Here is a 143,186-nt window from a genome sequence, read left to right on the forward strand (position 1 = left end):
CTAGGCAGGAGCACTGAGTGCCACATCCAGTCTTTCCTGGAGCACCTCCAGGGATGGAGACTCCACCACGTCCCTGGGCAGCCCCTTCCAATGCCTGACAGCCCTTTCAGTGAAGAAATTCTGAACCTTCCCTGGCACAGCTTGTGGCCGTTTCCTCTCGTCCTGTCCCTTGTTCCCTTAGGTTCCCGAACCCCACCTGGCCCCACGCTCCTGTCAGGGAGTTGAATAGAGCAAGTTCTCCCCTGAGAAGCTCCAGGTTTACACCCAATACCCTCCTGAGGTTTCTGGGTGGACAGACCCAGAGCAACATTGGCCACGAGCAAGGGGGGGGGAACATGACGTCCCTTCTGTTCCTCCAAAATAAGATGTAGGGCAATGGCCCTTTGCTTTTTCCACAAACTCCTCCCCTGGTGCTGTGTCCTCCCTCTCCTGCTCTCAGATCGTTTGGATAAAGGTGTTGGAGACCATTTTCACAGAGACTGCAGGAAGCCAGTTGGATGACCCGTTCAGATTCTCTTGCTGGACCACCATGCTGATCCACCATCCTCAAGAGGCAGCTTTTGGCATGAGAAAGGAAAAACAAGTTCTTTTCTTCCCTCTCAACTTCCAAAGGAAAGTTCCTGAAAATACCAGAAGACCAAAGGCACTTACTTCAAGAGAGCTGATTCCATTCGCTATCACTCCACACACACAATAATTCAAGACATTATTTCCTCCACAATTTTTATTTTAAATTACAAAGGATGTTGCATACATTGATGAATTTGTATCTGAATAGAAGTGCTAGGGATCAAAGGTGACAGAGTAAACAAAGTCAATAGTTTAATTGTGCCTCTTTTCAAAAAAATAAAACTGCACAACTATTAACCAACATTAAACATTGCAACTCTTAACAGATCATGCTTTGAACAAGGTAAATTTATTTTCTAACAGAGACAAGACTTTTAGTAAGTTTTTCTGAGCTCCAGTTGGAAGTTGATTATAGAATATCAAGGACAGCATTACAATCATGACCCCAAGCATAGGTGGAACAGGATGCCATGTTTCATTTAAAATGCCTTTTTTTTTTTTTTGCATCTGCATGTGCCATCAGCCTTAAGAGTTCACCCAACCACAAATACTGAGCAATAAGTTTTCCCTGGACATAATATTCCTGGAGAATACACTATTCCAATCAGAATGTATGAATATTGATCATTATGAGAAAGATTAATAAAATTAAGTTTTACTACTAGATTCTCTTTCCCAGTCAGATTTTGATAGGGTGGAACGTGCTTTTGCCAATACCAAATCCAATACTGAAGTTTTCCCTATAGGAGCTAGTTAAGTCACCCAAATTTGACTTACAAAGACAACCAACCATGAAATATTTTTAACTCCAGAAAAACTCTGAATAAAGATGTTATCTAAAAGGTTGGAGTTGTATTTCTTTTTTTTTGGGGGGGGGGTGGGGGTAGAAGGGGGAAGAAAAAATGTGGCTTAAAATACCTCTGGGTCCACAGCTCCTTAGAAAGACAGTAAATGCAGAGTCAGTATTTGCTCCCGTGGAAGTCCATGAATGTCTAAGAGGCTGAGGGTTATAATTCAGAATGCACACACACAACTTCTAAAAGCACTGGGGGGAAAACATGGCATATTGTGAAATGTAAATAGTAGAAAGATAGAGACATTTTTGTATGCTGCAAAGAAGATACAACCTAAAAAGTGCCATCATTCATTAATGACATTTAAGAATCCCAATTTACACTGGGAGATATTCAAAAGTGGTGTTTTCTCAACATACTAATGCCCTTAATACAGTTACAAGAAGGATCAGTCACTGAGTAACTGTTTGAAATGTACTTCACACGTTCCCTGGGGTAAACAAAATAAACCTCAGCTGTGTGCAAGGCTGTGTCAATAAGCCAAGACCACATCTAGCAGCACACTTCACTAGGTGATTCCAACTGAAGCCTCCAACTTAAAAAGAAAATAAAGTCATGATAAGATGTACTCTTGAAACTCAGGTCTCAAAGCCAAATACAGATCCTGACATTCACGGTCCATAAACGGGTTGTGCCTCCACAGAATTTCAGGAAGACGAGCAAGCACGTTTGAGGAACAGAATTGCATTTGCTATTTCTGCTGAAGGCAACTTGTACACAACCCTTGGAAATTCTCCTGATAAAGCTTTTTAGAGCTTTTAAAAAAATAGCTATGTTTAAATGGTTTATGGAAAAGAAAAGCACATCCAGTCATTATAGTTCATGAATAAGCTAACTGTTTTATTAATGAAGGCAAATATCAGATAAATATGGAGGGGGTCTTTTAAAAATAAAATTAAAACTGACACCACTGTATTTCAGAAGTGTCTGGTTGCTTTTAAGTTAGTTAAAAGACCTTTCATCCATTTTAGGTTGGTGTTTTGTTTGTTTGTTTCCTAAAAAACCAAACTTTTCTCTGGCCCTCTTAGTATGGAAAAAAGTCAATCTATAAAGAATTAGGAACTGAACACAGCTGAGCCTGACTCTCACATCAGCTTTACAGCAATGCAACTTTATTAAATCACAATGATTTCAACTGGTATGATAAGAAAATCCAGCCCATCCACACGTAAACATAGCTTTAGTAGTAAGTCTCTCTCATCCAAAAAAGAAAAGTACTCACCAAGTATCGGTAAATGTGTTCAATAAACCAGAAAAGGAAGCGTTAGCAAAAGGGGTTTCGGGCTAAAAAACACCCTTCGTGAGCACCCCCACATTTTGCAAGGCCATTCAAAAACTGGTCTTCCATATAAATACAAAAGGACTAGTGAGAGAAACTGAAATCAGACCTATCCGCGCTCTCTTCAGTTCTGATTCCATTTCAGAGGGTTTGACGAGTTCAGAGGGAATGAAAAACATTTAGTTCTAGATGTACAAGTAAGGCACAATATAAAGCCACATCATCATCTGTCATGAAGGAAGTGGGGAAGGACGAGGGTCATACATGGTACAGCAGAACAAGCAGCCCATCGATTCCAAGTGTGGCACCTACGTTCAGACTGACGAGATCTCGACAAGAGCAGTTATGACAGCATGCTTTTAATATGGAAACAAATCCTAGAGAATCCAGTGTATCAGAAAAAGGAAGAGCTTTTGTTTGTATTAAATCAAAAAATATATCATTGTTTTTGGATATAGGATTAAAAGTGAATATTCACAATGCCTACACTCAAAAACAAACAAAAAAAACCAGGACTTCGTTAAGATCCACATACCATGTATGAACACTGAAAATCTTTAGAAAATGGTCTTCTCTAAAGATCACCCAAAAAACGCATGCCACAATTGCCAAAAAACAGAACATGTACATTTGTTGGTTTTTATACCCTTATAAGATTTTTGTTTGTGATAAGTATACACTAAATGTATATATTTTAATGACACTAGAGGAAGCAGATTGTTACTGGCATTAAAGTACAACCATTTCTAGACGGTTTAAATGCCACAGAGTCCCCTGGTTAAAATGTAAAGCTGCACAGCTTGCCTATGTCACCTTTATGATAAAGTTAAACCAGCAAAAGGTCTTATCTTTACTCTACATTTTACTGCCAGGTTTTATTTATCTCAAGTATCGCTGCAGCATTCTGACCAGCCCAGAGTTAGCAGCAAGTGGCAGGAATCATATAAAACGCAGTTTCTTTTTTTTTTTTTTCCTCTTTTCTTTTTTTAAACAAAGTGCTTTTCTAAGATATACATACATATAAATAGTTACAAAATAAAGTGTCAACATTAAAAAGCTCAACTATTTCAAAGCTTTAACTTAAAATAATACATAGGAAACACTGAAATGCGAGGGTATGGAACTCACGAAAGATTCAAAGTCTACTTTGAAATGCGAGACCAAAATCATCGTCTGGTTTTCAGACAAAAATAAAAAGCTATAAAGTTGTGTTTGCCCAGCATTTCTGAGCAGTAAAAAGGGGCTTTTTAATACCTTGTCAGTTTAATTTGTCACGGAAGTTTTTACCTGATTGCAAACTGCTCTCTGTTAATGTTTAGAAATGCTGCCTTGTCTGCAGGGTTTGGATGGAGCACAAGGAGCTCTGGGATCCGAGCAGTCCATCGGAAAGGAACAACAGTGTGCCAGCCCTGGTACAGACACGGCCTGAACTTCAGGAGACATTCTCTGTCGGGTTTTTATGGGCCATTTGCAGCTCCAGAATAACTGCAACAACTACAATAGGAATACACCAGACCCACTGTGTAAAGCAGCAGCCAACTCTCACCTCACCCAAACAACAACACAAACACCTCAAACGAAAACACCCACATTCCACTCAGATTTTGCAAGTCTTAAGTGGATTTACAAAGTTTTGCCTAAATTGCCCTGGGTATTTGTTCAGTCTCTTGTAGGAAAGACTTTCTGTACAGCTCAGTAGTGGTATTTTGGCCTCCTCCTCCCTTTTGAGTCTTCCAAAATATTTAGGTACAAAGTAAGCTGTGTGCACACGAGTGTGGCAGAGCCACCACCTCCATCGGCCACTCTTACTGCACTGTTACCAATTCAGGCTTTTTTTTTTATAGTACAAGCTTGGATATAAAAATAATCTACTTATAAACAAAAAGCAATCACAGTACAAACAAACTTAGACAAACTAGAAATGAAGTGGAGAAATTCCCCAAAGGGAGTGGGGAGAAAGCCTTCATGGACTTTTGCATTTTTTTCAGCAGCTACATTTGAAAATATTTGGTATTTCTATTTTCAGTAAACAGTGTTTTGTCATTTTTAAATAGGGAGAGAAAGAACAGGGAGGAAAAGGGGGGGGTCCATGAAACCAGAGAATGATCTTGCCTTGAGATAAAGGACTTTCTCATCAAAGGCTAAAGCTTTTAATCTGTACGTTAACACTGACTACAAAGCCAACTCTTATTAGCAGAATAGCAAATAAGAACTGTGTGTTAATATTCCTCAATCATAGAAACTACTGAATTAACAAGAATAAGTCACATATAAGTCTGAAGAAGCTAGTTTCGAAATACCTGTACAAAAATATAAAAGTCTATAAATTTTTTTTTTGTTTTGTTTGAAGCCTGTGTTGATCCTTGGAAACATCACATGCATAATAATACATCAACTGGAAAAGTGGCAACTAAGGAATTAGATATTTGTAGCTCTTTTTTTCTTTTTACATATATACAAGTTACAATAAAAATAATTTTATTTTGGTTGTTTGGTGGAAGTATACTACAACAAGCTAAATACTTTTTTTTTTTTTTAAATTCTCAAAGTTGAAAACTATTTTACCAATAGCTTACTAAAATCCAAATATATTAAAATCTCCTACAGTAAGTGCAGAGAAAAAAGATTTAAAGACTCCAAGACGGCCACCAACTTATCTACCATGGAAGCGAACTACAAGAACAGCAAAATAATATTGTTATGTATGAATGCTCCTTCTGTAGATAATTGGACCCAAACAAAAAAATTCACAGTTCAGTAAGATCCCTAACCCTGACCTTTAATTTTTTTTCTTTTTTTTTCTTTTGTTTTTACATTCAGTACAGTATCATATAAGCTGTGCAAAACTTTACTTAGACTGGCAGTTCGCCATATCAGTTGCATTTGTCTTTGGTACAAAAATAAACAATCGCATTAATGTGCAAGTATTTGTTTTCTTCCGGCCAAAGTACCGAAATTGAGTTTTCTAGAGCCATCTTTTATACAATACATAGACTCTGTGGCATATATCTACATTTTCAACATATTCCTATATACATTCAAAAATTTTAAGAGCTGGAACAAATACATTAAAACCTAAAATCTTACCATCTATACAGCTTGGTTTTGCCCCTCAGGGTTTTCTTCATACAAAACTTTACCAGCTTATACTGATAGCTCTCCCCCCAAAATACAAGGCACAAAGAATATACTTTTTTTTTCTCTTGCTTGCACAGACATTTAAATACTATATTAAGCTCAGAAAATTAAAGTCTTATATGGCACACTAGCTCTAATGCCAGGTGTGCTATGTACAAGTTAATGGTTGCAAAGAAAGCTTACTGGTTTTTAAGAACAAGAAAAGAAAACCCAATTATTAAAAAAAAAAAAAAAGGAACAAAAAACTCTCTAAATTGACAGTTTTACCAAAAAAACGCTTCCTCTTATTTTACTTGGACCATAAGCCTGTCACAATGTCTGGCACATGCTAAAAAATTTCACTAGCAAAACCATGTTTTTGCTTCTAAAACAAAAGTGATATATTCTGGTCCTAGATCACTTGAAAAAGAACTCTCATTTCTGTATTGAAGCTTAAAGCAGCTTTGAAACTATCTGGTTTATGGTCCAAAAATGCTATGAAGCATTTTATATCACGCTTTGATTTGTTTTACTACATTGTTATTTCCAAACAATGGAACCTAATGGTGAGTGTTTACAGAATGCTAAGCTGACATGCAGACCAGAACGGGATTTACAACGAAGAACTCAACAGCACAGGTGGAACCTGACCCGTGAACAGCTCAAGTCACGTCTTAAACTTTTGACATTGGTATTCGCAGCCCTACGAGGCCTCCGGTGGGGTCTCCTTCCGCCGTCTTCTCCAAGACTTGATTCACAAATTCTGATGTCTGTCCAGCTACAGGGAGTCCTAAAGGGGAGGGTAAGAGAACGTGCTGTCAGGTTACTGCTCATGGCACGGACTGGGATGTCCCTACAAGTGACACAAAGCCAATGAATGCTTTGGTCAGTGATCAGCTAAAGGTACGGACAACCGAAACCAGGAAAGGGTTCTTTCTTTTCTCTATTTCAGAAATTGTTTGCGCTCAAAGTGAATCCAGGGGAGGCCACCAAGGGATGGAGAACCTCTGCTGTGAGGAAAGGCTGAGAGAACTGGGATTGTTCAGCTGGGAAAAGAGAAGACTTTGGGATGGCCTAATTGCAGCCTTCCAGTACCCAAAGGGAGTCAACAAGAAAGATGGAGAGAAACTATTTACAAGGGCCTGGAGTGACAGGACAAGGGGGAATGGCTTCCCACTGAAGTGTGGGGTGGTGAGGCCCTGGCACAGGTTACCAAGAGAAGCTGTGGCTGCCCCATCCCTGGAAGTGTCCAAGGCCAGGTTGGATGAGGCCTGAAGCAACCTGGGATAGTGGAAGGTGTCCTTGTTCCAGGGGGTGGAACAAGATGGGCTTTAAAGTTTCTTCCAACCCAAACTATCATGTGATGTCTCTTCACATACAGACAAACAATAAAGTTTTACTGCTTACCAAGAGTGTCTTTAATAAGTATGTTCAACTTCTGTTCCATGTTTACTCCTCTGTCATCTTTAGGTACCTGCACCCGATTAACTATTTCTTGTTTAATGGAATTGATGACAAACAGTAAATTATCTGCAAAGAAAAAAACCTGGATTAGATTTACAGCATATTCCTCCTGGAGCAAAAGAAATTCAGAGTTATCTACACACAACTATCTGTGTCAAAAGTGTCACATGAAACTTACTGTAAAATTAAAATGTAATAGTTTATATCAAATATTACAAATATTTTCAAAAATATTTACGCTACATGCATTTACATAATTTATATTTGTAAAGTAGCTCAACACTGCAGGTAACCAAATTTACATATACTTTATGGAATGGACTGGTTTTGTACCAACAGAATTGTTGGGTTTGTACCAACTGTTTTCTCTATGACCCGGGTTACATCACGGTGCAAAACACACACTCGTCCAAACAAAAGAAAAATTAAGATGTGAAGAGTTGTATTTACCATATTCCGTGTTGAGACCCCAGAGTTTTACTTTATTGGCTTCATACTGGGCTTTCTTTTTTAGTCTACAAGCCCTATAGTAAGAAGAGGGGAAGAATTAGAACACTTCCAAAAATTCCAGAATACTAAGAGCATCTGTTTGTTTGCCACACTAACTTATTAACCAAAACACCCAGAGCTGTCATGTACAAAATCCTCGCTCCCCTTCACTGAAAACACTCTGCTACCTGCATTTGATTACATTTGACACTTGTGGATTTTATCAGTGTATCAGTCATTTGCCCTGCAGCTAAGGAAGCCAGCTTCCAGTGGAAATACATCCTTATCTAGGGAACAGGCAAACTATAGCTCCAAAGTGCTAGCTGCCCTGGTTTTTGATAAACTGGTAATTAGCCCATTGCAGGAGCTACCACATGAAGCAGCATTTCTTCAGGCAAAAATCACTTAGACTTTAATCATGAGACTGTAGCAATCCCAAATCTTCTCATCCCTGCAGCTTCAGCTAACACATACCTGGAAGCCAACTTGTTTTTTTCTTTCCTTGACCTGGGTCTGGCAGTTAAGGGAAGTTCACTGACTGGTGTCAGGTCACTGATCACCTTATTGAGCTTCCTCAGTTCGTTACCAATTTGTAGGAGTTTCCTGGGGTTAGGAGTCAGGTCTTCTACATCAGTCCTCCGTGACTTCTTTGCTGCATATTTTCCTGTTTCAAATATGCAGAAAAACAGGTTGGGAACTGACACAATAGGCACACAAACCTGTGAGAAAATTCCTAAATACGTCATTTTTTTGGGTGCATTTGAAGTTCCTTTGTTCATTACAAGAGAATGGGCTGGAATCATGTGATCCCTGTGGCCTTTCACAATAGAAAGAGCATTTCCAGACAAACTGCTTTGTACAATTCATATTCTATCCAGATCAGATAAGAGCAAATACTGCTGGCCAGGCTACTGGGTGTGACAGACAATATACACACAACTGTGCTGAAAAATGTATGTCACAAGTTCAAACCCTGTTGTTCTGCTCCAGCAGTAACTTGTTAACTCACATGTTCAGTCAATATATCCTCTTGCACACTCAATTTGATTAAATTCCTAAATAATCTTATTGCTAAAGTTCTGTATTAAGAAAGAATGATGAGGCCTGAAATGATCTTGAGTGATGTTGAGCATAAATGATCCACATGAAGGCCCGTTAACCCCTCTCATATGTGTTTGAAGCTATTTAAGGCCTGGTTTTCCTGAGGAAATACACATATTCAAGACAAAATCTTTATTCCTTAAGATTCTCTGCCACTGCTATGTGTCTTTTCTAGATTTCTATTAAAAATGCTGGTTGCTAGAGATACTTGCATGAAAATATTAATAAAATTACAAAACCTGCTCCAGAAATATTTATTTCAGAGGTGGTATTTTAACATGATTTATCTGAGGTGGATGCTTATTGACCTTGGGGTATATCTGCATATAAAACCAAAACAACCCTGCATATGTTATATTTGTAGCTTTTGGATGTTAAACAGGGTTTGATCTCACCAATCCCTTGCACAAACACCTGACTGAAAGGTCACTTCCTTCACATGTTTGGTGGGATCGAGTCCTCAAGGCATGTTTGGTTATTTGTTGTTTAATAACAAGTACAGAATCTTAGAATCACAGAATGGTTTGGGTTGGAAGGGACCTTGAAGCTCATCTCGTTCCAACCCCTGCCATAGGCAGGAACACCTTCCACTAGATGAAGCTGTTCAGAGTTCCATCATGAGAAGGAGCAGAGGTTGGGACTTTAGCTACTGATATTTCACTACAAGATAAATAAGCCTCTAAAAACTAACAAGATTTAGAGGAAAAAAATGTTTTCTTCTCTGAATAAATCTACAATTAACAGTAACAAAAAAATCTTTTGGTTTAAGAGAAGGTCAATTGTCATGTTAAAGACAGTAATTTTCAACTGTAAGGGGAATATTAACCTTACAACAGGGAAGCTGGTTTCACTTTCTCCTTCAAAGACCAAATCAAACAGAGCAGCCTAAAAAGAGGTCCTGTGACAAGAAAACAAAAATACCCCTAACAGTGGTTTGTTGGGGTGATATTAGTCATGTTTGTGGTGCAGTAATTGCTCACTGGGAATAAATCAGAGTTATTAGAGCAATTGGTTTAAGTTTCTAAGAGGGCATTTTAAGGAAATAGTTTATTCCCAGAAGAGTAACTGCTTCAGTGTGCTGCATTCACATGGGGGGAGAAATAAGTATGGAGGAGAAAAAAGAGACAGTTGTGCCTTATTGCTTGTCCTCAGTTCATACCACAGTTACCCTGAACTCAGCATCCATCCCGGATCCCTTCCAGCTTCCTGCCAACACAGGCAGGACTGAAACCAACAGCTACAAGGAGCAAATATCAGTCAAACCACCCATCCAATGTTTACAGTATCTCACTGAGAAAACTTTGAACTCTTGGGGTTTCCACTGAGAGCCTTTGGAAGTTACAATTCTCAATTCATCCACCCTCCTCTGGAAGAAACCACACTGAAAGTCCCTACTGTGCGTTCACTGTGCCTTCCTTGGACACTGCAGAACCCTGCTAACTGAGCAACAGACTTACAGTGTTTAAACAACTGATTTTCAGGGCCAAAACACCACTTTCTCCACACTTGCAAGTATGGGAATTTGGTTACTGAAGGTGTCAGAATGAAAGACAGACACTTGTGACTGGGACTCTCTCCTTACCATGATGGAGACCGTTCTTCTGGTACATGTTGCTGGGCAAGGTGTCCCGATTCCACTCGGATGGCCTCAGCATCCTCTCCTGCTGTGACGGTGTCAGCTGCTCGCTGTACTCCCAGAAGTATCTTCGCTTGCCTCTTTTCCGAGAGGATATTGCAGTCATTTCTTTTAACTCCTCCACTGAATCATTTTCATACCCTAAAAGGACGCATTGGGTTGTTTATATACTGGTGACAGAACTTGTTTGTAGCCCTCTAGCAATGGCCTGAGTATTCAAGTTAAGAGCAAAACCACAGATGAGGCCTGTTTTACATTACATAACAGACTTGGTTTTCAGCATCAAGTACTTGCCTAAAATCCAGGGATAGACACTGAGCCATTGATGGTGCTTCATTAGTTGAAAAGAGACAAAATATTTACGCACTGAAAGTCACTTTATGTTCTCTGACCCCCTAAGCTCTTGTCCCTCACAATTCCACAGACAGCAGCTACTGGACAGTATTCTTCCGTCCTTACAATTTTCTCCATGAATTTGCAGGAATACAATCCTAGCTCACCTCCACATTTTACAAAACACATGGAAAGAGAAGTAGATAATAAAGATGGATTAGCAAAAGACAATAAAACAAAATGATTCCATCACAGAATACTCTGAGTTGGAAGGGACCCACTAGGATCATCAAATCCAACTCCTGCTCTTCCTTGAGTCTGAACACCTCTGGGGAATAAATCAAACCACTGAGCCCTATCAGACTGGAAGAAGTAGGCTCTGTTATCGACACAGTGACAAAAAGACCATCTAAACTGAAGGGATCTGGACACAGGCTGTTCAATCTCTTCCTCTCCTCTTTAATGGGATGAAATGATCCTCTGTATCATATTTTAGCGTTAAATTACGCTGCACTTGATATGATGAACTTTTCATGAAGGATGTGGAAACTGTAATACAGTCCAACATCATAGAAACATTTTACCATAACTATAAACACAAGCCACAGGTTTTAAAACCCCAGATATGCTTTAGAAAATAAAGATAACCTATACTAAGGTTAAAAAACCCCCAAACCACTGCATTGTTTTTTGTACTAAAATGCTACATAATAGTTTACATTTACTTAAAAACAGGAGCATTTCAAAGCATCACATGCTCTGATGGAGCTTAAGGAAAAGCCACTGCATGGACTGCAGGCTCAGCAAGCCTTGACCCCATATGCTTCAGCTCTGCTTCATCTTCTAACAGCAGCACAAAGAACACTTTCTTCTTTTTAAAACAGTCCATTCAATTAGTCTGTTTGCACTTGAAAAACCAGTTGAAAGAGGAAAAACAAACTTTCTTGATTTGGTCTGACTCTCACCTCATAACCCCAAGTATGAATAAAAGTTAGGTGTGCAGAAGGATGAAATCCATTCTGAAGTTCTGTTTCTAATCATTTCATCAACTCACTTACTTTGATTCTCTAGTTTATTAAAATGCAGGATTTTAAAGGCAAACCAAACAATGGAACGCACTTTATAATTTTATAAACATTTTTGTTGTATAGCAAAAATTATTGACAAATTTACAATAAATATAGTTTCAAATACCATAAATATTTGTACCTGTACTTCCATCGTACCCAAATGCTGTTTGACATGAGTATCAAAATACTCCCAAAAAGACCATTGACTTTCGCCTTGAAAAAACATGCCTAGCTATGCAACTCATTAGATAGAAATGCATGAATTTAGCCCATCTTCAGAATCACACAGAACTAATCCAACCAATGAAAACAAATCTCTGTAAGAGCTGATGTGTACAAATGTACAACAAGGTTAAAATCAAGACTTCCTGTTTGCTTATTTGAACTATAATTAAGTTAGCAACTGAAATTAGATTGACTTGATACATCCTGCCTTGCAACTCGCACACTGACCTGCTATAATTTTAAAGTTACATAAAATAATCCAGTGCACAGTGTCTTAACCCGGGCTGTAACACACAAACTTGTTTAGATTTTCTGTGCTGTATTTATTCCTCTTCCTTGATTCCTCCTCTTAGCAAAGATCATATACGAGGGCAGGCTTCTATGAAATCTGAAAGGTTCTTTCTTCTGAAAGCCCCTCCTAAAAATCTTTGTTCACATCCCTTACTGTGGCTTCAGGTTTAAATCTACCAAGGTTAAGCGAACAGAGAACAGTATAGACATGACTTCCTCATTTTACCAGATTAAAAGCAAAAATAGCCCTACCAAAACAAAACCAGAAAACCCCTCCTCTTAACCACTTGGTCACAGTGACTTCTGCCAAATCATTTAGGAGTGTTTTTCCCTCAGCTGATGGTGCAGGTGCTCAAAGCTGATGCAATGCAGCTCCTTAAAACAATCTCTGTTCCTTCACAAGCACTTTTCCCTTTCTGCTATTTCTTCTCCAGTGCTACTGACAAATGAATAAGTTGCTGCATTTCCCATTTCTGGAATCTCTTGACTACTTGATGGGAGAAGCAATCATTTACAAGTACTTCTATTAGGCAAAATATACTAAGTAATGGCAAAGCCCCCCACGTTTAAATGCAGAAAGCAGAGGGAGTTCACCTCAGAAAGGAGAAAGAGGTTTTAAAATGCTAATAAAAATGTGTTCTGTGCATGTTAAAGTAACATAAAGGGCATAATGCTTACCAAGTTTAATGCCAACTTAGGAAATCTAATTGGAAAATAATTCCATCTGAGAGTTCATGATGACATGAGAGTTCATGCTGACAAGTTTTATGGAAGCTGTTCTTGAAAGGGAAAAATTTCAGCTGCTTCCCCCCCCCAGTTACATATTTCCAAATGTCTAAATACCTTAATTCTTATACTCTACTATGAAGTTTTTATAAAAGGTGAATGCTATAACACTTCCTGCAATGAAATTAATCCTTGGTTACAATCCTGTCTCTTTCCCTTCTGATTTTATTTTTATACAATGTTACCCCTTTGTTACCTTCTATGTGAAGGTTAGTTCTTACTTCTGCTGTTAGGGCTCCATTTCTACATGCAGAACAGGGAAATTCAGTGTCCTCTGAAGACCCACTAAGTGTTACTGCTGAAAACCACCAAGAAATGGTTCTATTAGTTTCAGTGGCAGCTATTCTTTGGATTCTGTTGAAAACTGTACCTACAGCAGGACTTAAGTAATTATGAAATCACTCAGGATATGATTTCATACTGAGAAATAGAACTCTGGATAAATTCGAAGCAACAAGAAGTGCAAGAAAGCTCTGCACACATCAAGCCACAAAAAAAGAAGAAAACACTTGTTGCAGTTGCTCTAACCTCAAGCTACAGCTGGGCTTCCTGTATTCTCTATTATTACTTTTGTTTCATGACCATGTAGTTTTTCACCAAACAGGGCAACAGAGATCTTGAATTAACTGCATTTTGCAAAGCACTTAGAAAATCTGGGATGGAAGTTCACAACTTAAGTTACAGGTGAGCAACACTGATCTATCAGGAGTTCAACAGCATTCCTTCCCACTCGGCAGACAAATCCATTCACCTCCACGTTAACACAGCCCAACATTGCTGGTACCTGGTTCTGAGAAGGTATCGCTGATGTCATCGTCTTTATCATCCTCATAATCTTCTTCCTCATCGTCGTTTTCAGACAGCTCGTGCTCACTGCCAAATCCTTCATCATGGTCCTCATCTTCAATATCGTCCTCATCCTCCTCATCTTCCTCAGGGTCTCCCTTGGCTGACTGTTCACCCAAACTGTCTGTTACAAAAAGAGAGTAGTTGTGCTCTTCCTTCTTCTGTGAAGAATCTGACACGGAGGTGCTGGCAGAAAGGCTGCTCTCCCCCACGATAAGCCCTGGGGTCTCCTGGGGTGGGCTGAGGAGCAGTTCTTGAGTCTCTTTAAAAGGCAAAACAGGAGGTGTGCTGTGGCCATGCGGGGATTCAAGTCCTTTTCTTTCCTGTCTCTTTGCTACAGCACCACAGTAGCAGGTGTTTTCCTTCGCTGCGTCAGCATGTGCCTGGCTCAGCACTGGTCTGCTCTGTGGCAAAGGATTGATCTTTACTTTTGCCTTTTTAACATAGTCTTTACATTCCACATGAATGTTCACCTTTTCGTTATTGTACACGTTGGTCTTCACCATGATCTGTGTACTGGCAGCAGGCTGGGTCGCAGGTTTGCTGACCCTCTGAGCACAGTCCGACAGCGGCGCCTCAGCCTGAATGTTCTTGGAGGAACAGACCGGGGCTGCTGCTCTGGTTGCAATTTTTTTGCCAGGTAACAAAGAATTTAAAGGGTTTTGTTTTACACTAAAGAGCAAATCAGGGTAATAGAGTGAATCCGAGACAGGTTGGGAGTCCTCACTGTTAAGCTGAGCCAGCGTCGGTGTTTTGCTTATCACTTCTTCATCTTGGTATGGGCTTGAAAAGTCATCAAGGCCCAGGTAATCCACCTCTTTTGTTCCCCAGATGTCACAGCTGGTTAATTTAGTGTACTTAGTTAAGTCTTCACAGTAGGTATCCCACTGCTCCCACTTGGAGGTGAAAGCAGCTTCTTTGTCCAGGATGTCCGTAAAAGACTCCAAGTTTTCAAGGTCTTTGCAGTCCTCCATGGAAAGCAAGTTGTCCCTGGAGCTTTGCTGATAGTCCATTTCTCTATCCTGTGCATAAAAAGACAAGTTAAAAATTAATACACAACAAATATCAATCATCTCTGTCCTCTACTTCATCTAATATGGAGAGCTCCATTCCAGTGAAGTGTGAGAGAGTGGGAACATACGAAGATACCTCAACTTTCAACTAAAAGCTTCTTCTGAGGTTCAGAATGAAGTACAGCTTCTGTGCTTCAGCAATGGATCCTTCTGAAAAGATTGCTCTTCCAATGACACTGGATTCTTTTTCTGCTATTGCAAATTCATCTGGTCATCGCTAACTAAACTAGTACCAATATCCATATTTTTGAAATATGAAAGGCATCACACAGGCAAGCTAAGTCTCTATTAATCTAGGTCAATCTTTGCTGCGTGCTTAACAGAACATATGCTCAAGTTTACCAGTTCCTGGAAAAACCTCATTCTAACATGACCAATTCATGACTACAAGTGACATTTCTCCTTTGATGCAGGGGTTAATAAAAAGAGAATGCTCGTATTAGTAGCTCATAAGCCAACTTTTACTTTGTTTCCCCTGCATTCACAGTTTGAGTGAAGTAGCACACAACAGGGAGAAATTCTTCCCTCTGAGGGTGGTGAGACCCTGGCACAGGTTGCCCAGAAAAGCTGTGGCTGCCCCATCCCTGGAAGTGTCCAAGGCCAGATTGGATGGGGCTTGGAGCAACCTGGGATAGTGGAAGGTGTCCCTGCCCACGGCAAGGGGTGGAACAAAACGATCTTTAAGGTTCTTTTCAACCCAAACCATTCTGTGATTCTGTATAGCTGCTCTTGCAAAAAAAAGACTGTAGGGAAGAGTCTCAAGCACCATCACAAACTCTATTTGAGCCTGTCCTGATGGCCAGCTTGTTCAAATGCCTATTGAGGAAGCATTTGCTGTACAAGCAGTTGGGCTCTTCCCTAACCAGTACCCAGCAATAATGAATAATCTCCCGGTATTCTTGAACAAATAACCCTCTATTACTACAGGAACTCGGGGTATTAGTCAAGGAGAGGAAATTCTGTACACACACAGAAATGTGACCTACCAGTTCATACATGAAGTCTGGATCTGAACTGCTTGCCAAGAGATCTGTGCTCATCAGGGTCTGCTCTGAAAACACATGGCTCCGAAAGGCGTCCCCAAAAGGAGGGTCCATTCCACTCACACTGGGCTACAACACAATGGACAGACACTTGAAACATGCTATAAAAAGGCACGTTATCATCCTCAACAAAACAGAAAGAGTATATCACCATTTCCTCCAAGTCTCTGAACTCTCGCTCTACTTGCATCTGGAAGGTTTTTACCTACACAGATAAGCATGTCATTTCCCAGAGCCAGAGAATGCTTTAAGAGCAGCTGACTACATACAACTCCTCAATCCAAGGACATGTTTCTATTCACTACAGAGCTGCAAGAGCATTGCTCATTCATTCTTTCTTGTGAGTTTGAAAGTCTCACGCATTTGACAAGTTTTGGGATACACTGGCATTTGGAGAAGACAAGGGCAAGTACTGGCAAGATCTGTGAGAATCAGCAGGCACCACATGCTTGCAGGGTCTTCCCACTAATACAAATAATTTTGTACTAAAGCAGTCAGGCTGACTGTATTTAGAACCATTAGAACTCATAAAGCTTCCATACGAAACTGTAGCAAAAGCAAAATTTATGACAACTAAATCAAGAGTGTTACCCCTCTCTCAAGTGGAATTTGTAGCAAAAAAAAACATTATTCAGGATGACTGGGCATGCAGGGAATGGCCAGCACGGCCTTTTGCTACATTTAATTCCAGACCCCTATTTCTCTTCTAGACACTCTCACCCTGAGGGTTGGGAAGGGAGAAACATTGTGCTGCTGAAAGTCATTCAGTGTGCTGATGTGTGAATCACTGCAGCAAGAAAAGGCTGTTCTGCTCTCCAGGCATCCGCCCTCGTCAAGAGACAACCTGGCTGAATCCCGAACAAACACAGCACCAAGAGCAGCACCACAGCTTCCAACAGAGATACTACTGGGACTCTGAAAGATATACACCATTTGATCTCTTACAAATTCTCCTTCCTATTGCCAGCCAAATTTGCTCTTAAAACTTTCTCTTGTTCTTAATAGGGAAGCAGAATTATTCACGGAATCAAATAAAATCCTAACAGACTTACCTGAGGCATTTCCAAGCCCAGATTCCCCAAATCCAATTCCAAACTTCTTGTTTTATTCACTTGTAGATTTCTTTCCAGCTTTAATTCAGTCTCAGGGAGTTTACACTATCCATGCAATGAAATTTTTCCTTAGGATAACTTCAGTTCACTCTGATGGAGCTCTTCTGTTTGTAGACTTCTGTGCAGAATAAACACAGTAAACCCCCAAGAAAGTGAGTAATCCTCCACCAAAAAAGGTGAAAGGTTAAAAACCAGCCAAAGTGAAGGAAGAATTTCCCCTGAAAAGTGATTTTTCCTTATGCTGGAATGCATAAGGATTTTATTCCCCCTGCCATCTTTCACAGACTGAAAAGCCACTGATGCTGCAGAACACAGCTGCTGCAGAAACCTTTCCGGCCGAGCTACATTTTATTGCCTTTTTTCCTCACTGCTGAGACCACGAGCTCTACAGACACCTGAAGAGAAAACCCTGCCAAATTGGAAATAACAACTAGCACACTGCTGGGCACCCAAGAGAGAAATAATCTTTATGACTAATATAACAGAGCCAATAAATTCTAAAAATGTCTCAGGCAAATGGCTCAAAATAAGAATTTCAGAATAGGCGGAAATACTGTTTCAGCAATACCTCCTCCTTTTTTTCAGGGATGAATCCGTCCAGCATCAGATAAGATTATATCAATCACTCACATAGCAACATCTAGTGGTAGATGATCACAGCAAGCATCTCACACCATCCAACAGCAGAGAGGAAGAGACAGACTTCCCCAACAGAACTAATTAAAAATTGTGCCACATTCACAGCTGTCCAATAAAATATCTTCTCTATTATTTCAAGTAAGGCACATATTGAAATTGGACCAATTTATCTGCTAGTAGTTTTGCCAGTTTAGTAGTTTCTATAGACCTGCTCTACTTCAGATGAGCCTCATATCCTGCCTAATCCTGCATTTTTAACAATGTAAGGAAAAACCTCACTCGGCACTGCTCTTAAGTCAGACTTTGGTGCAATCTGCTCAGGCTATGTTTATTTTCTTGTTTTGAAAAACAAATAGTAAACTATAAGTATTCTCCTACAGCAGAGCTACACTGAGAACCCTCCTCCCAGCAGCACATGACACCATCCCCATGATTATTCCCACTTTCAGATAGCATCTCAGCTATTTTGCCATATTCAGCATATAGTCCATCAGATTGTCGTGAAAACAGACATTATTCAAAGAAGTCTTTACTTATCAAAACGTGTTTTGCAAAAAGCAGCTGGAAAATAAAAAACAACAGTTACATGTCCAGTAACACACAAGTTCTCAGTGTATCCACCCTACCACTGCCTGAGGCATTCCTCATGGGGTCCTGTGGGGAATGAGAGCCAGTTCCTCCTGAGAAAAGTTTCTTTCTCTTCTAAAATCTCCAGGGAATTCTTTACTTAAGTGGCATTTAAAGTGAAGTTTGTCTCCTAGGGAAACTCGCTTTAACAACCCCCACCTCCCTTCACCCAGCAAAGGCCACACCACAGCAGAACTGGTCCTTCTGTCACTGGTAATGTGGCAGGGATGAGTGAGTCACTTCTCAGCCTCACCTGATCTAGGAGAAAAGGCCTGTTCTTTAAAACAAATAAATGATGTTCGCAGACACAAAGAGAGAGGTGAGAAGGATATAATCTTCCACATAAATCTATACCCAAGCACTTCCTTTCCATGCAGAGATTGATGCCTTTTCCACCAGAACATCAGATTAATACTTTGACATCACCACCAGACCACCACCACCACCTGCGTTCACATGGAGACTGTCAGAGTTCTGCCACTGCATGATATAAAAGGCAAAGAAAGGAACCATTTGCTGCTTCTCCACTGGTTATTCTTTATCATGTTTTTGTTCAAACACAAACCTCAAGCCATTCCACACAGAGCTAGCAAAGGGGAGGTGAAACTTCCTCTGCACTGACACTGATTTCAATAACAACTGACCCACACTTCCAGGTGTCAGCTTTGGGATCATTTACAAATCCTCAAATAAACATTAAACCTTCAAAATACTTTAACCAGCTCACAGACTGGAGTGATAAACTTATTGCACCATTTAAGGATGACAGTGCATGTCCTCCCAGGTCAAAGCAGTGTATCAGCTAATCTGATTATTCCCGTAATTCTCTTTATCTTTCATTCTTGATATTTTATAATATTAATATTTAATTGTGACTTGAATCCCAGCAGGATCTATTCCAGGATTCAACAACATAAGGTTTTTGTTGGTAGCTCTATGGAGGGGGAAAACATGGTGAGGACATAAAAAGAAAGACTCTGCCTCAGGGAGTTGCACAATCCGGGCATGCTTCATGCTCCCAACAAAGCAGTCCTACTTCCAACTGCCTTCCAAATTTCCCAGAACAATCAAGATCTTCATTAGAAGTCTCCTGGTGCTCACACGTAACCACCAGGATTTTTTCATGAACTGGTAAATAAAGATGTATAGTAGAAGTCAACGACACATATGGAAGCACAGATGTAGAACTGGAACTTGCTGTTAAGGAAAGTAATTTGTAGGCTGCAGTTAAAGTCCTGTTTTTACAGAATTCATCATTCCTGGCACTTTCAGCCCAAGACTGAGTTACAAAAGAATAGTCCAGCTGTTGTGTTATCTATAATGAATGCAGCCTTGAATGAACTAAAAGAGCTGAGGCAGAACAGCAGTGTTAAGAATTACTGAAGATAAATATAGCAGGAATGTCTACTTCAGGACAATTTCCATTAATGCCTTACATCAGCCCTCCCCAAAGCAGAGACACAGGTGAGACTGCAGGCAGGACTGAACCACAGGTGGAATACACAGCCCAAGGCACCGGCAGGGTGCTGCTCCTCTGGCAGCAGCCTGCAGGGAAATCAGATTAAGGTGATTAAGGAGCCAGTCCGGAGTTGGTTCTGTGTCTGCAGACTCTTGAGACACATCAGTGCAGAGCTGTGCTCCTGCTCCTGGGGGAGGCTCCTGCCTTCACTGCAGTGTGAGGAAGGGCAAGACACACCTGAGGGGAGCCTACAAGGCACATGGAGAGGGACTATTCACAAGGGCTAGGAGTGACAGAACAAGGGGGAATGGCTTCACACTGACAGAGAGTAGGGTTAGATTGGATATGAGGAAGAAATTCTTCCCTGTGAGGGTGGTGAGGCCCTGGCACAGGTTGCCCAGAGAAGTTGCGGCTGCCCCATCCCGGGAAGTGTTCAAGGCCAGGTTGGACAGGGTTTGCAGAAACCTGTTCTACTGAAAGGTGTCCCTGTCCACATCAGGGGGTTGGACTGAGATGATCTTTAAGGTCCCTCTCTATCCAAACCATTCTGGGATTCCATGATCTTGGGAGCAGCTGTGTTTGTCTAGCACTTAAGAATCTGGGGTACTGATGCAGGCATGCATGTGTACATTGGTTTAAATCCCAGCAGCCATCAGTAAGGAACCAAAGTCTGTTCTAGAGAGTTTGTAACTAATTACCTAAGGACAAATCCTAATTAAAAATAATCCTCCGTATTTAATATTTACTTTCTGAAGAAGAGCAGTGGTCCCAAGACGCCTTGGAAGACTGAGCTTCACACAATGGGATGGGAGGTGCATTACCTGGGATTACTGATGCAGCAGCACATTTAACCCAGAAGACAGCGGGACCTAAACTCCAAACACGCAGCATTAAGGAGACACACAGCAGTTCCTGTGCATGTGACACTTCTCTGGGCCGGCAAAACACCCTCCTGCCACAATACAGCACCCTCAAAGGAGGCCCTATAAAAGAAAATCCCAAAATGCAGCTTCATCTTGGCACCTCTGAAAGTCTTCCTCAGCCACCTGCATGAATCATTTGTGCTGTAGCTAAAGTTGCTATTTCCGTCAGATGTGTATTTTGTGCCATTGGAAAGGCACATGGAGCGTGGCTGTGCTGGTTTGTTGGCTGCACAGTGCTCATTATCCCAGCAGCTAAATGCCTGCTGTAAGTGCATTACATGAACAATTACACTTTCATGATGGTGACTGCATCACACAGCACAGCTTGTCAAAGTCACAGTTTTGATGCAGACATAAAAAAAATAGCTCACAAGAGCCTTTGAATAGCAAACTTAAAAACTCAGGCTGAAACATTCCAAATGCCCAACTCTGAATTTCAGCAAGTGCACGAAAACCATGCCATGTGTTTGAAAAGAACCATTATGTACAATGCAGGGTTTGCTGTATCTGGGCATTTTATGAAGTACTAGAATTAGAGATGCAAGAAGTTCTCCTATGCTTCTCTTAAAACTGTTTTTCCTTTCAGAGTTTATGTCAATTTGTTTTCTATTACAGAACATCCTCTGCTCAGTGAAGTCTTCAAGTTCAGAATGTTCAGGCTGCCCAGGGAGGTGGTGGAGTCCCCATCCCTGGAGGTGTTCAAGGAACGACTGGATGTGGCACTCAGTGCTCTGGTCTAGTTGAGAACGTGGTGATCGGTCAAAAGGTTGGACTTGATCTTGGAGGTCTTTTCCAACCCAAATGATTCTGTAATTCTGTATTTCTCCTAATTTTGTCTCTGAGTAATGTTCTTTTTTTCCTTTCTACATGATTATTCAATTGTTACCCAGACTTAAAAAAATTCTTTTAATTTTCTCCCCTACTACAAAGACACTACATTTTAATTTTATTATTATTATTATTTCATAGCAGTGAGCAAAGACACTTTTGTAAAAGGTCTTCTTGTGTTTCCACCCACCAAAGCCTCATTCACCTGTTCACCAAAGCAGCCAAATCCCTCTACCTTCTCAGTGATGGATTTGTATTCAAATGCCAGCACAAGCATCTAAAACATTGTGCCCTTTGGTTTTTCTGTCCTGGACAGAAAACAACATCTGCTTAAGACACCCAGACCCTGAGTTTGATGAAGCACTGCCATTTAAAAGAACTAAAGATGTGCAGGCTTTTTCACTTCTGCTAAGGCTCTTCCCCTCAGGAGAGGGAAACTGCTACTTCACTGTCTTTGTTCCCTCTCCTCTGCTGACTATGCCTTCCCCCTCCAGTATTATTTTTCTAATACTACTTGCCCACAGCAGACAGACTTCAAGACCTGGAAGTGATACTAATAAACAGAAGCCCTGGTCTCCACACATGCAACGCCTCCCATAGCAGAGCTGCTGAGACACCAGAAGAACACAGCACTCGTGTACCCCCCCTGCTAATGCTGTTACTCAGCTTAGGGATGTTCCACAGCTATGCCAGCAAACAGGCAGATCCCAATAACTGATGGAAACATAGAATGGTTTGGGTTGGAAGGGACCTTAAAGATCATCTCGTTCCAACCCCCTGCCATGGGAAGAGATACCTTCCACTATCCCAGGTTGCTCCAGGTCCCGTCCAACCCGGTTTTGGACACTTCCAGGGATGGGGCAGCCACAGCTTGTTTGGGCAACCTGTGCCAGGGCCTCACCACCCTCACAGGGAAGAATTTCTTCCCAATATCCAATCTAACACTCCCTCTGTCAGTGTGAAGCCATTCCCCCTTGTCCTGTCACTTCAGGCCCTTGTAAATAGTCTCTCTCCATCTCTCTTGTTGGCTCCCTTCAAGTACTGGAAGGTCACAATTAGGTCACTCTGAAGCTTCTTTTTTCCAGGCTGAACAATTCCAGTTCTCAGCCTTTCCTCACAGCAGAGCTGCCCCATCCCTCTAATCATATTTGTACCTCCTTTGGAATTGGTCCAACAGCTCCATGTCCTTCCTGCACTGGGTCCCCAGAGCTGGAGGCAGCTCTGCAGGGGGGTCTCACCTGAGCGGGGCAGAGGGGCAGAATCCCCCCCTCACCTGCTGCCCACGCTGTGGGATCAGCCCAGGACACAGGGGGTTTCTGGGATGGGTCATTCCGGCCTCTCCCCCACCAGCACCCCCAAGTCCTTCTCCCAGGGCTGCTCTCCATCTGTGCATTCTCCATACTGTGTTTATACCCCAGCCTGGACTGATATCGACCATTATGCAGGAGGCAGAATAAAGAAAAGGGGTTATTTTTTAAACCAACAAACATAAAGCATCTACATATTTTATAACAACTATGCCCAGATTAATATATTCCTACTAGAAGTAGTTTTCTGTACATTCTGGAACAAAGACTGAGATTTTATTATTATTTTAGTGGCAAGAGTATGATGTGCAGCATGTTAAACTTATGAGAACTCTATTACCACGCTTCAATTAATTTAAAAAAAACTTGTTATAGTTAAAATATTAATAGCATAAACCATTATTAAAATAACACTGCAGACTTAGGAGAGTTGTTTGCACAAGAGAATCAGTAGTAAAATAACATTCAATTTTTTTTTGAGCCACAGATTTCCCCTGAAGCAGAGTGGGCTGAAAGCAAAGAGAAACAAAAGCAAAACTAACCAACAATTCAGCTTCAAATCTCCAGCAATATTCTATTTCCCAAGAGGATGTTGTTTCTGTATTTTTTTCTAACAGGGCAAAGCCTTTTGGGGCTTAAAAAATTAATTCTGTAGTTCCCAGGAAAAAAACAAAAAGCAACACAACTCTTATGACGAAGGAAAAAAATATACAGTCAGGGGAATTATAGCAAAGTCTAAACCTTAAATTTACGATTTTCAGAAAGCTTTTGCCTTGAGTTTCAAGCCAATGCCAACACCAAATTTCCTTATAAATGTTTTTTGTTAAAACATCATTTAGTTAAGCTTCCCAAACCACACAGTATGGACATACAGACCATGGGAATCTAAACGAGTGGGTTCCCTTATTTATCCCATACTATCAGTCTATTACTTGGACAAAAGCTTCTCTTTGTTCCAATTAATTCCTGCTAATGCTGAAGGGACTTCAAACCTTTGTCCTTCACACACCTGTTTGCTTCTCTCCTTATTTAAAAAACACACGGGGAGAGTGCTCAATGGCCTGATGCCTCTGCTGCAGATTGCTCTTATCAGAGAATACTCCCATTAAACACAGGACAATTCCTTCTTGGCTCAGGTGAACTTCTGGCTACCGACACTCTATGAGGCCCCTGAGTTATTATTTTCATGCCTCTAAAAAAGTACCCTCACCAAACGAAAATTTAGCAGGAAATCTTTCCTGCTAAAACAGTCACACCCAGGGAAGTTGCGGCTGCCCCATCCCTGGAAGGGTTCAAGTCCAGGTTGGATGGGGCTTGGAGCAACCTGGTCTAGTGGAAGGTGTCCCTGCCCACGTTAGGGGGTAGAACTGGATGACCTTTAAGGTCCCTTCCAACCCAAACCATTCCATGGTTCTGTGACTTATTTTCCGTAGAAATTCTCACTTCTCAAGTAAGTTGTCAACAATAAAAACCGACCAGGTTTCTAAAGCACCTGTGTGTGCCCCTCTGTAATTTTTACTATGAAAACACATATTTAAAAAAAATCATAACTAATCCTCCCGACATGGATGCTTAGAAGCCCTTGGTTAAGCTACCTTAGGCCAGAGGCATTTTAATCACGATCTTTAAAACATTTAGAAGTGTTTGAAAGATAATACAGGAATCTGGTTCTGTTTTGCAGGTTATGTACTGCATGATTTCAACAAGTTTCCTCTCGAGTGGCAGCAACAGCCAAATTACGACTACTTTAAGCGAGAATTGCACATTTCAGCAGGCAGAGCTGAGTGCTCGAAGCTGTTCAGCCTGTTGCACAGAGAAGCCTGAAAAAGCACCGTGTGTCTTGTACTGAGTGTGACACAGTGAAATTATCTGTGACATGGTCTCAGTCACAGCAGCCAATGCCCTGAGAAGTGCCGTGGGCTCACAGGGATGAGGGTAGGGCACGGCAGCGGCGCTGCGGGCAGGGAACAACGTCCAGGCTGGGGACCCTCGGGACAGAGGGGACATAAAGTTTAGATTTTTTACTCCTCGGTGACAGGAGGGGCTTTCTCCGAGCTGCCCCCGCTCGGAGCCTCAGTGAGCTTAATCCAAACCCGCAGAGGTGTCGGACACCCGTGTAGGGGACACGCTGAGCCCCGCAGGCGGCTCCTGAGCCGGCCCGTGGAACCTACCGATGTTTTATAACCCAAATCAGCGGGAGCGCGCTCGGGGCAGGAGCCGGGAGCGCGCCCCGTCCTCCCGTCAGCGCGGGGACCGGGACCCCCGCGCGCGGGCACCGCCCCGAGCCGGTGCAGACCCCCGGGCGGGACACACCCCCTTGAGGCAAAGCGCCGCGAGGGGCCGGGGCCGCGGGTGCCCCCCGGCAGCCACAGCCCCGGCGGTGCCCGCGTCCCCCCCGCGCCCCCGGCCCGGCCCTGACCCACTAACACACCTCCGGCCAACATGGCCGCCCCGCCGCCCAGCGCCCGGCGCACCCTACCCCTGCCCGCTGCCGCCCCGCCCCCCGCGCCCGCTAATTGGCCCGCGCCCCCGCCGCGCGCGCCCCCATTGGCCGGCACGCCCGCCGCTCACCCGCCCAGCGGCCCTTTCAAGCTTGGGTGAGGCGACATGTAAACAAACCCCCTCCCGCCGCGGCCCCGCGACCCCCGCGCCCCCCCCGGCCCCACGGGCCCCTCTGGCCGCCCCCGGACCCCGCGGAGCAGGGACGGCAACGAGGGGCCCCCGTGTCTAATGTGGAGCGTCTCCCACCCAGCGACCCCCGCCAGGGCTGCGGGCGGCCGGGGCGACCCCGGGGGAAGCCCCTTCGCGGGGCTCCCGCTCGCTAGCGAAACCTCCGTCCCCCCCGCGCTGTCGTTACATAAACGCCGCGCCGGAGCGGGGATGGTCCCTCCCGCCGCCCTGCCCCGCACTCGCAGAGCGGGGACCCCTCTCCGCCCGCTCTGCCCCGCAGCCTTCGCTCCGGAGCGGAGCCGCCCGCCGGGCACCGGTGCGCCCGGGCACAGAGAGCCCGCACTCCGCGGGTCACCCCCGACCCGCTCGGACACTCAAACAGGTCGCAATACAGAGGAGGCGAATACAAGCCCGAAAGGCAGCAGAGCGCAGGGACTGCCGAGCCCTTCTGCCTCCCCGGGCAGCCAAACACACCCAGTGCTCCCCTGGCAGGACGGCGCTTTGCTCTGCGGGCGAGACTCGCTTTCCTTGTAAAGGCACGGGCTGTTCCTGCCGGGCGGAGACTGGAGGGGACAGCGCCGACAACCCCTCGCTCGGCCCGCGCTCCGTCCCCGCAGCCCCCTCCCACCGCGTCCCCCCGGCCGCAAATCTCTCCGCTCCGGGACTGGACACCCCCCGCGTACAGCTGCTCCCCCGGCGGCCACACCCCCCGCGGGGCGAGCGGGGCGGAGGGGCCGCCCGCACCATCCCCGTCCCAGTGCCCCGGGCAGGCACAGCCCTCCCTCCATTCTATTCCCTCTCTCGCTTCCCGGAGCCCCCTGCCCGGCCACACCGCCTCCTCCCGCCGGACGCCCTGGAGCCCCCGAACCCCCGGTCTCCCCGTCCCTCGGGCCCCTCCGGTAACCCCCAAGCCCCCACTCACCGCGCTCAGCGGGGGCCGCCGCCCCGCACGCCCCGGCCCGGCCCCTCCATGCGGCCCCGGGTTTGTTTGTTTATGTCCCTTCCTGACGGGTTCCCGGAAATCGCGTGACTCGCCCCTCACGTGGCCCGAGGGGGCGGGCACGCGCGGGGGGCGGGGGGAAGGCGGCCGCGCCAGCCAATCGTCGCCGGCCGCCCCGTCACGTGACAGCAGCGGGGAGCGCGGAGGGTATTTAAGGCGGGGTGGCGGGTGCCCGCGGGCAGAGGGTGGTGCGGCCGCTGCTCCTGGGGCTGTGCTGGGCTCCTGCCCCGACATCCAGTCCCCCGATCCTGCCCCCCTGGAGCCCTGGTCACGTACTTACCCCCTTCATCCATCCACCCATTTTGTATCTGCAGTTCAGTACTTTTCCTGCTGTCTCCAGCTACCCACACAACCACCTTTCACAGTGACAGGTGGCTGGCCTGGACTGCTTAAGACACAACTGGAGAAATCACTGCTAATAAAAACGATAAAAAAAAGACCCAACCGTTCTTACCTTGCCATTTGTAAAGAATATTTCTTCTATTGTTTAGACAACTTTTGCATTTCACCACATTGCTTTTTTTTTTCCCCCAGAGACTCCATAGCATTTAATTCTGGAAACAAGGGACCAGCCACCCACCTCTGACAACTGACTCAGCCCTGCACAGGAGTAAAACGCTTCCATGATTTACAGTACAGGAAAAGTAAACTTCAAGAAACTCTCCAGAACAATATCTTGTGCAGGACACAGATGCAGATATTTGCATTTCTTAAACAATATGAACAAAAGCAGTTACAAGCATTTGTAAGCTGACCTGAACCGTCACTCTACACACTGCCAGTGTTTATGACTTAAAAGTCTTCAAGACTTTGAAGCCAGTTTCCCTAATCTTACTTATTTTTTACCTTCCCCCTAAAATACCCGTTTCACTGCAAACACAGGTTTCCTATTACAAGCAACACAAGCTTCCTTGAACATTTTGTGTTCTCATGTTTTCGCAAAACCAAGAGGGAACTGTTAAAGGCTCTGGTACCTGCATTGTTTGTTAAAACACCCTGAATTTGCTCTAATTTCCTGCAGTCATGCAAAAAGAAAAGGAATTATCCAAAGCACTGTTAGTTCCTGGCACACATGGACACCACTCACAACCACGATGCAGACAGTAGGTCACACAATATTCAGTAGAACAGAGACAAAACAGTGTTTTTTCAGCTTCTTCAGTCATGCCACTACCTGACATCTGCTTCAGAGGAAATATTAATCACTCTGAAAAAGGGGAATTTCTTTCTGGGAAGCATCTAAGTGAAAACTACTCTATTGCTTCTTTGTCCAGGCTTGGAATAGCTCTTTCCATTAAATTCACCAACAGTGAGACACACCATGGGAATTCTGTTTTAGTTCTCTCTTCTACAGCAAGTGATAGCTTAGAACCTAAAATAGAAAGGCTGTTCAAGAAAGTGGTAATACAATACACTAACAGCACTGTTTGTCACGGAGTGTTTTCTTTTTGGATATCTCACTTTAGGGTAAATATGACAAGCGGATCAATGTATTTTTAAATCTGTTGCACATTCAGATTTGTCAATGATGTCCTGAAGTATTTTCCCTCCCCCCCTCACACAATGTCAACATGTCTTATTCTTCACACACTTAAAAATCCAAACAACCACTTAATGTTTTCTAAGATCATTTGGTTTCAATTTTCTTAGGAGCTATTTGCTACAGACTGTAGAACATGATGGTGTACAATGTCTTGCATGGTAAAACACAGCTTCTCTGTAGAAGGTAACGTAGCAAAAAAAATCCACTATTCCAGTCCCAACAGTTGCTATGTTTATTTGTAATAATGGGCACATTCTTCCTTCTTTTGCAATTCACACTGTCCAGTTTTTGATCACTGCAAGTTACTTGTCAGGATCTTGGAATTTCCTGCATAGTAATGAGCACTATCCCACGGAACAAGTTAATGGTGCTATCCAAGAGGAAAAAGGAAAAGAAAAAGAACCACTCCATTATGTCCTTGAGCATAACAATGAAACACAGCAGAGAATAACTGCAATTTATCTGGACATGATGGAAGCAGGTAAGAAAGAATTCCTAAAGGCTCTTGTGCATGCAACAGCTTTTATATCCTTTGAAGTTACTCCTTGGCAAACGACTTACTAGATTCATTCCCATCCTATCATCAAAGTTTCCTCAGCTCAACTCCAGCTACTGATTAAGCCCACAGAAAGGCACATTGTAACAGTTAAACATGGCACAAGAACATTTTGTATAAAGCAGAGGATTACTTTTATTTCCAGGCGTGAGAAATTTAAGAGCAAATTTCTCAGGAATACAACTCATTTAAAAAAAAAAAAAAAGCCATCAGCTTGTGGCACCACTGTTTTTCCTCTCCTCATACAGTTTATTGCACACATTTTTGTCAAGTGCAAACAGAACAGGGGTGAACAGCACAATGACAGACAATCTAAGACCTGCAAGATACATGAAGTGTTCCTAAAGAGTGAGGAAAATGAATAGGAAATGACTTTATGACCCGTAAAAACTTTAGAAATTTTCACCACGTCTGGAGTTAACAGTCAAAAATCGCCAGTACCAAAGAGGAGTATAAATTGCATTAGGCACACTGTTAAATGGTAAGGCAGGAAAAATACAGGGCTTTGAACAAGCCCCTTAAAGCACAATAGAAAGGTTAAGGCATTACTGCAGGCTTGGTATCCAACCAGTTACGTAAAGGGCATCTTTGGGTCAGTGGAGTTTTTCATCTGGAGGAAATCTCTTCTTTACCTGCAAAGCAAGAGGCAACTTCATTATTCCTTTCCATGGAGACAATTTACTAACTGAAGACCTGGTTGTTAACCACACCTATTTCCATTCCTCAAATGCACTGAGAAATGGTCAAGAACTGCAGATAATTCATCTACGTGGATGTTTTCTTGGCAGTTTCATTTCTGGGGCTACTGCAAGTAGTTTTAGTTACATTACGAGCTGGTAGAACAACTATTTCCCCAGAATGTTTTCTTTGCTGTAACAGCATCCAGTGATCTGGATGACAGCCCTTCTTGCACTTTCATGAAGACAGCTCCTGGTCTGAGAACACAGATTATGAATTGACCGAGTCAAGGAGAACAGGCAGCATTGGACCACATTCTTTGGAAGAGAGCACAGCCCATATTCACCATGGATACAGAGCTTTGTGTGCTCTTACATGCTGCCATCCAAGCCCTTAACTTGGGGATACATGAAATGATGCTGTGTAATCATCCCTTGGATTGGAGGGAGATTGACTGAAAATACAGACCAAACCTGTGTAATTTGGCATGGATCAATCAGGTCAGCATATGTAGAGCTCCCCTCTAGAATGTGAGGAGCTCACCAGAGCATTTTTAATTTACTCAGTTGGTAAAATAAAATGGGTTTGCTTAGATCACCTCTGGTTTTAAATAAGATCTCTCCACTTTGGGACTTAGTACTTCATTCTCTTTGCATTATCCATACTAATCCATCCAAACCTCAAGTGAAAGAAACAGAAGGCAGAAAAAAATATAGTACTTTAACGCTGGAAAAGCACATCTTAGAAGCCAGAATTAACTGGTTGCTGTATTTATGGGAATCTGTGCAGTGTTAGAGGGATATATTCCAACTCTTATCAGATGGAATCTAATTCACAGCTCCTGTCTAGTCAAAGTCCACAGGAGGCTCCGAGCGCACACAAGAGCGAGGAAAAGAGACGGAGCACCTCCCTCAACACTATGGGAGGAATTCAAACAAGACCATGGAGAGTGGTGTGTCCTGTGACAGCACATTTCAAGCAAAAAAGAACAGATATTCGAGATTATTATATACTTTTACTTTTTTAAACCATTCTTTTTCACAGAAACAAGAACCTTATACCAAAATTAAGCCAAGGAAATCAGATGCACCAAAGGTTAAAACAAACTATGTCATGTAACACGACAGCATGTGCTATGCAGGTCTCATATTTCATTTTAAAGTTTAAAAATGGCAGTTCCTCACAAACTCTTTGGCCATGTTTGAACATATTACTTCCCTCTCTTCCTTGGTACTAATTTAACTTCAGTTCTCTGGGAAATCCTGGAGGGGGAATGACCTGATTCTTTTAGCAGGCATTTAAAGAGTTGTATCTCACCTCCAGGCTGTACTTGCTGGTTTCAACACACCATGAAGCCAAATTTTTATTTCCGAGGCATCCGCTTGTCCAGATAACCACATTTCAAGATCCCAGGCAAACTGAATCATCCTATGGGATTCAGGGATCTGTATGCCCATTACCAAAATACGCTGTTCTCTGTTTTAGCTCACTAATTATATGTTAACACCCGAACAGTGAAATTGCTCCTAGGAAATTCTGCTTGACTGACTTAGCTAATTACAGGCCTCGACTTGAAGCAGGGCCAACTCTACCTTTAGATTCTGCTTGGTGCTTAAAAGAAGCTACAGACACATTCACGTGCCCCCAGTCTGACAACAACACGGTTCCCACGAAGCTTTCTTTGAAACAGAGGAGCTTTCCTTCAGCGTAAATGTCCAGGACACTTCACAGACAGCATTTAACTGAGCTATAACATCAGCTCTCACTGTCTGCTGTACTGATTTCTGGGAACAGAAGCAACACCAGCAAGGGAGTAGGGGTAGGCAGTTGAACTTGAAAAGACAAAAACCCCCAACAACCCAGGTAAAAAACTTAGTGTGTCTGATTATTCAGTTACCAGCATACAAACTGAAACCATGTGTGCTTGTTTCCACATTTCCTTCATTTGAAACTTCAACTCCGAATGCTGCCATTCTGGAGAAACCCAACAGCATCAAGGTACTTTCAGAATAACACTTTATTTTTGCTGGCCCTGTCAGAAAGCCCAGGAACTGCAGCAACCACATTCCAGCAGCACAGCCCAGATATCAACCACCAGGCTCACCTGGGATTAAAGTTGCGCACAGGCTGTCATTAAAAACATAATAAGCCATCCAGCTGTGAGCTCAGGGTTAGAGCTATATATTGACAGGAGATAAAGAACACTCTAATCACTGTTCTTGCTCTGACTTCCCAGATGAATGAGGGCAACTGTAGGTTGCCTTGGAAATCAGGACAGGTCTTAGATGAAATGGTAGTAGGCTTGAGGAGAGGTTTAACAATTGTTCAAGATTAGGAAATCCACTTATGCTAGCTATTAAAAAACACCCCAGCCCAATTTTTTTTTTAATGTTTTTAGATGAAATGTTTTGTTCTCCTTACAAACCCCTGAACACAGCACTACATGACAGGATAGAACGAAAAATAACTGTCAAGAATTCAGTCCAAGCTTTTCACGTATCCAGTCAAGATTACCACCCAAAACACGTTTTGTTGCAGCCTACAGAGGGACAGATTTCTCCTGCAAAAGAGCTACAGCAGTTCTGACCACACTGCTTAGACCACCATTCAATTTCTCCTGAAGCTTTAACATACCAAATATATTAATAAATCTGATCATACTCACCTAGTCAATAAATTGCAGCAGAGGACAGACATCCTTAAGGCCAGTGATATTTAAGATACCAGATTGTTTCATTGCTTAACTGCGGCCCAAAGAGGGGGTTGAGTTGAGCCAGAATTGCAATCAGCCAACTGCAAGACAACCCCCCAACCCAACAAAGAGAACATCAGCCAAATTACAAACCTTATGATAATGGAAAGGCTTGACCAAAGCACAAGGACTGGCAGAGAAGAAAAGACCATTTTCAAGACGGTCTAGGAACAGATAAAAATTCTACTCAAGTTATTATACAAGGACCAGAAACAGGCAATGAAGTTATGGCACCAAATCCTTCTGCAACTGAAATAAATTGTTCTGTTCAATTTAAAGCAACACAAAACCACCTGACAGAATTTCCCTTGTACTTTGCCTTTGACAGGAAAGTGTTTTTAGATACACAAAACTCAGGTATTTGTGGGCTCAGAAGACAGAAACATAAAAGAACAGACCTTTCTTCAGTGCCTTTGAAGAATCCTTTCAACAAATACCTCTGAGAAACATCCTCTCTCTCATTTGCTTTTCACTGCATGACAACCTGCTCTTGCAGAAAACGGTATAATTTTCAAAGATTGAACAAAACTGAATTTAAACCCGTCCCAGAGGTCAAGGAACAGGGACCTGAAGCAAAAGGGTACAATGCTATAGGAACACACACACAAAAAAGACAAAAAAATATACCACAAGAACAAACCCAAAACGACAACAAACCCCAGACCCTGAGCAGAGCGGCCTTGTCATCGGAACAGAGCACAAACTAACACTGCAGAAGCCACAGCCAGAATTGAGAACAAGAGGAATGTAGTTTGTGGAAAATATCCAGGAAAGCTAAACAGAAATAAATATTCCACTGTTAAAAGATATATTTGCTTTGTAAATGTTATAAGAGTCAGAGAAAGCAGTGGATGCTTCCATGGATTTAAATCTATGTTAAATACTAAGTATATAAACACATTTAGTGAACACACTGGCTCATCTGTCTGCTATTTCTAGAATGCTTTGTAAGGAGGAGAAAAAGCAGAGCAGCTTTGTAATGGGAGCTGCCACAAATGTATCAGAGTGCTTAGGCAGTCATGGAAAATTCCACACAAACCTTGATGCTCCGACCAACAAACCAAGTGCAGGTCGGCTGCAAAACGCCTGGAACAGCCACAGGCAAAAGATGTGGGTCAGGCTTAAAGAAAACACATCAATCCTCTTCCAATTTACAAATATTTATTTGCAATGCCCCTTTCAGTTTTGCAGAGAGTAGAACTCCAGTTAAAACAAGAGGCTGATCCTGCAGCAGCCCATCAGTCACACGAGCCTTGGAATAGGCAGCAGGCTCTACTGAGGAATTAAAACGTCAGTGAGACACCTCCGAGAGCAGCCAACAACCTTTAGGTTGACACGTTTTTACTCTGCTGTCCAAAGCAGTGACAATGTGTTTTGAGACCATGTTAATCATTGTGTTAAATCTACTTAAGGGAAAAGCAAATTAGCTCTTAAAATTATCACAGAATTTATTTTGTGAGGGTTAATTTTCAGATACAACAGAGAGATCGAAAGGTGCCAGAGCACTGTGCCATCTGCCTTCAGCATCCTGAAGTAACACAAGTGGGAGGAGGGTAGGAACACTAAAAGCCTGTTAAAGCACATTATTCTTTTTCACTGTACAGCAGGAAGGAACTCCACGCACAAATCTCTCACCTCTCGCTGCTTCCCAAGTTCAGGCCCAGCATGGCTGTGAATTAAATGAGCTGGGAACACATTCAGAATATCACCCTATGTAACCAGGCTTTAGGAAAAGCACTGTGCAGTTTTCAAAAGGCATTTGTTGGGGCCATGCTGGATACCCGAGCTCTGAGCCATGGAGGCATTAGGGCAATAGTACATTCCTTCTCCTGCTCTGTGAGGGCCTGGTAATTTAAAACAGTAGTTAATCTATGACTCCCTTGCATTCAAGGTAAGTCATGGAAAAGCTTTTCCCATGTTTTGCTTAAGCTCTGCTGCTTTACACAATAGTCAATCCTGACAACACAAAACAAAACGCAGCATTCAGAGTAAAACAAACCTCTGTATCCAACGGGCAATGTTCTGGAGTTGCTAAAAGCAGGTATGGCATTTGAGCCACCCACAGGCCCTTAAATTCTACCAGATCCCACTTAGAACAGTTACTGTTAATTACCCAGCTCAGGCAAGGAAATTAAAGTCCCTTCTGCTGTACCAGAAAGATTTTTTAAAAGGTCTTTCCACCATAACTGCCATCTGTCTGTGCTCGTGTTGCAAATTAAGGTCCTGCTATCTCTATTTAAATGTCAATTTGGGCATCCGTATTTTAATCCTCTTAGCATCAGTAGCAAATAATACCATTTTCCAAGCACCCTGCCCTCTGCTAGGACATCATGGTACTGTTCAGGAACTGCTTTGTAAACAGTAAAATAGATTTAGACTTTGACAGTACCTCCCAATATGGTGTAACCTATAATTTCTGCAGCAGTAAGACTTTGCCTTGTATTTTACGAGGTTCCTGAGGGTTGTATATTCTCCTTCAAAAGGCTGCTGGGTACAGGATCTGTACACAAAATAGGCACTTACCCATGCAAATGTCTTCCACAGAACAACCAAATGAACACCATGTAATCAATACGGTTATTCAAAATTACTATTGTTAAATCTAAGCACAGAATAAACAGCTTTGAGTTGAAATCTGATTGACTTGAAATTTTGTTAGGACAAATTCTGTTTGTTGAAAATCAATTTGACAATCAAGTGGTGTTTAACGAAGACAGGAAATTGTTTTTTTCCTATTTTCAACCGCAAAGATAAATCAAAGAGCATGAAAGTAGATCCAGCAGAGTTCTAAACTCTACAAAGAAGTAGATAATAGCACCAGCCACCTGCTAAGGACACACAAATACAGAAGACCATACCTGGGACAACAAGAATTATCTAACAAAGAATCCTCAGAAACCATTCTTTGGGCTTCCTTCAAGACTGGTATGAAAAATCAGTGTCTTTCTTTAGTCACCAAAAATTAAGGTCTGAAATGTTTTCAATGCCTCCTCTCCCCCAAAAGGAAGAGGACACAAGAACAACAAACTTCCATATGTTTGAGGAAAGAAAGGTTGGACCAGATGATCTTTCAAGGTCCTTTCCAACAAGGGCTGTTCTACAGTTTTATATGGAATAAATAAAAAAAAAAATAAAGACTGTGTGATGAGGCAAGTTCTATCCTGGAACATGAGAAGAAAAATTTGCTTTTTGTTGCATTCTGGCAAGCAGACACTACAAATGTCATTTATGTGGTTGGGTACAACTACCGAAGTCTTAAAACATCCTAATTTTTGGCTGCTTCTCTTTTTCCAAGATATAATTGGAGAAAGCCAAAGGGATTTAGAAAACAAGTAGGAGCCTACAAAATTACCAACGAACCCCCTCACTGGACATGCAAGAACAGATTATAAAATATGATAATGATTTGTAATGGGTCTGTTTAGGTACAAAATCCACTAAAGTTACAAGGGAAATATCACTGTACATTTGAGAAGTTCACAGCATTCAGCCAAAAGTTAAGAAATTCTACAACAAACACATTCCACATCATAATCCAGAGGATGCTGCAGATGCCATGTGGCCTCTACTTCAAGGAAATTGTTCTTCTTCAAACAATACAGACAACAAACCCTAAGCTTCAAGGATTTTAGAAGAGTGGGACATTATTTCTGTAGGACAAAAACAAGTGAGAACTTCAAACTCAAACAAAACCATAACAAAGCTCAACCCTCCCCCTAAGAAAAAAACACCACCCAACTTACTGTAACCTAAATGCAGTAACCCAGTAAAAATGACCAAAAAGCTGCCCTTTTTTAGCCAAGCATTTGGGACCTACTGTGAGGCTGGGCTGCTACAAACTTTATGTGCATGCAAGGAGACCTTCATAGCACTGAGACTCCCAGATTTCAAACTCAAATTCAAGCTGCTTGCACTGCAAAGCTCTTCTCTGTCCACTCAGCAAAACTTTAGTTGAAAAACTGTCATGGATATAAAACACAGAAGAAAGTCTGCTGGACTTTTACAGTTAACGGATAGAATGATTTCTCAAGACTTCACCTGTCAAATACTCTGAATAAAGAAATGAAGTTTAAAAGTACCTCACCTGTATAAAACCTGAATATCACATTATTAGACTAAACCAAACCTGTATAAGCTTGAACCCAACCCAGAACCAAACAGGCCTCTCCTGGAACATGCCAACACTGAATATATCACATTTGGCTGCCAGTTCAGAATAAGTCTTGAGATTAGAGATGCATTTCTCTAAATATTCATATTAAGCTGCTTTGAGTAGCATAAAAAATGCCTAAATAGTTCAGGAAAGTGCAAATACTACCTGGGTTCAAATGGGACTCTAAATAACGATTTTTGTTACAAGTTAATCCTTAAGACTGAACCAGACTTTTACCAATTTACTCTCCATAACAAATTCTTCCAAAGTTATTTCTGCATAGCACTTTCTTTTACAAACTAAGTCTCTAAAGTCTTAAAAAAAAGAGAGAAACAACAAGCACACTTTCTCTTGCAGACTCCAGCTACAGCTGGCTTACCTCCTGATAAATAACATGATACAAGGAGCTCTCAGCAAGTCACTTTGTTATTGCTACTAACTCTCCTACGGAAAATAGGCACCCTTAAAATATACTGTGCATTTAAACAGAAATGGTCTTAATATATCAAAGTATCACTAAAAAAATCCCCACGCAGAAGTTTTTCCACCCACCGCTCTACCAGATTTCCAGAATAAATTCAACCAAACTAAGGGCAAAAAACTCTTCAGTAGGTTTGAATTAGTAACACCTCAGAAATCAGTGTAAGGTATAAAGAAGGAAAAAGGTAAAAAAACCCAATCTGTGAATCAGAAAAATCCTAGAATTGAGCAACTGCTGTTACACTTGCGAGTAAATGAGGCAATGAAGTGGAGAGGAGGAATATGGAGTCCTCACAGAGCACAGCTCACAGTTATGTGTCAGAGGACCACAAAAGGAATTCAAGTTCATTTTAATTCAGTGTTTTCCAGTGGGAAAATGTTTTCTTTGGCACGTCGGAGGTCTTCAGAACTAGAAATTCTAAGAGCTGTCAGAGAACACCACGTGACACATTCAAAAAGCTTCTTCCTGAATGTTCTGAGGCTTTAAAAAAGGAACCTTTGATTCCACCAGAACTGGGCCTCGGTCAGAAGGCAAGACATTATTTATACTTACAACAGGTAGCAGCAAACAGCACATGTCACCAGCATTGTGTTGATAACACTGCAAAGAAGGAGAGAAACAGCTGATCAGGTGTCATGTTGTGACTGACCACAAGATACATTGGCAAAAATAATCCCAGCAAACAAGAACAAGTTTAACTTTGATCATATGAAAGATGACTCAACATGAGTGTTCTGACTTCTTCCAGCTGAGTAAACTACAAAGGCACAGCACAGACTCTGCAAAAGGACTGACACAGCTCTGGAAACAGAAGTTTACAGCTATATTTAACAAAAATCACTGTGAGGAGGAGCAAATCTGATGCAGTGTCCCTGCTCCATTTCACAGCCAAGGCTGCCAGCACAGTAAATCACTGAAACTGGATGTTACTGTACACAGTAAACACTTTCTTCATTTGCAGAATTCTATTTACAGAAAATTTCAGTGTCAAATTATAACTTTTAATTTTATAGAATAAATGAGGGTTTTACAAATTGAATACAAAATAAAATGTCAAAGCCACGTGAAATGATCTGTAGTGTAAGATTTCCCTTTCTTGCTGGAAGAGAACTGTGTCAGAAAGCACAGTGAAGCTGAAAAGAAGGAAGAACCAAGCTCTTGAAATTGAAAACAGTAAAACTGCAGCTACACACAGAGATGGTTTTGAAATGGGAAGAAAGGAAATGAGGTTTTCTAACAGTGATCTCTGCAGCTCATGGAACTCAGTGGCAAAGTGGAGTTTTTTTTTTATTTTTAAGTCATAAAATAGAATTTCCCTCTATGTCTTTCCTCCCCCAAATGAGTAACAAAATCTTATGGTAGGACAGTATCTTCCAACCCCTTTGTGACACAAGAACTTCAATATTTTTCATCTATCAATACACATCCACTTTGTCAACTTTCAAATGAATGCTACAAAGCCAACACAGCCTGGAACCTTTCCAAGGAGTCCCAGAGCCTTTGTTTGGGAGTTTTAACCTAGGCAATGGGAATTCTTAGGTCAGGTAAAGTTTGCACTAACTTCTTTTGTTAGGAGAACAGCAATCCTATTTAGAAACAACCCTTGCATAATTTTTTAAGAAGATGGGAAGTGGATAGACTACAAGGTATTGCTGTAGAATTAGAACACAGCAGTGCTCTATTCACACTTGTTAAACAATCACACTTTGGAATAAGGATACACCACCTGTTCGTCACCCACATATTTCACATACTTTCATGCCTGGAAGACATATTTACAAGGTATTTCTGAGGACAGACAAGTTTCCAGGCATAAAAGGCTTAAAAGTGAGGCAGTAAATATCAGAGCCTGAGGAATATTCCTCTGAGTTTAGATAAACAACTGAGAGAAAAGACAGTTGGTACCTGTGGAGTAGAGGGGGTGTCAGAGAGAGGAAGAGAGGTTAAGAAGTCATTATCTCCTAGAGAAAAGAGAAAGACAAAAACTTGTCTGCTTTTTAATCTGAGCAGCCACAACCACTGCAGGAAAACCCTCTGCTTAGGTGCCCCACTGTTGTCCTCCGCTACAAGGGCACCAGCACACATTTAACACAGAACCGAGATCTCCTATAGCAACTTTTCCAGTGGGAAACCGGAGGATGGTGGAGTAAGTTAGGAAAGGTCAAGTAAGGAAGGAAAGAGGAAGTTATTGCTCAAATACCACCTGACTAACAGCGAACCTCCTTGACACAGGGTGCTGTGTCTGCAGAGGTATCACAGAAGGGTTTGGGTTGGAAGGGATCCTTAAGATGATCTCACTCCAACCCCCTGCCACGGGCAGGGATACCTTCCACCAGACCAGGCTGCTCCGACCTGGCCTCGGACACTTCCAGGGATGGGGCAGCCACAGCTTCTCTGGGCGACCCGTGCCAGGGCCTCAGGGGAAAACCCAAACCCGTGCGGGGTTGCGGGGGCACCGCTCGGCCCCGGCCCCTCCGGTCACGGCCCCGGGCCCGCCCGCGCTGCGCCAACACTGCGGGGGAGCCCGCGGGGAAACCTCCGCCGGGGCCTCCCCCCACACCCGAGGGGCCGGACGGGCCCGCGCCCGCCGCGCCCCGGTCACTCACCCGCGGTTCGGGCCCTTGGGGACGAGCCAGGGCAGGACGCCGCCGACCACCCCCCAGAACACGCTCATGACGATGATGGGCACGGCGAGGCCGCCGTACGCCATGGCCGGGCTGTGAGGGACCGGGGAGCGGCCCCGCCCGCGCCGCCCGCACCAACCCGCGCCCGCCGCGTCACCGCGGGAGCGCGCGGGGCGGGAGCGCGCCGGGGCCGCGGCGGCACGGAGGGAGGGAGGGAGGGAGGGAGTGGTCCGTCTGTTCTGCGCTTCTTAACAAAGACGTCAGTCTCTTTAAAGAAGAGTTTCAGCAGGACCCCGAAGGCTCTGGCGCCTTTCCAGCTCCAGAAACAGCGAGGAGTTACCGGCTTCGACCCACTGCTCTACTCACCGAACCATATCATCTCCCTGTTTATTGCCCACTCGATGCAGTGACATCTCCATTTGATGTTCATATGGAAAAACAGGCTGGCGAGTAAGGGGGACAGAGTTCCAAGGGCTGGTTCTGAGCTCCTCAGGGAACTGGGGACATGGGACAGGGTCCCACAGGGCAGATCTGCACCAGGAAAGGTCCCGGTGGCAAAGGAACGCCATGGGCTTCCTCAAGCACTGACTCAAGGCAAAGATACCTCGTATTCAGCAGCACGAACTGGAGGGACAAACATGAGCCTGCATGAGACCCTCATTCACAGCCCACCAAACAAAGCTTTGCATTCAGGCTTATGAATGACTTCCCAAGTGCAAATGAAATTTTTCTCAATTCACAGCATCCCATTTTTCAGATCCTGGTGTTTTGCAGGCAGATGAATTTCTTTCCCTCTGTCTCAGCAGTGAGAGGGCCACTCACTCAGGCAGTAAGTTCTCTTTAAGTTCAGGGCTGTTTTCAACACACTGCAGCCACTCTCAATTTGTAGGTATAGAGTGCTAAAAAGAACTTCCTCTTACTGAAGAGTTCATCCAAAATAGCAACAGCACTGAGACTGCTTCATCCCTACCCTTCTCAAACCAGTCAGCTCTACCTCACAAGCACTGGTGATAAACCCCCTTGTTAAGCTCTACCAATTATGTAAGGCCTGAAGAAATTAGGCCAAGACTTTCTAAATGAGAAGACACACAATAGGTTGAGTTTTAGCAGTTTTTTAATGGTGTCAAACAGGAGCCACCTATTCTTGCATCTTTTCAATTGTTTCTTCTTTGTACTTGCCCTTCTCCTTCCCAACCTGGCGGGACTTCGCTTTACGCTCCAAGATCTTCTTGCGATCCTTGTCCAGCTTTAGCCTGGTGATCACCACCTGGAGAGAGGACAAGGAATTCAGTGTCCCTGCAGAGTTAAGGACAGCAACCCGGTGGACCCGTGGTACTGTAGCTGGGCCCTGGCACAAAAGTGTTATTCCCAGGGATTATCTCATTTGGTTTGAGTAAACCCGAGGTACAGAATTGACTCCATTCCACGATTTTGCCAGGCACACCCAGGAATCAGACTACACGGACAGTTCTTTCAATGCACAGTCAAAACACTGCACAAAGTGAAAAGCAGCCAAATTTCTACTGAACTACATAATAAAATAATGACTTTGAAGTACATATACTTTCCATTATTCAGCTCAAACAGGATGGATACCACATCCACCTGAAACACAGAAGAGCTGATCTCACCAAAAAGGCAACAGTCAAAGCACCACAGTGACTATAAAGACACTTTGAAGAACGCCTGGTATGGCACAGCTGTGATTATCAAATATAACTGACATATAAAGGGTAATTGTGCAGACCCTTCACTGCCACTGCCAATTGATGGGATTGCAAACAAAGCACCAGCAAACTGAGGCTCTGATTTCCATCCCAAAAGCAGCCTTCATGCTTTTCTTGGATCACAGAATCAAGAAATAAGTGTGTTAGTATAACTGAAAGCAGTACTTAAAAAATACACCTGACAATCAAATCCTAGAAATCCCATAAAAGCTGCAGCAGGACTTCACACTCCTCCTCAGTTCCTTGTGTATTTAGGTCTCTCTTATTTGTAATTCCCACCTCTCTACCCAGCAGAGGTACAAACTGTTCATACAGCCCACTGCAAGTCTGTAACAAAACATTCCTCTGCTCCATTTGCATTAATAACTTGTGCAAAGCTTTGTCAAGGTCTGGTTCCCAATTAATGAAAACCTTCCCAGAAATAAAGAACCAGCAGAAAACTCAATTTCTTTCACTGCTGTTCACCACACAAGTATGTGCACAGGCTCCACCACAATGTCACCTTGTCCATCAGATGTTGTTTTGGAATAATTCTGCTCTCCCTCTGCTGAACACACCAACCATTTACTGCACAAAACCTGTTACAACTCGATTTTTTCCACCAACACTTCCGTATGTGTGCCCACATGGCAAGGCTGAAGCAGACTAAATTTATCTGCTTCAAACCAGGTTTTGGTGAGTGGTTCTGTTTAGTTTGAAATGTTCCCTGTTATAACCAAAACACACTTTGCCTTGTTTTCACTGACTCAACACTTCAGGATAAAACCAGGTTCAGAATTTAGTTCACAATAGCCCACAAGAACAAATTCTGATTCTGAGCATCTATTTAAACATTTCTAACACCTCCTCAGCCAGTGCAAATGCCACACAGCAAAGATGAAGGATTGTTCTGAACGATCTGTTCTGTGGTTTAAAAACATCAAGCCCTTTAAAGTGTTTTAGCAGGACTCCAAAGTCTCTAATGGCTTTCTAACCCTGGAAACAAAGAGGAGTTACTGGTTTCAACTCACTTCTCTACTCACAACACTGTAACATTTATTTTTATTTGGGTTTATTACCCACCCAGTGCTGCAGCATCTCCATTATACATAGAATCACAGGATGGTCTGGGTTGGAAGGGACCTTAAGGATCATCTTGTTCCATCCTCCTGTCATGGCCAAGGACACCTTCCACTAGACCAGGTTGCTCCAAGCCCCATCCAACCTGGCCTTGAACACTTCCAGGGATGGGGCAGCCACAGCTGCTCTGGGCAACCTGTGCCAGGGCCTCACCACCCTCACAGGGAAGAACTTCTTCCTCATATCCAATCTAACCCTACTCTCTGTCAGTTTGAAGCCATATCCCCCTGTCCTGTCACTCCAGGACTATTGTAAATAGTCTCTCTCCATCTTCTTTGTGGGCTCCCTTCAGGTACTGGAAGACCACAATTAGGTCACCCTGAAGCTTCTCTTCTCCAGGCTGAACAATCCCAATTCTCTCAGCCTCTCCTCACAGCAGAGCTGCTCCATCCCTCAAATCATATTTGTACCTCCTCTGGAATTGGTCCAACAGCTCCATGTCCTTCCTGTGCTGGGTCCCCAGAGCTGGAGGCAGCTCTGCAGGAGGTCTCACCTGAGTGGGACAGAGGGGCAGAATCCCCCCCTCACCTGCTGCCCACGCTGTGGGATCAGCCCAAGACATGGGAGTGTTCTGGGCTGCTCTCCATCTGTGCATTCCCAGCCTGGATTAATCCTGGGGGTTGCCCTGACCCAAGTGCAGCACCAGCACTTGGTAACAAGTTCTACTCATACCAGTGCCCTTATGTGCCCCCCAGCTCAGCCCACAGATCCCAGGTCCCACCGTACCTTGCTGGGGTGGATCCCCACGTGGACGGTGGTGCCGTTGGCTTTCTCCCGCTGCACACGCTCGATGTAGATCACATACTTCTTCCTGTACACCTGGACCACCTTCCCAATCTGCTGCCCTTTGTAGTGTCCCCGGACAACCTGAACAACAGCACAGGGAACACACTGACCCACACTCCAAACACACCCCTTGAACAACCACCACACCTTATAAACCGCTACTGAGTTATCCAGCAGGACACCAGAGCTGCACAGACTGAAATCCCATCTCAGTTCTTTTCACACACATGCCACAAAGACATCACTGACACTACAATTCCTGCATCACTAAAATATAATGGATCTGAACTGCAGTAAACCCTAATGAAGCTCTGTAACTTTTCAGCCACAAGGCTTCAACTTGAACAGTTATTTTATTTTTTTACCTGTCATTGCATTTTATACAAAAAAAGCCACTTAACTTAGATTCATTTCCAAACCAATCTTTTAAATATCACAGGCAGCAAATAGTCCATAAAAAAAGAAACAATTGTTTGTGCTTTATTGTTGAAAGCTTTTAATCCAGCACGACAATCACTGCATAGAAGTGAAGTGTAGTAAAACTGCCACCACACTTGCGTTCGTTCCTTGTATTGTCTTTGTCACTGATGTGAATTTGAGAAACAAAATGTGCTTGACTAAAGCTCAAGTCATGACTAGATTATCTTGGATTATTTCTGCAATACCCAGGGCAAAGCTGCAGCACCGATGTGAACTTGTCTCGTCCTTCCCTTTTGCACAGGCTACATATGGAAACAGAACCCCAGAATAATTTAGGTTGGAAAACATCTCTGAGACCACAGACTCCAACCTGTGACCCATCGTCACTTTGTCAACCAGACCAGAGCACTGAGTGCCTTGTCCAGTCGTTCCTTGAACACCTCCAGGGATGGGGACTCCACCACCTCCCTGGGCAGCCCCTTCCAGTGCCTGACAACCCTTTCTGTGACGACTTTCTTCTGAAAACTAAAACCCAGACAGTTTCCCGTGCGACAGAGCAGCTCAGGGCAGTGAGGTACCTGGACCTCGTCGTCCTTGCGGATGGGCATGGAGCGCACGTTGTACTTCTGCCGCAGCTCCTTGGACAGGGGCGAGGACATGATTTTCCTGCGGATGTGGGAAGGGGCATTGAAGTGCCGCTTGCGGTTCTTGCTGCGGTCCGAGGTCACAAACGGGTTGAACTTCATTTTGCCTGCACAGAGAGGAACAGCAGCTTGGGAGATGCTCATACCTCACACACACTGTGTTTCACCATCCACCCACAGGGCCAGGGCACAAAAAAGCACTTTTAGCTATTTTTAATCCACTCAATGGTTAATGGACCCTCATAGCCTTGACTCCAAATGTTTAAGCCTCTTCTATGATTGATAACAACCCTGTTCCTACACACGTGCACATCGGACCCTTCTAATCCAAACCTCCCCATTCCCAGCACTCAGGACACCCTGCAGTCACACCACTCTCACTTATATACACTCGATGTATATTTTGAGCTCGCGGAGGGAACTCGCCCTGCTCCGGCATCCTCAATAGAGCTCCTCGGCAGAGCGCACAGGTAACACACCTGCAAATTCAGGACACTTCTGGCCTTTCCTAAATTTTAACAACTGCATTGCAAGACTGCCTATCATAGCACCACTCATCCTGCTGGCTAAGGATATATTAAATTAAAAGATAAATCAAATCAAAGGGTGCTTTTGCTCAGCTCCACAACTTCCCAGTGCACAAACTGGCACCTCCTATGCGAGCTGGACTGTATCAACTTAATAATCCATAACCAAGGCACAGACCGAAGGAGTCCGAGCCCCTCCTGGAGCCCGACCTCTCCCCGCAGCTCAAGATCTCCCCGGCAAACCCGCCCCACAGCTCTGGGCGTGCCCCCGGCGACCCGGACCCCTTCCCGCTCCCCTGCGCGGGCCCCGCAGGGCGCTGCGCACGGTCCTGGCCGGGGATGGCGCGGAATGGCCCCTGATTATGCCGGATTATCCCGGATGCTCTCCTCGATCCCTCACCCGCTGCCGCCGCCGCGCTGCCCGCCCGGAAAAGGAGCCACAGCCGCTTCCGCTTCCGGGAGCGGCACCGCGAGACCCCCCGCGAACCGGGCAGGGTCGAGCGCCCCCTGGCGGCCGGGAGGCCACACGGGCGGGGACAGACCGGGCACGGCCCCGGGACAGACCTGGGCATCATCCCCCATAGCGACCTGGTACCAACCTTGACTTCGTCCCCTGGAGCCCACCTGATCGTCATCCCTGGTAGCCAGCTGGGAATCATCTCCTGGTACCCACCTGGGCATCTTCCCCTGGAAACACCCCAGACATCGCCCCCAGTACCCATCTGGGCACTGTCCCCAACACCCACCTGGGCAGTGTCCTCCAGTACTCACTCGGGCATTATCCTACAGTATTAACCTGGGCATCATTCCCTGGTACCCACCTGAGCATCATCTCCCAGTGCTCACACAGGAATCACCTCCCATGCCCACCCAAGCATCATCTCTGGTACCCACCCGTGCATCCCCTCCTGTCCATCAGAGCTATTCAGCAGCAGTTATTTCTCTCCATGTCCAGCCCCTCCCTGGCCGTGGATGAAAACAGGACCATACTGCTGGTGCCTCCTCTCCAGCCCAGCCCAGCTCCCTCAGTGACACCAGCCCCTCGTCCCTCAGCCCAAAGGGACACCAGTTCCCTGGAGCTTCTGCCAAGTTCAAATTCCCCCGCTCAGCCCCTGGTCCTGTGCCTGTGTCACCTGTCACCTCATCCTTTCCTCCATAAACCACCTTACCTGCACATACCACTTGCCTTTCAGGCAGATGTCGCCCTAGTACATATTTTCAGGACACAGATTAATTTATTCTCAAAGAAAACTGGTAGAAATGAACCAATCAATTGGAGGAGATGCAGCACAGACACTTGGTTGGGTTTGGACTTATTAACAGAGGCTGGAAAAGTTCTGGACCGTTGAGTTGCAGCAGGCTGAGGTTTGGACAAACACCTTCCCCAGTGCCTTTACTCATCATTTACAGAATAAGGAACCTTCACCACAATCCCACCACTTCTGGAAGTCTGTGTTCCAATCCCTGGAAGCAGGCAGGATCTCTTCCTTCACAAAGATGTTGTACAGCTGACACCAACATGAGTCAGCAACACCAGAACATAAAGGGAATTGGTTCCTTAGGATGGTGCAGATATCTCGAGCCCAAATTCACTGTGTTGTAACCCTTTACTATTTAATCTTTAATAATTGCCTCAGACACTTATTTCTAAATACTTATGAAGCAAGGCTAAATGGACATTAAAGGAGGGGGGGAATAAAAATCTGGTTATTTCATATACCAAGGGGGCACAGTGACTAAAGCCAAACCCAGCAAGTCCCAAGCACAGTCCACTCACCTTTCATTAGAAAAGGGAGGTTAGGACACTTGGTACTGTACAAAACCAAGCACTGAATGTCCAGACATGACTCAGGGCCTATTACAAAAGAGCCTTGTGATAACTTTCACCACAGTGACCTGGCTTACAGTGATTTCACCGTGTGATAACACTCAGTTCACTGAAATCATAATTAAAAACTAAAGAAAAAAGCCCCTTTAGGTTGATTTTGCAATAGTAGTGCAACAAGAAGCCAATCAAATCATGTAAGAGTTTTATTTTAATCACAGAACTAAAAAGGCTAATATTTTATTAACATAAGGTTGCAAATTAAAAAACAAATGCCAGAACTCCTCAATAGTCTCCACTGTAGAAATGCAAAAGACTTGTGCTTTGAACATCACTGTAACACACTGCAGGGCTGAGTCCTCCTCCCCTGCCCCCTCCTCTTACCTTCCAAGGGGAAACACCTCACTGACATCCTCAATCTGCAACTTCAAAGGACTATTCTAAAGCACAGACTCATCACAGTCACTGTCAGCCCCGACACTCTGTGTGTCACACAAACAGAGAACAACTTTAAATGAGAAATATTCAGGAATCGATAACTGGCCACCAAAACCGCAGATTTCACGTTTTACAGCGCAGTAGTTGAAAACAAGTATTTGAGAAACCAGATCAAACGTTCACAAGTGCATCTCTTCCAAATTTTCGTACCCCGTTTATGTTTTATTTTCTTAAAAAATCGTCTCCAGCAGTCCAATACTGCCTAGAACACACCTAAGCACACTTTCCACAGATCTAAAAGTCTTAACTCCACCTTGCAAACGATCCAATGCCTCAAGTTCTCACCATGGGATGGAGTCTAGAGTTAGAGGGAATTTAAATGAAATTAATTTAAACTGGAAGTTCCAAATATATTACTTCCCACAGGGATGTCTTTCTTGGAAATCCAAATATTTCTATCAAAACAGTGATGTGAAAGAGCAAAGTCAGGAACAGGGATGAGCACCTATGATCAATGGTTCCCTTCGACTATGACCTGAAATTGGTCTTGTTTGCAATGATGTTTAAAAGCATAACTAAGCTCATTTTGTCTCTAGAAAGTTGAAAATAAAAGTGAAATCTACTGAGACATGAAGGCAGGGGCTGTAACTGCCTCACTTTCACATTTGGAGAGATGAAGAGCAGATTCTTCTGTAAACACATGATTCAGTACCATTGTGTGACCCACATCTGAAGGACAAGCTCATCACAACTTCCAACAGCCCCAGAAGGTGGCCTTGGCTTGGCAGCACTCAAAGGCTTAGACCTGGTTTAGAGAACCAAGGTACAGACTGCTTCTTCAGCCAAGTTCTGCCAGAACTTGAATACAATTTGGTTTTCACATCTAGCAAAAAAAAAAAAAAGTGATTTATGAGGTTATTGCAGGGGATATTTTGGCAGAGAAAGCAGGCACATGTATGTCATTAAAAAAAAAAAAAAGCCAAATAATTTCACTGGTTTGGTTTAGAGAACTGGCCTGGACTGCACAGAAGGCAGTTTAACACAGACAGGGAGTGAGGGGAAGGACAGAAATAACACACCAGGGGACACAAGGAATCTGCAACCACCTTCACTTGTTTGTGTCTAAGAAATTGTACCGGGGGAGAAACTTCAGAAAATGATTGGTACAATCCACTGCACTGCAAAGATCTCCCCTGGCCCAGCTCAGGAGAAGGATGCATGACTCAGATATTAAAAATCCCATCTTTGTAATCCACTGGGTTCACAAGCTGTGAGCAAAGACTCACCAAATCCAAAAGGAAAAAACAGGACATTTTTGCTGTAAGCTTCAACTGGTCACAGTGGATTAGAGGGAATCCTTCAGGCAACTGCCATGGAAAATCCCGGCCACCCGGTGGGTACCAGTCGCAGGCACACGGACACACACCCCAAATGAAGACAAGCATCTCATTTTCAAGTTGATTTTTGTAAATGGAAAAAAATGTATAAAATCTATCCATACATGAACAGATACAGGAAGTTACACAATCCAATTTACAACTAAAGTCATAGCAATCAGTCCAGAATAAGAACAGGGAAAAATTCCAATGCTGTCGTTTGTCCCAAGTCACTACAGGGCAGATGATTGGCTGCTTCTTTTTGGTGCATGGATAAAACTGGCTACACCTTCCCTACTTCCACAGCAATGAGACAATTTCAACAGACATGTATTAAAATTGTTTTGAAATGCATCTGACTCTAACAATAACACTGAATATTCAAGGATTCATATCATTACAGCATAATGTTTGCCTCCAGGAAAAGGGGGCAGTAGATATTATCAAAGAGAAACCCTGCAACCATCTTAGAATTTACAGCATTGAGTTAAGGATTTTTATTTTATGATTTTTATCCATCCTGGAACACTTAAAATTTGCGTGTCCTCAGCTCAGACATTTACAACGCATGCGGAGACCGTTACTACTCAAGGAACATGGATGGGGTCATGGAAAAAGCACTGGTGGGCATTTGGTCTAATTTTAGTGAACTCATGTCCACCATGACATGCAAGTCACATCTGGCAGCAGTTTTCCCCTCACACCTCCATTTATTGGAGACCCCAGAAGACAAGGCTTGAAGGAATGGACAGGGAAGCTCAGGTACCATTTTAAGCAATAGAACAAAACTCCAAGCAGGGGCCAGCCTGTGGGAATGCTGCCCTGCTACTGCTGTACCTGTGGGAGAACAGTGTCAGCCCAGGGCTCAGAAAAGATTCCTGACTGAGTTTTTAAGGAAAAGGGAGGCACCTTAAATCCTGGAAAGTCAGATTTCCTGTGTTTAACAGGTGTACTGAATATACACACATAATGCAAGAAGGAAGCTGTGCTCATCCACCCAGAAGGCTGCACCATTTTTCTGAGCACAGAGAATATACTACCTCTTTTCAACAAAACAACAGCAATAATAATAAAGCAGAAGTGGAGAATCCAGACTGTTGGGTGGTCTGTGTTTAAAAACATAAGAAAAAAATAAAAGCTTATGTTGTAAAGACAACAATTCCCTTTCAAAGCAAAGGCCACATAAAACTGTGTTGCTCAGTTTGGTTTTTACTTCATGCCACCTGTAAACACAAGACTGGATATTCAGTTTCTGGGAAGAAATGAAACCACTTTTAAATCCAGAGTAAAAGAAATGCCCTCCACTGCTGGGATCACAGGTTACCCACGAAAAGGCAGCTGGGAGAAGGCTTCCTCTTCTTGTTTGTCCACTTCATTGAAAGGTTGTATCTGAACAACTGAGCTTTCAATAAAAGCACAAAACATTTCCTGATGTTATTTATGCCCTCTGTCTCTAAAGTTTGCCATGGGGACTAACACTTTCCATTCCTCACCAACAGATACATCACCTTTTTGGCACCATGGGTGGAATTTCTTCCTAATGTATAATTTTGCCCTATACAAAAGTCGATTGTCTAATCATGCAAATCCAACAGAACTCCAAAAAGTGCCACAAGACAGTTCAACTCTTTGCAATCTACTACCTAGTTTGTACACTGCCACAGGAACCTCCCAGAGAACACCCTGCTGTCCTTATTTAGAGCTGACGGTGTATTTCATATATGGCATTTCAACCTCTCTTTCTGGGGGGAGGGAATCGAAATCCACACCCTGATTCCACTGATTTTTCCCTCTCAGAGCTCTGAAATGCATGAGATTTCTTTGATTTGTTGAAGACATCTTCACTGAACAGCCTGATTAGAGAAAAACATACTGATTCAATCAAATAGAAAATAAAGACAAAAACAGGTAGTGGTAGATTTCTCTATCTTTTCTCCTGTCCTTTGAGACGAGGGTAGAGTTTCACTGCTACTGCATTTTCCCCAGCTGGATCTTCTTCCAGGCCTCTGATGCTGTGAAAATGCAGGAGTCCAGGATCCCAGCTACAGTAAATGTTCCTCCAATGATGGCACATATCTGAAATTAGAGAGGAAACACGTTTGTCAGTGATGAGGGAAACTTTTACGCTGCTTAAACTGAAGGGAGGATTCTACTGCTGGGGTATTTTCTAGAAGCACAGCAAGAACTAGGTAACAGTACTGGGGATGGAATTACATGGAAAATCATTCAGAAAAACCATTCCCTACAGTGGAATAAATTAGTGCTATCCTGAACTCATCACAGCCTGAGCCATTCCTAAATCCCAGCTCCTACAGTTCGAATTCTGTTCCTTTCCGGGCTAAACTCCACCCAACTCAGCTTTCTAGAAGCTCTGTGTTGTTCATATCTTCCTATTACTGTTTTCTACTATAAATACCACAGCCTTATAGTCTTTCCCCCATTTTACAAGATTCAGCATTTGCAAACAGACAAAAGACACTTAAATAGCACATGAAGGGCAGTGACTAACAGAGAAACCCAGCTCCCAGGGACACCCACAGCTCAGCTAGTCTAACACTTTCCATGACAAAGGCTGGTCACAGAAGCCAATTTAACTCTTCGTGGGCCGAAGTTTTCCACACAAGTTGTCTTGGGTTGAATTATTTAAACACCAGTAAAAACAAAAAATCGTTTTTCGAGAACAGTTAGGGAAAAAATTAATCTCCTGATTAGCATAGCAGCCCACTTCACTTCTTAAGTGCTAGAAAAACACAGACATATTCTGACACATCAAATCAAAGGTACCATGTCTTCAAGCATCAAAAATCAGGGGGCAGCAGTGACAGACTTTGCAAAACATTGCTTCAATTCCCTTATCTATGAAATGGGGACAATGCCAAACTTGCCTCCCGGGGAAACTGAAGGATAACACATCTGAAGGGTTCAACAGTGGTCTCAGTCTCTGTGGAAAAAGAATCCCGGAATCATTTAGGTTGGAAAAGACCAACAATACAAAATACTTCCCTAACACCCTGCTACACTGGCTCACTGGTTTGGGATTCCTCTCTCTCTCTCGGCTTCTAGTTCATGGCAAAATCCCCATTTTTAACTAGGCAGGTCCCTGTCAGGAGATAAGTTCCATATCTTGCGCCCTTCCCGCAACCCCATGTTGTTATTCTCAGAACCACCTAATCCTACACGATGTACAAGACCAAATTAAAAGAGCACCACAGTTACGAAGTAAAAAACGTGGGAGTTAAGAAATGCCAAGTCCTGTGTAATTAGAACTTGGCTGTTAACATTATTAGGTTACGTTATTGTGTATCATACTTTCCATGTGAACATTGCCCAGTGCAGTGCCCGGGGTGGGGTGGCACCCTGGGAGTTTTTTCCCCGTCCTGTGGTATTTGACTGCTGCCTCCTCAGGAGCAGGTGGTTTGTACTAACTCTGTATTCAGCATGTCATATGCTTTTGTGTCAAAAATAAGGTGGCCAGAAGGACCAGGGCAGTGATTGTCCCTCTGTGCTGGGCACTGCCGAGGCACCTCAAGTGCTGGGTCCAGTTCTGGGCCCCTCATGACAAAAAAGACATTGAGGGGCTGGAGAGTGTCCAGAGAAGGACAATGGAGCTGGGGAAGGGTCTGGAGAGTCAGTCCTATGAGGAGCAGCTGAGGGAGCTGGGGAGACTCAGCCTGGAGAAAAGGAGGCTCAGGGGGACCTTCTCACTCTCTAGAACTCCCTGACAGGAGGGTGGAGCCAGGTGGGGGTCAGGCTCTACTCCCAGGGGACAAGGGACAGGACAAGGGGAAATGGCCACAAGCTGTGCCAGGGGAAGTTTGGGTTGGAGATCAGGAAGAATTTCTTCACTGAAAGTGCTGTCAGGCAATGGAAGGGGATGCCCAGGGAGGTGGTGGAGTCCCCATCCCTGGGGGTGTCCAAGGAACAACTGGTTGGTTGACAAGGTGGGGATCGGGCACAGGTTGGATTTGATGATCTTGGAGGTCTTTTCCAGCCTGATTCTGGGATTCTGTGATATATGTATACAAAAATGCAACACAACTGGCACAGGAGGCAACCAATGCCACACAACACGTTCCTTGCCACGTCTCTTCTCCCACACAGCACTGTCCCCCATGGGAAAAATAACAGACCAAAAAAGTAACGTAAGAGCAGCAGCAGCTCAGCAGGGATTCACAGCGGCAAAGGAACAAACAATTCATTAACAGTGAGGGAAGGCAGCAATAACTAAAGCTCATTTCTATGAGTATTTATAACTGAGATATGAGCATTTAGTGAGGTCAGTGAGACGAGGAGCTGCAGGATATATGGCTTTAGCAGGACACTTGGCATTCCAGCAGAACAAGGCTTCTAAAACCAGAGCACCAGCCTGAGGCAAAGTTAGTAATTTTAGGGGACAAGTCCAACTCCTACCCCAGTGCACCCCTCCTCGCCATCCCTCAGAGCATGACACAGGGTGACTTTTCAAGGAAAACGACCACCACGGAGTTGGGTTATTTCAGTCCAAAACAGCTCAGCTGACAGGAGATGTCACACCACAAACACAAAACCCGTCCAACACGAAGATTTTGCATCATATGGTAGGAAAATGTGATTTCAGTGCAGCAGTGTAAGGGGGTGAGGAATAGAAAAAAAATAAAATTCATCTGCACGGCTCAGCTGTAGCGCTGAGTGTGAGTCACACACACCTGGCATCACCTGGGGCCTGACCCCAATACAAACAGCCTCGAGTACTTGTGAATAAAGAAAGTCAGCACCAGCACTGGGCTCTAGGTCAGCACAGAAGCTGCACCACAGTGTTCCTTTACCATCACAGTTCTAACACATATGGAAGGCAGGCATCAGGCATTTATTTATAGTTAATGTGGTTTTATGCCAGGAATGATCTGCGTTTGGCTCCATGAGGTTACAGTTTGAGTCAGGCCCAACCATTAAAGGATGAAGGAAAAGAAACACAGAAGTGGAATAATTCCAGCTGTTAGAGCTCATGAAACATGGGGAATGCACAGGGGTTTGCAACAGAAGGTTATTACAGGAGAGCAGCCGGGATGCAGGCTGAGGCCTAAAGGAAAACATGAGTGGATATGTAGGAGGAGGCAAGGTTGCAAGCAAAGTGACAGAAAGGCAAGTGTCAGACACATGACTGTGCACCTCTGGGATGTCCTAAAGTATGAAAATTACTTTTAAGGACAGAGGGAACCAGTAGGACCCTTAGGTAATTCCTAGTATGGCAAGCTGCAGAATCCCACACAAAGATTTCTGGCTGACCTGCAGCACATTTTGCAGAATAACGCTGTCTTGTTTTTAAAAACACCACAGGGCCGAATCTGATACCTGCCAGTAACAGCTCCCATGGCTGAAATTATTCTGCCTGCAACCATTCTGTTCCAGCTCCTCCATCCCATTATTTTCAGTTTAATTTTCTCACACCTAGAGACCAGATGAGTCCTCTCATACCAGGAAAAAAAAATTCTTTGGATTTTGAATGCTTCAGCAGAACTTTGGCTGCTTTTCTGCCTGCTCTCCCCTCCCAGCCCCTGGACTGACCTCATGATAAAACCTTCTTTCAGTTTGGCCACTTACAGGAACTCATAAATTTTCAGCAGTGAAACTTTCCCCCTTGCTCCATAACCTCAGCCATGAGGTCCTGAATGGCTTCTCTTTATGGGGAGATGCCTTGATTTTAAGCAGCACAGTTTAACAGGCAAAACCAACTGTGTTTAACACTGCCACATTTCTGTGGTTAAACCCAGGATCCCTGGAAAACTCACAGAACAGTGACAGAGGCAGCACTGACCCACAAGTAACATAAAATCTTACTTAGTACTGAACTTTTGGGAGTACAACATGTAAAGTAAAATTTATGCTAAACCAAAGCCTTTTGTCCTGCACAGGAAGCACCTCTCACATCGTACAGAAAATTAGGGTAATTTTTCATACCACAAAAAAATCTAAGGAGCAGGCATGAGTTAGAGTGGGAACAGAGAAGACCTGGGAGTGCTGCTACAGTGCTATAATGCTGCTCTTAGCAGTGCTGAAGTTTTGGAGGGCAAACTCATTAGTATCAAAGATCATCATATCAAAGATAACCTTCTCAGCAGCAGGAGGAGATGCCTTTGGCTCTCTGCAGAACAGCCAACACCCCTGTCTCATCTGATCTCTCACATGGGGCTCATCTCTCAACACTGTGTCCTTCCCTCTGACACCGTTTCCTCCCTAAAGTCTCTTTCAAGCCCACAGGATCATCCCCCATCCCTGGGACAAATTTAAATGTACTGAAAGCCACGTTGCCCAAGTAAACAATCAAAGAGCCCCTATCCCAGAGCCTCCCTTGTGGTTTTTAAATTGAACAGCTGCTGCTCAGAACAAGCTGATGATTTCCATGGCCAGCCGGATTTGGGAATGACTCTGCATGCCCCAGCCCAGGCTCTGTCTGGCCCTCAGCCCAGTGCTGATCATCACTGACTGGTCTCCAGGGAAACTGTGATGCAAAAGGCCACACTGGGATACAGGAAGGGGCTAAAGCACAACGGAACAGATCATGTCATCAAAACAGGGCAAGGAAACCGAGGACAAAGGTGTTTTGATCCTCTGCTCCCCCTTCCAGCCTTTTCAATGCCACCCTGGACGCTGTACAGCCGTAAGTGTGGCACATCCACAGCCAGGGCTGCCCTCCTGTACAACATTCCTGGCCTACACGAGAGCAGGTCACCTGTACCAGGGCCAGATGGGCCAGAGAGAGCCAGGCTACAGCACCTGGAACAAGGATCTGCCTCTGCATCAGCCCTGCAGCAGCCACTGCAGCACCAGCGTCATCCACCGCCTCCATGGGAAGGGCGTTCAACTGGAAAGGCCCCAAGTGAGCTGCTTGGCACTATGGCCATTTATAAGATCAAAAAAAGTAGCCAAAAATCAACTGTAAAACTCTTCTTAAGCAGTCCAGCAGCCAGAAAGTGCCTGGCTAACCTTAAAGACAGGACAGGGTAAAATTCAGGCTTGGGCCAGTGATGCAAAATTCAAACTTAGACCAGTGAGGAATGTGGCATGTGGAGAGGACTGTTATTTTGGGGAGGAAGAGAGGAGTAACTGAAATTCATATTTTATCATAATTCCTTATTTGATGAAAACTAATCAACCTTAAAATCTTTTTGGAAATAGAAGTGAATCTGTTGTTCTATTTTTGGATTCTCAGTAGGAAATAAGGGTTTCGGTTTTTGAGGTTATGAGATACAAATCCAAAGAGATACAAATCCAAAAGGTCATTGTGGCAACCAGGGAGGAGACCCTCTCCTGTGGACCCCTTATGTAAACTCGGAAGCATGATATCAAATTCAACAAAGATGCTATTTATATGCACACAATGGAATATCAGCAGTGAATCAATGCTGCAATGGACATGACAAGAATCCCACCTATTAATCACTTCCAAACCCTATTTCCCATTAAAAACACCTCCCCACCCTCACCCCCAACAAGATGCATAGGAAAGCTCTGAGAGCATATTGTCAGGGAAGGATGTAGAAGCAGTAGGAGATGCCAAGTCATGAAATGCTGATATTTGTCCCTTTTTAGGATTATGTTTTGAAATCAGACATGCTAAGAAGAGAAAGTCTTAAACCATGACATTTAGATTCTGCTTCAAGTCCCTTTCTCTTGTTATTTGTGTATCCTAGAGATCACAAGCATGTCTGAAGTTAAGTGAAAGGAACTTGCTGTTTATCAGAAGTTGTAAAATCAAAATCTTAAAGTGCAACGCAGCTACACTGTTTATGCTACTTCTCATTAAAATAGTTAAACAGTTTAAAAATCAAAATTTGAGGTCTTCATTCCAGCCAATTTATCAACTCCTTCACACTCCACCATGCCTCACTGGCACAGCACACTGCAGCTTCAATTTTAAGCCAACTCCCTGAGGACTCATTTTTTAAAGGATCTTTAAATAGCTCTTTTCCTAACCAGCAGTTTGGACAGCACAGCTTTGTCATAGATGCTGAGATCAGTACTGCAGGATGCTATCTGGACAGATCAAAATGTAACTCGTCAGGAAAACACCTCTGGAATTTGATAATGCAGCTAGCTCTTCTCCACTTCTACCCAGAAGTAAATGCCTGGAACTGGAATTCCCATATTAAGCCAAGCAGCAGCACTGAATAAAACAACGGCCTTGCATTCAGTGTCTTGTAGGAGAGGAGAGATGTGGCTGGTGGTAAAATCTCTGTTGCCAGTTTTGTCTCTATTTACTGTAAAAGTCATCCAAATAACCAGCAGATAGCAAGGACAGACAGCTCTGTGTCATCAAATAGTTCTCTTTCCCTCACATGAACTTTTCACAGAGCAAACCTCTCTAGGTAAGAAGAGAATGACTTTGGCTGGCACAGGTTGCCCAGAGAAGCTGTGGCTGCCCCATCCCTGGAAGTGTTCAAGGCCAGGTTGGACAGAGCTTGGAGCAACCTGGTCTAGTGAAAGGTGTCTCTGCTCATGGCAGGGGGTGGAACAAGATGAGCTTTAAGATCCCTTTCAACCCCACTATTCTATGATTCCCTGCACGTTTGGTCTCATCATTAGCAAGCAGTTTATTGCAGCTTTACAGCACACCATGTTAGCTTTACTTCCAAGTTTCTGACATGCTGCAATAGAGCCCATTCTGCTTAGACAGAGCCTGGCACCTCTGGAACAGCATAATTTTCCTTCTTTTTGTGCCTGGCTATTCAATCAAGTTGTCAGAGCACTGGACTTACCAGTCACCTCACTTACACTTCAGTACAACCGCAGTGATGTGCTGCTTTATCTCAATCATGTCACAACGCTCTGAAGCAGAAACTCAATTCTTCTGGGCAAGAAAGGCTCAGAAGATAAATGAAAGGCAGGCAGGAGAAGGGAGAATTAGAGGTTTAGGGTAACTCACCGACGTGATAAACCTGTACAAAGGCTGTCGCCTCTCTGTGTATTTCACTGTGATGGGGCTCAAGTCATAACGAAACCAGATGGCTGGGATAATGCGGCCGGTGTGGCTGTAGGCTACATACTCCTAGAAAAGAAAGAGGGGGGAAAATGGCAGAAAATGTGAGTAATCTCATCCCAGAGAGTGCCTGCAATAAAACTGCTTCTGTGGATTTGGCTCTTACTCCACGGTTTTGCACCAATCACCAGACAGAAAGACGCAAACAGTGAATTCATGTATTACTGCCCATCCCCACTCCTTATCAAACAGGAAAACAAGCTCTTTATAGTCTGATAATGATATAGCTGGGAACAGAGTGATGGTGATTACTCTCACCTTCATTCAAAGTTACAGAACTAAACAGAAAGGCTGACATTGATTCTCTAGTTTAGAGATGCTCTATTTAAATACAAACAGCCTCTACGTGGTTGCAGGTGAAGTTTTTGCACTGTAAATATATTCTGTATATATATATCATATACTGGAATATTTATCAAACAAATGGAATTTAGTTTGCAAGAACCTGAAAATCCCTGCACTCCTCTGTAAGGCCCCCTTCCCACTGGGACCAACAATGGGAGTGCTTTGCCCACTCAGTATGAATCATGTGGAGCCATGTTTAAACCACGTTTAAAAATGAAGCTAAAATGAAACTGTATACAGAAAATATTGGCAAAGGTTCAAAAAATATTCCAGGCCGGTTCGGGAGAGACATCTTCAGATTGCCAGTGATAATCTCCTTTAATCCATTTCTTTCCTAACAGGTACAAGGCCATCAGCCACAGGCCAGCCCCCCAGCAAGACACATGCACAGTGCCCATACAGAACAGACATTAACATCATATTAGTATCAAAAGTCATATATTTTGAGATAATAATTTGGTTATGCTCTCAGTGGAAACAGATATCAGTTTTCAATGATCAGGGCATTCACAGCTTGAAGAAAAATCCAAGAAAAGCAGGCTGGGGACTCAGCAATCCAAGGAGAGCCATCAGCACCAGCGTGGCATACGATGCCTCTCTATCTTCCCTTCTCTAGCCCTGTGACATGCTGCCAACTCAGATCACCTCTTCTCTTTCAATTGTCCTCTACACAGAGGCAAGTACTTCAAAAAGATGAAGAGAAGACAAGCAATAGGACACTCATGAGCATGATACAAAAAATACAATTTTGCTCTCTGTGAGCTCTGAGGGAGCTAATGAAACAGTATTTATCTTCGTTAATTTCCCACTACTGAGTTTTTTTCCCATGGATGACAAGAGAAGAAGCCCCTAGTTATAATATTTTCAGGGCTCTTATTGGAGTTCTGCAGCACATCCTGGGACTGTGGTTATCTGGGGAAGTGAGGAAACAGAGGGTGTAGGAGGTAAGAGAGGAGACACAGCCCACACTTAAGACCCTCTTCATCTCTTCATACTTATCACTCTGTGGCAGACTATTGCAATGGCTTCCCATTTCTCTTTCCCACTGATCAGTCTGGGAGTAAAGGACTAAAGCAACAAAAGAAGAAAATGCAGATGCAGCACTGTTTCTCTGCACTTCAGTTTTGACAGAACTGACCTCATTTTTTCCTTCCTCTCCCCTTTTCCCCACAGCAATCCTGCCCTAATGAGTCAGTCTTGGCTGAACGCCCCCATTTGCAGCCAAGCTCACAGAAGTGTCAAAAGCTCCTCCTGTCTATTTTCCAGAGTACTTTCAGGACTTCTATCGCAAGAGTCTTATCAGAACAGCAGTTGTGACATTAAGCAGAACAAATACATTGTAATCTGAACACAGGGAGATGTCCAAATCCCTGGGACACACCATACAGGCAAGCCCAAAAGTCACTAGACGGGAACATAAATCTGAGAACTAGTCCAGGAGAGTGTGTGCTTGATTATCAGTTGGGGCAAACGAGCAGAAGTTAGATATTATTAACAGATTCTGGATTTTCATTTAGCATACAACTGGCAAATAATTTTAAACTGAAAGATGCTTTTCACCTTAAAGAATAAGTAGGGTCTTTTTTTTTCCCTTTAAAAACAAATTTCAATACATTGTATTATTAAAATGCTGGGCATGGCACTCAGTGCTCTGGTCTGGCTGACAAGGTGGGTCACAGGTTGGACTCAACAATCTTGAAGCTCTTTTCCAACCTATATGATTCTGTGATAATCCACCATAACAAAGCAGGCACTGTGAAAGAGTCAACCAGTATATATTTGTTGCTACAGGTTCAGTGGCTTAATGTCTGAAATCAACATTTCTAAAAAGCTAAAAACTTGGCTAATTTATGTGTCTGATACATCCATCAAAAATGAGACTGTTTTATAACTGAAACCAGGTGTAAGTGATGTTTTTTTATCTTCAGCTGGGTTACAGTTTCCATTCAGATGCATCTTGACACAAACAACAAGAGCTCCTGCAGCACGTGAAAACCTCCCATAAATCTAGATCAGTTAAACTGACAGATGAGAACGTCAGCAGGAAGAATACCTTTCTCAGGAATGAAAACAATATCATCATCCGCTTTGACAAGCCCTCTCAACCCCAATCCTGGTAAATGCCAGCACCAGGAGCACCACTCCGAAGAGCTTCAGTTCCTCCTTCTCCCAGCAGAGGCTACTGCTCCCCTACAAACACATGTACATGGCACAGCACAGAGCAGGGGGGGGAAGAATGGTGACTGAACATCCTCCAGGCATCCACTGGGCTGCAACGAGGAGCCTCCTCGAGAACTACCTGCCTCTTTACCTTGTTTGCTACTGTGTATTGGTAGGAGTATCGCTGCTTCCCGCTCATGTCTTCGTACACCGTCGGGACTATCTTCAGTATATAATCGTGAGATGCAAGGGCTGTGGTCAAGAAAGGAAAGGAAAGTACACATTAGCATTCAGAGAAAGGAATCACAGCCTACACAACATTTCAAAGCAAAGGAAGTCACAAAAAAGGTACCTCCCTCCTCCTTATCTCAAGTTCTGTGACAAAGCGACAATTTCACGTCCTACATTTATGTCCTTTGTACAGAACTTTGTCAGGTAGTTGGATGACACCAGAATTCACCCACCACTTCTGTAGGACCACAACCCATGGGGTTTGGGTTACCTGAACCTTCCTAACTGCTTGCAACTATAAATTGTAACACTTATCACCACCACAAAAGCCTGGTTAAATCAGGAACCAGCTCAGGTTAGAGCTGCAGCTCACTGAGCTCCTTTTGACAGAAGCAGCTGAGGCATTACAACCTGTGATTTCTTGTGCACCCATCTTTCTTTCTCTTCTTCCTTCTCCTTACCTTTTTTTTTTTCATTATTTAAATGGCTTGTGTCATTTTTTGTGTCTGCTAAAACAGTTCTCAAACAGAATTCTACCCAACTTCTCTGCAGGATCCTTTAGCCAAGTGTAACATGACATTTGGTTCCTGGAGTAAAAAAAACCCCAAACCACAATTGTATATCTTCAGGAACAGCCACAGAAGTTTTGTTCCAAGAAATGGACAGGACTGATGTCCTGCAGGAGCCTGAACACTTGAGAGAAAAATCTGTGCTGAATTGTAGCCTGCACTGGAAATTTCCCTTTGTGTGCTGGTCATAAAGCAGGGGAATGAAAATCCCTCTCCTTCCAGCCACAGTGTAGAACTTCAGGTAGGAGCTAACTTGTGACACGAGAATAAGGGTAAGTTCTGGTGGTGGGGGAACGATAGGAATAGAACATGGATAAAAAACTGCCTAGTTCTGAGTCAGTTTTAACAGAGCTGGAAGCAACATCCAGTTTGCAAAAGGGCTGCAAAGGACATTTTGGGCTAAGCCTTCTCTGTAGTACTGGAGAAAATGGAAATGTCAGCCAGCAACATCTGGATCATTTTGGCTAAAGAGGCAAATGAAAGACTTCTGGATACACCAGTGTTGTGTGAATAGCCCTGTTTTCCCTCCTGCAGAGAGTGGCTAAGACCTGTAATCACCAGGAATACATACGATTTGAGCTGAGCTTGTCTGCTCCCTCCAAGGCATTGAATGCTCCGTGAACGTTATGGACCTGGAAAGCAAAAAGGCACATGAAGAAACCTGACTTGATACTCCTGATCTTTGCTTCCCTATCCTGTAACTAGATCAGCCTGATTCAACCTCTGCGAAAACAAAGCCTCAACCCAGTAAAAGATGACCTGAAATATCTTTCAGTGACCATCATCACAGAGGTTGGCTCCAAGTAAAAAAGTTGATTTCACAACACCTTACAAAATGAAACTCCAAAACCACTCCAAAGCTAAAGGAATTGCAGTTGGAAGAGGCCAGTTGTGAAATTTCATTGTGAGATTATTTCCTAAGAGCAGAGTTAACTGTGACATTAATTTATCAGGCTGAAAGAGAACTAAATGGGAGTTACACAGGCTAAAACTCAGGAGTTCTGCTGCAAAGGTAGCTCATGTCAGAGCAGTTGGGTTTGTACAGCTTGCACTCATTAGGCCAGTTGTCACACTGTGCCCTTGGAGATGGGAAGGACACATGCCATCACTGCCATCCCTTCAACTTCTCCTGCAGCTGATCCCAGGCATGCAAGTATCTGTTTGCCCAGAATAACAGGATTTCCATCCCATGCCTTGCACAAACTGTAATCTGCAGTCTGATGTCCACCAACAGAATAATCAATCTGTGAACACTCCAGACAGGGAAATCCCCCAGCAAGAGCTGTAGGTTCAGACACTGTGTCACTCACACAATGTACATTAAGCTACACAGAAAGGACAAATAACTCCACAGCCTAGAAATTCCTGACCTTAAGTCAGACAACAGGGAAGAAGAGTTTGGAGTAAGTATTTGGTCATGGGTATGACAGGGTTTCACCTCACCAACAGGGCAGTGCAATCTCCTCCCCAGACCCTCTCAAACTGGCAGCACGTGGATGTATTTGTCTCATCCTAAAGGCCATTTCCCTATTCTGAACACTATGGAGTAGATGATGATTTGGAGGAAGCAGCAACTGAATCAGTTTTGCTCAGTAGAAAGGAAGTTCTAGAGAGACAAAATCATCACCAAGTTCAAGTGGAAAGTGCTGGTAACAGGAGCAGAGCAAGAGCAACAGCCAAACCTGCTGCAGTGCCTTTCACCTCATTTCAGATATTTTACACAGCAGCAACCATTTCCAAACTACATGTGCAGGCTGTACTTACTCTTTACTCATTGTAAAAGGTACATGAAGAAAGAGAAGCCCCTTCTTCAGTATTATGTTCTGTTCTTGATACGGGTAGGAAGTAAGTCTCTCACAGCATATCTGAGCCAGAGACTTTAAGGTCCACTTCAAAATTCCTCATGTAGATTTTTCCCTCATGCAGATGAGATTAAAATTCAAACCAATGAATTCTTGTATGACACGTAACCCAGTAAAGCCAGATGTGGAAAGTAAGAAATTATGCCTTTTAAATCATAATTTCTCTTGAGTACTAGATCATGGTCTTGAATAATCCTGGTTTTAACCTTGTGAGGGGTCTTGTGTTCCCTTGATAGGTCAAGGCTGGAAGTTATTTTAGCCTGTTCTTCGTCTCTGCCTGAGTTATATGTCCAGTTATATGTCTTTGCATGTGCTTGTAGAGGTTAAAGCATAGGGTGCCCAAGGTCCTGGCAAGCATCTTTTTGAGACCCACGTTACAGAAGAATTAAGTGTTGACATACAACATATGTGGACATATCACTCGGGTGGAGACCAACAGCAGGCTAAAATAACTTCCAACCTTGCAACTATTATGGGAAGACACCTCACAAGGTTAAAACCAGGATTATTCAACACCATGATCCAGCACTTCAGAGAAATCTATGATTAAAAATGCATAATCTCCTACTTCCCACATCTCTTTTTTTACTGGGTTACCTGACGTGCAAGAACTTCATCCTTGAAATTCATCTTTGAATTTCAGTCTCATCTCAATGAGGGAAAAAAAATCTACAAAAAGTCTGCCACTATTGTGCATGAAGTACTGATGAAGACTTGAAGCTTCATCAGTAGATGATGAGATTCAAATCTGTGTTTCAAACAGACTGGTTTTTCTGGAGAACACAGCCTGTACCTTAGTGGATCATTTTGGTAGGGTCAGTAACAACTTACAAAGAACTAACTCCCAGCACATGACACAAGTGAATGAGAAGCTTCTCACTCTGTTTAAGAAATATAAGCATGTATTACATCAAAGCAGGTGGAGACAACCCAAAATTTTCAAAGGTGCATCCAGACAGGTTTAAAGCTCTCCATACTTGCTGGCTCCAAGTGCATGCTGAGTCTTGGTAGCCCCTGTTTAGAGAATATATCCTCCTTTAATTTGTGCTGTTGAACTCCTGTTTGCCTACAGGATCAGCAGCACCTACGTGCTCCCTTCTTGTGTATGGAGACGATGAGTAGTTATTTTGAACTCTGAAAATACTAATCTGAACTTGTCCAAATCAGGAGCCAACTACCTGTTTGCTAGACAGGTTTCTCACCACCACAACTGAAGACACTTGCTCCTTTGCCCCCAACTGTCCAGGCTCCTCCTTCATGCTGATTCACACTTCAGCTCCCTTACTCCAAGACTCCATGATAAAACAATGGGAATGCTACCTCAGAGCACTGACTTCCCACGCAAAATGCAGAACTCCCTATTAGCACTTACCTAATATTTTTCATAATCTCAGTGTGCTTTACAGACATTAAGCCAAGCTTATTTATATGCTAATATTTCACCGTTCCCACACAAGATATTTCCTAAAAGAAGCCGGGAGCAGAATCAGAAGACTACAAAGCAACGCTTAGACTTGTTAGCATGAAAAAGGGTTTTGGAAGTGGGTGTACAAGAAGCAGACTAATGAGACGTCTGTGCTGAGGAAGGAAGATTACAGAGAGACTATGGGTAAGCAGTGTTTAGGGTGAGTTGCAAACTGGGTGTGCACATGCATAACTCCCACCTGTGATGCCAGCTCCTTGGAAGTAGGCTAGAGAAGTGCTGTAATCTGCCTTTATTGAGAAATCAGGTATTATTACATAACTTGCAACACCTGGTGAAATTCTATCCACTGGGCAAGTGCACACAATCAGCTTCTTCCCAGCAGGGAATTGGCAGTTCCAAGTCTAACTTGTGTTTCATAGAACAAATTTGACTAATAGGTGTCTGCTATACGAGTACAGTGAAGTGAATTAAAAAGAACTTGTCTGGTGCTTTGGTAAAGACAGTAGCAAGCACACATCTTCCCTGAGTACACTCACTGCTCCTCCACAAAGGCAGAAAGGTTTGTTTGCTGTGTTAATACTGAAAACGGGATTTTGCTGAGCCATGAATCCTCATTCCTACTCCCTGCAGGAAGACAGCCACGCAGTTTTCCAAAAGCACTTTCAGTTTCAGAAGAAAAGAGCAAAGTTACTCTATGACTGGACACTGCTCCTCCCTGAAGTGGTGGCAGGGAACCAGCTGTGAACCCTTCCAGATGTTGCATGGACACAAGTGATGGGCTTGCTGACCCAGGCAGTCCTTTCTTACGGCCTCCCCACACTGTACATGGCCCTTCCATAAAATCCAAAGTGTCTAATGTTAAACCCCTCTCATTGCATTCCCCTGCAGCCAGGGAATTTTCAGGGACGAGAACTCACCTGTAACTTGTCCCCAAAGGAGAGCTTGTGGATGACGTGAGTCATGTCGGGGTTCTGGGGCTGTGCAGTGGCGCTGTGCGTCGACACGTGAAAGTTCCCAGGGACCTGGAATTAGTCAGGACAGGGAAGACAGGATTTCACATTTTACCCCTCAAGGCATTGCTCGGCTCTGTGATATGACATGGAAGTGCCTGGATCCATCCAGGTTGTACCTAGTGAGCAGTGGACAACCTCTGGCACGTCAGAGAAAGGCTCTGGGATACCTCCCTGCACTTGATCAACACTCGGATCGGATACATCCCACAGCCCAAGAGTTTGGCACCCTCACGGTGCTAGTGCTGCTGATTAGGAACTGATGAGTGGATCACTCCCAACTTCAGGGATTCCCAACACTTAAGGCTATGTCTTTCATCCTATTAAAATAAAATTCCTGTCTCTGACAGACAACAAACAGTTGCTTAATGTTTTATTCCCACATCTTGCATTTGTTAATGCGCCCCAATGCTGCAGAACAGTCCAGAAAGCTGTGGATATATTCTTCTTTCAGTACTGGTCGTGAGCAACTTTACATTTGAGATTGTGCCTAAGAATGAGTTTTAGATAAAAAGAGGAAAAACCCACCAAACCCAAGGGGCCTTCCCATACAAGCTAATCTAGATCTTCTGTTTCTAGCCCTGGCAGGAGACAGCAAGAGTCTTAATTTTTTAATCTTAAGTTTTTAAATGGAGGTAAATACAAAGTTCTGCAAAATACACATTTCATTTAAGGACTCAGTTCCAAGACAGAAAGTGGTGTCATTCTGATGGGACCACTCCAGCATACACACAGTTTTCAGGTCACCAGCCCTGTTCCGTGAAGTCTTTCAGCAGATACAGCTCAATCTGTTATGGAGGGTGCAAGAATATTTTTCTATTGAGAAAAGGTTGTGAAATGAAGCAACACTGAGAAGCAATGTGGCATGGCCTAAGACAAGAGTGGGAGGATGGTTATACAACTGGTGCCCACGGTGCTCTCTGCAGAGAGCACCAGCAGGACCACAGGAGGCCACATGCCGGTTCCATGTGCTTTCAGGAAAGCTAATTTAATGACTTGAGGAACAGCAGTGCACTCCTGGGAACAATTTCAGGTGTGGACACCGGCTGTGTCATAACCAAGCTCAGTGAACAGGGCGGCAGACTCTGCGGTAAGAGGCACACAATCATCTCACTGTCACCTTGTCCTCCCTCCTCAGGTTCGAGAATAACACCCAAGTGCAACCCTCGGTCAAGTTTCAAAGCCTGGCCAGGTCCCGCTCCAGGTCCCAGCTCACACAGAAGCCTGTACAATTCCTGCCAAGGGAATGCAGACCTCCAGGTCACACACAAGAGGTTCAGGTTGCCAGAGCCAGAAGTCCTGGATCGGGTCCCCTCCTCTGACAGCTGTCCCAGCCACTATATGAGACACAAATTAAGCACTGAAGGAAGCTCCTCACTGCCATATACATCACCCCCCTTCTGAGCTGCTTTGGTGAGCAGGACACACGACATCTAGCAGACAAATGCCCCAGCTCCATCCTTCGGGAATTATCTGAACAAGAACTACTTTGCAAGAAGCTCTTTCCCAGTTTTGTGGACTATCAGCTGCCAGCAATCTTGGTGGCTTAGAGGTGAGGAACCAAACGTCCTCTTTTTAAGTCCCTAATCCTTTCCATGCCACAGAATCAGTAAGAGGTTCTGCCTGTTATTTTTAGATATGATTGAACATGACCCGGGAGGAAAAAAAGGAAGTAGGATTTTGTAGCCTGTGGTACATGGAGAGGAGTGAATAAAGGGTGTGCCCTTCTTAGGACATCAGTGGGTCCCAGCACTGCCTCCCCCACCCCAGCTAGTCATCTCCAGCATTACATAGCAAGATTATTCAATCCTGAACACACCCATCCCAGAGAGGAGCCTCCTCCAGGCCTGGATTTTCATTCTTTGAGACAGAAGCAGAGCATCCCGGCAAAGCATGCGCAGAGGCCTCGTGCTGTATTCCAAACATCCCAGCACGGAGCCGCTTCTGTTGCACTGGCACCCTCTAGTAGGGAACATTCCTGTCATTCTGCGGCTCTCGGAACAAAAGAGGGCTTGGATAGACATTGCCAAAGACCTCTCCACAGTGAGTCACATTCTGGAGGTGCAGAAGTTATGACAAGTAAACATAGAAGCCGCTTGGCGTTTGTAGGGAGTGCACACACAGCCTAAACATTAGGCTGCTGCCTAATGCAGCACTGGCTGCAACACAGAGCTGCTCTCTGCTGTTCAGCAATTCTATCTCAATTATCTGTTTTGGAGAGTAGAGAAAACCCCCGATCTAACACATTCCCTGTGAGTCTGGCCACGCAGCCTCCTCTCCCCACACCATCTGCAGCACCGAGACTTAACCTTCCCCCTGACCAGGGACATGAACATACACACTGCAGGAGAGGCGCTGACACACAGATTTTCAAGAGCATTTTAAAAATGGATCTTGCCAGCATTTCCCCTGTCCCCACACACTCACACACTGTCATTCCTACTCACCTTGTTGATGCTGAAATGGCCCTCAAACCTGCAGCCATCCCCATTATTGAGAGGGATCTTCATCGAGTTGTCGATATGACCCACTTCGTGCCTTCCCATTTCATCTTGGATGTCTAGTCCAACCACTGCATGGGTGGGAAGGAAGAAGACAAAAAAATCAAAAGACCGGGAAAGTTGCATAGGAAAAGCATACATTGCTTTTACTGGGAAAAAATCCATATCTCTTTTGTTGACATCTCAAATATTGTTATACCTGAAAGAACCTTGTCACCAAACTTTTCACACTGCCTATCTGACACAAATATACTTCCCATGTCCTGCCAGCTGACTGCTATCTACACAAACAGAAAAACTTTAGGTAGACAAGCAGGTGATTTGGGAAAAACCAACAACCAGCTGGTGCGTTCAGTTACGAATGAAACTTGGGAGATTTCTTGTTCCCAGACACAAAAAGGTTGCTATAAAAAAAAAGGAAATGAGATTTAGAAAGAAGCCAGTGAGGGAGAACAGCCACTAACACAGGCTGCAGAGTGAGCACAAGGTCCAAGAAAACAAGTGTCCTGGCCTGGAACAGAAAGCAATGGGATATTGGCAAAGGCTGCAGCTACTTGATCTCCATCCACCCTGTTACAGAAGAAGGGCCGCTGTACCAATTTGGGCTCATTTGAAGTATTACTTAAAACACAAAGAAAAACTGCTAAGTGAGAAGGAGTACTCACATTCACAATGCAGGTTTGGCAAACTGATGTTCAAATTCACTTCTATTTTACCTCCACTGTCTTTGTCTGGGTCATCCACATAGAGTTCATTAACTCTGGAGGGCAGAAAACACAGGTGGGTTTAGGCACACATTTCCACAGGGAAAGAACCAACAATTTGCATGAGGAGGGAAAAAAGGAGACTGGGAAGCCAGGGGTTGACTGTGATGTCTACAACCAAGTTACAGAGAGCACAGAGAGCTCTCCACAATGGCATGGGGGCAAATCACTTAACTTTACTAATTGCTTGGCAAGTGCAGGGGGCCTTAAACAAGTCCCTTGTCCCAGCAGAAAACAAAATTCCTGCGCCCTTCCCTAACCTGAACTTCCAGAAGTGATGAAAAACAAGAACTTAATGCTGAAGAGCTGGCAGGCTCATGAGCTGCCCTCCACTCCCCTGGGCTGTTACTCCTTTTAGGAAGGAGGGAAGTATGTGCTTTTCCATTTGTTTCATAAATAGTTTTAGAAGAAGGCTGCTCTCAACCATCCCCCAGGAAAGCTTATTTGTGTCACTTTGTTATTGCCACCCAGCTGACAGAGCAGTGGCAAGAGAAGGCAGCAGGGCATAACTTGGATCTTCCTCCTTAATATCACATTTCAATCTATGAATGGTAACCAAAAGCAACAACTAAAATTGAGGAGAAGAGGATTTGAGCCAGGAACAGATGGGAAGACACATCCTGGACAGCAGGATCTAACACACTATACAACAGTCTCCCAAAGAGTAATGCTGTTTCATAGCACCCACAGTGCTGGCACGTATTTCACAAGAGACAAACTGCAGATAGAGAGTAAAAGGAACACAAGAGTATAAATATTTATTTTTGGCACATACAATCCATCCCACACAAAAAATAAACCAAAAAGACCCAACGCTGAACTAGCTGAATGGTCCTAGAGAATCCACTCTGGGGAAACTCAACAAACTGAACTAAGATGCTGCTGAGATTGCCTAGCAGCTCTTTTCCCTCGAAGTCCAACACTGTTCAACAAATAAGAATATTTGGCAATTTATCTTCCAGTTAGACAGTTTATAAAGTTATTATGGGAACTTATGTTCAAGCAAGCTACATAAAATAAGCTACCTTCACTAGCAAGTGCTCTGTATTATTTTATTTCATGCCCAAAGTGCATGAAACCCTTTGACAAGCCCTTGCTGAAGAGTCTATATGCTAATAGTCAAACCAGACTAAGGCTAAGCTACAAGACAGATTCAAAGTGATTTTGCTCTGGTGATACCTCTCTGGACCACAATGAACTGTTTGCCCCGTGGATTCAGAAGAAACAAACCTTCACACTGAGAAACACACACGCTGACGGTTTTTTCAGAGGCAATTACTCACAGGTCAGTGGGGTTTACAGACACTCATTTAAAACCAGCACAGCATTTGTCTTCAGCTTCACAGCCCTACCTTTCTCTGTTTTTAATTGGCTTGACAAGTTGCTTGCAATCATTACTCAACCTATTTTTCAAGTGATTAATAAAAATGACACAAAGGGAGGGGAAAGATTGCTCATCAGTGACCTAGTTAGAAGCTTCTTGGCTGAGCCCTCTTCTCCTGGGTGGAATGCACTCTGTCTTCTACGTGTTCATTACTGACAGATTGGGTAGGATCAGGATTAAGTCATATGTCCAAATACGGCTGGGAGGAGCAGCTCCAGCCAGGACAGGCATTAATCCCCCAAAGCAATGCACCTCTCAGTGCTCCCCGAGTCCTCCCATCAATATCCCAGTTGCCAGCCAACCTATTTCATAATGCCTGGCTGCTTCCCAGCTCTCTGCAGTCCAAGATATGGGCCATGCCCAGGCAGTGCCACATGCAACTCGATGTTAGTGGCGAAAACAAGCATTCAAGGGCTGGCAGAGAAGAGCAGCAGGTTCAGCAGCTCAGCTGAACATCCCAGCTCTTTGGAGAAAAGCTCTAGCAAGGTCAGTGTTCGCATTTGCTGATTTCTAACTCTGAACCTGTCCGAAATCGCGTCTCCAGGCGCGCTCTGACGACGACGGTGTGTGAGCCTTTCAGTGATAAGCAAGAGGCGGTTGTTGGTAGAACAAATCAAAGGATAAACTGTGCACAGGGAGCCTATGGATGCCTTCACATAGGAAGGCCAGTGATGAGGTCACTTGGTTGCAGACTGGATCACTGAGGCAAAGAGAAGTAGGCCAGTCTGTCCACGTCACACAGCCCATTAGCTGCAGATAAAGGAAACTGGTTTCCTGTCCCGCAGTCCGGTCACTGGACCAATGGTTCCCAGTCTGTCCCTTTGGCAAGGCTCACAGCCACTTCCTCCTCCTCCTCTTTACCTAGTAGCCCCCTGCCCCTCTCCCACTCACGTTCCAAATTTCATAACCCCATCTATCACTCTTTAGACATCTGACAGCTCGTGACAGTTGGTCCTTCCTTCCCCTCCCTTCAACTTGCAGCGTTGCCTTTCACGGAGCACCTGGCTGGTTGGATCCTGCTTCTCCCTCCCAGCTCCAGCCACTGCCTCCTCATGGCAGCATCAGCCTTTGCTGAGGGCCCCAGCTGACAAATCTGGCAAGGTTTCCTATCAGGGGCTCCAGAATGAATCCTTTGTGTGTTACTGAGGTTCCCTCTCACTATGGGGAACCAAGGGCACAACGACAACACATCACAGGCTACAACACTTGCTAAGAAACATCAGAAGAAGCATTGCTTTCAACAAACTGGACATTTCACTCCCAAAATACATTCTGGAAACCTCACAGATAAAACAAACTTTCAGGGTCAAGGCTATTCCTTCCAGGACCTCCCTGTGAACCACTGCCACCCAAATCTGGATGAAGCTGGCAGAGGGTTGGCACTCACACCTTCCTTCCTATCCTCCTCCCCAGGGCCAAGAAGCCAAATTGCACACAGTCTTTCTCTTATTTAATCAGACTATCCTGGGATGTTGGGAAAAGCACTACTTACCACCTCTAGCCACTCTCCTATTCCCTGAAGGAATAATGTCTCTTGTGGAAGAAATGAAGCTGTCTCTAATTTATAGCTGACCCTCCCAGAACATAAAGTGTTTCAGGAGTAACAGTGGTTTAACAGTGAATGTGGGATGGTCACAATAGAAATAAAACCTGAGGTCAGGCAGAAAGACACTGTAAATGCAGCTGCTCCTATGGCTGTTTAGAGAGACAGTGTACAGGGTCATATTGTGACTCCAAAGATGGTGTGTACCTTCCCCGAATACCCCAAGTATGTAGGAGTTGGTATTTTTTACTGGCTGCTGCTAAGGAATATTTGAATAAAAGCAGTACAATAAAGCAGGGGTGAGGTGCAGAGCTCTGGAAGTACAATGAGGGCAGCAGGAGAGGTGAGAGGTGGACCTCTCCCCTGTGGAGCCTCCCACCACCGATCCAAGGAAAGGGAGGAAAGTTTTTCAGCGCAGCAGGAGCCGTGATCCACACAGAAGGAATCTGCTTCACTTCTGGAAAGAGCCACTTGGAAATACTTCACATTCCTGAGTGGGGCTTCTCAGTTGCTTATCCCATTTGCTTACAAACTTGCAGCATTACATGGAAAAAGTTGGAGGGACCCTTTGGCCAAGCGCGCAGATCATGCAAATGGCACGAAGGGAAGGGGACAACCGCAGCGAGAGGGCAGGGCATCGCTTTCAGATTTTATCCAAAGAAAGTCAGACCCATTCCCCACACTTTAGGTCTCAGATTTATGACACAACAGCTTTGTTTCCCCAGAAACAAAACTTCCCCAGTAACCTATTTCCACCCAGCAGCCCTGGACGCTAACATTAGACACTTCAGCACTTCAACAGCCGAAGAACCTGTGGCTCTTTGAATACAAGGGTGGGCACTGCATCAGCCTTTCTGAGCTTCACACACTGCTGGGGTGCTCTCTAAACAAATCCTCCTTGTCCTGTGTCCTCCTTGTCCTAAGTCTCTGCTTCAAGTTTTAGCCTTTTTTCTTACTCTTTCTCAGCAAACAAACAGGCAGCCTCCTCCCATGTCACGAGCCATAGAGAAAATACAACCACTTACTCCAGCAAGCTGTATTTTACCTTGTCCTCCAACTCCCAGGAGGCACTCTCTGGTCTCCAGGACCCCAAGCTTAAGAGGGAAAATAATTATTCTCTCTTGAGAGAGCCCAAAGCTTCTCAAAAGACTTTTTCAGACGAGCTCTCTTGGCTCCACTTGCCATTTCAGCTCTAATCAACCACCTTCCAGAAATACAACCATCCAAAGCTGATATTCCTGCACTACCATCTTTTCAGCTGTACCAGACCAGAGAATATCCAACACAGGACAAATAACCCATCTTCTCCTGAGTTTGTATGAAGAAACAACAATCAGGTCAGCAAGTTCTCTACTGTGTAATAAGCTGTGCATGTGTCTATTGCTCTGCCATTTGTGATCTTCCTCCTGCCTCCTGAATCTCAATCAGTTCTTCATTGTGAAGGTCTTTGTCCCAGATTAGGTCTCGGCTCAGCTGTGAGGCACAGAAAACATGCTGTCCTACAAAGGAAGGAATTACAGTTCTCCAGGAGGCAGGAAGAAGGAGAAGGGTTCGAAAGACGCCAATGTAGATTTGAGTCAGAAATTGCCAATGACATCATGACACGACCTTCCGCTTCCTGTAACCCACACACGTCCACGGGGACAAACGGCACAACAACCCCTCACAAATGTATAACACCTTTTATTAGGTAATCTCCAGGTTACTACGCAAACATTAATTAAGCTTCTTACCTGCCTACCTCTCAGGGCTGCTAAGTATTACATCCTTCTACAGAAAACTGCCTGTGCCAAAGTCAGTCCGTGGCAAGAGCAGGATTACAACTCCCATCCCCTTTTGTCCACGAGGCTCTACTGCCCATGCTGGTCTAGTCTGCTCCAGCATTTCATCTGCCTCAACTGGATGAGCTGGTAGAATTGGAGTTGCATCTCCAGCTTAATGTCAGAACACATGAATTGTGGCATTTCTTGGCTTATGCTCCAAGATTACGGTCTACAGCACAAGAAACCCTTGTTGCACCAGGATGACACTGCTGCACGTGCGAGTTGCTAAAATGTTCATGGGCCAAGAGCCACAAGACACATCCCACACACTTTGGAGAGCTCTGGGACAAAAAGTCTCTGAAGGCACATCTGATAACAATTCTGCAGGATCAGTCTTGGGCATGCAAATGAATCCAGTGTGGACAAGTAACGTTTGTCTCTGAAACTCCCGGTGTTTTGCTTCCTCCCACACTCCTGACAGTCTGAACATGAACAGTCAGGGTGTGCTGCATGGGACGTGAACCCAGCCGAGGGGCTGAGCTGTGAGACATTCCTTCATTGGCCAAGGTATTTTCTGTAAGATTAAAGCAAGGAGGGTCCCCAGTTACCTTAATAATCCAGTCACTTTAAGTGAAGAAATTATTTGGATATTGCCTCCCACAGCTCAAGGAGCATTTGGACAATACTCTCAGGCACACGGTGGGATTGTTGGGGTGTCCTGCACAGGGCCAGGAGTTGGATTTTGATGGTCCTTGTGGGTCCCTTCCAGCTCAGGATAGTCTATGATTCTATGATTCATGATTTATGCTTTTTTGCAAAGACAGTAATTTTATTACAGATATTCTGCTGAAGTAATTAATTGGCTTGCAGGGGGCCACAGCCTTCCAATTAGCAAACTTGTCACTTCAGATAGTTTTTTTGTCCGTTACTACATTAAAAAAAAAAAAAGAAAGAAAAAAAAACACTACCAGGAACAGTCTGTTGCTTTCTACAGTGTGCTGTGGCAGATGAATTAGTGTTGAGCAGCAACATTCATACCACAAGCACCACATTCATACCCTCCTACCCCTTCCCCTGGCTGCCAATGCAAGGCAGATGAGAGTAGGTAATTACATCTTTACTCCTTAATGATGGAATACTTGGAAAACTATTATTGATCTTACAGGACATAATTCATGACCTAATTACCGTGATAAAACTGCAAGATTACCATCTTGCCAGCTATTAACGTCTAGCGCAGATCTGAGTTAATTAGAAGAGAGATAGGTGATTTCTATGCTTTTGATTTGCAACACAACAGCAGGATGAATGAGGACGGCTGCTGAAGGCAGGACGAGCCATTTCTAGCCCTCAGACTACTCTCAACCTCTTACCCAGGAAATACCAGACACATTCAACACTTTAGCTTTGTTTCTTCAGCCACTTGAGTCATTGGCTCAGTGGGACAACAGTGATGCTGTTCATTTTGCAGAGGTTCACATGTGGAACAGAGACCTCATTTTCTTTATTTGTCTTTTACAGAATTGAGGGGATTCATCATCTAGGTTCTTGGTTTGGAATCATAGAATGATAAAGATTGGAAAAAACCTTCAAGATCATTGAGTCCAACCTTCGACTGTTCACCACCTTGTCAAGTAGACCAGAGCACTGAGTGCCACATCCAGTTGCCCCTTGAACACCTCCCGGGTGACTCCACCACCTCCCTGGGCAGCCCCTTCCAGTGCCTGAAGTTTGGACTAAGTCTTCAGTCACTCTCAGTTTGGACAAATAAGAAAAAAACCCACAAAAATCAAGAAGATTCTTGATTTCCAGAGTTAAACTCCCCCTCCCCTTAATGTCAACGATGTGTTGTGTCTGAGCAAAGAAAAAACTCTCTTCCCTCACCAGCCCTTCACTGTGTTTTTCCTGAGAAGGATGTAGCCCCACCTAAGAACCAAGCTTTGATTTCCTTCATGGCTGCTCAGAGGCCTGTTAGGGTCACACAATAAACCTACAAGATGAGCTGAGTTTTCTACCCTACTCAGGGCTCATCTCCACAGGAAACCAGTCAGCAGCAAAATAGGATGTGTCTCTACAGTGTGTTACCTGTTCCATGAGCTTCCTGTGCGTCCCCTGGAACACACCACAGTGTCTTAGTTCGACTTCCTAACTGGAGTCAACTCCTGTGCACAGACACAATCTTAGTGCTCATTAGAAATGCTCACACGAGTTATGACACAGCTACTGTGATGCACACTGTCCTCCCCTTGTAGGTAATATTTGGGTTTAGTGTTATGACTGTGATCCTCGAGATGAGGGTGTAATTTTTTGGCTTTCTGCCACCCAGACAAGTCTTTAGCAGCTGAGACTATAAATGCTATGACAATGGGCTGGTCAAGGAAACACAGCTTTGAAGTTGGGCAAGAGTGACCAAACTGAGATTTCTAGTAATACCAGGAATTTAAGTTGCTACAGTCATATGAATGTAGAAGAAAGTCCAACAATGGGTAGAAGCCAGCAAGTATTAGGGGTTAGTGTGGTGCAGAGCAGACCTTCTTTTCTCACGTTGCAGCACGAGTTCAACAAACCACAGTAACCTCTTGCTTTAAATGCAGACACCAAAGAAACCTCTCACTGGTGAGAGTCAGACAGTGAATCCTGTGGGCACCACTGCTGAGGTTGGTGCTGGCCTGCCCTGCAGCAGGCTGGCCATGCACACACACCACGCACAATTACTGGCTGTAACCGTGCTGTGAGGTAACCACGAGTCCACAGCAGAGAACCTGCTGTGTCTGACAGGAGGCACCAGGCCAAGTGCTCCCAATTTCACTTTGCCATCAAAAATGTGCAGCCATCCCTGCATTCAACCTGGCTTTGGCAAGCCATATTTCCCTTTAAGGGAAATATGACACAACAGGAGAAAGAGTGATGCAGTCTCATAGTACAGCTGGCACTGGCAAAGCAGGAAAGTTCATCCCATGTAACTGCACACTCTTATTAATCATTCAGATCCTGGCTGATATTAGGAAACTTCACTCTGGGGGAGATATCTGTTGTGAGAGACTCAATACAAAGGAAACTTGAAGCTTGTAATAAAAGTTGAAGAGAATTGAACAGTTTGCACGTAAGGAATCTTCCATATCTTCTTAAGTATTTGAATCATGGGCAAACAAGGCTCAAAAATCTTTGTGAGATAATATCTCCCCTGTTATTTGCTACCACTCAGTTTAAATGGAGGCACAGAGTTCTCACACAGTTCCAGATCACGCAGAGCTCCCCTCTCATTATTCCCAGTGCTGTCACAACGCACTGCCAGTAATACCTGACTGAAAGGGAAGCACAAGAGGCTCACAACAACTTTGTACTGGGTTTCTCAGAAGAGAAAGCAATGAGTAAGAAATGGAAAAAGAAAAGTTTACTCCTGCTTCACGAAGTCACTGAACTGGGAAGCACTTTAAGTGACTTTCTGAAGTATTTCCACTGTCCTGGGGGAGCCTTTTCACAACTGCTGTGGGTGAATGTTCCCAGCAAGAGTCTGATGACTTGTAACTCATCACAAGGAGGTTTTCATACTCTCTGAGCTCTTGTGTTGGACGGTCCATGACGAATCAGGTTCCTGCAGTCATTTGTCTCAGATTCTTCCATGACACCCCCTCTAAGATTTTACTGCTTTACTGCTTGCAAACACCTTCTCCCCACACAGCTCCTGCTGGGAAAGGCAGTTACCATCTCTCTGAGGTTTTAATGAGGAACTTGTCAGCTGAGCATGCAGGAACTTAACAGCACCTCCAATATCTTTGTGGAAAATGCATCATCTAGTTAAGAAAAAAGCATGAAGAGCCCTCAGAGAATCATACAATTCTGTTGTTCAAAAAGAAATTTCTAGTCAGGGAAGTACCACATAAAGGCATGTGCATTCCTGGATCAAAATTAGGCAGATATTACTAATTCCTCCTGTAAGGCATTAACTAAAAGAAAAAAGAAAAGCAGATGAGAGAAGGAGATCTAAGAGGAGAGCAAGAAAAAGTGCTATTTTACTTGAAGCAATTTGTCCAGCTTTTCTCTGTTTTTTAAAACAAGAAATCCAAGGAAATTCAGCTCTGTGAAGTGACTGATAAGGTGGCCCCAGTATTTCACAAGCAAACACAGGGAACTGAATTCAAAGAAACAGGGAACGAGTAAGAAACCTAAGATACCATCTCGGAAGGAATGACGCAACAGGCACAAAAAATCAGCTAGAGCTTGATTACACTTCTGTCTTTAGGTTAAACATTAGTCAAGGTCAAAATTATTCCTGAAATTATATTTTTGACCCAAGACAGAGCTGCACAAAAACAATGAAAGAGCCTCATGGTTATCAGAATGGTCAATCTAAACACAGCACAGGAGCCCAACGCATTTCAGAGCCTTTTTGCTCAGCAGTGACATCTGTTGCTACCTGGACCATCATGTGAGTCTGACAGAAGTTCCACCCTTCCTAACTATCCAGGAACTGTGCATCACAGTCTAATGAGCTCACTGCTACATCAGCAGGATGATGGAGAACGTTTCCTAGAGCCCAAAACAAAGGCACCTGTGTTAAAAGATACTAAAAGTTTAGTTCATGGCAGGAGGAACATGAGAACAGGGGAAAAAATAAAATCTGATTAACTAAAATACTTGTTCTATGAGCAATTTTTAAGAGCAGGAATTATTTCCATTTTGCTCAAAGCTGTCTCTACCTGGGACAACAACTCTTCAGGCACAAAACCTGTCAACTAGGTTTCCAAGTCAGGTTCAACTGAAAGAAGAAAAAAACTCATACACGAATAAAGCCATCTGCATGTATCAGAGTCAGCTCTGACATTAAAAAAAGGAATAACTTATATTAATTAATAATAACTCATATTTTATGCAATTTACTTTTCAGAAAAGCATCTGCATAAGTATCCAGGGAAGACTGGCAGCATGTGATACCCATTTATCCATAGGGAAGGGAGAGGAAAGAAAACACCTTGTCAGAGATCCCACTGTATCTGCAATGGGACCCACACTCAGAGCCATGTGAATCCAACCAGGAGGCACCACACACTTAAACATATGGTATCACTGACGAAAAATACACAACTTTTTGAGAACCACTTTGAATCAAACAAGTACAAAGGAAAGTGCCTATTCAGGAGGAGAGGGGAAACAAGTCTCAGATGAGGACAAGAAATCAACAGCTTAAGGAGGAAGAGGGAAACTGCACTTGATGGCACTGATCACCTTGGCACTCCTGTTACCTTACACTGGGTCACCACAGCACTGATGTGATCTGTGGTCACGTGAAAAATACTCACTGTACTCACAGAACAGTCCAGCATGCAGCTAATAAAGGATCAAGCAGGTCTGGAACAGTTTTCTCTATCAGAAATATTTTAGAACCAAGTTTGCTTAGTGTATTTTAGTAAATTAAAAAACTGAATGAATGTTTGAAAATTTGGACTCAACCAAAAGGAATCCAAACCCCATCAGGCAACTAAGTGAGTTAGTGAAATTACAGGAATATTTCTCTCAGGTAACAGTAAAGCTGTAAAGATCCATATATGCACATATATACAAACAAGGGAAAATATGACTTTTACTTACATTTCAGTGGCTATGAATCCGGTGAGCTCAGACAGGAAGAGAAACAGTATGAAGAGGCAGCAGCAGACAGAGACTGGAACAGAGACAAGGAGAGGAAAAGGTTAGTTTTGTTTCACTAACAAAGACAAAAACTGTTTTCACACAGGCATATGATTCCCCTCATGGATTTGCCAACCAGACACACTTGAGAACTATGACTCTTTAGAGTCTATGACCCAGAGGAGCCATCAGAGCTGTGACTTCACCAAAATGCCAATATCCAAAATCCTGAGGGGTATCATCATTTTTGGGCTACTTTTTCCACCATGATTTCCATCTCCCCACGGCTCTTGCATTCTCCATCTCCAGCACACAATGCTGGTCTGCCAGCTCTCCCTCTTCTTTACAGAGCTGCTTGACATGACTTCTTTGGAGCCTTTGCTCCACATTTTAATTAATTAAAACCTCCAGAAAGGAAGAAAAATCAGCACCTCCTTGCTTCAAAAGCATACAGTCAGATAACACAGTGTTTTGTGGATTAGGAGACATTTTGGTTTCTTCTCAAGTTCCAAAGCTCTGTGTAAGTCATCTCACAGCCTGGTCTTGGCAGAGCTGGTACAGCAGAGACAATAATGGCAATAATGGTAATGGACTAGTGTAGCCAATGTCTGATATTTCTCTAATTTCTCCATTTGCTGATAGATTGACTCTTCAGAGAGGGAAAATTCCCAGTGAAGGAATTGTGAACCTGGACAAGTCCCACGTCTTTTCTAAGAATTTGAACCTGGAGTTCCACGGAGGGAACCCAAAGTAACTGGCATGTTACTGGTTACTCTTCATCAGGAAACTATTCAAACAATTGGGCAGTGACATTCACACAGCAGTGACAGGGTCACTGACCCACACAGAGGGGCTGGAAGGAAGTACAGCCGTAAATCCTATGGAGCAGGGATGATTGGAGTAGGCAAGGTTGTGCCAAGTGAAGGAGACAGGGCTGCAATGTGTATCTGTATTAAATAAAATACCCAAGTCCACCATGAACCACTTGCAAAAGAGTAAAGCAGGAACTGGCAGGAGCTTCCAGGGCTGTGACAACCAGAGCACAATCCGGCTCATCCCTCCATCCCAGCACAGCTGCAGTGACCGAGCACTCTGTGAAATGACCAGTTACCAGAGCCGCTAATTAGGATTGAGAAACACGTTAGAAAAACCCTGTTCCTCAACTTTATACCACATGACCTGTACATCCCAAATATCCATTCTTTCAGGAAGCTCAAGCAACAACAGGCTAGGGAATAATTTTATCACAACTGCATCAGTCCAAACTCCCTCGGTAGAGAATGTGAGAGGCACAGGAAGGAAAGAAGAGGTACTGAGGGCAAGTACTGAGACAGACCCTTGAGTGACCTCATTCCTCAGATTAGTCAGCTGATAGCTCTGAGGAAAGAGAAATGCGTTGTTTCCCCTTCCTCATCAGAAGAATTTCAAGGGTGGATTCGTTTACTGACCCTCTGTGAAGTGCAAGGCATTAAAAGAGATCCCAAAGAATCCATTAGCTAGGATGAAGGAAGAGAGAAAAAAATACAAAGACCAGTAGGAAAATTGGAAGCAAGAGGGGATATTAATTTCCAAAGAGAAACCTCAGAGGGTCACACACTTGCTTCCAAGTCTTAGCTTTCAGGGCACGGAAGATCACCACGGCTGTGACCCAGCTGAGCCCCTGGCACGGGGCACCACACAGTGTGGGGGGAGGAGAAACTTGCTGCTTGTTTGCTTAAAGCACAGCAGCAAATTCTTATGAGAACTTACACACCTACGTAAGAGCCCAAAAAAAGTGACCGAGGCACAAGAGTCGTCGATCCAGCGTTTCGTACTGTTGGTCACAGAGCAGCAGAGACATGAGATCTCTGAGCTGTGGCAGAATTCAGGGGAGAGCATTTCACATAGACAACCCTTTCTTCTCTAATCGCTTCCCATATTCCTCACTGCTTGTTACCATCCCATAAAGGCTTTCCACAGCGTCAGCTAGACCTCTCTGCTCTCAAGCACTTCCAGGCAAGCCTGGTACTACTAACTCTAAACTCTCTCCCAGAGCTTCCTCTCTCTTCCAATTTTTTAACTTTCTTCTCTGCCACTTGTATCATCAAATTATTTTCTTTTCCAGCACAGAAAGTATGTGCTGCCTGAAGTCCATCTTTCAATTCAGCTCTTGCAGGGAAGGCTTATGACAATACTTACCAAATACAGCACAGTAAAATTCCACTAACCTACATCTAAAAAATCCTGCAAGAATGCCCTGAAGCACCTGGCAGGGACTGACTTTCAAAGCTCCTCAATGCTTTTGCCAGACTTCAAACTGCACAGTCAGTTTTCAGCCCATAAAAGAGATTGCTGAGGGTGGACATGAGAGGGGAATATAAAATCACGAGGGATCTAAAGGAGACGAATGGGCAACAACCACTCACTGTCTCTTCTAGTACAGGAATGAAAGGGGAGGTTAAAAACAGGAGAAGGTTTTCTTTTACAGAACACAACTAAATTCTGAAGATTCTTCACTGTGGGTGTTGAGGACGCTTAAAAAATAAAATCTGTAAGATTTCAAAAAGGAATCACACACACCCTGAAGAAGAAATCCACTAAGGGCTACTAAACACAAAGGAACAACTTATAGCTCAGGAATTTCAGAAACCAAAAGAGCAAAGCCTGGTAAAGTGTTTAACCTGTCCCTGTGCTCTTTCTCTGGCATCTGCTGCTGACCACTCCTGGCAAGGGGACACTGGGTTGCACGACACTTGCATCAACCGTGGCTGCTCCTATGTTAAACTCTTCTTGCACACACACATTCTCAGGACAGGGGGTGTCTTTAGCATGAGACTCACGTGAAAGCCTCATGTGTTAAACTGTCTCCAGAACCAGTATTTTCCCAGATGCAGAACACCAGCTCCTCTCCTTAGTGTGGAGCTGCGGGCACAGATGATGTTCCCAGCATAAGAATTTATGCACTTCAGCTGCTTATTTCATAGTGAAGGCTTTCACTTGCTTCCATGCAAATGTGCAGTTCCACCACCCACATTTGACAACTGCATGATATTTGGAAAAGTAGATTAAAGGCTAGGATCAGACAGAATCAAACAATTCATGCATAAAGCTTCACGTAACTGCAAGAGCACTGCGACGTTCCCACAGAGCTCGAAGGACCATCTAAGACAGGTTTCTTAAATACCTAATATGTTAACACAATCAATATATCAAAGGTAGAGACAGACTGCTGTTGGCTAATCTTTAATCCCAAAAGGATGGGAAATTCTGCCAAGTTTTTCATTCCTACACTAACCTTTTTGTACATATCGCTTCTGATACATATCCCATCTATGTACATTCCTGGCTTTTTCTCCCCACCCCACAAGAAATAAAAGAAAGAAAAAGCGTTTAACACATCACACAGACTGAGAACGTGGATCCATGTCTATATTAAGGCATAAAATTATTAGCATTTATTATTCAATGGAGCAAACTGTTATGAAGTCCAAGGAACGGGTCTTGTTACAGACGCCATGTGAATCATAACTTTGATATTTCCTGATGTGTATTTAAAACTCCAGCCCCCAAACAGCACCGAGTATTTCTGGATAACATTTCCATGTGTGCATACAACATGTGCATGCAAACTATGCATCCACATGGATTGTTAAATAGCAGGATCATTCCAGCAGCTGTGTCCGACTGCTCCTGTCCAGCCAGATGCCAACTGTCAGCCAGCCAGGGCGTGTGCTGCTGCTGCTGCTTCCATACCCAAACATGGCCAAGCTGTCACCAAGTTAGTCAGATCTGTTGGAGTGGCCCTGTGTGGCACCACGGACACGCTGCATGGGGGTGGGAAAGCTGGCAAAGAACTGGTGGAATTGGTACAATGAGGGCATGACTGGCTGAGGGCACAGGAATGCTGCCTAAAAAAAGAGAATTTTATTGAGGAAAAGGAATGAGTAACTTCTATACACTTTTTCAGAGAAGTCCACAGCAGGGGATGTGTTGTTCTACAAAAACCTCTCTCCAAGTAAACTGCAGTGGATTGTTCCAGGTTACTTCATTCCTAAAAAAATGTTCGTAGCTGGAAGGGTTGCTACACAGAGCTCAAATATCTTGTATGCAGCATTCACTGCAACTTTGGAAATCACAAAACCATACCCAATAAAGCCTCAATAACCCTCCAGTTGGCTTCTGAACTTGCTTATGTTCGAGCTCACCTGCTCTCCTCCACCAAAATTCCCCAACACTTACTCTCCCTTAGCTGCTTCCTCCCTAGGAGCCCTGGCCTCTTCAGCCCTGGTGTCAGAAGCAGAGCTGCTCTTTTCCATCTCTTTCCTTCTGTAATCTGATCTCTGACTTCTTCCCTAATAAACCTCAAACTTTTTTTTTAAAAAGGCCTTTTTACCATCCAAGAACCACTGCAGAAATCCTGCAGTAAATCCATTCCTATTCCAGAAAGCCTTCAGCACCAGAAGTGATACTGAACTAAAGCTTCAGCAGAAATCAGATGGGAAGGGCCTAAAGTAATAGTTGGCTACTATAGACTATTTTATACCTCCTGTGTAAACTTGAAGGACTTAAAGAGAGCCAAAATACAGTTGCAGTCATAGTCATTTCACATATTTACTAAACCCTGAAAGTTTTTTTGAGAGGCAGAACCTTCCACTACGCTCAAGCTCCCAATGTTATTATGAGCTGACTTCCCTAAAGCATTTATCACAAAATCATGCAACCTTCCCAGGCTTCAAACTGGCCTGGCATTGGACTCTCTCATTCATGGCCTCCTACAACATGTAAGATTAATGGCTTTCAAATTACAAGCCACAGGCTTGGTCAGACAGAAAGCCCATTAGGAAAGCTGCTCACCAGATCCTCGCAGGCAAAGCCACCAGTCTGTTGGCTGCCTGTGTGGTTCAAAAGCTTCTATCTAAAGCCTGTCTAAAACCACTCTGAGGAAAAGAAGGAGAACCAGTTAGAGAAGAAAATCAAAGCCTGAGAAGCTGCAAATAACAATAGAGAGAAATAAGTCAGCTAATAATTTTAAGTAAGAGTCACAACCTTCAAGCCTTCCCACAACAGACTTATCACTTGAGCTGTTTACTGCAGATTAGAAAGCCTAACACTGGATGGCCTTTGATGGGCTTTTTTGTTTCTAAAATACTCTTTTGCAGGTGATTCATAATAAGACAAATTCTCAAAGGCAGCCCAGGTACAGTGTGGGAACTCTCAGTTTCCAAAACAGAAGGGAAGGCGGGATCACTCACAAGTTCAAAGTGTTCTTTCAAAACACTAAATCTCATAGCCCCTGAATTCGCAAACAGTTTTAGTCAAGCCCTTTGTTCACAGCTTCAGCAAACCTAAAAGGGAGTCAGGATACAATTAATTCAGCAGTCAGGAGAACACAGAAGACAAGGACTCTGACAGTAAATATTTAGGGTAATGTGTTATCTTCACAGGAGCACAGGATAGTTGAGGCTGGCAGGGACCTCTCTGGAGATCATCCCGTCCAACTCCCCTGCTCTGAGCAGATTCCTCAGGGCCAGGTCTGGTTGTTTTGAGCATCTCCAAGGACAGAGGCTCCACACCACCCTGGGCAACCTGTTCCAGTCTTCAACCACCCTTACAGCAAGGAGTTTCTTAAGGCCACAAAGGGCTTTCCTTTGTGTCCACTGATTCACTGGCCCTGACTCAGTTCTATCTGCTGTCACCAAGGGATATGACATCACTCACGTCAGCGGTGACATACAAGACTACTGACCCATCTACAAGAATGGATGAATGGAGCACAGCTCTGTGATCAAAGGAAGTGCCTGCTCAATGGAACAGGAAAGCTGCATTAGGAGTGTAATTACAGGCTTGGCAGGATCAACCTGATCGATGTTTGCCCCGCACAGCAGCTCACTGCACATAATTGTGTGAAATTGCATTACTCAGCCTCCAGCCTCCCTCAGGAGCAGGAAGGAAGGAAAAGGGGCCCAAGGCAAGAGATTTGTATCAGCCAAAGTCTATGTATTGATACACAGGAGTGAGAGTGGATCGCTATCGGTTGCCCAAGCAATTTTAATTCTCTAAAAGCACGACAAATAACAACAAAATAACATCTGTGCTCATTAGTCCCACCTATATCATCAGATTAATTCCCTGAGTACGCTGTGAGCAAAATACATGTTTCCCACATCATCTTCACCACTGGCCACTGCACATTGCCCCCCACACTGCTCCTTGTGGATCCAGAACCTGGAGTCCCTGTTTGCAGTGGTTTAGTTCCTCAAGTCTCTTCCACAAGCACAAGCCTGGGAACATCAACAGTGAGTGCAACTATTAACAGTAATTTTTCACAGTGACTGAGGGGGTGCCTGTCAGAGGCAAATAAACCTGCAGTCATCCCCATCCCAGTGTTTGGAGCAGACTCCCAGCTTCTGTTCCTGGGAAGAGACCAGCAAAAAGCTCTCTAGCTACTTCAGGAGATAGCAGAGTGGGAATTTCAACACCAGTTTTTAGGAGCTCCCTTTCATGACAATACATATTTACTGTATTTTCTTTTTGAGATTTCATTGCTCTGGTGAGACCACCCCAGAATATTGTGTACAGTTCTGGTGCCCTCAACATAAGAAGGAAATGGAACTATGGGAATAAATCCAGAGGAGGCCACAAGGTTGAGAAGGGGACTGGAGCACCACCCCTATGGAGACAGGATGAGAAAGCTGGGGCTGTTCAGCTGGAGAGGAGAAGGTTGTGTCGAGATCTCACAGCCCCTTCCAGTATCTGAAGGGGCTACAAGGAAGCTGGAGAGGGACTGTTCATCAGGAACTGGAGTGACAGGACAAGGGAGAATGGGTTCAAGCTGAAAGAGCAGAAATTTAGGTTGGATATGAGGAAGAAATTCTTCCCTGTGAGGGTGGTGAGGGGCCCTGGCACAGGTTGCCCAGAGAGGCTGTGGCTGCCCCATCCCTGAAAGTGCTCAAGGCCAGGTTGGACAGGGCTTGGAGCAACCTGGTCTGGTGGAAGGTGTCCCTGCCCATGGCAGGGGTTGAAATGAGATGGTCTTTAAGGTCCCTTGCAACCCAGGCCATTCTGTGATTCTACAATTCTGAATGCATACAAACTACTCCACTGTTTGATGGGGCAAACCTGTTTCAGCAACAAAGGACACCCTTTCCAATGTTTAATATCCCTTTAAAAAAATTTCCCAGAGACAAAGAAGCCAAACGAGTTTTAATTTTAGACCAGGAGTATGCAAGGACATCAAAAAGAAGTTACTTACTAATGGCCCCTGTGTAGGTTGGCTGTGTAAGGTCTTTTGGCACCTTCCTGTAGATGTCAAACCTGAAAGAGGAAAAGCAACAGCCATAAAACAGGTGGAACATTTCAGTATACTTCATGTCCCCACAGGGATGAATGATGCTGAAGTTTTTCCATCCCGCTTTCCAACAACATTTTTTTCAGTACGCAGGAGGATATGAGAAGGAAAAACAAAACAAAAAGCCCTTTACTTCTGTACAGTTATGTAACTGCACTCTGCTTTGGCTCCAGTTTCCAAAGCACTTCCCTCCGCCTCGCTGTCATGGATCTGTGCAATCTGAACTGCGAGAGAAGCCAGGGAAGGAGTCATGCTGGACAAGCTTATAGACCACTGTAAGGAAAAGGATACTCTGAAGACTCCTGAATAAAGATGCCTGGCAAAAAAAACAGTGAGACACAACCTATATTGCAGCTTATAGTTTGTATCCTGCAATAGACCAAAATAGACAACATCAAAGTCAGAAATCCAGGTGTTGAGACAAGAAACCATCCCTTGGACACTGGATACCCAAGAGAAATGAACCCGACAAGTTTGCTACTCCCTCAGCAAAATCCAGTTTAATATTAGATCGTTGTTTTGATTCAGTCATAGCTTTTAATATCCATATAGCTCAGCTTTGCTATTTTAAACTCCCCATGGTTAAACTTTCCCTGCCCTTATGTGTTGGCTATATTATTTCCTACCACCTTGTGTTTCTGCACGCCCAACCGCAATGCAGCTCTGACATCAGTTTTTCCATCACCCAATAAAAATTAATTAATGCATTAAAAACACCTACCCACCCTAAAGAAGGAAGTGACTGGTTCTCCCCCCAAAATAGACTTTTTTGGATATACTACAAGTGGGTGAGATCTGATGCTTTTTCCAGCCCTGGAGAGGCATGAGAAACACCAGCTCCCAAATTCCTATTCTACAGTGCACCAAGATGAAATACCCCCATGTTTAATCAGTAGCTCCTACTACACCAAATACTATACTGGGACTTTAAAACTAGATCATCTTCGTTTTCTTCATTCTTTAACTGTTGAGATAACTTGAAGGCACTCTGGATGAACAAAACAGCATTTGCCTTGCATGAGATCAGAAAGACGTGGTTGCGTTTCATTCAGGAGCTGAAGCTGGAGAAAGGAAGGGAAGAGAGGGAAAGGAGAGCAGGTATATAGTTCATCTGCCCAGCTCAAGTCCTGAATGATCTATGAACTCTCTTAACACCCTAACAACCCACTGTGATACACTTGACAGCAACATTGCTCAGGAGCTGTATGTTTTTATGACTCTACTCGCTGCCGTGTCCTAAGCAGATCAGCAATATTCCTGAACCAAACAATCCATTTACGGTTTTCCAGCTGCCCTGAGAACATCTGGAAAGTGCTGTTAGAATTCTTTCCACGCACACCAAAGCAACAGCAGCGGATGGCAAAGGAACCCAAAGTAGCTGCTGACATCATGGTCTCACAGGCAGAGGAAGCTGCTGCTCGCTCCTGCTCTCAGCCCATTAAACGCCGAGCGCTGGCGTCGTCTGGCCAAAGTCACAATAATAGATCAACAGGGCTAAAAAAGCTGAGAAAGAGACAGAGCACGTGAACACACGAGAGCTGCTGAGTGTGAGCGAACACTCAGAAATAGGAAACAGCTCTATGCTGGATTCAGTAAAAACAGCGGCGGATACTATAAAAGGAAGTTTGCTCCCACAATGAGAAATATTTACTAGTATTAAAATGATGACCCATCACAGGACTAAAAGCAAAAAGTCTAGCTTTTTAAACAGCTCTCCGGAAAGCTGATGTCATGGCAGGGTTCTCTCCTCTCAGGCTGCCATTTTGATCACATAAGGAACACCCAACACCACAAATTAACTTTTATGTGGTGTAAGTAAGCTTGGATTAGGCAAAGACACTGCAGAAAGTGTTTGGTGGCTCCCAGCCACATTTATCACCTGGCTTTAAATGTTTAAAAGGCAGTGCACTCCCTGTGCTATTCTGCTTCCCATCCCTCCTACCACATTATGTTCCCCCTCTTCTACTACCATGACACACATCTGGGCAAAGAACATCAGACAAAGCATGTCCCAGCCTGAATTTACAGTCTAGAGGCACACACAAGAAGAGTACAAAACAACACAGGAGAACTGAATAAAAGTTTGATGCTTTGTTTTCTAGATTTAACATGTTTTTAGATAAGGACAGACACTACGGAATAGCACAGAATGGACAATGTATGGAAAAGAGGCAACGAGATCAGATTGGATGTGGGGAGGAAGGAGGATGGCTCAGTTGAGGTCTTATGGAGAAAGGCAGAAGCTTGAAGGATGATTTCCAGAACCTGACTCAAGCAAAAGGGTAGGTAAGCATGGAAGGTGTATTTAAGCTTGCACAAGGATGCTGAAATGATCACAACAATCAACAAGGGAATGGAAAAAGACACATTTGGAATAAGAGACAAACACTGCTGGCTAGATTTTGCTCACATCCAAATGACTACCTGCCCAAGGTAGAAAGGACTGTGTAAGTATCCTGGCAGAACAGTCATTTGCTTGGAAAACACATGTTCTGAGTTAGGAGGATTTATACTTTTTATACTATTCAGGGTACCAGGCATCCTCTCAATAAGGCATCTGATATTGGCTACAATTTATACGATTTATTCAGTCTGCTCCTGGTTGGTGAAAACAGCAGTTGTGTTTACACATTCAGAGAAGGGAAAGGTGGAGGCTCAAAAGACTTTGAGAAGAATGATGGAGATGGCACGGCCAGGAAACAGGGCTACCTTGTTAACTCAGATTTAAACACCAACTTAGAAGAAAACGTGAAGTGCATAGCAGTTAATGACAGCTTGAAAAGTATGTTTGTGAGACACAAGAAAGGTTAAATCCTAGCAATGAGTAGAGAATGGAACCCCAAAGAAGGCTTCATTAATTACGTATAATTATAAAAATAAGTAAATCAAGCAAACTTCTCAAACAAACCTGTGAAGCCGACAAGAGTTATTGTAACAGGAGACCCTAAGCCCAAAGAAATCAGAGATTTGTGAAAGCTCCAATCAGGCCTAAGGGTTAAAAATCTGATCAACTTCTAGTCTCCGCTTGACAAACCTTTCTCTTTTTGCCGCTGGCTTCTTGCCTACCTTATAGAGCTGAAAGCAATTTCAGGAGATCACTTACACTGTCCTGGGAAGAGGAAAGAATGAGGATTAGACAGCACAGATGATTTGCAATGTATGAGGGAGGAGGCCATGGAGCTGTATGAGTGGTAAAGGGGAACAGGTTTTACTTGCCCTCAGGTCAGATGTTCCTGCAAGCACCTGCAGTAAAAATTCCAACAAGCCTCCAGGTTCCTAAGGCATTGGTCACCTGGAAGAGCATCTGTACCCTGGGAACAGAGAGGAACTTTGTGCTCTGTCTATTGCAAAAGCTGCCTTACAGATTCCTACTTCATTCAAAGCAGTGGAAGGTATTACTAACGCTGGAGGAAGACTGGATGTTCAGAGGGTTGTACCAGCCAGCTCATAGCACTGTACCACACTGTGAACACACTGTACCACAGTGTCAAAAACCACCTGGAGAGTCTTGGAGTCAGATCCTAAACGACCATGAGAAACCAGGGTGTAGATTTACAGCATGTCCTGCAGTCACTGATGAGTGAACTCTCTTAACCTGCAGCCCTGCGCAGCAGCTCATGCTGCTCTCAGCAGGGAGACATCAGTTCACGCTTACAGAGCAGGCACATGTGCATTTTCCACTGCACAATATTTATATTTAGCTTTTGGCAACTTTCTTCCTCCCTTCAGAAAGGCAAGACTCGTAAGGTGAAGCAGTATCTGTGAGTTAATCAGCTAACACCATTTCAGAGTGGAAACAACAAACCTACTGCTGGGAAAGTTTTTCCTCCAGGTCATACGTGTTCGCATAAAGGGAAGGCTGGACCTTGCAATTCCAGAATACGAGGCTAAAGATAGAACTAGGCTGTCATAAGTATAACAAAGCAATTTCCTGACACATCTAAAGTGTCTTTTCTTTCAATGGAGAGCAGGGTTGCAAACAAAGAAATGAAAAAAGGCTGTTTGGCAATGTCAGAGGTTCGCAGGAACCAACACTCATAACTAACAGGAGGGAGTGGTATGATACCTTTTCCTCAATCCAATAGCTGAAAGGACACAACAAAAAACTTTCTCACCTTCCTGACAGGAATGACAACAAACTGGTAAAAATTGTCTCTCTACATCTTTCCTGCAGGCTCCCTTCAGGTACAAGGAGGCCACAATTAGGACACCCCAAAGCCTTCTCTTCTCCAGCCTGAACAATCCCGATTCTCTCAGCCTTTCCTCACAGTAGAGGTGCTCCATCCCTCTGATCATCTTGGTGCCTCCTCTGGAATTGGTCCAACAGCTCCATGTCCCAGCTGGGTCCCCAGAGCTGGAGGCAGCTCTGCAGGGGGGTCTCACCTGAGCAGGGCAGAGGGGCAGGATCCCCTCCCCTGCTGCCCATGCTGTGGGATCAGCCCAGCACACGGGGGGTTTATGGGCTGCCATCGCACATTTGCTCTTCATGTTTGCTTTTCATTATCTCCTAGAGCCACAGGAAGCACTGAAGTGTTTAAAACCCAGAGCCAGACACAGCAGTGCTCACCTGAGCCACCATCATCACCAAGGCTGGCACTGCAGAGGCAATGGTAGGTCAAACCCAACTGAACAAGGTGAGTAGACATCATCAGCCCTGGGGTGATTCCTGAGTTTCCTTTCAAACCTCTGTGATTGACAGTGCTGGACGAGTGACAGGGAGGGCAGAAGATATCTACCCAAACACTGAAGTTTTTTCTCAAGTAGATACTTCAGCTGCCTGCCCTGAGAAGGGGATGAGCTCACTCCCTCAGCAGGAGCTGAGGCTTTCTTCCAGGGCGTGCTTTATGTACACTTGAACAGCTTCAAGTCTGGATCTGAAATATTTCAGGAAATGAAGTAATAAATACATTATTTCACTGAAGATTACCACACCTCCAAACAGAGAAACCTTCTCTGACATCTCTAGAAGCTGAAAAGAGCTTTTGTAACGTGTCTGTAAGATGCTGCTAACTTTTTCATGAGCAAGAAGCGAAGAACTTGAGGTTAAAAACAAATACTTGTAAGTTGAACTAACTGGATGGTGGTTAAATTTAATCACAGAATCTCCTGAGTTGCAAGGGATCAACCAGGATTATTGAGTCGAACTCCTGGCCCCCAGGAGTAGTTTATCCCTAAATTACTGATGCACTCTGTGAAGTTCCTGCAAAGAGACAGCAGAAGCTTTAGCTCCATGGAGCACTGAAACACAACTCTGGAGTGGGCACATGTACCCTTCTGCAAGGTCTGGTTTTACTGATTTAACTAAGAGGCAAGGGAAAGTCTGTTTACTGGACAGTATTTTGGATTCCAGTTAATCAAGCAGAAGTGCCACACATTCTCAAGTGGCACTTGGGTCACAGAATAGAATTCAGGCACCGTAAATCAGCAGCAAACAGATTAATTTTCGTCCCTTTCCACTCCTCAGATGATTCAGAAATTTATCTTTAGTGCTCAAAGACAGGGGAAAAATGCTTTTGTTCTTTGGGCAGATTATGCTTTTCCCCAGAAGAACTGAATGTTTAAAAATCAGTCTTTTTGAAGCATACCGACTTTATCACAGGTACTTCTGCAGCACATCCTGAAAGTTAGAGGACATGAGCATCCATTACAGCAAATTACATTTTTGATGTCAAAGATGATTTTAAAAAATTAAAACCCAATCAGTATCATGGCTGACATTCCACCTTTAGCAAGTAAATGGTAGTGCAAATCCATCATGTTATCCTGTCTCAGCACCGAAGGGTCCATGGCTGTGATTCACACAGAAAAATGTGAACATTGAAACAACACTTGATTCTTCACTTCCCATATTAACCAGCTTCTAGAAGTGGCATCTATTTTTCAGCAGATACCACACTTGAAGTTGAGGTCACTAATTCCTGGTGACATTACTCACTCTCAGTAACAAGTCCAGTGTACAGTGAACAACTGCCTTAATTTTATTACACATCAGTAGCTTTGAGATCTCCAAAAAAAAGAGACAACCTCGTGCTGCTGAAACAATTTCTTTCACTAACAAATAACTTCACTTGAAGGAACAACTTGCAGGAACAACATATTTTCCAGCAAAACCAGAACTTCACTATTAAGTTAACCAAACAGCTGGCAATTCTACAGCAGATGTGACTAAATTACACAAAGGGGGAATTATCAAATACAGAAAGGTTAACTTTGAAAACACTATAGAGACTACGTTGTTACTGCAATAAGAAACTTGAAGGACTGTCGAGCCAGTGTTTGTATTCCAACATGCTTTATGTTAGAGACTCAGTGCTGGATAAGTGCTTATGAGGAGGGAGCAACACCTCCACCATAATCCATCAGATGCCATAACACCTCTCAAAGAAATGAAGAATAACACACCCTGCCAAGGTGAGATGGCTTCCTGGACCAACAAAACCCCTTGGTCAAGGGCTCAAGTTTAAATCACAGCACAAAGAAGCAAAGAAATAACAACCCCTGTCTTCAGTGGCATCAACCCTTCAGTGGGAGGCTGTGGGCCACTGATTTGGGCTGTACCACTCAGATTTCTGCGGAGATTCCCCCTTCTCACACAATATTTATGTATCTGCAGTGCAGTTTCATTCACTCCCACGGCGAGTGCCTAAGTCAGAAAGCAGGAATGTCAATCTTTTCACAGCCTTTTCAAAAACACAACTGCCACTAAAACCACTCACCCTTTTACACACCAAGCAAGCAACCTCCAAAACCTGGCACGCCAGCTAACACTGCATTTGTAGGCCAAGCTCTCTGCTCTACAAAGTGAAACTAGATTAAGCTGGTCTTTGAGGAACTATTTCATGCAAGAACTGTTTCCTTGACACTCCACAGGGGAATATAAGCCGGTTAAAGCAGTTTCCAAAACTTGTTTGCACTTCTGCTCATGTGCTGGTAATGCCCCTCCCCAGTTTGACAGCAAGTAGCTGCCAACTGGAGGTAAATTATAGTGAAATATTCCTTCTGGTTTTCCCCACTTGTCGAGTCCTTCTCGCAAACCAAAGAAAAGGGGATCAGAGTATGGCTGCAGACCTCAAATACCAAGAATTTGAGAAGGCATGAGATCACTATTTCTCCACACACATGCCTATTCCTGACTAATCTAACAAAGAACTTGACTGTTCCTTACAAAGTCCACTCATGACACACTCACCAGTAAAAGGAGTTACAACGTGGAAGAGGCAGTTTCTACTGTAACACACTGTACTTGCCACATCCAAGAAATGTAATGACACAGAGGTAGCCCATGCAGACACATTAAGTTTTAAGAAATAAATAAATAAATAAGTAAATAAAAAAAAAAGGTGCTTTTTGTCATAAGAAGATAAAGCACTCTATTTGTTATACTGGTTTTTCTTTTTCAGGTGGAGAGAAAAAATGATGCACTGTGCATTTCTGGGAACATAAATTCATTCAAAACAACAATCCCAGACTGCTTTTGATGAAAACTACATCAAAAAAACCTACATGCACAGTGGAAGATACACAAAGAGCAAGGCAGCTGCCAAACACAACCTTGGACAGTCAAGCCTACGCCAACATCCATTTCATCCTTGACAAGAGTCATCTTGAGGCAGCTCTGTCTGATAACAGGTTAGAAAACATCTAATGTCTTGCCTTCTTTGAGAGCATCTACCATTTAGACATTCTAAACAAATTCATTTTTAGGCCACATCCCTCAGAATTACACCAGACTCTCTAATTACTTCACATAGACATCAGTGAATCCAGCCAACTAACAATTTCTACTCAGCTGCTATTAAAGAGACAAATCATCCTTAACTTTGAGAAGGATTAGTTTTCCCTGGGGACAAGTACATAACCTTGGGATTTGTCACTCTGCATACTTCTTTTCTTTCTCTTACCATTTCCTATCTGCCTCCTCAAACGTTTCTGTTATATCGCTCTGTCCCAGACAGAAAGCAGAGTTGGTTTGTTCTATCCCCCTTATTTGGTTCCCCACAGGAGCTACAGATCTGATGCAAAGACAGACAGTCAGCTCTTCCCACAAGATTTGTATAACTGTATGTTCTTGATTTTCAGCAGTTCAGGAAACCAAGGCAGGTGTGAAGTGAGAAGAGAATGAGCAACCTCAACCCCACTTCAGGAAACACGTTTAAGTGCACATGAAACGAGCTGGAATGATGGGCCTGAAGAGTCTTCCACCAGCCCACAGCACGGGCTACCACACAGCTTCGTTTCCTTGTATTCCTGCCACTACCACCTCTGGAAGAAGCATCCCTAGAGATAGCAGAAGAGTTTACAGACAGATTCATTCAATTCCTGCTACGATTAAGGCTCTTAGCAGAGATACCACTTACAGCTGAGAATCCAGCAGCTCTCTTTGCATAAAATGCTTTATCGTTTACAAAGAGGACACGGGAAGCAGGAAGAAACTCAGCCATGGTAAATATAACTTGGATTAAGTCCATCTGACATTCAAAGATGACTGTGCACAAACAGACTCCATTTTCTCTCTCCAGGGATAAATACTTCAGCGGAGGTTGGTGTTACAAAGGGGAGATCAGAAGCTTTCCTTCTCCCCCTCCCCAGATCAGTGTAGCCTGGAGGCAGAAGGGAAGGGGCAAAAAAAGAGGCCACATCGGTTATCTTCCATTTGAAATCGTGGAATCAAAAGGAAGCTCTGACTGCTGTCAGAGCAAGATCATTCAGGCTGGAGACCAATGGCCACATGGAAACGCCCTTCCTTTAATCCCCAGTGGTATTTCTAGAGAAACCTTCCCACCAAAGGCATGCTGCTTAGTGTCAAGGAGCATTTCTGCCTGTGTGATCTGCTGACTTCTCAGGCATCTTCTTCGGTCATTTAACCTAAGTGTAAGCACTAAGTGTATAAGAGAAAACCTGCCCCCCCACCAGCCCGAGGTACAGTGGGTCTGTGATCACCCACTGAAATACTCCCTGTCCACTCCCCACATGACCCTCCCCACTGTGGTCCCTTCCAACCTGATCCATTCTGTGACAATGCTGCCCCAGGACTTTATCTCTCAGTGCTTCCTTAACTGAGACAGGCAAAAAAAAATAGATTATAAGGTGCTCGAAAGAACTGAGAGAAGCTAGGAAGGCATAGAGAATACTCCAGTGCTACTTGAAGAATAAAAGACTTTAAATCAAAAATCAAGTCACTTAGCTAAGAGCTTCGAAGTCGTTTAACAGGCAGCAACTGTTCCTCTGTTTCCTTGGGTCACTGCTCTCAAACAATGATTTCGGGACAATTCCTCCCCACTTTGTCAACAAAGCTTCTGGGCAGTAGGCACCCAACCACACCAGCTGAAGAGCACAAGCCATCAGGCACTCAGGTGGCTTTTAACCTCTTCAGAGGCCATGTAGCCCTAAATAAAACGAAGCAGGCTTATACATACACCCTCACTCCACCAAAGGCAGGCAGGTACCTATGTCAGAGCATATTTGCTGGCTTTGTTCCTTCCTAAAAAGCACATCAGACATTTGTGGTAAGATCTTGAAAAGCAAAGCTGTTACTTCAGTATAAAGGAAAAATCTAAGCCCACCAATTTAGCTTTCAATGTGGCTGTTCAAGCTGAAGGAAATGTATAGGTAGAACAAACAGCCCAGCTGAGTCAGGTTTGCACACATGGTGCTCTTTTGATTAACAAAATACCATTTTTACTTAAAAAATAAAAATAAAATCCCAGACACTTGTTTGAAGTAGTTGGAGGGATTTTTATCGTTCACAGTTGTTAAAACCATACCTAGAACTACTGTGCCCAGGATCAGAGATAAAAAGATTAACCTCTTTACTTGGTAAATTGATTTTATTCAGTAGTGCAACAGCAGGCTGATTCCTGGGGTATGCAGAGATGTCCTGGAAGAACAGTTATCCCGTTCCATGTGCCAAACAACAGAATATGTGAAATAATCAAAACAGTGACTTGGAGAACACCTGGTACCTGGAACAACAATGATAAAGGAACAAGCAGGACACAACTCTCCTCTGCATGGTGACCCTGATAGGGGCTGGAAGTCACCAGATTCCCCTGGGAGAAGGGAGAGGAATGAGCAGACTGCTGGGCAGGTGACAGAGGCTGCTCAGCAATGCTGTGGGCTGGATTTTGTACCCCATGTGCTTGAAAGCTGCTACAATAAAAAGTCAGACCTGGTCTGACCAGCAGTTTGGAGCAAGTCTCTAAACGAGGAAAAGATGGGCTTTAATTGGGGAAACATCAAGAACAGTATGTCTTTTTAAGCAAAACCTCTCTTACTTTACTCTAAAAAAAGCAGTGAATTCCAACTCCCTCTGCATTTTCAACTTCCTCTGGTCCTTCCTGTACCCATGCTGGGTAAAAATCCAAAATTTTGTTCCACAGATCTAGCAAGGAAAGAAGAATTTCTACGTACAAGTAAATTCACCCTAAAACAGTCCAAAGAAGTAGAGCTGCCTTATTCTTATGCCTTCCTCTACACATGCATAGAAAGCACTGCTTTTTCACTTCTCATGGGGAAATATCAGTTCAAGATTTCATTCTGAAATCCTTTCTTTAGCTCATGCTGCTTTTCTTCCCACCCAAAAACAAGTGCATGCTCTGACAACTCTGCAGGAACACTTGGATCCTACAATCCAGCACAGACAAAAGGCAATAACTCTTCTTCCAGCACAGCAAAGTAGGTGAAATCTGTTTTACTGGGTGGGAAAACAATGGCAGGAAGTCAGCAGCAGAGGAAGAAAATAGAACTACTGATTTTGAGCCCTTAATTCGGTTAATTCGTTGTTTAAATGACATTTCTATGTTTCCTGTCTGCTGGCAGATGAGAACATAATGTGCAGAGAGCAGCTCAGGACAGCTCCAGGACAGCCACACTACAATCCCAGGGATGGGATGCAGCAGTGGGAGCCAACAGACCTGAATTCTGTTCTGCTCCCGGCGCTGACTCACTGTGCAATTTCTGTTCCAGTCAATTAAATCTTTCTTCTTCAGCTTGTACATTTTGCACAGCAGCATCTGGTAACATCTGCCCACCTTTCCTCAAGCACGTGTAAATCTGCAGGTGAAAAACTCTGCAAATAATGAAGCATCACCATTCTACCTGAGGGAATGGCTGGAGCTGTGTCAGGGGAGGGTTAGTTTGATTTTAGGAAAAGGTTCTTCCCCCAGAGGGTGGTTGGGCACTGAACAGGCTCCCCAGGGCAGTAGTCACATCCCAAGGCTGACAGAGCTCAAGGAGCATTTGGGCATCACCCTCAGGCACATGGTGGGATTGTTGGGGTGTCCTGTGCCGGGCCAGGAGCTGGACTTTGATGATCCTTGTGGGTCCTTTTCAACTCAGAATATTCTGTGATTCTTTGAAAGCTGCAGGAAGGTGGCTTATGAAAACAAACTGGATGTGCTCTGCAAGAGCTGAACCTTGGTTCACTAACAGGGTTGTGCCTGGAGTGCACGTTTATGGACAATCTTGATGGTTTTGTGAGTTGGGACACAAACTTTGAAGCACACGGAAAGTAAGATAAGTGATCCTGTTAATCTCAGTTTCACACAGCAAGTAAACACTGAATATACAAACACCAAAGCCTGGCTGGGAATGTGAGTTCCAGATGCAAACACAGATTCAAAGCAGGACTAATAAGCCGATACTTGTAAATACCAAGCAGTTATTAACACATTTTATAAGATTAACACCTGCACTACAGCAGATAACACACACATCATTAAGTAATCAGCTAGTCCTCATTTACACACAATGGGATACTAATACATATACTCCACAACTTGAGCTTTAATGGACAAACTAGCAAGGCTTCAGAATTATATCGGAAACTGTTTAATCCTGAACCACTTTGAGCAAGCTCTGATACAGGAAGGACCAGATAGGGATGTGGAGGGGCTAATGGAGTTTTAAACCAGTTTATCTGGACTGCAACCAGGTGAAGACTGCAATTTTCAAATTCTGTATGACTGATTTCTCACTCACAACATCACACCACTTTTCAAAGCAAATAGTTATTTTTTTCGACCTGCTGACTCTCCACACTTTTGAGCCCAGGAATGAAATGTAGGAAGAGGTTTCCTTGCCAGCCAGCTCCTCCCTCTTAATTCTAGTTCCAAGAACATAATGAAACTAACAGAGGAAGTTTCTGAAACAAGGAGGAGTACTGAGAACAAGAAAACAAGGTTAAGCCAGGAGTACTGTCATTAATTATATAATCCAGCCTTTGGGTAACTGGACACAGGGAAAGGGGCTGAGAGAACATCGGAGGCATCAGCCTCTGCAGCATTATGTCATCTGGCCTGCTCCTTACTTAGCAGGTAAGGGATTTGCACAGGGACAAAAAAACAAACCCATTTATTTCTAGGACAAAAGACTATGAATCTCCACAACAGCTGCTGAAAAAGGGCACAAAAAATTCATACGTTCTGCTCCCATTTAAATTGATTCCTTTCCAAGGAGCTGGTTCTCCTGTTTGCTCCCTCCTGCCAGTCATCATGCTGTCCCTCCATAACACCTTTTTGTCAACTATGTTCTAAATTCTGTGCTTTTATTCTTTCAGTGCATATTAAGCTTGTTCTCTGCTGCTCAAGAACACACACAACAATTGTTATTGCTGAAATACACCAAAAGTGCAACTATTTTAGGTGACACTGAAGAATGGAAAACAGGAAGCAGTACATCACCTTTTTTTTTCCTTCCAAATAAAATATTAGGCTCAAACAAATTTCAAAAGCAATTAGGAGGAGGAAAGTATAATCTCAAATACTCAAAGGTAGAGTCTTGCCAGCAAGTATTTTCTTTCCTTTTAGGCAGTGAAGCAGGTGTCAAAATGAAGGATGGAAGAGACATGTATTTTTAATAAAGTGAACCAATTATACTCTGCTTCATCAAAACAGGAGAAAAGTGTCATGAAGAAAAATGTTCAAGTAAGGGGACTGGTATTCAAAGGGATCCAGCCCTTCTCTGGACTATGAACAAGAGTCATTGTACTCCTGAGTGGGAGCAGCATATTCTGGAGATCAGAGAGAATCAGGATTAACACACACGGCTGCTCCCCAAACTAAGTAAATTGTTCAGATACTTGAATGTCATAAGTAAACTAAAACTCAGAGATTCTTGTTCTTGCAGCTCCCCAGCACATCCCAGTACCTCCCACCATCACCCATTCCATCCTTTTTGAGACCCCTAGTCCTGAACATCCCTCCTTTTCCCAATTTGAGACCTGCAAGCTCAGGGTTCCTCTACCTCCTGCCACATTCATAGAATCACAGAATCACTGAGGTTGGAAAAGATCTTCAAGATCATCGAGTCCAACCTGTGACCAATTCCCACCTTGTCAACCAGACCAGAGCACTGAGTGCCACGTGCAGTCACTCCTTGAACACCTCCAGGGATGGGGACTCCACCCTGGGCAGTCCATTCCAATGCCCAACAACCCACTGCCCACAGCTGTTGGTTCCCAGTGTTGCCAGGCTACTGGCCTTACTGGCCAGCTCCTCAGCCCTCCCCACAAACAACAGTCCTGATCTCCAGCAGACACTGAACAAAATTCAAAGTTGGACTGTGATTTCCAAGAAATTCCCTACACACAACTTGGAGCATAATCCAGGCAGAGCTATGGAAAAAGAAAGAGTTGTACTGTAGTCTTTCCTGTAGCTTCCAGGAATCACAGAACAGCAAGACTCTGTTGCTGCCCTGTACTGCTGAACACCTTGAAACAAGATCTGGTAAGATAAAATTAGCAACAGAGACATGTAAATTTTATTTGTGGAAGCTACTTTCTGGTTTCAGTCCCAGCTGCACTTGCTCAGCACAAAAGTCAGACATTGGTACAAAAGAGCATGAACAAATGAAACATCTGGGGAAGGGGAAAAAAAAGGCAAGGGAGGGATGTGTGAAGGAAACAGCTCCATATTCTTAAAGCTTCCCTCAAAAGTGCACAGACCAATCCATATTCTACTGCACGACAGAGATTTCTCCAGATCCATGAGGGAAACTCCTACACATCATCCAGGCTCACAATCTCAGGCTGGACCAGTCCAGTTCAACCACTGCTCTGCAGAGTGAGCAAGCACAGGAAGGTTCCCTTGAAACAATTCAGTAACTGAGGCTCAGACAGGAACTGGTACTTGTCTAAAGCTGACACAGGTTAAGAACAGCAGAACCCTGACTTGAGAGAGCAGACATTGGTACTCACTCACAACCAAGTCTTCCTCCTCCTCCTCCTCCTCCAAAGGAATTTCTATAGGACAAAATCCATTAATACACAACATTTACAGACAAAAAGGCAGATCCTTTCCCAAAGCATCAATTGGAGATTCAAATATATTGTACTTTTTCAGAATATGAATAAACCTGCAGCGACCAGCTTAGGTTTATTCTCCTATTTGAATTCCAATCTAAGGAGACAAGAATTCCTGTACATGCTTCTACAACTCAGTCCCACTTTTTATTTGCATGTTACTGTATTACCTACAAGCAAGTACAGCTCTCCTGCATCATCTGGCTTCCAAGTGAAGTTCCTGGTTTTGATACAGTTTCCAGGAAACATCTGATGGATGTTATCCCAGTAGAAGACCATAACTGATGCAGGCCCAAGAGCTGCAAGTTATAGTTGGGGATCAGGTTTACCAGCGGCTTTTAGTCCAGATACAACCTGTTATAATGCAGCAACCAGAATCAGATTTCAATGCAACGGGGTCACAGTTGACTTAGAGTGACATGGAATCTGACTAAGGCTCTGAAACTTCATGTTTATCAGAAAACAAAGTCATATTTACATTCCTGGCTGAAGTGGTGGGCTTGCTTTATTCACAGCACCCAGTGGTCTACAGAGATGGACAGCAATTTGAAAGCCAAATGATCTGCCTTGGGATATGATTGTTAAATAAACACTAAGAAGCCATGACCTCCTGAAATCCTGTCAGCAGTTATACTTGCCTGCCTGCATTAACAGGGCATTTTGAAGGCTCTTCTATTAAATGCCAATCTTTATGGCTTCTCTGAATTAAACTAAATAGATCTGATTTGGAAACATCCTTAAAAAACACCAACAGAAAAGCAAATATCCAAACACCCACAGTTCAAACACAGCAAGTCGCACTGTCACACAGACTACAATTTTGTGTGTGTGTGTCTGCCATGATTACTACTAAAATACTCAAACATTTCAGTATAAGCAAGATTTTGTAGGTCATGGCAAGACTGTGGTTAATGTTTTGGCAGAACAAGTTTTCCATTTTGAGAGCAGTTGGCTCTGTACAGGAATACCTAGACGACAGTTCAGGGTTTGTGCTTGGATAGAAGACAAAAAAAACAAGACTGTTCCACCGTTTCTTCATTCATTGCAAGACTATTCTTTTCTCACCACCTCCACCATTTGAATTACATGCCCAAAAAATACACAAGCAGTCTTCAAAATACAAGCTCAACAACATCCACAGCTTCCCAGTCCACGCTGGTGGTATTGCTTCAGCTCTGTTTACAGTGTGATTCAGACATTTTCACAGCAATGAACTATGATGGCATGAAGAAAGCATCTGTGTCACCAAGGACTGAGCAAAGGAGGACAGTTAAAGTTCAGAAGGAACAATACAGAACTCTCCTACAAAGACGGACTTTAATATTTTTATACTTAGGAAAAAAAATTCTACTCCAACTGTATTTCAAGAGAAATTATGTATTATGGAGACTTAGGAAGAAATATCTACATACATGCATGCTATGTATAATCAGTTATTTGTGGCACAAACATCAACAGACTCTGTCTGTACAGCTCTGCTTGCCCATCTGACTGCTGTGACTGCAGAATAATTTCTCAGGTGCCCTCAAAGGGCTATTGTTGAAACAAAGTTAGTCATGGTACTGCCTGGCACCAAAACCACTTTGGTAATTACGTAAGGTGGCAGCAACACCACTTGGAAGGGTTGTTTACCAGCGACATTGCACAATGTGCACTGGAACTTGCTCGCCAGACGTGGCTGCAGTTTGGGATGAAATTCACTTGCAGTTACAGGCACTTTGGAGAACTCAGGTATCACTTCAGTAGCCAGAGAGACAATGCGGGTTCTGCAGAGCGTAGAGAGGCAACTACCCAATACACAGCTGTGCTAGGCTGCTAGTTATTGGTGTAGACACTAATTGAGGGAGTGCTGGCTACCAGCTCCATCACATAGAGGATTTAAGACTGTGAACCAAATCACTGTACAAGTGGCAACGTCTGCGACTGTGACAGTGACTGTGCCCAGGGCACACACAACCCTTTTTGCTGTGCCACAGCCTGCACAAACCAGCAGCACAACCCATGCAATCAGGAGATGCCACACCAGCCAGTCTGAGCTGTTAGTTCTCCTCTCACCCTCCCCACTCTGTTTCAGCCAAGAACACGCCTCCCTGCTGCTATCACCACCATGCACCTGCTAACAAATGAGCTCACGGTGCCTCTCCTCCAAAGTAAGTTCAGCGAGTAATTCTGCCAAAGGAAGGAGTGTGTGTGGATGCAGCCAGTTAAAGGAGGTGCTGGGAAGGTGCCAGCAGGTGCACGGAGCACGAACCACCCGGATCCGACGGGAAACGCAGTGCTGGCTCACACTGCAACTGAAAATTCCTGAGCAAACATGTACGTTTCCACTAACATTTGATATTTATTAGGCAATGCCAAAGAATCGAGTAGTCACCATTTCTGCATAATAACTGGCAAATGTTCAAACACAGGGCAAACAAATCCCAGACAAGTTGAAGGGAGATTTGAGGGGCTACAGAAAGATTTTGTCACTTCTCCCAGGCAACCAGCAATAGGACAAGAGGGCACGGTCTTAAGCTGTACCAGGGGAGGTTTAGGTTTGATATTAGGAAGAAACTTTTTACAGAGAGAGTAATCAGGCATTGGAATGGGCTGCCCAGGGAGGTGGTGGAGTCACTGTCCCTGGAGGTTTTTAAGATGAGACTGGATGTGGCACTTAGTGCCATGGTCTGGGAACCACAGTGGTGTTGGATCAAGGGTTGGACTTTATGATCTTGGAGGTCTTTTCCAACCCAGCTGATTCTATGATTTTCAGTTGTGACCCTCACAAATCTGTCAAAAGGAAAATGGTGGGATCATGAAAGTCAACTTTGTTCCTTCTTTTCTGAAGGCTAAAACCTAAAATAAGTTATTTTCCTTAAGCTCACAAGTGAATGAGAAGTTGTCCAAGGGGTTGCTTAGTTCAGAAAAGATTTTTCTCCTCAGACTCAAAATCACCTATCATCAATCCACTGGTTTGTCGTCATTAATTTGGTCAGGAATTGATTCCACAATCGTTCCAGGTCAGATGTCTGAGCATCACTTTGCCTATTCACCATTACAACTCTTAGGTCTAATTTAAAACCAAACATACTCTCTCTCCCAGAATAAGGTTGGATATGTGTCAGCTTCTGCTAAAACTGAACAATTTGATTTTAAAAAGACCTTCAGGAACTGAAGCAAAGACCTGCCTGTGTCTCAAAACAATAAAAATGTACTTCATATCTGAATCAGAATACCCACATTAAAATACCATTTATCACAGATGTGCCAAAGAACAGCTGGCAGTGGGGGCCCATTGTACTATGACGGTGGAATAAGAGTCTTTGCCTTCCACACTACATCAGCATTTAAATCTAAATCCTTTCTAAGCCTGGTTCCTTTCCCATGACCTCCAAAATCTGGATATAATACACTGTTACTTCATACAGGTTATGACACTGAGAAAACCAAACCAAACCCCAAAACCAATCAACAACAACAAATCCCTAATGAAAACATCACAATGATTAATTGTGGGAAAGGAATTGTGAATTTCTCAGTTAAATATAAAAATAAGGACTCATGGATATTTGCCACTCTCTGCCAAACACTTCGCCAGGGCACAACTGAGAATTACCCAGAATTAGAACAAAAACTTGGTTTCAGAGTGGTCTCTTTTAGTTTTTCTCAGTCTAACCAATTAAAGTTACCAAAATAGTTTAGAAGTTTCAGTATCTTACAAACCCATCAGTAACTCCTTCATGCAAATAGGCAGGTGCAAAGAAAAGCCACCAAAGTCAGAGAACTTGCAGTAACGTTTCTCTCAATCATGTCCACATCCACTGCAAAGGAGTACCTTATTTTTACATCTGTAATTTTCGTTTTTATGTATGTAATTCTCAACACCAGAGCAGTCTGAAGTCCCAGCACCAGCTCAAGCTCCTGCTAACCGGATCACACAACATACGAGAAACCTTCTGGCCCATAATCACCACTCAAGATGACCCAGGCTTACAGTTTAATCTAATTATGATTTTAACCATCCTCAGATGCTGCCAAGTGTGCAGGTGACACTGGGCTTTAAAGGCTTGAGGGGGAAATACCCTTTCAGCTCCAGTGAGATAACTCAAAATCCCCAATAAAATAGGTACGAAGCTGCTTTGCTGACAGAAGTTCTAAGGAACCAGGGGATGGGAAACAAGGATAAATCTGCCTGCCTCTTTCAGCCAAATGGGTTTTAAAAAATAGGAAAGAACCAGGCCTTCTGGAAATACAAACTGATTTAGGAATTCTGTAGGAGGGCTGGTGTCTTGTGACATGCACTGAACAGACCTGCAGTGAAGGCTCCAATCTGGAAGCTGAAAACTTGGTTTCATACCAACATCACAGCAGGACTGGAGAGATTAGCATGAATGAAATGCTTTGAAATATGAAAAGCATTAGGTTAAGTATTAAGTATTATCAAAAGCGTAAAGATACTTGGGACAGAATGATTATTATTCACATGAATTAACTGTGAAAATATTGTTTTATTTATGAATTAAGTGCTTTTGGTATTAGCAAAGGGAACTATCGATAACCCAAGGAAACAGAAGTCCTACAGAAAAAAAAAAACAGTACAAAAAATTACAAGTAACAAAACAAGCTACTTCCAATATGGAACCATGACATGAACCAATAAATATGGCTCAGATTAACTGATGGAGACACTTTCAGGAAAGATGTTGGGTTCTTCTTTGGGTTCTTCAGTCAGGCCAGATATGAACCCGTAATTCTAGGTGAGAGGAAGGAGATTTAGTCCCATAGATGGAAAGGCTTTCTTTGACTTTTAGTTGGTGTAGAATAGGGATATTTTTGATCATGGGCTGTGCATATTTTTGATCATGGGCTGTTTTAATTACTTGTCATTGGTGTCTCTATCATCTCCAGATGAGACTCTGGAAACCTATTCATGCTAGAGCTACCTTGTGTGGAAACAGAGCTTGAGGCCTGAACTTTATCAGGTCTATGCCCCTCTCTACTGATGTCAGCTGCCAATATCCTGCCAATCTAAAACATCAAAAATAAAAGCTCTCAGTAAAGGGAGGATAAAACAACAACAAGACCTTGCCTTCCCAAATGTCCTGACAAGAGCAGTTAAGGACAGTGATTCTTTCAGCTGCATTAGCAACACAGACCTGCAAAATCTGTGGCCTCCAGAACACCAAAACTCCATTCCACTTGGAACGTCTGAATTTTGGGACTCTAGTAGATATAAAGGGGCACTTTTAAAAGTTGCTTAACAACTCAAACCCCTAATCATACACAGGCGTAACACCCGCTCCAAAGTGTGTGCTAAAGACATGGTGCCAAACTGTACCTGCCACAGAGAACATCCAGCTGAAACCTCTGAGAGAAAAACCTTGTATTTCACACGATGAAAAAGTCACCTCTTCATTCAGAAACTCACTCAAGGTGCTAACCTCATTTCTCTAAGAGCACTGTATTGTATGTTCTGGAGTTGTCAGGAAGTACCTGTACATTTTTTTTAACGTATGCATCATACTTCACCTACAACAGTAAAATTTTCCAGCCTCAGCAGATTTTGTTCCACTGACTGCACAATGAACAAAACCCACAACATCTAAAAAGGGCTCTAACCTTTGCAACATTTTGGCCCTGAACTCTGTTCACGCTTCTAAAACAGGAAAGTGGTTTGTTGCACGTGACATTAGTTTCTCTGTAATTTAAATATAAAATTCCTGATATCAACGGCAACCTTTTAAAAATTCATCTTTGGAGAACAGTTGAACTTCAGCAAGCTTACTACTTCAGAAAGAGCTTTGAAGTGTCTATTTCTAATCCTCCAGTCTGAATGACAAAGAAGTTATTTGCAATTGTGAATCTTTAAAATGCAGATCTGAACTGATGCCGCTCTTTTTGTAACTCATTAACACAAACCCTGCCATTCAGTCTTTACTTAATGTCTTTGTTCCATTCCAAAGTGAAGCACTAGTGCTGTCTCTTAAGGTGATTATTCTCTTGGTGAGCCAGTGTTTCCACACTCGTATTCTGAGACCCAACAAAAATTACATTTTCAAAGACATCAGAAATAACATTTGCTTTATCTGCTATTACAAAGTGACAGCCACAACCCAGGGTCCCTTATTGTTCATGTATTTTACAAGTCTGAAAATAGATGGTAATAAGATTCGCAGCTGGCAGAATGTCTCCAAAGCTGAGAAGACTTTTTCTATCAATTTATGCAAAAGCAGAAACGAGGCTCTGGGCCCCAGATCCCACAAGATCCAGCAGATACTGCTTCCAGCTTCAACAAGTTTTCATTCAGAAGCAACTGCCTCCATGTTCAACAGTGCCCCATGGATCACACAAGATCCTGTCAGCCTGTATAAATGAGAGGCCTGGTTTAGAATTACAGAGAAAATATAACACACAACTTTTGTTTGGGAGAACTAAAAACCTGCATTATCACCATTTCCCCCTGTCATCTCAAAGGGGTCACGTGTACAGATCATGATGATCCTACATGGAAAGGACTGTATATTCCCAAAAATGCACATATTTTTTATTGTAATATTAATGCTCTAGTAAAATCTACATCAGAAAACTCATCTGTGCATCCTCCCATTGGCATCTCTGAACTTGGAAAGTTACAAATCGTTGGCTCAAGAATGGCTCAAAACCAAAATGAACCCACAGTTGCTATTTCAGCTCCATTTAAGCCAGAGGGGTCTTTTTCACTTTGCTTTGGTACCTGACTCTGCCTGCTATGGCCCAGGGGATGCAGGAGCCCCACAGAAAGGCCAAATCCTACAACTCATACCTGCTCAGGATGGCAAAGCCAAAGGTGGAGGCACCAATGTTGGTTCCCAGCAGTCAGACACATAGCACTGCTTTCTGCACACTGTAAGGAATGACCCCCTAAGGATGCTGTGGGAGCTTCACCATAAGGAGTGATGCCCTAAAGCTTTGTGGGAGTCCCACCGTGACCCCGTGAAGCTGCAGCGGGACCCCAAGGATCTGCGGGAGGAGCAGGGTCCCCGCACCTTCACCCCGATACCCACTGCGGGGTCCCGTGGGACACGCACATCCATGACCCCCGAGGTCCTGCTGCCCCCTCCGAGGTCCTGCCCGGGGAAGCCCCAAACAACAAACTCCTCTGGCTTTGCACAACCGACATGCGGAACAACAGCCGCTCGTCGGACAGAGCCTCCCCGTTCCCACGGCCCTTCCCTGCCCACACCTACTTCACCCATCCACCCATCCATCCATCCGTCCGTGCATCCCTGCATCCCTCCCTGCCCACCGGGCGGGGAGCGCCGAGGGGCGGGCGCGGCCGGTCCCCGCGGGGCGGGCGGGCGCTGTCGCGACTCACCTCCTGAAGTCAAAGGGCATGTTGGTGGCGGGCGGGCTGCGGGCGCCGCCGCCCCCGGCCCCGGCTCTCGCCTCGCTGCCGCCGCCGCCGCAGGGCCAGGAAGTGACGGCCCCGGCCCCGGCGCGCAGCACCAGCCCATTGGGCGGCCGGGCCGGCCGGGGCTTCCGCCGCCGGGTTACGGGAGCGGCGGGCGCGGGGTGCGGGATGCGGGGTGCGGGATGCGGGGAGCGGGATGCGGGATGCGGGATGCGGGGAGCGGGATGCGGGATGCGGGATGCGGCTGGTCCCAGCCCGAGGCAGCGGCAGCACCCCGGCCGCCCCCGCAGCTTGCCGGGTCCCCTCGATGCCCGCGGTGCCCCGCGGCTCGGAGTGCCCCGCTGCCAGCACGGAATCACAGAATCGTTCAGGTTGGAAAAGACCAACGAGATCATCGAGTCTGACCTGTGACCGACCACCACCTTGTCAACCAGACCAGAGCTCTTGAGTGCCACGTCCAGTCTTTCCTTAAAGAACACCTCCAGGGATGGAAACTCTGCCACCTCCCTGGGCAGCCCCTTCCAATGCCTAATCACCCTTTCTGTGAAGAAATTCCTCCTGATGTTGAACCTAAACCTCCCCTGGCACAGCTTGAGCCCATTTTCTTGTCCCCACTTGTTGCCTGGGAGAAGACAGTGACCCCCACCTGGCTACAACCTCCTATCAGGGAGCTGTAGAGAGTGAGAAGATCCCCCGAGCTTCCTTTTCTCCAGGCTGAGCCTCCCCAGCTCCCTCAGATGCTCCTCACATGCATGACTCTTCAGACCTTTCCCCAGCTCTGTTGCCCTTTTCTGAAGACGCTCCCACTCCTCAATGTCTCCGTTGCAATGAGGGGCCCAGAACTGGACATATCACTAGAGCTGTGGCCTCACCAGTGCCCAGCATGGTGGGAAGTGCTGAGTACAAGGAGCACTCCAGGGCATCCTACTGTTGAGCCCCACTGTCCCCTCACTACATCCCAAGGGCCCTGTCGGTGCCCACAGACCCTCTCAGCACCTGCCACAGGGCTGGGGCTGCCCAGTGCTGACCATGCACAGGGGAGCGGGCTCAGCCCAGTGTGCTCGGCTGTCCTCAGCACTTCCCACGTTCCCTCGGCTCCTGGCAGCCCTCCTGCACTGCCTGTGGACACGGCCGCCAGCCCAGCGGGACTGCCCAGGCCCCCAGGCCAGAGCGTGGCCGCTCGCATGGGTGCGGTGCTTCAGGCTTGTCGGGCGTCTTTTGAATCCTCAGCATCGCAGTAATAACGGCCTGTGCGTGTGAATGTGGCATGATCTGTGTCTGGAGACAGAGCCAAGCCACGGTGACAGACCAGGGAAAGTCTCACGCTTCCAAGTGCCCGTGAAGGAAGGGGGAGCACCCACTCCTGCACCTCCACATATCCTTCCCAGCAGAGCATGGGAGACTATTTACAAGAGGATGTAGTGATGGGACAAGGGGGAATGGAACGCCTTCAAAACTGACAGAGTGTAGGTTTAGATTTAGAAATTCTTCCCTGTGAGGGTGGTGAGACCCTGGCACAGGTTGCCCAGAGACGCAGTGGCTGTCCCATCCTTGGAAGTGTTCAAGGCCAGGTTGGACGGGGCTTGGAGCAACCTGGGATAGTGGCAGGTGTCCCTGCCTGTGGCAGGGGATTGGAATGAGATGATCTTTAAGGTCTCTTCCAATCCAGGCCATTCTGTGATTCTATAATGAGCTCCTTTGGTGCCAGCATGGCTCTTTCACTTGCTCTTGAAAATCTTTTTTGCACTTTTATTGGAGGTAAGGGAATTAAAATAAGGAAAAGCTCTCCATTAATTAGGTGAGAAATTTCCCCAGTCTTGCCATTTTGCCTAAATGCTTTTTTCTTGCATCCCTGCCAGGTTCAGTGCAATACACATGGCTAATCCTGCATTGCTTCATGCACCACCTCAGGTACTTCCCATATTAATGTCACCAGCTTGTAGCATCCATCAGGGACTTTTTGCTGCAGGTAGTGTGATTGCTCCTGTATTCAGAATTGCTGTCACTCACATACAGTGCACGTTAAATTGCAGTGCAGGAACAAAATACAGCTACTCTTGCTTTTTAAATCTAAAAGCAGGGCAAGAGAAAGAGGGAAACTACAGCAATCTAAATATGCTCTGTGCAACATACTGCATTTCTAATTGATTCTGCAGCTTTCTTCCTCCTGCTGTCATCATCCCTTTACTTAGAGATGTACATCTTTCCGTTTTTAACTTTCACCCACAAACTAGGCGCATACCTGGATAAAAAAAGAAATTCAGATCGAATTTACCAAAGACTCAGAGTTGTTAATCAATGCCATAGTCTTTCAAAGGAAGATATAATAATTCATGTTAGGAGTGTTAAAAACTAAACTGGAGCAATCACGAATATGAGATAACATGGCATAATCCCTCAGAAGCCCCCAGGGAATAGATAAAAATAGCTAATTCTTTTTTTTTTTTTATCTCAGACACCTAAATTGTCCAACCGCAGTGTGCAAGCATATTCAGCAGATTGCTACCAGATCAGCCACGAATCCTGCTGCACTTTGCATTGTGCTCCAAAACTGAACAACCCACTGAAATTAATGAGACAATTCTCATCTCTCATGAGGTCAACCAATTGCCTTGGCATAGCCAGGGGGTACTATCTGTGGTGGAAAAACCCAAAACAAACAGTGCCTATCGAGTTAGAGTTACACAACCAAGTGCTCATTGAGCTTCTGGCAAGGCCCCGACATCATTAGCTGTTATTAACTGTCTTGTGCAAAGACATCAACACTCAGGGGAGTGCTGAAGGATTTACAGAAGCTCTTCATTTGTGCCGCAGACAAATCTGGAGGTGGCCTTGAAGAGTTCTTCCTCCTGCAGGCTCAAGTGTCAACAACACAACACAGCGAGAGCTCACATTGTGGAGGTTTTATTTTCCACTGAAAGGTCAAACTCTGAAGAAAGCAATGGGCTCACAGCTGCTTTCCAGTTGGGCCCAGCTCACTTACATCCTCGTCGAGGGAAGAAGAAGTTAATGCCCTGAGATAAGACCCTCGTCACAGTATTGTTTAATTACATAAGGCTTCTATCGAGCTTGAGATAAGAACAGGAATTTGTCGGCAGTCCAGCTGGGTGGGGCAGCTTAGCTCATGTTGTGTGTTAGAAAGGGAACCAAAAGCAAGGGGTTTAGTCGAGGTGGTTGTCAAATCATTAGAACTGGAATGAGTAAACTGATACTGACAACTGATTTAAAAGTTAATTTTCTTTTTCATGTGAGCAAAACCCAACACTTTCCTGACAACTGTAGACCTAAAACTATCGTTTCTCTTCAAATTGCATTAGGAACATTAACTGAGCAAAACTGCTACTCTGAAATCAAGTAAGTCAGTATTTTCAGAACTCTTTAACAGTGAAGAAACCAAAGCAGGGGGATGAATTGACTCACCTAAGACTACAGAGTAAGATCAGCTTCAGCTCTATAATTAGCAAACAAATCCCTTCATTCGTAATTCTGTGTTCATAATTCATGCAAAAAAAAAAGAATATTTTCCTCATTCCAGTTCACTTTCTTATAGATAAATCAGATCATGGATGACTCTATCTGGATTCCTAACTAATGCCTCACAACAACAAAACTGATACCTCCTTCCTATTAAAAAAAAAGTGACCAAAAAATGCTTTGTTTGAATCATCTTCCTGGGTATTTATTTCATAAATTTGTTTATGGAGGTAAAATGATTCATCTTCAGGTTTCTGAGATATTCTTAATTTCTAGATTATACATTATTCTTTAGTTTTAACTTCATATTAATAGAGTTTATATTAATACTAATTTGTAGAGTTTATATTAATAATTGGTAATTCAGCCTGGAGAAGAGGATACTGAGGGGAGACCTCATAGCAGTCTACAACTTTCTCATAAAGGGTAGTGGAAGGGCAGCACCAATCTCTGCTCTCTGTGACCAGTGACTGGACCCAAGGGAACAGCTGGAGCTGTGCCAGGGGAGGGTTAGGTTGGATATTAGGAAAAGGTTCTTCCCCCAGAGGGTGGTTGGGCACTGAACAGGCTCCCCAGGCTGACAGAGCTCAAGGAGCATTTGGACAATGCTCTCAGGGACATGGTGGGATTGTTGGGGTGTCCTCTGCAGGGCCAGTTTGATGGATGCTCCTTGTGTGTCCCTTCTAACTCAGGATATTCCATGATTCTGTGGATCTATGAATTTTGCTTATCTCTATTTTGTGATCTCAAGGTTTCCTCTTTCCCAGAAAAGTGTAACCTTGATCCTTACCTGTTCAGCATCATATAACATTCTGTGACGCTCATATATGATTTCATTTGTTGTTTTATTTGTGATTCCTTACACACAGCTGAGTTTTATTTTAGCCTCTGGCTCATGGTACATCTCTTGCATTGGGAACTGTGCTGTGACTGGGTTATGAGCAGCGTTGTTTGCTAAAGGTAAAGCTGGGTACATACAGTCATCATTTAGGTCAATTAGGCTTCGTTCATCAACTGGGAATGTGCAGTGACTGTTACAGAAGGTGCAGTGCTTATTCACTTGTACCCTTTCTGATACCGAGGTGTGTTTGCTCCCAGCTGAACTGTGGGGTTTTTTTGGGGGGGTGTTGTGTGGCAGGGCCCACCCCAGGACATTTCCCCCTGTGCTTTTATTCACAGGATATGCTTGTAGCACTCGTGTCGGGGTGGGCTGGGAATTGGAGTGAGCGCATTGCTCTGCAGGGCGTGTGTGCTTGATTATGTGTTGTGTTCTGCAGGGTGTGTCGCTGGCTGCAAGGGGCATTGAACACAACTGCCGTTCAGGAAAAGGAAAAAACACTGCAGAGAATGAAGAGAAAATGTTATAAGGCATTTTAAAAATATAAATAACAGTGTGTGAGGAAATCTTTCTGAAGGAACAGGATGCGCACGGAGGTGAAGAATTCAAATACAAGTGCTGTGCTAAGTATAATCAGTAATGAAAGTTCAGCCCTTCCTCTTAGGATTTTGGTAAGCTACACGTTGGCAGTACTTTCCAAATTCCAGGGAACAAAAAAGCAAGCTTGAAGTGTTGTCTTAAAGAACTTAAGTCTTTAAATGCAGTATGTGTTTATCATTATCAGATATGTTATGCTGTCCATCTGTTTTTGTGAGATTTGACATAAAAAACAGAGTAAACTAAATTTGTATCTTCTCAATTTACTTTGTAAGTTCCTTTATTGAGTAGCTGAGCTTTTTCCTTTAGAAGACATAACAACAACCTCTCTTCTTCCTGCTCAATAGGCGGAAGAAATAATCTAATTATTTGATAGATCACAGGGCTGGGTACAGCTGCCATGTGTATGTTTGAGTATGGAGAAGAGGGTCTGTGCAGCCACGTGGCCTCTTCCTTGTCCTATGACCGTAAGCAAGCACATTGTTGGGCAATGCTGAGGGGAATCTGCCACTCTTAAAGCCCCTAGAAAATTTACCCTGGTTTTAATACAATTTCTCTTTGTTTTCAAGTTTGTTTCCTGGTACCTTTTGGGTGCAAGGAATTTACTATGGGAAAGTCACAGCAAGCAGAACAATTTGTGTTTGATTTCTTTTTCCACTATGGAAATGAACTCCACAAGGAAGTTTCAGGTCCTGTCACAGGCTTACCTCCTCCTTTCAGAGCATCCTATATTGGTGAGTGTTTAGTGTAGTTCAGGAGACTGCAAACACCTGACCAAAGGTCATGGCCAAATGCAAGTTAACAGTTAACTAGGTTGAAGTCTTGTAATAGAGGACTTTGAACACTAAGAGGGCCGGATCTCAAAGAGATTTGGGATTAGCAGCAGGGGAGAGTTGAGGATTAGAATCTGATTCTCAAAGGCATGGTGCTCTCAAGTGAGTTAAATGCCTAAAATTCCCTGTACACTGGAGAGGAATAGCTCAGAATCTCAAGGTTTGCGTGCCCTTAGCCTGTACTCTGAGTGGTGAGATGCCTACATCAGGCAGTAGAAAATGCTCAGGAGAAGGGAACCTATGGATATCTCACTGTGGAACTCATACAGGACCAAAAACGTGGTTGCTTATGTGTTTAAGTAACACATTTGGCATCAACATCTAAATTAGTCTTGTCAGAGAAAATATGCCTGGCAGATGAGCCACCCCTCTGCTTTAAATACTCACCAAGTGCTGGAGAGCATTGCCCTGGAAGCCAGTTCTGGACCTTTGAACAGGGAGTGCCCTGAGAAACCTGAGGGCATGCAGGGAACGGATAAAAATGTACTCTGCCCAGCTTCTGAAAGCTGAGCCACGGTTTAACCAGGAGCACAAGATTTCTGGTGTCAGAATAGGGTGACTGGTTAGGGATTTTAGGTGGGAAACAGCGACGATACTGACAGAACTCAGATACTGGTGTAGGAGCCCATGGCTCACTGATGTTAAATACCTGTAAGTCCTCCTGAGAGTTCCATTCTGCTCTGTACAGCATGCCTGGGAAATTGAGTCCTTAAGACCTTCATGGCAAAACCCCCCACCTGACTTCTGGATGGACTTAGGCAAGAAGTAGATGGCAGAATTCAGCCCACCCAGAGCAGCTGGGCACAAAAAGGCGCCAGACCTTGTGGCGCCTAAGGAAGCTTTCCCCAGAAGCTGTAGGCACTTACAGCATCTGACGTAGCTGAGGAGGGGAGGCAGAGCTTTCCTGGGTTGCTCTCATGAGCACAGGCGCCAGCAGTCTGCAGAAGTTGCACTTTGGTGCCTGAGTGCTATTTTGGATCTCTCCCAGAGACACTGATCGGCACGGTCTCCATGGGCACTCAGTGCACAGGCTCAGCAGGGACTGGGGTTGCTGTGCCTCACTCGTTGCATCAAGACTGACCTTCTCAGAATGGGTGGCTTCTTTAGGTATGAGCCGTGGAAGCCAGCTCAGGCACCCAAATGCAAGTTAGGCTGTGCTCATGTCTAGCACAAGGGAATGCTCTTTCCATGTGCCCAGCAACACATGGAAACCAGCTTTTTATGAGGGAATCAGTATGTGAGGGTACAGCAGCACTGGGTCATCACAAAGACCCTCAGGCAGTAAACGAGTTAACCAAAACAAAACCTTGACAAGGAGGAATTTTCCAACAAGGCAGTGGAAGTTTTGTGGGAAGATTTGCCAAACCCCACTGCTGCACTGGGGGCAGCCAGTGCTGCTGCAGCTGAGCGGGTTCTCACCCATCACTGGGCCCACTGGAGCCAGCTGTGTGCGTCAGATGTCAAATAGCACTTCACTGACTGACTTCTGGCATGTCCTCTGTGCTGCCTTATCAGCATTCTCAGTGGTTTCCTCCAGATATTGTGTAGCATTCGGGGAGCTGAGTAAGCCCACTGGGACGTTACAGACAAGAGGTATATACCTATTTTTTCATCTTTTTCGTAGTAAGGATATGGATTTTTAATTGCTGCCTCGCCTGCAAGTGGGACTTGTGTTTTCCTCATTCTCACTTGGTCTCTTGGCAGTGCTGTGATGGTCAGTGGATTGGGGAGGTTTTGTCAGTGCTAAAGAATCTGCTGCAGAAATCTGGGCGTGACCAGAGAAAATCTTTCATAAAGAGGTTTTATTAACCCTCTAATGAATTAAGCCAGAAATCATTGTCTCTGGTCTTGTGTTGGTTTCACCTGGAGCCCATGGACTCTGCAATTTCCAAGTGTCAATGTTAGGGTATGATTTAGGGAACTGGGAAGAAATGAAAGCAGACACATAGGCAGGCTTGTGCAGGAACTTAACAGGTGAGGATAAGTTTCAGCTTATGGCAGAAGCTAAGAGGAGATGTACCCGAGGAGCTGAGTCATCAAAAATTAAGCTCAAGTGAAAGGTCCCTTTCAAATGACAATGTGCAAAATCAGAAATCACTAAACCAAAGTGACTTGAACAAAGCAACAGATAAACACTTCCAGCAAACTCCTCTGTCCTTTAGAGGAAGCCAAATCCAGCAGTCTCCAGATTTCACCCTCGGCACAGAAGACCTCTTTCACCCTGTCTCCTGTGAGGCCACTTCATGGTTTCTTTCTCAAGTTTCTTGCGGAAGAAAAAACAAAATCCTGCCCTCCTCATGCCGTGATGATAAGCCTGGAGTTAGCCAGGCTTTATTTTAATTGGACTTTTTAACTTTTTTCCTGGCACTTTAAAGTTTAGGAACGGAAAAGATCAGTCTGACTCAGAGACTGGGCTACTTCCAAACATTAATCTTAGCTGCCATAAGTTAATGTAGTTTGGCTCTGGTGCATCCTATGGTGTAAAGATGTCTGTACCCTTTCATCTTTGGGGTCAGAGGCTACTAAAGGGAACATGTCAGAGACTTGGGCAGATTGTGATTGCCTGACATGCAATCTACAGGCATTCAGTGAGGTTCTGTGAGTAAGAAGGCCTAGACAATATCCATATTCCATTCTCTTAAAGTTCATATTTTATCATTCTGCAATATTGGTTGCCAAAATTATAATGTCCAGGGAAATTCTTTGGCCTTTTCTCAGTCTGAAATATATATACAGGTTTTGGTTATCACAGAATTGAGCCCAAGGTACTAAACCTTGGCACATTGGGTTGGATACAATATTTAGCCCCTTCCCTTTTGGTTGGTTTCATAGTATGGGTATAACAAACACATAAAGATGACTGTCCTGTTCATCATGATTTTTCCAGCACTGAAATATGAGTCTCTCATCATTTGTGTTTCACTTTCTTCCACTCTCCATCCCAAATGCTTCTGTTCTATGGTAAATATTTTCATATTTTATCCAGTCTTTGAGGGTGTTACACTCAAAGTATTTGGTGTTTCCCTGTCCCTTCCTCATCTTCTTACTCACATGCTCTCTTCCCTGAAATTGTCATGGGAACAACAACACTATGCAAAAAAAAGAAAGAGAACTTTAGAACTTTCCAATTCTACTTATTTCAATGGAATTTCCCTGATGTCCTTTTTCCGTATCAGTGGATGATTTTTGCCAGCGACAGTCGTGTGAACAGCATCAGGAAAATGAAAACTTCATTACAAGGGCATTCACAAAGGTTAACGTTGGCCTAATGAAACCAATTTTCCTAGATTCCCTCTCAGGCCTATGTGCAGGGAAAGGTTTCCTCCAGAGGAGGAAATTCAGAGCAGTAACCTCATTCCATGGAGAACATAGGCTATCCAGAGAGATTAACTCCTTAAGCCTAAAACTTAACAGCTTAAAAAGATTGAAATCCACTCTTGTCCAGGGGAGTTACAGCAGACATGTATCTAATCCCACTGTTGTAGACTTGTGCCTTTTGTGCTGACATGGAGAGAGATGTTCTCGGTTGAGTGACCACTGGTTTGTTGTACAGGACCACATCCCTCAGTCCTCTTCCCAGCTCTGAGACAATTTTCTAAGCAGTTCTGAGACAGGAGGCCTCCAACCTTAGTTTTCTGCGTGGGAAAATATGTAAATCATTATGTTAATTAATGTAAGACCTTTCTCCAGGAGGACAGAGGTTTGATGGACACTTGATGGGCACTCAACCACTCAGTGTTAGCAAAGGCTTGAAGTTGAGGTGTTGCCTTGTGACAATGTGAGTTGACAAATAAGAAAGTACGAGAAGCCAGACACGAGACTTTCCCACGCTGCAGGGAAATTTTCTGTGCACATTTCACATTTTGCTGTTTCCCCACTGCAGGAGCTGCAACAGCCAGGCCGACGTCGGGAGCGTGTGATGACAAACGACACAGTGCGTTCCCTTGCCACCCGGAGGCTCGTCAGAGTGACAAGCTGGAGCTGCAGAAGACAGAGATGAGTCACGACTGGAGCTTTATGTAAATGGGGAACCTCTTGCGTTTCATCCCGTGTGCCAGCGGGGCCACGTAAAGTTCACGTCAGTGACGTTGCGTTCCCGTGTCCCCTCCGACTGCGAGGCAGGGCAGGGAATGGGGTAAGGTGACTGGGGTTACCCCAGAGAGGGAAAAAGGTCAAAACTGGTAGTGAACCCCTGGAACAGAATATTCCTTCCCAGCAGCAATGCCCAGAGAAAATTTTCTGTTGCGTTTTCCTGTTTATTGCAAAAGTGATTGAGCCACTGATGGTCAGTTCTGAGGGGGAAATATTGAATTAAGGCAGAGAGTTCTCTTGCTGGAAATAAGTCAGTTTTAGAGTCTTAGTAAGATTTATGGGTCATGTCTGACACAGCTAAGAATCTAATTTAGCTTATCCGAAGCACGAGAAAAAGTCCTGCTGCTGAGTGGCCTAATGCTGCATTCCCTGTCCTAGCAGCCTTGTGTAGGCAGCCTGTCCCAGGCAGGAGCCCTGAGGAGGAGTGGAAGTGTGAAAAAGCAGCACAGTTGAATTGTGTGTCTCTCCAAAGCCACAGATAATATTATTTCAAGTAGAAGGCCAAACTCCCTGACTCACCCATGCAAAAATCACGCTGAAGTTTACTGAAGACAATGGAATTAATCTAGTGTAAAACTAATCTGAGAGAGAATGCCAACCTCCAAAATGTTGACCTCTTTAGCTGTTTTATTTCTAGGGTGCCATGACTCATGTGTGTGTATGGTGAGCAGACAGTTCAACTGCTGAAGATGACTGCAAGGAGACAAAAGGTGTGAAAAAGCTGACAAACTTGAAAGGATTTCTCTTGCCTTAGTTGTTTCAAATCAGAAGGAAGATTTAATTGACTCTAGTGGGAGTTTTGCCTGAGTAAGGGCTTAGGAGCTGAAGTGAGAGATGGAAAAAAATGTACCTTGCTAGCCCAGAGCTCACAGATGAGTGATTCCCTTCATTTACTCCATGCAGTTCTCTTCAGGGAGATGCAAGTAACTTCCCTCAGGTCATTTCAGAGCCCATATAACTTTCTTTTTTTTCAGTATTCAGCACATTTCCTCCTCTGTTTGATTCTGTTTCTTTATCTGTAGGTATTATCTGACACATCCCTTACAGTCATTCTAATTTGATAGTGCTCAGTACATTTATGTTACCTTTGTTTCATTTTTTCCCCTTTTTTAATTGATTCAGACATCTATCTGTGGCAAGCAGTCCTACCTATTTTAACCCTACTCATGTTAGTATTGCAGCTACAGCATCAAAGTGTGCTTTGACTTCCAGAAAAGCCTGCAGTAAATTTTCCAGACAGGTGATGAATTTTTCACTGAATTTAAAGGTCAGTCTTATGATGCTAAGAGCTCCTCCATGAGCTGAGTCCTTCATATATTTTTGCTCTTTTCATTACCTGTTCCCCACTCTGTCCCACAGTATAATGGCTAATAATTGAGCTCTTTTCAGTGGTGTAGCTCCTGCTCCACTGAAGGTAGGACTTTTTTCTCAGCAGAAAGCTGACTCATAAAGTATGCTGCCTTCTATCCTTAGAAAAAGTGAGTCACTAATGGATTTTTCATTATACGTTCAAGTACCATAGACTGAAATTTTGTCCTACCAGCCTCGTCTTGAGGAAGTGTTTGGAAGTCTTTTTGATTCGGTATTTTAGTTATGTCTCAGTGAGGCTCTTGAGATACAATAGATGCTGTACAAGGAGCTGTTTTGTATCCAATGCTATGAGTATTCCCATTAACTTCAGCAGTGCCATGGTTTCACTCTGTGTGCTGTGTGCTTCCTTAGGTAAAAAGACCACAAAACTGCCTTATACCTGCATCATGACATGTTCAGCGGCTGTTTTCACTCAACACAAAGAGTTTAGAGTTGATTTTTAGAACTGTGCAAAAGCTGAGAAAGCTGGGACATAAACGAAATAATATGAATCCCACTGGTACTATTTCATTAATAGAAATAGTCCATTTGTTCAGGCAATACTAATTCGGTTTTCTTTCAGACAAGCAGTGAAGATTCACCACTTCTCATGATGGCCCACAACAGAAAGCTAAATGTTATTGTTTCCATTTTATAAACAATGGAATTAAGGCTGGGGGAGATTAAGTTGCGGTAGGGAGGCAATGGAAATATTGTGGATGGAACCCAGGAGTCCTGTATGGTTTTTTTCCCAATGTAACTACATTTTGCATGAAAGATTTTGTTGTGTTTACGGTCACTGCTATTTACCTTTGAGTGATATTGATGTGAACAAGCATCTGGCAGAATCTGTGTGGAGTTGCAATTCACAGGAGGGTCCCAGCTTTTGCCTGTCCATGTTGTATTCTGTTAAATTGGTTTTGCAGGAGGCTTAGAGGGGAGAGGTCTGACTCTGCTACTGACAGGAGCTGTTATTTAAAACTGTGTGATGAAGACGCAAAAGGGATGCTGCCAGGGTGGTTGCTTTGTTCTTCACTACACAGAAGTGGATATGCTGCAATGACAAGTTTGTAAATCATAGTTAGTTCCGTTCTCACACCACCCAATAACCTTACAATCTCCCTGTCAACTTCCTGAGGACCTTGGGAAGCTATAATTTGTGATAAAAATGGGAGTTGAAATGTTATGTGTATATCAAAGCTGAAAAATTGTGGCTGGCTGACCTTTTCATTTTGAGCAAATGCACTCATTTCCTTTGCGTTGCTTACTGTTTCCTTCTGGAGCTCAGCATAATAGGAAATCCTCCATGATTGTTCTCCTTAATCAGTGGCTCCATTGTGCCGAGTTCTCTTCCTTTCAGGAGCAGTGCTTCTCATGGAGCATCGCTCTCAGGGCTGTCAAGCATCAGTGCCCCAGAAATTCAGATGATCCGTTTCAGAGAGCACACCGGGAGCAGCGTGTGCTAAATTCAGTGTGCTGTCAAAGTAGGGAAACAGCCCCCTGATTTTCAGTTCAGAAAAAAAGCACTCACTGGATTTTACAGTGATATTTCCCAGTGCTTGTGATTAGGCTTAGATGAATAATGAAAATGAGGGGTTCGTAAATTTAGATTCTGCTTCATTTCCATACGTGGGGGAATGTCATTTGTTGTCATGTCACTGCTAATATTTGCATAGTCATCTGACAATTATAAAGCAGGCATATGAATCTTTAGGACAAATAACTTCTCCAGAAATATACTCTGCCATGCCTACTAATTATGACTAGCACATCATTTTTCATTTTCTTTTTCATTTCTCTTTGTCATCCAGTCAAGAAGTTCTACATTGTGACTGTACATCCCAAACTGCAGATAGTGTAGCATTTGTATACATGCTAAAAATTAGGCAAGTATTTAAAAATAAAAGATGCGTTGGCAATCGCTTAAAACAGTTTGTGAAATAAAACTAAGGCTGAAGTTGCCAAAAAGATTATTTGTATTGGTAACCTCGGCCTTGTAAAGCATAACATAAACAAAAACATAGTGACAGGTCGGTGCTCAGGAAAAGCTGATGCTGCACCGAGTCTTATCTTTTGTTTCCTGTTGCAGCACGGAGGTGCTGACATCATGTTCCTGCACATGCGAAGTGCAAAAAGCTCGGGGTTCATAGTTCCATGTTGGCAAAAATAAACAATTTTTGCCTGTTGCTATTGATTTTCTGCTGTCCTGCTTCTCTCCACTGAAGTCGATGTCTGTGGGGAGCCAGGCAGTCCCTGCAGGCATTTCATGGTACATCCAGTTTTTTGCTTTCCTATCACGTGGCTTTCAAGTGCAGCTTACAATGAAAAAGAGCAGCATTCAGAGGGCTTTAGACTGTGTGTAACCCACTCCTTAGGCAGAAAGTTCCATGAGAAGCTGGAGAAGGCTTTGTATGACAGTATGGTTAACAAAAACATCATGACTGCCAGGATAGGGCTTCATGCATTTCTACTGGAGTCAAATCTCTAGGGAAATGAGGTTAGTGGCAGTGGTGATGATGATGATAATAGTAAATAATGCACGCTCCCCTTGGATCTTGGCTGACTATCAAGACAGACTTCCTGATGATGAGATGCATCTGTCTGTCTCCAGTCTCTTCAAGGTATCTGCAAGGCACCATTTTTTGCAATTACAAAGGACTGCAGATGAGAACATGCACCATAAGAAGCAATCCAGGAGCATTCGTCCCAGACTTTTGTCTCTGATTTCCATAATTGTTCTCAACTTCTCAGACATTAGCAAGCCAAATCTCAGAACAGCCCTGTCAAGTGCTGACAGGGGCAACTCAGAAGCCTTCAGGCTTTTTGTTTTGCTGGTCATGCTGTGCCTTGTTTGCACGAGGATGAGACAAGAGGGGGAGAGGTCTCTGTCACATCCTGCTAGGGACAGATGGGGGTCACTGAATAGATCTGTTTGCTTCCAGTGGGGACTGACACTCTGCAAGAGCACTTTGCCAAGGGATTCTTCATGAAAGCCACGGAAAGCACCTGCCCCAAACTGTGCACCACTGCTGTCTGGGGAAGGGGCTCTCCCAGTTGTCAAACGGAACTGAAGCAAGACCACAGTGATGTTTGTGGCTTTTCTCTTGGCCTGTTGCTGGCAATGTCAGGTAGAAAAGAGGAAGGGCAGCCCTGTGGGTGGTGCTGGTTTGGTTGCAAAAGGTCTGGTCTCACCCCAAACCTCTGCTCTCCTCTCCAGTTGTTCAGCTACCACTGGCTGCGTTTCTCCTGGTAAAATGGGACCAGCTGTGCTCCCCTTCCTCCCAGATGCCATGTGGGCCACTCTGCTTTCTAAGAGAACAAAAACCATCCTAGTGCACTGACATGTCTACAGGAATACCTTCTTTGCTGTTTCAGGGAACACCAAGATTAATTCCAGCAAGTGATTAGGCAATAGGCTTTGGCAATAACAGGACAGACCTCCCTCCAACACATGGACTTATGACCCTGCTGTGTGAGACCAAACAAAGTCCAACACATCTCAGTGCACTCAGGTATCACTCAAAAACATCTCTTCATCTGCTAAAGTCCAAGTGGAATTTGATATTTGCCATAATTTGGGATCACCATATACTTCTGCACTCTCCCATCTAATCACATACGCACCTGAGGTTGGACTAAATGTTTGTTTTGATTGTTCTCCATGTATTTGATAATGAGGAAGCAAATGCTCCTTGACCCATTGTCTCTCATTCTTGGGCTGGATTATTATTCCTGATCTTTATGATTTTATCATTGGTCTCGTGATATGGAGCCATTCAGGTTTACTCACAGGTGCATTTATCATTCTACATGACCTATTTAGATTATGTACAAATGAAAATAACCTTTGTCCAAGGCATTTGTCTTGATTCTTTTTTTATAAGCTGCTGTTTATCGGTGTGGTAAAACAAGGTAACTTTTCATGACATCAGTGTTAGAAACTGACTCTAGATTAATTTCCATGAATTACTTTGTCCCAGATACACTAAGAAATGAGCAGGATTTCTCCTTCTGGTCTCTTCTAGAAGGGAAGAAGGTTTCTTGAGCACACAGAACACTAGCAGGGCAGCATGCATGAAGCCTGTAGATCACTCTCAACTGAAATTTTAGAGGAACTTTGTTACCTAGCTCCTGTTGATAGCACCTGAAACCTTGACAATCTCATCCTTAGACTGCATTGAGCTGTCTAATAGAAACAGCAGGTTATATCCTAGAAAGTTACAGTGAAAGTGGCAGCTTCCCAAGCCCATGAGATGCTCAGGGCTGGGACGGTGAGGGTCGTTTAGGTGGTCTCTGTTCTGCCTGCAGGAGCATTTGAAGGAGGAAGTGGGAAGGAGTGCTCATGGCATTTCCAAGGCAACCCTCTCCCAGGGGGAAATTGCCTGGCAGACAGAGCAGCTTTAGGACTCCACTGGGTAAGTTTGTCACCTCACCTCTCCACCTACTACGTGTAGTGCTCTGGCACTGTAATTGCCACATAAGCCATCAGACATCACTTTTGCCAGAGGATTTTTTTTTTCAGCCTTTGAAAACAAAGTTAAATATAACCATTTTTTCTCCTACAGACAGAGAAACTGAGGCACGGAGGATGTGAAGGACTTGTACAAGGTTAGGCAGCAAGTCACAGGCAGTAAATCACCAGGTGTCCTGATTTCCTCTCACCCATACGAATCCCTAGAACTTGCTATCTCCTATAATAAAGCTTAGCTCAGAGTCTTATTTTGAAATGTAATTAATATGCAAAGTGCTTTGATCCCCTTTGATGGAAGATTCTATGTAATTTGCTACCGTATTTTAAATTAATACCTCTAACTGTTATGCAGCAGTAAAACGAAATATGGATAATTCATTTGCTATTTTTAGGGAAAGGACTGAGTATTTTACTCCAGGAGTTTTAGGTTACAGACATTTTCAAGTGAAGAGTGGTGAGATTTCTGCTGCTGTCAAAACACTTAAAAAGTGAGGATTAGCAAATATACAGTGTGTTCTGGGATACTGCCTTTGTAGGGGTGAGTTCCCCCAAGAGGATGACTAACAGCAGGATGTGGGACATAATTTGCATGTTCTCTGACTCTGCTGCAATCATTTGTGTATTGGATACTTGAATTATACATTACACAGAAGGTCGCCCACTTGCCAAGCTGACAGCCCTGCTGAACAGTGCACAGCCCTGGATGGGGACTGATGTTATTTCAAGAAATAGTTAGTGCTGGGTTCAAAAAGAAATAGCTCTGTGGGTGAGAGGACTTGGAATTTGTCACTGAATACTTTGGGGATTGTTTACTCATTCTGCACCACTCTGACTTTCACTTTTTTGCATCTGCTTCTATTCTTCTCCTGAGGTGAATTTGATGCTGTTGGTAGGTGCCATAAGACATCCCTCCAGGCTCCAGTGCTCTCTGTACAGGATGTTCAGCCCGGGCAGTGGCAGATTCCCCCTGCTCTGCCTGCTGAGGCTGCCTCTGGTTTTTCACAGAATCACAGAATGGTTCAGGTTGGAAGGGTTGGTGGGTCACTGGTCCCACCTCCCTGCTCAAGCAGGGTCATCCCAGAGCACATGGCACAGGATTGTGTCCACATGGTTCTGGAATATCTCCAGTGAGGGAGACTCCTCACCCTCTCTGGTCAATCTGTTCCAGTGCTCGATCACTGCACAGGAAAGAATTTCTTCCTCATGTTCAGGTGGAACTTCCTGGGCATCAACTTCTTGTTGCCTCTCACCCCTGTTTTCTTAAGAAAACAAGACACTTCCTTGCTCTCATTACAGCCTACTTGAACTAGGCTTCTCACTGAAAGAAAGATGCCAGTGGTGCTTTTTCTACCATCCCACTCAGCAAAAGCCCCAAAAGCTACTAATAAAAGCCCACAAACTCATTTTTGTATATTGCCTGTCCAGGAGGAAAGATCTGAAAGCATTTCCCATCTCAGAGAGCCACTATCTCTGAGAAATAATCTTTCAAATATTGAAATTCAATGAGAGAAGTAGTAATCACTTTTCCCCTTTGAAACATTACTTTTTCTGTCAGTACTGACCGCAAAAAAAAAAAAAAAGGGAAATTATTCTAAACCAACTGACAGAGCACACTCACCTAATCATCTGATTTGCTTTCTTGCTGGTTGTCACACTACCTTGCTGTACCCTGGCTTAAAAGTCAAGGCCTTTGGGGCAATGTTTATGTTTTACTGGTTCATGTGTATGGTGAAATCCGAACTCAGATGAAAATGCCATTGGCTGGTGATGCTTGGTGACCTGCCCTCAAGGTGCAGACTGAAAGTTGCTGGCTTATAGAAGAAGGTTACTGAGGCATCAGGTCACAGCTGAGGTGTCCAGGTTCCGTAGTGTCTGCTGTCAGTCATGGACAGGACATGACACAGCCAGGAAAACCAGGGTGGCCAGGCCCTGCTCATGTTGCATGCTCAGGTGTCCTCCCAAATTCTATTTCCCAAACAAAAGTGTTGTATTTAGTAACAGGTTCCAATAAGCTGAACTCATTCCTGTGACTCTCTTCTGCTTAGGACTGGTCACCACTGAAAGACCCATGACAGTGGGAACCATTTTATCAAATGCCTTCTTCCAAAACCTGTTTTTCAGTTGGGGTCCATAGAAAAGATGTGAACAATTTTCTTCACTATTTCCACTGAGCGCTCAAATCTTTTAGTTAAGAATTGTTCATTAGACCACATTCACATTTCCCCTTCCCTTTCCTTCCCTTCCGCTAAACCCATGCTGAGAAAGCAAATTGGTTGGTTTCAAAGTCTGAATTGAAGCTGCAAAACCCCAGTGAGAACCTTTGAACCTTTCCCTACGGCATGTTATTTTTTTCTCCCTGTGCTGTGGGGACTGCTGGCTGACCATCAGAGCTTTCAATATAAAATGTGTTATGATGAGTAATGATAGATCTGCTTATCTTATTCAAGTCCCAAGTGCCTCCAAGGCAGGTGGATTTCTGGGAAGCTGACCATGTGCCTCATAAACAGTGGCAGTAGAAATCAGAGCCTCTCATCTTCCCTTAGATACAGAAGTGAGGATCTGTTCACACAGTTGCCTGCTCTCCTTCCCACTGAGTCAGGCTCCTGCCTTATGTAACTCAATGTTTTTCCATTGAGTCTTCTAACCCACTATTCCCAAATAGATTCCCAGGAAGACTGTGAGCACTCCACTCCCAACCTGCCCCAGGTGTAGTGCTTGGCATGGCATGTGCTGCTGGTCTGGGTGGGGGCAGTGGCTCTGTGGCCCCCACAGTGGCTCAATACAATATTCCAATGGATTCCAGGGAAACTGCAAACGTTTACACCAGGCAAGAGGCTGGCCTGGAGCAGCAATTCAGATATTTTGTCACTGACACTTTATAAACAAAAGTCATTGGTTTCAGTGTAATGTGCCATCCTCCTATTTCTAAGTAGAAGATACATCACAAAATCCTCAAGGGGAAAGGCTGTGTGAGTAATAGCAATGGCACAGAGCCTGCATCCCAACCAGCATGCCAAACAATATTCCAAGAAAATATTTCTAAGTTACAAAAGTTGCGTAAGAGTGATTATTATTTTTAAAGTACAAAAAACGAAGTCCAGTTACTAAAAAAGCAAACACGTATTTTTAGCCTTGCTGGTCTCTTGATCTCAGGCTAATGAGAACCATCTGCTCTGGGACTGGCTGACATTCCTGGTAAATAACCTTTCACTGCAACATTCCAGATGTTTCAAAGGCTTCTCTGCGAAGAAGCGTTTGTCTCCCTGCCTGTCAGTCTCCCTTTCTGTCTTTCCTGTCCATGTTTACTTCAGGAATATACATTCCTTTATTAAAAAGTTTTTGTTAAAAATAGCTTGTCAGGATTTTTGGCTAATCTTCGTTAGGATTCTCTCCTGCTAGCAGAGAGTGAAAGCTTTCATTCTTTAGGGCTGAAAGACTAAATTGGAGATTGGAGAAAGAAGATGAAAGATTTAAACTAAAAAACACACCAAAACTTGGAGATGGATTTCTACCCCATCTTCATCCCTCTGAGGATTCCAGCTATTGAACAAACATGTTTCTTTTGGTAGTGAGAAATTTTAATGTGACAGACTTTTATGGAATGCACAAATGTACTTTATATGAACAAGATACTTCTCTACAACACCTTTGCATCTCATTGTGTAAAAGAGTCTTCAGGTTTGCTTTGCTGTCTCTGCTGTGATATATCCTGGTATAAGATATTTACTTTGCAAAGGAAAAGATCCCTGAACATATTTTTGTCCCAGCTGAGCTAAGCTGAGCCAGAATGGTGGAAGGAAAAAAAGGGGATTTAAAACCATCCTTTAACCTTTCTGTTATCTCCACCTGGAGTCTGTCTGAAATCTGATGTGTTACAGCTTCATTAATGCTGTAACTTGGGCTGGGTACAATTAGATAAGAAAAGGTTCAGTGTCAAACCTCCCACTCAGGTCCCCAAGCTGATGTCTGTATCACCCGCTAACGGTGCTGCTCAGGAGTAATGAATCCTTACTCAGGAGTAATTACCCTGGAGAATGTAGTCTCCAGTGGGTAATTCCTTCATTTTAAAAATTTCGTGTCACTGCTGAAGTGTAAAAGCTCTAGAAGGTACAGGAGAGTCTGTCTGTTGGTTTCTGGAGGATTTGGGGCTGTGAGGCTCCGCAGTGCTCTGCTGTGGCTGGGGCATTGCGACTGCAAACTCCAGTTCTCCGAGGTTCTGTGGGATGGGACACGCAGCAGAACTGAGCTAGTAAAGGGTTTTTAGCAATCTGTCCTTTGTTCTTTTGTTGCCCGTTATCAAATTTGTTTCATAACAAAGGCTTCCTGAGCTTGGGGGTTTTGTGTGTCCTAATACTGGTAATATGATTTAAATATTCTGATGATTCATTTTCACTCCGGAGAGCTGAATCAGCCATGGAGAACTTAACTTGCTTCTCCCAAACCACTACCTTTTCCATCCTTTCTCGTCATTTCTATAAGAGGATGATTCATGCTCCTCTTGTATTTACCATTTGAGAATGCGCCCGATTCCTTTAACTAATTTCACTTCTTGTTCCTCTTTTTCAAGAAAAAAAAAAGAGTGCTGTGAGAAGTATAGTGATTGTTGATCGATGAGACATATCCCACTGGTGAACCTGGCACGTGAACTAAACCCGAATCGAAAAGAGAGGAAAAAGAGAGGAAAAAAAATACCTTGAATTATTAAACTGATCAGAGCCCAAACTGTGAAGTTCAGCCCCTGGCTCACATTTCGCATGTTTTCGAAATTCTGTTCACTGTTCTGTTTCACTGTTAAAGTGAGAGGTTGTGTTCAAATATGAGTGTTCAAATATAACCAGTATAATGGGGTTTTTTGATTGTTTAACAGTATTTTATGTAGTTATTCAATTCTAATTTGTTTTCTCTGGTGCCTGATTATGATTGTGACTGGCTCAACCAATTAACTGGGAGATGGCATTAATTATTGATTTACCTGATTACATGCGAGAGTTCTCGGAGACAGCCAGAAGATATATAAGAACATAGGGAAATAATTATGTCAGGCCTTGGGAAAACAGCTGGACTCTTGTCCCCACTTTCCATCTGAGACACTGTGCTTCTCAGCACAACCTTGCAGTAATGAGATGAGTTTTAAACTCAGGGAACATCTCTGCCTTCCCTCTCTCACTGCCAGTGCAGCCCTCACCAGACCCAGGGTCCCTGTCCAGCTGAAGCTGTGACCATCGTGGGGCTCTCTGGCTGTTCACGGCATCCAGGAGCTGCCACGCTCGAAGGAAAATCTCCCTCAGCTTTCAACCCCTTCCATTTTAGGGCTCCCCTCATCCTGCTGCTTTTATGTGATTTTATTGGGAAGAGAGTTTTTTTTTTTATACCACAGCAGCTGTAAAAAAACATTCTCAGAAGTGTGTTCCTGCGAGTGTCCCTTTGGCTGGGCCTCTGTCTAAACAGAGCTCTGGATTTTGTGTGGCAGCCGAGGTGAAATCACAGCTTTTGACAGGCTCCAAGAGCCACAGGGCGTCTGTCCACACGTGTGGCCACCTCCAGGGAGAAACATCCCATGTTTGGGCAAATTCACTTGAGCCAATGCTGCTGTATGACCTCACTCCTCGTTCATCCCCACCAAGAAACAGTTTGTCCAGCACACTGGAGAAGGGCAGAACAGTCGATGGACTTACCTGAAGGTTTCACAGTGAGGCAACGAGATCAGCTCAGTGCTGAATTTCATGGAGTCAGGTGGGCCACGAGCAGTGTGGGAGGGTCGTGGGTGGTCGTGACAAGGCATTTCATGGACAAAGAAATGGATGATTAGATTCCTGCCCTGGATATCATGCCCTATCCCACTCCAGTGACACTGAGAGGACGCTACACTGTGAGTCACTCTGCCCTGTGTGTTCTCATGTAATTCTGAAAACAACACAGTGGGCCAAAGTTTGGCTTTTTCCACAGCCTAAAGGTTTTCATATTCTAAACAGTTAAGTGTTATTCTCCCCTATGACTAAGGCTGTGTTTTCACTAACCGCTATTACACACAAACATCACCTCACTCTATCACATGAGAGAATCATGTCATATTGCAAACATTTTCACAAACTGCATAGCAGAAAATGAATAAGCAGTTCTGTAATTAACAATATGGGGGTATTTTTTAACAGTTAGAAACTAAATACAAAGATTGGTTATAAACACCTTGGGAGCTCATACTAAGAAAGCACAGAAAAAGATACATGAGTAACAAAGGGACTCATTTGGAGCATGTGCAATGTAATATCCACTGGGATTTCTTTGTGCCTTGCTTCCCTTACAAGTTTCTTTGTATTTTAACATCAGTTTTTATGAAGTGTCACTCCTGGACTCCTGGGTCCCCACACTGAGTTACTCCATAGTCCAAGAATGCAGGAATCATGGCTTTTGATAACAGAAATCTCACTTTATTTCAGAGAGTTTCCAGTTGCTTTTGCTGTTGCATCCTCCCCTTCTGTCCCCTCAGCAAATAACCCCTTTCAACGCCATTAGACAGTGAGACAAATTTAGATCTGGGGGATGGCAGAAGTGGCTCGGATGAGCATTGGGAGTACAGTAGGAGGACCTGCCTTCTGGGTCCTTGATTCCTGCACTTAGCACAGGACTTCAGGAGGAGACAGAAATACCTTTCCATCAGCTCTGTGGCTTTCAGCCCTGAAAGCCCTATATTATTCCAAGCTGGCTTCATCCGCCCAAATTTATTTGTGAGTTGGGAGCAGTTAGTGTGTGTGAGGACTCTGAGCAGGAAACTCTTTCCCACAGTAGCTGGTTGCACTGGCTTTACAGAGCCTTGCACCCACGATCTGGTGGGAAGAGATGTAGCTATAACTAGTGGAGAACAGGTTTGTGGTCCCTCCAGGACAGGTAACAAGATGCCTGACTCCAGCTCTACCCATTCCAGCTCTGTTCCATCCTAATGGGCAGAGTCATCCCAGGCTCAAAATCAGCCTCTCTGAGTGTACGTGTGCCACGTACATTTATGAAGCCTTCGCCTCTTTGTAAAGATAGGAAGAACACAAGAACGACATACAAATGGCAGTGCCTCAGCAGCTCTTATCTCAATCTTTATGAGAGTAGATGCTTCTGGGAATCTGAAGCTCATACATAGTCACTGTGCCCACAAAATGCTGACATCACATGACAAGCAATAAACCCAGAGCTCATGTTTCTGGGTAGGAGAACACGCCTCTCCCGGCTTCTTGGTGCGAGGTACGTCATTTGTTTTCAATTCAAATTCAGCCTCCTCCCACGGAAGCCTTGCCTTACCCTACCAGCCATTAGAGGATGTTATTGAGAAAATACACACTCAAGAAGTAAGAAGAATAATTTCCCATAAGTATATTTTATTGTATATCTAATACCTTTCATCTTGAAATATGAGAACTTTACAAATATAGTGATTTTATTGAATAAATACCCTCATGCCTAGTGCAAGGCATGATTCATAGCATATTAATAGAGGCAATTAAATGTAAGATTAAATTGCCTAAACCATTTGCCCTACTAAGCTGATCCCAGAGCTGTGAACTGTATCAGTGCCACTAATTCCCAGAGATTTTCCTTTGGAGGCAGGTATTTAATGATTTTGAATATCAAATCCATGGTATCCCAGACTGGCTCTCTAATGCCTGTAATCATGTTAAAAAGCAGCACTAAGCAACTTGCCCGAGGCAGCTCAGTGAGTCACTGGAAGAGAAAGCACAACTTCTGACTTGCATTAGCTGCTCGAGGAGACTTGCAAAATTAGGATGGGGGACTGTCCACGCTGCAAGCTTCCCAAGTGTCTTGGGTTTCAGGCCATGACAACCATATGTGACAGGCAAGCACACACGTGTGGGGTCATGCAGTCCTGTCCGGGCGCCTTGGGTCGCGTCACCGAGCGGCAGATGCAGAGCTCTGGGGGCCCACAGGAGCAGGGGTGGTGCTGCCTGCAGCGTCAGGAGGTGACGGGAGCTGAGAGCAGCAGGGAAAGGCTCGTGGTGAGGAGCCTGGAGTCCAGGCAGTGACCACTGTGGTCTGCAGGACAGGCACCCACTGCTGCCAGCACCTGCTTGTGCCACAGCCCTGGGAGCAGGAGGCACTGAACAGTCTGGGGCAGGCAGGGAAGCAGTGAGCTGAGATTTCCTTAGGCAGGGCTGAGAGAAAGGGGTTTTCCTTATTCCCCAATATACATCAGTATCCAGGATGTGTCCTCAGTTGAAATACCCGAGCTGCTCTGCCAACAGTTTTCCACTCAGCAGGGAACACTTATGCATCGGACGTGTCACACGGAAATAAAGATGTACCGGGTTTTCCAGCCAGTCTCTCCAGGAGTGAGACCCCAACCCCAGCTATTGGGACTGACAATTCTGCCTCCCCATTCCCCCACCTCATCAACTCCAACAAGAAAAATCTGAGGCAGTCTGAGCTCAGCCAAACCCTGGCCAAAGGGTTAAATCTCAGGATTTAAATGCATAAAAAATAATGTTTTCATTGCAGTGTGAGTCATCAGTAATTCTATATTGTTTGTGCTACTTACTGCGACCTTTCATCTCTGAATCATTTTCTCTTTCTTTCTTTCTTTTTCTTTCTTTTTTTTTTCTTTCTTTCTTTCTTTCTTTCTTTCTCTTTCTTTCATTCTTTCTTTCTTTTTCCCTTCTTTCCTTTCTTCCTTCCTTCCTACCTTCCCTCCTTCCCTCCTTCCTTCCTTTTCATTTCCCTCCCTCCCCATGTATCTTTCATTTCTTTTTCCTTCTGTTTCTTATGAATCTGTGTCTCCGTAAAATCTGTCCAAATATTTACAAAAGGAAATGCTGGGTTGTGAAACCGAATTCAGAGAAAATGTTACACATGCTGAAGAAATGCATCCAGCACGGTTTCCAAATGTTCCCACATGCATTTTTGTTCTGTGTCTCAAGTGTTGAGGCTTGATACTTCATATCTTTATTCAGGCAAAACTTGCACCAAGGGCAGCGAGATCCAAGCCCGGGTCAGGTCCAGTGGTGCTGTAATTCTGGCTTTGCTGGAGCTGTTCCATTTGATTTTTGGCCATGGGTGACTAGTTAAAAACCTGAATAACCAGTGTTACTGGGTAACTGGTTTGTGCAATGGGCCTGTTCCAGGCCACGGGTTATCTACACTTGTCACCAAGCTGCTGACAAATTGGCATCTGTGTCAGGCTGTGCAGAAGGTCTCTGCAGTCTCTGTTACCTCTGAGAAACATCAGCCAGGTCGCACTGGGAGACCTGAGGTCTCTGGAGAAAACCAGACAGGTCTTAGGTCCTGCTGAGACGAAGACAACATGCTCGGCTGGGACATGATGAAATTGCCATGAAGTCATTTTCCCAAGAAGTCTTTAATGCCTCAAGTGAGGGCTCACACTGCTGTCGTTATGGACTTGAACATGTTTTGGCAGAGCAACACCGTTAAAACCCTGGGGGGATAAAGGGAGTCAGCAGTGGGTCCCATCTGCTCAAATCAAAGCATCACCTCCCACCCCCACACTTCACACTCATGTTTCTATTATTACCCTTACAAAGACATTGTGGCCCAAGTGCAAACACGGATTGTTTGGGAGGAAGGGGTTAATTTTGTATTTCCTGGCTTTTGTTAGGGCAGGAAAACTAACCCTTAAGAAAGTCATTCAAGTCAGTCTGAGCTTCTAAAAGCCACTTCGGCCCTGTTTTGTGTTTTCCTTTCTTTCATTCTTATGGCAGGTTTATTTAAGAAAAGAAAACAAAAATAAAGCAAGGAAATAGCTAGTCCAGGATTATAAGTGACTAAGTACACACTGCCACATGTGATGAATTTTTTTCTTCCTGATTTGCACTGGGTGTAAACAAGACCAGATTCAAAAGTCTCACAGTTACATAAGTGCATCGAAGAGCAATTATCGCTGTTGTGGAGGTAAATTCCCTTTGTGCAACAGATGGGATGTCATCCCTGCACTGGATCAGAGCAGCCAAGGTACCTGGCCCACAGTGTCTGTCTCATATTCAACATTTTTGCGATGCTGGTTAACATCATGATGAGAAAAGTGGTTGTCATTGAGAGCACATGGTCACTTGGCTGGGCAGGTGTCAGACATGGTGATTTTCTCCAAATTGGGGGAAAAAACATCTCTGTCTTATAGCTTTGTTTTCTGTGTAGGACACTGAGAGGGGTTTAGGACAAGAAGAGAAAAGCCTGTCAGTGGCACAGAGATACCTGTGTCTGTGAGCCAGGGCTGGCTGTTCCCACTAACTAACATGGTACTGTGCCACTAGCACATTAAAAATACTGGTTTCCATCCAAGCATTCAAGGGAAATTTCCCCACCCATTGCTGCTTCTGGAATGTGCAAGGTTGGAGTAATGCAACATCCTGATCAACATCAACATCCCTGGGAAAAGAGGTTGGTTGGATGGGGCTCTGAACAACCTGGTCTGGTGGAAGGTTTCCCTGCCTGTGGCAGAGCATTGGAATAAGATGATTTTTAAGGTCTTTTCTAACCCAAACCATTCTGTGATTCTATGATTCTAAGGATGTTCCCAGCCTAAAATCCCACAGGGCTACTTTGCTGTGGCTCAGCCAAGTCTTTCCCTCTCCTGTGTTCCTGCCAGGTGATGCCTTAAATCGCTCCTGCATCACACTCCAGAGGAGTAAAGTGAAGTGATTGCTGGGTACAGACCTACAGAAAGGTCAGTGTCTGAGGTCCATTTCCTCTAGGAAAAGATGATGAATACAGTCCTGTCTTGTGGCCATCTGTTGTATTGGCTTCTGCTGCAGAAAGTTGGCAAGGAATCATCACTGAGAATTCCTGCTGTTCAGCTCCTTAGAACCATCTGGGTAGGCTCGTTTTGGACAGATGACATGCAAGGTCACCAGAGCTTGGTCGTGGCATGATGTAACAGCGATATCATATCTTTTGAGGTGCTGGTTTGGAGCGCATCTGAGGACAGATGGTGTGGTCCCTGCCTGCCTCCCGTGCACTCGTGGAGTGGAGGGACATGTGTCACCTGCCCAACTGGTGGTCCCCATGATTCACGCCCAGTGACCCACCATGGATGGCTGGGGGGTCCTGCTGCCGGAGTGGGCGACGGTGTGGTCGAGCAGAGTCATTTCCCAGCACCAAAGCCTATGAGTGTTTCTCTTGCAATCTGTTTCCAACCCGCTGTTAAAAAGAACAACAATAAATAAATGGAATGAAAAGTGCAATCCTGTGTTTATTTTTAAGGAATGTGTTGAAAAAACAGATTTGCTTTGAGGCTGCAGTTCTGGCAAAAACCTCACTGCTCAGCAGAGCAGAGACAGCCCTGCAACAGCGGGTGAGCTCACCTTCTCTGTGCCCCCTCCTCCTGGTCCCTGTGGGAACATGGAAAACCCTGGAGATCTCAGCCAGATACAGAGCCTGGCTAGCCTGAGGTGGTTAAAGACTGGGGGACATTGGCGGAGGAGGAGACAGATGATTTGAGGAGTGATGGTTGGAAGCCTTCGAGGCTAGTGGGGCAGGAGAGTGGGAGAGGAGCCCTGGTGTGAGGGGTGGATGGAGAGATCTCCTCTGAAGGGGGGAAGTGAAAACAGCAAACTGCTGAAAGGGATGAAGAAGGAGCAGCTGGGAACAGCAGGGCAGTGTGGGGGGAAGAGGAATTGGTGGGGAAGGGCTGGGGGAAAGGGTTTAAGTGGGAGGAGGTGCTGGGAACAGCAGTGACTGTGGGCAGTGAGTGGCTGGGAGATGGAAAGCCTGGGGAGACATGGAGGGGAGGCAGGAAGGGAAGGCGTGAAGGGGAGGCAGGGGAAGTGGCAGCAGTGCTGACTGGAAGTCCTGAGTAAGAAACACCCGAGTGGCTTGGTGAAAGACAGTCATCCACAGAAAAAAAGAAAACTTTTGGGAAGTGCTGATGCACTAACAAAGAGGGGAAAAAAGAAACCTCCCACCACTGTGCTGCCAGTTACTGGGCAGCCCCAACCCCTGGGGGTAATCTCAGTGGGGAAAAATGAACTTTGCATGGGTCTGCTACATTTTTTGCCTTACACATAAAACATGATGGGAACAGCTCTCAAATATCTGTTTACATAATAAATGTATACAAATATATGTATACACATATATATTTGTGTAGATATGTCTGTACATGTATATATGCCTATGCATGAATACAAATATATGTATGTGTATGCTGGTCCCTTTATACATATATTTTGGGAGAATAAGCACAGCAGCACCCAAGGCTTGACAGCCCCCCACACTGCTGCTCCAGCAGCTACGTCCCCTTGATCTCTGTGGGAAAGGGGGGAGCAGCCAGTGCTGGGGGGATTGGGGGATGGACAAAGGCTGCCCCAGCCCCAGCCTGGAGATCCAGCAGTTGAGGTGACCCAGCCCAGTGGCTCCTGGGCTGGGAGTGGTGGGCACAGGGGTGGGGGGTGTGAATTGTTGAGTGGATGAGTGTGAAAAAGGGCACAGTGTGGAAACATTTAGTTTGGAAAAGACCTCTAAGGTCATTGAGTACAGCCTTTAACCCACCACTTCAAGTCCACCAGGAACCCATGTCCCTGTGGTCCCATGTACCACATACACGTGTATATATGTGTATATATGATATATGTTATATATCATAGAATCACAGAATGGGTGGGTTGTAAAGAAGCTTAAAGATCATCTAGTTCCAACCCCCTGCCATAGGCAGGGACACCTTCCACTAGACCAGGTTGCTCCAAGCCCTGCCCAACCTGGCTTTGAACACTTCCAGGGATGGGGCAGCCACAGCTTCTCTGGGCAACCCGTGCCAGGGCCTCACCATCCTCACAGGGAAGAATATCTAACCTGAATTTCCCCTCTCATGTTGAACCCATTCATCCTTGTCCTGTCACTCCAGTCCCTGATGAACAGTCCCTCTCGGGCTTCCTCGTAGGCCCCCTTCAGATACCGGAGGGGGCTGTGAGGTCTCACAACCTTCTCTTCTCCAGGCTGAACAATCCCAATTCTCTCAGCCTTTCCTCATAGCAGAGCTGCTCCATCCCTCTGATCATCTCAGTGCCTCCTCTGGACTCACTCCAAGCCCGTGTCCCAGCTGGGTCCCCAGAGCTGGAGGCAGCTCTGCAGGGGGGTCTCACCTGAGCGGGGCAGAGGGGCAGGATCCCCTCCCCTGCCGCCCATGCTGTGGGATCAGCCCAGGACACACACGGGGGGGGTCTGGGCTGTGAGCGCACACGGCTGGATCATGCTGTGTTTTTCTTCAACCAAACATATACATATATATATATATATATATGTGTGTACATACACGCGCATCCGTGTGTCCGTCCGTGCGCGTTCCCGTGTCTGTATCTCCGGGGGGGGCAGCGCGCGCGTACCCGCCTGCGGCCGGTGACGTCACACCAGCGGGGCCGGGCGCGCCCGCTCTGGCTCGCGGCCAGGGTGACGTCACCGCCCCCTCCCGGCCCCCTCCCACGTGACTCCGCTCCATTGAGAAAACGCCGTCCCGGCGGCGCGGCCCCGATATAAAGGGCGGGAGCGGCCGGGACACAGGGACGTCCCGGGACAGTGGCACTGCTGGCACACACCGCGCCTGCCTTCCCTTGCCCCGCACCCCGAGCCATGGTGAACCTGCGGGTGTGCGCGCTGGAGTGCGAGGCGCTGCGGGCGCTGCTGCTGCAGGATCGCGGCGCGCAGTGCCTCGTCCTCGACTGCCGCTCCTTCTTCTCCTTCAACGCCGCGCACATCCGCGGCTCCTGCAACGTCCGCCTCAGCACCATCGTCCGCCGCCGCGCCAAGGGCGCGCTGGCCCTGGAGCACGTCGTGCCCAACGAGGAGCTCCGCGCCCGGCTGCGCCAGGGGCTGTTCCACACCGTGGTGCTGCTGGACGAGCGCAGCGCCGACCTGGATGCGCCCAAGCGCGACAGCACCATGCTGCTGGCGCTCGGCACCCTCTGCAGGGAGGCCCGCGGCGCCCGCATCTGCTTCCTCAAGGGTGAGTGGCCCCGCGGCCCGTGGAGGGGACGGGGGGGCTGGCTCGGGGAGCCCCGCTCGCCCCCCGGCCCCGCGGCGCTCACCCCGCGCCCCTCTCCCCGCTCTGCTCCCGCAGGAGGTTACGAAGCCTTCTCGTCCGCCTGCTCCGAGCTCTGCACCAAGCCAGCCGCCCCCGCCGGGCTCAGCCTGCCCCTCAGCGCCAGCCCCGCGCCCGGCAGCGCCGACTCGGGATGCAGCTCCTGCGGGACCCCGCTGTACGACCAGGTGAGCGGGGACGGGGTCCGGCACGGCGAGGGAGCGGGGGATGCCACGGGACACCGGGCAGGGGGTAATCGGTGGTCTGTCCTCTCTGTTTCAGGGCGGGCCGGTGGAAATCCTGCCGTTCCTGTACTTGGGCAGCGCGTACCACGCCTCCCGAAAAGACATGCTGGACGCTTTGGGGATCACGGCGTTAATCAATGTCTCGGCCAACTGCCCCAACCACTTCGAAGGGCACTACCAGTATAAAAGTATCCCTGTAGAGGACAACCACAAGGCGGATATCAGCTCCTGGTTTAACGAGGCGATTGATTTCATAGGTAAATGAGCCCTCTTTACAGTCTGTTCTTTTTTTGGGTTACTGTATCCTGGGAAGTGACTTTTGGGCATTGTTTTCCCCCAGTAAAACCTATATTTGAGATTGGGGAATTTCATCCCATTGGAGAGATATACTTGGGGAACATTTCCCTTAATTTTATTTTACTCAGAGGCATAATCTTAGCTTCATAAAACTGTTTGAAATCTTGAATCAAGAGACACTGGTCTTGCAGAAAAGAGTTAGTGAATTTAAGCGGATCAGTATTAAAGTAATCTTGCAAGACTGCTAAAGTGACCTGGAAGAGCTATTAGTATAATTGGAACTGGAGCCCAGAATGAAAATAGCTGTTTTCCTCAAGACAAAGACTCCCTTTGTCTCAAAAGCTCTGGGTGCACCTATTAGGAAGGGATGGATTAAAGAAATGTAAAACAGCAGCCTGTGCTTTTCCCACCTCTGGAGGCAGTGGGACTTGTTTGCTGACTGTGTGCTTTAATTCTTTCAGACTCTGTTAAAAACGATGGAGGAAGGGTATTTGTGCACTGCCAGGCTGGCATCTCCCGGTCGGCGACCATCTGCCTTGCTTATCTCATGAGGACCAACAGAGTCAAACTGGATGAAGCCTTTGAGTTTGTAAAGCAGAGGAGAAGCATCATCTCCCCAAATTTCAGCTTCATGGGGCAGCTGCTTCAGTTTGAGTCGCAGGTTCTTGCCCCCAACTGCTCAGCAGAGGCCGGGAGCCCCGCTATGGCAGTATTGGACAGAGGAGCATCCACCACCACAGTCTTTAACTTCCCGGTCTCCATCCCTGTTCACACCCCATCCAGTGCTTTAAACTACCTTCAGAGCCCCATCACTACTTCCCCAAGCTGCTGAAAAGCGGCTGAAAACGTGGTCAGAATTCAGACTTGCTGTCTCAGAAGTGCAATAACTACAGGGACAGTGTCACCAGTCACTTGTGTTTTGTGGGGAGTCATTCCTGCATCCCAGAACAGTGTCCTAAATGGAGAGGAGCTCACCCAATGCCAGAGAACTGGGTGTTTCTGACTTCTCAAGCAAATATCTGGATGTCTACACAGAGATCAAAGGACAGTGGCTCTTCCTGAGCTCTTCCTCCTTGTCTTCTGTCTGTCCTAGGCCTGCTCCGTGTATAGTAGCATGCTCACCAGTATTCCCATTCCTGGACACTTTGAGCAACACTGATGTTGTCCCCTTTTATATGACAGTCCTATTTATTTATTTTTACATTAGTGCATTGTTGTTTGTTGGTTTGTTGTTTGTTTTTTTTTTTGCCTTCACAAACCTAAAGTTTCAGTTCTAGAGAAACCAAATACCTCAATATTTTTTGGTACTATAATCCTGTGTGTGTATATTTGTCAGCTCTTCTTGTTTCCCAAGCACTGACATGAAAGCACCAGGCGAGTGCTTTTTTGAGTTGCCAAGGGTTGTATGTTTGCCGATTTATTTATGATGTGAAATAATATATTTCTTCTTATGAAGACATAGTTTTGTTACATGATTATAACTTTTTTTATACAAATGGAATAAATTATGATATTTCTATTGATCTGTATTATATGTTCTTTAAAGTACTGCATTTCACAGTCCCAAAACTCTTGTGGAAGCTCCCTGATCAAGAGCTGTAAGAAATCTGAATCTTCAACTCTGCTGGCCTCAGGGCTTGACTTATAGAAAAATAGGTTTAAACAACATAATTGACTAGAAACTAGTGCAGCTTCTTAACCTGAGCTTTTCTTTGTCCCCATATAATTATGTGCAGTGGCAGTGAGCCAAGGCTGATTTCTCAGCTGTGAGGTGGATTTGGCTGTAGTGATGGCCACAGAGCTGTAACAGTTTGAACCAGCTGAGACTTGGGCACTGGGTTACAGTGAATTTAAAATAGTCCTTCTTCCAAGAAGGAGGAAGAAGAGTCTTTATTCCTTGTGTACTTTTAATGCTTCAGAGGTTAAGTCTAAAAATTAACCTATTAGTAACAGATCTCTAAGGCTTGGCACAAGTTCACAGGGTATTTTTTTTTTCTGTCCCACCTTCTTAATTCCTTTTTGCAACTCAAAAGCCTCTGGTGTCTGGAGTGAGGTATTTGGCTTGCTGGGCCATTTCTGTAAACAAACTGGGGCATGACAAGAGATCAGGTAACCAACAAGTCACCGATTCTCTTACCCAGACACGAATTCTTTCCTGCTGGAGATTATCACTAGAGTGACTTGTATCTAGTGTTGCAGCTGAGGCAATGAAGAGTTTATGTAGCATAGCAAAAGCCAGCCAGGGGAGCTGGAGCAGCAGCACCGTGGGCAGGAGCTGCAGGGTGAGAGTGACAGGCAGCAAAGGGAGCAGGGTTAATGTTGGGTGCTCTGGCAGAACTGCACCTCTCCATGGGCTGTGTGGGGCAGGGCAGTAGCACTGCTGTGACATCCCCTTGCCCCTGGAACCTGATGGGGATGAGATGCAGCTGAAAGCTTGATTTGCTAGCCAGAGTAGTAATGGTAGTAAAAGGGAGATGGATGCTGAGGGAGCAGTAGGACATTGTGTTTCTATTTGCTCCAGAAGGGAGCCACTAGTCCCTGCAAATCTAATATTCAAGGAGTCAGATACTATGTTTGCCCTGTCCAAAATGGTTTTGCTTGGGCAGACAGCAGGTTGTGACTTCATAAAATCAAGCCATTTGATCCTAATCAAGGCATTGTGATCCTAAGTTTACAGATGAAGATTTCTGTGAGCATAAAGCAGTTGTGCTCTTGTCACGTAACTGGAGACAAGCAAAGCACCACAAACTGCAGCCGAAATCCTGCAAGTTACTTGGAGTATTAATGGTGCTAAAATCCAGGACTCTCCTCCTGGGAGAAGGTGCCCTTGAAGGACGGGATGATGCACTGCTGCCTCTGAAGTTCTTCCACGTGAGCTGCCCCTCGGATGCAGCTCTGTCGTCAGCACTTCGCGTCAGCCGTCACCAAGTTTCAACCTGACACCAAGGGATAAAAAAAAATGGAGCGGCTAAAGGGAGGAGAGATCCCTGGGCACTGAGAATGGAGTTAGAAACCCTTTTTTTTCCTAAAGTGTACCTGAACCTCAAAGTGAATATCCTCCCCAAAACCTGTGCCATGCTGCAAATCCTGCAAACCCCCTTCATCCGTGGAAATTCCCTTGGCACATTGCACCTACCACTGCTCTCCTGGTTAAATATGCAAGACTGACTACGTGAGCCTTTTTACACCTGCAGTAAAGGGTGGAACAAACTTTCACCTTCAAAGCAAAGCAGAGCTTGTTCAGTGGAAAAATACAACCTTGGCAGCCCTGGCCATGCAACTGATAAAAAAAAATCCTGCCTGTTAATCGCAATTCAAACAGAAATCCGCTCCCCGTCAGCCGCAGGAGCTTGTTTATGTGTTTCTTGGAACAATAAAACTCATTACCTGGCAGCCGATCAGCTTTTATAACCTAAGCAGGCACCTGACAGAGGGGAGCAAAAGAGAGCTGCTTCAGCACAAAGCCCTCTGTGGATCAGCCAGCCAGGACAGCAGGGCTGCAGTCCCAGCAAGGCACCGATGTGCACTTCCAGCTCTGTGCACATCCAGTATCCTTTTCCAAGTCTTTATTGTGATCCTTCTGCCATTCTGCGTAATTGGAGTCTCACAGTGCCCAGTCTCGGACTCCTGCAAACTCTGGGATTGCACCCAGATCGCACATAGCTCTGTGCAAACAAGGGGAGGATAAGGGGGAAGAAGGGGGGAAGAGATATCAGAGTGAGAATACCAAACGTGATCCTGGGGCGACAGTTTTGGGGAAAACGGATGGGCTCAGCTGAGGGGTTTCTGGGAGTGGGAGGGAAGGAGTGGGATGGGATGGCTGGCAAGGTGTGGGGCAGAGGAGGAGGCATGAACTGGGCAACGAGGCATGAGGGGTTGAGATGGGCAGTGGCAGAGCTGGAGGATGCCTTGATGACACAGCTGGGCTGAACTTTTCCTGCTGTGGATGTGTTAGGGAGGCATTTTTCCTTCTTGCCCCTTATTTATTCTCCCAGCTTTGCTGCTTTGTTTGTTTGGAATATCAAGGCACACAGCTCACCCTGGTTTAGGGCTTTGAACTCCCATTTCCCTGGCTCCAACATGAGCTGGCTGTCCCACCGTGCTAGCAGGACTCAGCTGAGACCCATCCACTCGTATCCAATCCATAGAATCCTGGCACACAGCAGGCAAGCATGGGGCTTTCAGTTTATATAAACCTGTAGCTCTACAGTTGCATACATCCCCATGGAAACCACGAGGAGTTTCCCCTTGGTGAGAACAACAGTAACATCACTTCCTGCTGCTGACAAACCAATTTGTCATGAAGTGATAAAAAGGCATGTTTTGTGTTTTCAGGAACTGGCTCCGGGCTTTGTTCCTCTCAAGCCAGAGGCTGCTCACCCGCCCCGAAGGCAAACAATGGCCATTGTGTGCTGTGCAGAGCAGGGATGGGGACACAGACAAGACCTTCGGGCCCCCAAAATGCCAGAGTGTGGACACTGACACCCCAAAGGTTACAAAGAGAACACATGGCAGCACTTAACCCTACAAATGGGCCTCCATCCAGCACCCATAGATGGGTCCACACATCCAAAGGGTGTCCATGGCCAACCCACACAGGGACACAGCACATGAGCCACAAGTAATATTCCCAGCAAGATGCAATACTCAGGGGTTACAGTATATACCCAGTTATCACATGACAAACAGACACAAAGCTCCAGATTAGACTTGGGTAATCCCCTTGTCTCAAAGCTTTTGCCTTTCTTTTGTAATCAGCACTTGGAGAGGCGCTGGGTGTACTCAGGCTTAGGGACTATCCTGTATTAGTCACTCCCAGGAGCAGACTCGCAGGGCCACAAGGATGTGTGATGCCATTACGTGGAAAAAAGAACATTACATCCAGTTCACACACAGGCAGATCTTGTTTGCCTGGTTACCACCTAGGTTTTTAGCTCTGCCTGGCTCCAGGGTAGCAGAAAAGGCACTGAGAGTCATTCGGAAGCGGTGTTCAAGTGCAGCCCCATAGATCCCACTCCCCAGCTCTGCAGATGAGTTGCAGTGCAATGGGGAAGGACAGAAGCTTGTGGTGTGTGACTGTCTAGTGTGGTGAGAAATCACTACACCTCAAACCCCATCTAAACCTGTTTCTGATCCTTTTGCTTGTCCAGCAGCAATGTCCGTGACAGACACCTACTCACAGTGCAGCCAATGAGACTCCACCCAGGGCCTTGGCGTCCCCAAATCTGCTCCCATCCAAGGCTGTAGGGAGGTTGGGAAAACAGCTTAAGCACAGCCTCAAATCCACTCATGCTGAAAGAATAAATTAGCTCTGAGGTTTGTGCTGCGTGTGGTTCCCACTACACTCTGTTTACTACAGTGCAGAGCCGGAGGCC

The 143,186-nt window shown here is 44.5% G+C and overlaps 5 protein-coding genes across 9 annotated transcripts; 1 reads left to right on the forward strand and 4 right to left on the reverse strand.

Annotated features, from left to right (window-relative positions):
- Positions 1 to 697: 697 nt before the first annotated feature.
- On the reverse strand, positions 698 to 27,157 carry CREBRF (CREB3 regulatory factor). Of its 3 annotated transcripts, XM_027718768.2 has the most exons (10): positions 26,665 to 27,157; positions 17,230 to 17,407; positions 16,121 to 16,246; positions 14,000 to 15,083; positions 13,412 to 13,513; positions 10,457 to 10,651; positions 8,248 to 8,437; positions 7,735 to 7,808; positions 7,228 to 7,350; positions 698 to 6,610 (listed from the first exon to the last, which is right to left on the reverse strand). In XM_027718768.2, exons 2-10 carry the CDS (start codon positions 17,236 to 17,238, stop codon positions 6,495 to 6,497), a joined length of 2,019 nt encoding a protein of 672 aa, XP_027574569.1. In that variant the 5' UTR covers positions 17,239 to 17,407; positions 26,665 to 27,157; the 3' UTR covers positions 698 to 6,494. The 3 variants fall into 3 exon arrangements, with proteins under 3 accessions (XP_027574569.1, XP_027574573.1, XP_039241215.1); XM_027718772.2 differs by lacking the exon at positions 13,412 to 13,513 and having other exon boundaries at positions 26,665 to 27,154; XM_039385281.1 differs by lacking the exons at positions 13,412 to 13,513; positions 26,665 to 27,157 and adding an exon at positions 20,836 to 20,855.
- Positions 27,158 to 28,951: 1,794 nt separating this feature from the next.
- On the reverse strand, positions 28,952 to 39,662 carry ATP6V0E1 (ATPase H+ transporting V0 subunit e1). The gene is made up of 4 exons (XM_027718773.2): positions 39,512 to 39,662; positions 37,458 to 37,505; positions 32,185 to 32,312; positions 28,952 to 29,473 (listed from the first exon to the last, which is right to left on the reverse strand). The coding sequence occupies exons 1-3, from the start codon at positions 39,613 to 39,615 to the stop codon at positions 32,219 to 32,221; spliced, it is 246 nt and encodes an 81-aa protein (XP_027574574.1). The 5' UTR covers positions 39,616 to 39,662; the 3' UTR covers positions 28,952 to 29,473; positions 32,185 to 32,218.
- A 963-nt stretch (positions 39,663 to 40,625) lies between these two features.
- Positions 40,626 to 45,192, reverse strand: RPL26L1 (ribosomal protein L26 like 1). 2 transcript variants are annotated; one of them, XM_027718767.2, is made up of 4 exons: positions 45,153 to 45,192; positions 44,160 to 44,332; positions 43,102 to 43,242; positions 40,626 to 40,796 (listed from the first exon to the last, which is right to left on the reverse strand). In XM_027718767.2, exons 2-4 carry the CDS (start codon positions 44,325 to 44,327, stop codon positions 40,668 to 40,670), a joined length of 438 nt encoding a protein of 145 aa, XP_027574568.1. In that variant the 5' UTR covers positions 44,328 to 44,332; positions 45,153 to 45,192; the 3' UTR covers positions 40,626 to 40,667. The 2 variants fall into 2 exon arrangements, with proteins under 2 accessions (XP_027574568.1, XP_039241216.1); XM_039385282.1 differs by lacking the exon at positions 45,153 to 45,192 and adding an exon at positions 44,877 to 44,905.
- Positions 45,193 to 48,461: 3,269 nt separating this feature from the next.
- ERGIC1 (endoplasmic reticulum-golgi intermediate compartment 1) lies at positions 48,462 to 107,650 on the reverse strand. Its single transcript, XM_027718584.2, has 10 exons — positions 107,556 to 107,650; positions 85,825 to 85,886; positions 78,555 to 78,627; positions 68,177 to 68,271; positions 67,458 to 67,582; positions 64,918 to 65,022; positions 61,284 to 61,344; positions 60,064 to 60,164; positions 57,294 to 57,416; positions 48,462 to 50,467 (listed from the first exon to the last, which is right to left on the reverse strand). The coding sequence occupies exons 1-10, from the start codon at positions 107,573 to 107,575 to the stop codon at positions 50,360 to 50,362; spliced, it is 873 nt and encodes a 290-aa protein (XP_027574385.1). The 5' UTR covers positions 107,576 to 107,650; the 3' UTR covers positions 48,462 to 50,359.
- Positions 107,651 to 136,723: 29,073 nt separating this feature from the next.
- DUSP1 (dual specificity phosphatase 1) lies at positions 136,724 to 139,332 on the forward strand. 2 transcript variants are annotated; one of them, XM_027718778.2, is made up of 4 exons: positions 136,727 to 137,194; positions 137,309 to 137,457; positions 137,552 to 137,771; positions 138,273 to 139,332. In XM_027718778.2, the coding sequence occupies exons 1-4, from the start codon at positions 136,822 to 136,824 to the stop codon at positions 138,641 to 138,643; spliced, it is 1,113 nt and encodes a 370-aa protein (XP_027574579.1). In that variant the 5' UTR covers positions 136,727 to 136,821; the 3' UTR covers positions 138,644 to 139,332. The 2 variants fall into 2 exon arrangements, with proteins under 2 accessions (XP_027574578.1, XP_027574579.1); XM_027718777.2 differs by having other exon boundaries at positions 136,724 to 137,457.
- The last annotated feature ends 3,854 nt before the right edge of the window (positions 139,333 to 143,186 follow it).

This window comes from Pipra filicauda, unplaced genomic scaffold (assembly GCF_003945595.2).
Source record: "Pipra filicauda isolate LSUMZ 115617 unplaced genomic scaffold, ASM394559v2 scaffold3_size10097308_pilon, whole genome shotgun sequence".
Lineage (NCBI taxonomy): Eukaryota > Metazoa > Chordata > Aves > Passeriformes > Pipridae > Pipra > Pipra filicauda.

Excerpts from the sequence above, each read along its gene's own strand:
- ATP6V0E1 (XM_027718773.2), bottom strand. The coding sequence starts at position 39,615 with ATGGCGTACGGCGGCCTCGCCGTGCCCATCATCGTCATGAGCGTGTTC. Across the intron at positions 37,506-39,511 it reads CCCAAGGGCCCGAACCGCGG|TGTTATCAACACAATGCTGG; the intron begins GTGAGTGACCGG and ends CCTTCTTTGCAG. Across the intron at positions 32,313-37,457 it reads GCTGTTTGCTGCTACCTGTT|TTGGCTGATTGCAATTCTGG; the intron begins GTAAGTATAAAT and ends GTTGTCTTGCAG.
- RPL26L1 (XM_027718767.2), bottom strand. The coding sequence starts at position 44,327 with ATGAAGTTCAACCCGTTTGTGACCTCGGACCGCAGCAAGAACCGCAAG. Across the intron at positions 43,243-44,159 it reads GCAAGGACGACGAGGTCCAG|GTTGTCCGGGGACACTACAA; the intron begins GTACCTCACTGC and ends GCTGTTGTTCAG. Across the intron at positions 40,797-43,101 it reads TGGGGATCCACCCCAGCAAG|GTGGTGATCACCAGGCTAAA; the intron begins GTACGGTGGGAC and ends TCCTCTCTCCAG.
- CREBRF (XM_027718768.2), bottom strand. Across the intron at positions 13,514-13,999 it reads CGATACCTTCTCAGAACCAG|CAGTAACACTTAGTGGGTCT; the intron begins GTACCAGCAATG and ends GGTGGTTTTCAG. Across the intron at positions 6,611-7,227 it reads ACTTATTAAAGACACTCTTG|GACTCCCTGTAGCTGGACAG; the intron begins GTAAGCAGTAAA and ends CCTCCCCTTTAG.
- ERGIC1 (XM_027718584.2), bottom strand. The coding sequence starts at position 107,575 with ATGCCCTTTGACTTCAGGAG. Across the intron at positions 67,583-68,176 it reads GCCAAACCTGCATTGTGAAT|TGGTTGGACTAGACATCCAA; the intron begins GTGAGTACTCCT and ends CCACCCATGCAG. Across the intron at positions 50,468-57,293 it reads TGTACAGGTTTATCACGTCG|ATATGTGCCATCATTGGAGG; the intron begins GTGAGTTACCCT and ends CTCTAATTTCAG.
- DUSP1 (XM_027718777.2), top strand. The coding sequence starts at position 136,822 with ATGGTGAACCTGCGGGTGTGCGCGCTGGAGTGCGAGGCGCTGCGGGCG. Across the intron at positions 137,458-137,551 it reads GGACCCCGCTGTACGACCAG|GGCGGGCCGGTGGAAATCCT; the intron begins GTGAGCGGGGAC and ends TCTCTGTTTCAG. Across the intron at positions 137,772-138,272 it reads CGAGGCGATTGATTTCATAG|ACTCTGTTAAAAACGATGGA; the intron begins GTAAATGAGCCC and ends TAATTCTTTCAG.